The sequence below is a fragment of the Equus asinus genome, chromosome 3, assembly GCF_041296235.1.
Source record: "Equus asinus isolate D_3611 breed Donkey chromosome 3, EquAss-T2T_v2, whole genome shotgun sequence".
Lineage (NCBI taxonomy): Eukaryota > Metazoa > Chordata > Mammalia > Perissodactyla > Equidae > Equus > Equus asinus.
In genome coordinates, this window is record NC_091792.1 from 24,908,298 (window position 1) to 25,052,476 (window position 144,179).

Consider the following 144,179-nt stretch of genomic DNA (forward strand, 5'->3'; position numbering starts at 1 on the left):
ATGAGGAAGACTTTTCCTCTACCTAAATGTGGGTTCGTCTGGCCGGAGAACGAATTAAATTCACATGAGACAGAATAGCAAGAGAAAATTAAACAAAGCTTTATGAGGACCATGGCCCGGGGCCTTTCTTCTCGAAGGAAGAAAGGGCACCGAAGAAGTGGGGTGCACAGAGTTGTTATATACCCCTAAACAGGGTGTTTCACATATGATTGTAATCTCCCTCCCACAATACTCACAAGATTCCCCTGTCAGCACAGCGCTTGATGGACACAGCAGGAGGCAAGTCTATTGTCTTGAGCTGGGTGGTCACAGGTGAGCGCAGCAATCAGTTCCTAGCCTAAGGAAAGATGCTTAATCCTGAGGGAAATGCCAACATTGGGAGGGAGAGGGAAGTCAGTTACAGGAGGTTACCAGACAAGCATAATAAACAAATGCAGATTTAAGTCCTTGCCTTCCCCATTGATTAAGAGTTTCTAGAGATATCTTTACAGATGAAGAGTTCCTTTACAATGTAAATGTCTCCTAACAAAGGGCAAGCAAGTTCCAATCCTCAGAGCCTCCTTCGCTGTCCCACTTTATCAAAAGCAATCAGCCTCAAATAATCCTTATACCAAAGAGACATATCTTGGAGTGGTCAATTCCAGGTCCCCACATTATTTAAAGTCACTAATACTGGGCCTGTGGACTATCTCAGTTTATCCTCGCCTATCCTGACAGACACACCTGACAAACTCAATGTCTAATTAGATAACCCATTCAACATACTTGTCTTCATTCAGAAAACCATTCTCATTCTCTTAGACTGCTCCTTTTCATAGACCATATTTGTTTTACCTATGAAATATTAGACTCATCTTTTTTTTCCTGTTAAACACAACTTTACTTTAGGGTTACATTTCCAAACAGTTCTGTTCATTTTGTAGAATCATTCTTTTTATATTGTAGAATCCCACACTACCAGTAAATTTGTCCTTTGACTCTGCTGAGTCATTTAGTCTATTATTTCTCTGAAATTCACAGCCCTGGTATGTCACCTAAACATAGGAGTTTCCAATTTTGGCCCTTGTAAAAATCTGTTTTCATTGTTCACATTTTTCTGTCTCCTTCTGATGAGGATTTTTAGGCTGCTTAATTTTAAAATGGTTTATGATGAGGACTTTTAGGCTGGTTACTTTTAAAACTACAGATGAGAAGCAGGCTCCAAGGAGTGGAATTTGCTTGCTTGTCCCTTTGTTGGGAAAGATTTACATTTCTAAGGGAAACCTCTGTCTGTAAAGATGCCTCCCTCTCTGTGCCAGGAAGAAGGGGGATGGCCTTATCTCTGGAAACTCTTAATACCAGAGGCAAGAACTTAAGTTGGTTGCTGTCTGGCAGTCTCATGTAACTGATTTAGGATGGTGGCTTCTAACCTTTCTAACCTTTACTTAATCCGATTTGATTCTTGTCTAAAAGTCATGGGATCACCCAATGACCAGACCCCACCTGCACTGGTACCATTTTAACTTTTTTTTCATGTTCTTTCCTTTATCTTGTAAAGAAATGACTCACATACCCATGCCTTATAAAATTAGCCCTAACCCTCAACTCGGGGCAGCAGCAGGAGCTCTGACTGCCCGTGGGTCTTGTCCCCATGCACCAGCTCTGCCTGCCCATGGGTCCTGTCCCCATGCTATTCCACACTATTCTCTAAATAAAAGAGCACTCCTGCCAGATCTTGAGAGTCTAAGAAATCTTTCTTTCGACTCCTCGGCTCACCGACCCCGCATCACTTCTACCCACCTCCACCAACATGACAGTGACAGAGTTAAACTTTACTCAAGCTCTGTGATCCTGGAAAACATTACAGTTACAGAAATCTCCTCACCTTTGTTTTCCAGAAATAGATTACAGCAAAGGACAATTCTTCCCCATATGACTTAGATAAGACTCAAGAATACTTTCCTTGTTTAGCTATGAGAAGGCTAGACATAGAACCTCGAAATTACTAGTCTTTGCCTCATAAATGATTAGTTGAATTGTTTGGACCCACTGACCAATCTGGATAAAATACCTGTGGCTTGGACTTGACTAAACTTTGGTTAAGTTACTCTCCTTCCTCCAGGTTCCAGAACTTTGACCCTCTGCCTCCAACCCCGAGCTAGCATACAATCCTTCCTTAACAGTCCCTCCACAACATAAACTGACCTCAGGGCAAAACATCCCCCATCAACTGTCTGATCACATCACGCTTTCATCCCACTTCCCCACACCCATTCTTTCTAATCTTGTTCAATTCCTCCCTATTTAAAAAGGCCCTTTTTGCCTTAGCTTTGAGATGTTCTAAAATCTAATTCAATGCATTCTCCTTATTGCAATAGTCCCTCACCCTACCACCCCACCCTTGCAATAATCTCTTCAGATAAAGTCTTTCCTTGAGTACTTACTGATTTGTTTTTCATTTGACACCAAATAAAACTTTTGATAAACAAAATTATCACAGTCTTTGAATATAATCTTCCATATATCAAGGTAATTTAAACATTGTTATCAAAAATAAAATAAAGGAAATTATAATGAGACATTTCAATACTCAAATTTAGCATGCCACATCCCTACAGAGATTCTCTGATATTAGCCCTGCTCTGCTTGACAGCTGCAGTTTTTGATAGTGCCTTTTCCAATTCTATGATTCAGATTCATTGTCCTTATCCTCATTTGCACAGCCCTGTAATAACACTTGCCTGTGGAATTTTGTATGTACTATTGCCTCTGCTAGGAATGTTGCTCACACACTCTTAACCCATCTTTTTCCTTGTTAAACTAAACCCTCAGTTTGGAATTCACTTCCTCTGAGAAACTTTCCTCAAACCCCTAAATCTGTTTGTAGTCTCCTTTTATATCCTACTTCATTACCAAATGCTTCTATTATCATATACACTGCGTCATTACCAAGTGATTCTCCCATCAAGGCATCATAGTCTTGAATTGTAATTGTGTCTTTCTTGACAGGTGGAATGGTCATTTCTTTCAGGGGGAAAAGAAACCCTCACTAAAAGAGAATGCCGACAACAGTGCATTTTGCAAAGCCTGAATTATTCAATCTGGAGTGTCATGTAAGGAATACAGTAGAAAAGTCTGGAGTGGTTTGACATTACCAGTCTGGTCAACGCTTATGTGCCCCAATAATATACGCTCAAGATGAGCTCCATTTCCTTTGTATTTGCTCATGATCTCCTGGAGAGAGTACAATTGCTTCTAATAACAATTTACACAGGCAGTGAAGTACAAATCTATATCAAGGGGGAAAAGCTCCTAAAGGCAATCACATTTGAAAGATGTTACCTATTACCAGGCACACAATAAAAAAATCTTTTTATATTATTATGCAGAGCAGTTAGAACCCTATTCAACATTCCTGAATAGGATCTTGATTTTAACTTTGTACAGAGAAGACCCATTGAAATGTTTGATTCAAACAAAGGAGCACTTTACTCCAAAGGTGAATTCAGGCGAGACAGAGAAAGGTAAAGTGCTTTTTCACTAAGCTCATCTCTCTTTTTAAATGAATTTTTTCCTCAACCAAACTTCTGAATGTTGACAAACTTCAAATCTTGGTCCTAGGCCAAGGCCAGTTCTCTTCTATCTGCACTATTTCCTAATGTGAATCCCATTTGGGACCAGGTGTCTTAATAGATATCCAGACTCTTCTGCTCAAAAAAGTACCTGACATGTGCTCAAATCAAAATGGTGAATTCAGATCCCCAATTTCTTTCTCTCTCAGTCATTCACATAAAGATAAATATCTCTAATGGCCTTGTTGTACAGGTGAGAATCTTTGATCAGAAATAGATCCAAAACATTGGATCTGAGGCTTTTATTTTTGGGGGTTGGGCTTATTAGGAAATAGTATACAAAATTATGAATATAAACATTGGATATAAAAGATAGTATTTTTTTGCAATGAGAAAGTAATCACAACAAATTACAAATTTTAAAAAGTTGATAAATACCACAAACACGATCCAAAAATGGCAGCTGTCATCTGGGAAAGATGCATCAGATACAGATGTATTCAAGTATTTTTGGATGCACAAAACAGGGGATCCTGGACTCAGACATAAATATTTTTTATAGTTTTGAGAGGTTTAATATACCAAATGACAATAGCCAGGCTCTCTCTCTCTATATATATAAATATGTAAATAGAACTCTGACCCATAATCTGCAGTAACCAGCCCAGGAAGCCAACCTACTATCTACAGTAACCAGACCAGGAAGTCAAATTACTATCCCTGGGAAGGGGTCTAGGAAGCTAAACAATAACCCCTATATCATTTGGCCCCAAACAACTGGGTCCTGATTCCTGACTGACAGGTCCTCTAATTTTTGCCCCCTTTTTCAACAGAGGACCAACTGGAGAAAGCCAACTATGTACCCCTAATTAATCATGAAGGATACCCTGCTTCTGTTCAGCCTGCCTACAGTTTCTCCATGCCGATAGCCTACAGTCAGGGCATACCTGAAGTTGCCTCTTTTTCCCACTGTAAAGCTTTCCCACTCCCTGCCTGCCTTTGAGGGTCTGCCAAACTCAAGGGTGGTGGCTGACTCCCTTGCTATAGCAATCTCTGAATAAATAGCCCATGCTCCCTCTCATCTGAGTAGTCTTCATTTATTTCTACAGTACTGCTATCAGTTTGTTCCCTAAAAACACAGGAACAACAGGAATTCTAAAAAAGAAAAGAAAATCCAATTTCACATGATTCTAATTAAAAATATATATATATGTTAAATTTTAAATTCATTCATTACACTACCAAGTATATCCCTGACAGGTGAAACTTCAAATTTGGCTATTCATTTGTGAGGACTATATACATCTTCACATTTTTCTGATGATTGCAAGACTTTTCCACTGACTACCTTCTGACTCTATTCATCTCAAACATGTTTATTTTTGACAAGTTCGTACTTCTGTGCACCTCATGGCGCAATGCTGGGTGACTTGGCACAGTGGAGGGGGAGGGGATGGAACATCCCTAGAAGTCTTTTCTACATGGGGACTGCCAGTGATAAATACAAGTAGCATTAGGCTATATTCGAACTAAATGTACCTCCTATTCAATTTCCCCCAAGCTGGAACCCCTCACCAAAAAAAAGAAAAAAAAAAGGCCTATAGTCACTTCAACACCACCATGCATAAGAGGAAATCTCATAGAATAAAAAAAAGGAGAGTGGAAAGTGATGGTGTATTTAACCAATCATCGTTAGAATATCTTATGTTTTGTGAATGTTACCCAAACTTATAGACACATTGCTAGGGCTCCTCCCCAAACCTTGGAACACGCCCTTTCATAGAAAATACATCTCTGATGTGCCAGAGTCATCTTTAATTTTTGCCTTTCTTTCTTTTACTCCCATACAATCATTACAATCGTCAAGGCTTGTCTGTCAAAGAGGACACGCATATATCTAAAATGGAAAATCAGACCAGTGTAAAATGGGCAGAAAACTGGAGACATTCTTCTGGAAAGAGTAGATAGAGAAGACAAAACTTGAGGCAGTGAATTAGCCTAGAATTGGACTAGGAACTCAAAGTAAGGGATTTCTGCAGACGATTTTGCCCCAAGCTCTGAGGGTTTGTGTATTTACCTTATACGTTTAGATGTTAGGTTTCCTCTTGGTAGTGCTCTTCCTGCCTTTTAGCACCAAGTGTTCAATAAAGCCATAGTAACTATGTAACTTGTGCTTTGGAGAGTTGAGGAATGCATTTATGTTCTCCCTGGAGACAGGTTAGTGAAGGGCATTATCGTTTTTCTTGCCTGACTCCTGTGAAGCCAGCACACTGGGGCACTGTTACTACATCTCCAAGGGTAACCAGAACCAATGCAAGAGGTGAACTGTAGTGTTGAGGCAGAAAAGGACGGGGGATGCAGAGAAAAGAAACAGAAAAAGACAGGAGAGACACAACACAGGCAGGAGAGAATACAGCAAGAGAAGAGGTGGGAAAATCTCTTTCCTGATGTGATATTCTATGGAGTTTGCAGGGGAAACAAGAGATCAAGACCCAAGGGAACATGACAATTCATAAATATAGAATTAACTAAGTTTCTTATTGATAAAAGAAATCACAGTGCACTTATATAGGTAGCCCACTAGTGACCATAAGGTCATGATGGATTTTCACTACTTTTCATCTGGAATTAAAGCTACTGTTAAACTTTCAACAAACAGTCAGAATTTATTCAATTTGTATCAGTAGATGCATGAAGCTTACTTTGATATCCTGTTTTATATAATTCTTTTTCAGTACCTCCTATGGTTGCCCCTGACAGTGCATTTACCTGACAGTGCAACATTAGTCACATTCTTCAACATTCCTCAGTTAGGTTAGGTTAAGGTTAGTTTCCAACACATTGCTATATTCTACCACAAAGAACAGCAACGAACTTTGGGAACTTGTTAAAATTGCAACTTCAAAGGTCTCTTCTCAGACCTACTGTATCAGAATTCTGGGGGGTGGAGCCCAGCAATCAGGGATTTACCAAGGCTCCAGGCGGTTCTGTCACACTCTTAAGTTTGAGAATCTCTGGCCTAGCATAACCACTCAGCCAGAGGAATTCAACTACTACCTCTATTACTGTATCATTTCAACAAATGTCACACTGCAGCCAACATGATTTTTCCAACATGACTATCTAATCATATCATTAACCTGAGGGCTCCAAGCATATAGTATAATCTTCACACCAGGTTACACTCCATTGTCATTAATGCAATAATGCATGGAAACAGAAGGAAGTTTTTGAAATAAAGAGAAAAGTTATCCTTTTATTGAGTTGACTGAAAAAAATTACATTTTTTTAGGAACAAATTTTTAATCCAAATTTAATATTAGAATACAAATATGTTTTCATTATAACAATATGTGCATACTTTAAAATATTTTGAAACAAGAATATTCTACTCTTTGTTCTCAAATGGACTTAAATATCAAATTATATGCCTTATGAACCCAGGGCAAAACAAGACCAAGTTCAGGATATACCTAAGTGTATTGGGGAACCTCCAATTATGAAGCTGAGAACACACGGGGATATTTTATGTAAGAGCAAGGAAAGCCTCTTCTGAGAAGACTTATTTTTGTATATCTCACAAGAGTTAGTAGCCCCAATTTACACTTCCATTATCTATATGAAAGGTTTACTGTAATGTGGTTACAGAATAACAGTTCTTTCAGGTAAATTTCTTTTTGAAAAGTGAAGGCAAATTTTCTTTTGAAAAATAAACCTTAGTTTCAGTTCTCAAATAATTTATACAGATAAGCTATTGAGGAAAATGAATAGAAAACTATCCAACATATATTTTATTTCACTTTCAGAAGGAAAATGAGAGACAATGTGACAGTGACGATATGTAAAGCGGTATTGACTAAATATATCCCAAAACTTAAGAAAGGCACCAATCCACAAAATGAAGACTTTCAACAAAATTCCAAGCAGTATCAGGAAAAAGAAATCCAGGCTGAGACACAACATAGCGAAAGTGCAGATCACCAGAGAAAACAAAAACATCAAAGGAAACAGTCAATGAGAAATAGTCAGAAAAACTGAATTGCCTTTGAAGAATCAACAACCAGACCAAAAGCTATCTTGCTAACAGGAGTTAAAGCCAGAAGACAGTAGAGTGGTGTCATTAATGGGCTGAGAGATAAAGATGTTAACCTAGAAATCTATAGAAAGGAAAATGTGGTTTCAGAAAAAAAAAAAGTCTTTGCTATTGGCAGAATCTCACAAAAGGAACAAAATACTGGCTGAAAAGTCCAGGATGCAAAAAGAAATAAACACCTGTATTAATCTGTTCTGGCTGCTATAACAAACTACCATAGGTTGGGTGGCTTAAACAACAAACATTTATTTTTCATGGTTCTGGAGGCTAGAAAGCCCAGCTTCAAGGTACCAGCAGATTGACTATCTGGTGAGGGCCTGCCTCCTGGTTTATAGACATCTGTCTTCTCCCTGTGTCCTCACATGGTAAAAGGGACAAGAGAATTATTTGGGGTCTCTTTTATAAGGTCATTAATCCCACTCATGAGGGTTTCACACTTGTGACCTAATCACCTGGCAAAGGCCCTGCATCCTAATACCATCACAGTGGGGGTTAGGATTTCACCGTGAATTTTGGAGGGCACAAACATTCAGTCCATAACAGTTAGCCTCTCTACTTATAACTCAAGCAATGCACTAGGTCTTCTGGAAAAGCTCTGGCATCAGCCTCCTGCAAGGAATATGGTAGTTACCCTCCAAAGACCTTGAACTCCTCATCCTGAGACTAGTTCAACAGCTTAGACCCCCATTGCTTTCAGGTAATTTGACACCCAGGAATCTTGACACACTTTTATGCTCTGAGTCAACACCCTCACCAATACATGTCTCCTAACTTTGACTCCCAATGATCAAGTGCAGAATGCTGCTTCCTTTCCTTCAAGAAGGTACTTAGACTCTTTTGCATATCAGATCCTCTTCCTTTCTTATAATTTATTTTCTAATCAGTTAGTCATCTCCCAAAGGTCCTCCCTTCTAGTATCATCACATTGTAGTTTAGGATTTGAACATTTGAACATATGAATGGGGGTGGGGGTACACAAACCTTCAGTCTGCAACAAGACCAAAGAAAGTGACAAATATGTAGCTAAATCTCTCCAACACTTATTTCATAAAACAACAAAAAGATGTTTCACGGAGTGCAGTAAAAGAAGTGAGAATTTAAATATTTGAAAACAATAGCATATAATTTTTAAAAGATCTTAATTTGTGTTAAAATGCTCTGAGATCTTTATGTTCAAAGAGAACACATATATTAACCATAAATGAAAACATTAAGTATGCATGTTAAAATTTCCAGAACCGCAAGTTGATAAAGAAAGAAAAGAAACTTTAAAAAATTAATATAATGTAAAAGATAATAAGTGGGGCAAATAGGAAAGACAGAATAGCATTATATGTTTACATCCAAATTTATGTCACTATAATAAATGTATGTGGAAGGTTATAGCTCAAAAACAAAAATCTTCAATGGATAAAATCAAAACAAACAAAAATAGTTACAAACTATTAAGAAACACCTTTAAAACTAGAGGATACTGAAATTATGCAAGTAACATGATAGAAAAAAATTATATCAAGCAAATATCAACCCTGGAATGCTGAGACATTATCATGAGACAAAACAAACTTTAAGATAACATAATTACTATAAATATGGAGGATTATTACATAATAAAAAGATCATGTCAACACAAACATAAGATAATTCTAAACTTGTATGGACTAATAATATAGATTAAAATATATAAATCAAAAATTAACAGAAATTCAAGATTTAAACAAAGTCACAATTCTTAAAAAAAGACATACTCTTCAAGTTATGTTCAAGTAGATTTAAAAAAATCACTAAATATGAACAACTTTATGCCCACAAATTTAATAATCTGGATAAAATGTACCAATTCGTTGAAAAACACAATCTGGCAAAATTCACATGAGAAGAAATAAACAAACTGAATAGGCCTATATCTATTAAATAAATTGAATTAATAATTAATAACTTTCCAAAACAGAAAGTACCAGGCTCAGATGGGTTCACTAGTAAAATGTTCCAGACATTTAAGGAAGAAATTACACCAATTTGCTACAATCTCTTTCAAAAAATTAAAGCAGAGAGAATACTTCCTGACTCATTCTGTGAGGCCAGTATTCTCCTCATATCAAAAGCAGACAAAGACATTACAAGAAAACTACAGACCAATAGCTTTCATAAAGATAAATCCAAAAAACACTCAACAGAATATTAGCAAATCAAATCAACAATGTATAAAAAAAATTAGATACCAACAAAACAAAAAGAGAAGCTACAGACGAGGAGAAAATATTTGCAAAGACACATCTGATAAAGGACTGTTATCCAAAGTTTACAATGTACACTTAAAACTCAACAATAAGAAAACAAACAACCAGATAAAAAAATGGGCCAAAGATCATAACAGACACCTCACCAAAGAAGACGTACAGATGGCAGATAAACATATGAAAAGATGCTCCACATCATATCCCATTGGGAGGAAAGGCAAATGAAAATAGCAAATGAGATATCATTAAGCACCTATTAAATAACCAAACTCCAGAACACTGACAACACCAAATGCTCATGAGGATATGGAGCAACAAGAGCTTTCTCTCATTCGTGGCTGGTGGGAATGCAAAACGGTACATCCATGTTGGAAAACAGTTTAGTAGTTTCTTCCAAAAATAAGCATACTCTTACCATGTGATCCAGCAATGATTCTCCTTGGTATTTATCCAAAGGAGTTTAAAACTTATAGCCAGACAAACACCTGCACATGGATGTTTATAGCAGGATTATTCATAATTGCCAAAACCTGGAAGTAGCCAAGATGTCCTTCAGTATGTAAGTGGATAGATAAACTGTGGTGAGTCCATACAATAGAATACCATTCAGCACTAAAAAAAATGAGCTGTCAAGTCATGAAAAGACATTAGAGGAATCTTAAGTGCCTATTACTAAGTGAAAGAGGCCAATCTGAAAAGACTACATAACTGTATGATTCCAACAATACAACATTGGAAAATGGAAAATTATGGAGACAGTAAAAAGATCTATAGTTGCCAGGAGTTAGCAGGGAGAGAGGGATGAATAGAAAGAGTAAAGATTTTTAGGGCAGTGAAACTGCTCTGTATGATACTATAATGGTGGAAGCATGTCATTATAAATTTGTCTGAATACATAGACTGTGAAACACCAAGAGTGAACCCTAATTAAAACACGGACTCTGGGTGACAATGGTGTGTCAATGCAAGTTTAACAATAGGAACACTAGGAACAAATGCACCACTCTGGTGGGGGATGTTGATAATGAGGGAGACTATGCATATGTGGCAGTAGGAGGTACAAGGGTAATCTCTGTACATTCTGCTCAATTTTGCTGTCAACCTAAAATTCCACTAAGAAATGAAGTGTATTAAAAAAATCACTAAGGATATAAACAATCTGATTAACAAAAATAATAAGATAGGTCTCATGTAAAAGCATAAAATGCATAGTAAATAGCTTAAGAAGACACTTTTCATTTACAAAGAGATCATTTTAGAATAGTGACAACATACTGGATCATAAAACAAACTCAACAAATGTCAAAGGATTGACATCATAGAGATCTTATTCTCAACTATAAAGTGATTGAGCAAAATATCAGTTCCACTCACATCCCCATCCCCAACGAACACATGCTATGTTTGGAGATTAAGATCGATAGTTAAAGAATTCATCTAAACACACTCTTGTTTTTCTCATTTCAGTTGAAAATATATGCATAAATGGAACAGAAATACAAATACAGGATCTGTGTTACTTATAATTTCTATGATCTTTGTTCTTTTTTTCTTTGTTTTTACAATACCTTTTTTTAAGCTTGAATTACCTTGTTTACCCCAAGCATGGAATTTTTGCACATGCCTATTGTCTCATTTTGTCATTAACTTAATTCTTATTAATTAAAATATTGCTTTATTCTTTGATTTAAAAAATTAGACCTTTGAAAACTAAACATAAAATATATTTGAGAAAAACTTTTTATAAAAATAACTTCACCATATGCAAACGGCAATTTTTCTACTAGTTGAAAACAATCACAATCTGTTTATACTTTGTTTTTCTCCTTCTAAAAAAAGCCGCTAAGTTATTTTCTTTGTGCATTTTTTAAAAGTAACATTAGCCTCCTTTTTTGTCTTACGCTTCAGCCGTATGCCATTAATTCTCATTGAGGTTAGTTTTTAGCCAGGATCATATTAAAGTATTGATTTTAGATGTTATCTTATTATCTTGCCAGATGGCATGAGAGTGAACTCTCATCTTGGGATCTTAAGAGATGAAATAACCTATTTTCCAGAAATAGAAGGCTGCTGCATGAGGATGCTCTTTATAGATGTTTAAATTCTAATGATATAAAAACATGAAAAAGAAAATGCAGTTTAACTCTACTGAAAATAAAGTATTTTAAACATGTCCTTGTCAAAAGCCACACCATAAATTTGAAGTGACAAAGCTACTACTCATTATATCATCAAAAGCTTGAAAACATAAGTAATATTATTTTACCATAGAACAATAAAGCCAATTAGACTCCCAAGTGAAAATGGCATTTAGCTTGAAACCTCTTCTGTGACATATTTTTTAAAACTTTACCTCTGTACACAGAAATAAAGACACAGATAGGCCCAGATGAGGATTGATGATATGCCAGAGTTTACACAGAATTTTCATTTACTAGAAGGAAGAAGGAGTTGACCATCCGCATAAAACAGAAGCAAATTAAACCCTTGACAGAAGGGGGATTAAAAGAGCATTTCCCCTTTGTGGGTTTGCAATCTCAGATTAATGTACTGAGGGCAATAACTAACTAAAAATGAAGTTCTTCACTTAAAAGAGTGCTCGTTTACCTCTGCTGTTCCTGTACTTTAAGACTCTAAGTTAAGCGTAGGAAGAAGGGGTAGCCCATAATGGATTCTTGAGTTCTGGGAAAAATAGTATTCCAAAGCAAGGTGATAAGGGCCGTTAGCTGCATGTATAGGGTAATCATTTTTAATAGCTCAAATTACCATAAAATAAGAAAATCCACTTCTGTAAAGCAGAAACACTCTAATAACTAGCATTCACCAAGAAAGTGTTTAACAGGTACTGCACAATTCTTTGATTTAATGAACACATTTACTCCTCACAACAAATTTAGAAGTTAGATTCTATTACTGTCACTGGTTTACATAAGGGGGAGCCTAAGGAGAGGTTGTGTCATTTGCTCAAGGTCTCACAACTCATATGGATTCTTGCTGAATAACTGATAATTAAATGTCTGTGTGCAGATCAAACTGTTCTCCATGTTTGAAATATAGACAGCATCCAGGTGGAGAAAACAGAGAGCTATGAGAAACCAAATCGGCTGGACAATGACAAAAATGTGTCTGAACAGAAAATAAATACTTACAAAGTAAACGAGATTTTCATTCTGAATATTCCAAAGTAGAGAGTTCCTCTGGAAATGTATATAACAGAATAGCACTTAAAAAATTGGTGGCTTCCACTTGGAGGTGGAAGATAACATAGCCTCTTTGAAATAACACAAAGATCTTGACAAAGACTCAAAAGCTTTAATAAACATATTTGTAATTGTTTACTATAAAATGTCCTACTTGATAACAATATAAAATTTATTATTGTGTTTAACTATGAAATTTTAAATACTTTCCCAAATGCAACTGCAATAATAGCATATTCTTTATTTTCCTACAGCTTACAATCATTCATAACACTAATGTTTTGGGATGTTTTCTTTGAACTATAACATACTACACATTAATGTAAAAAAAAAAAGCAATTCTGGGTTAATTGTTTTTAGGTTGAGTATTCTGCTTTTGATAATTATTTCAGAACGTTATTATTGATTAATGTAAAAGAGATGTAAATCCTGAATAACCAATCCTTTAAAAGTATTAATAACTTTGAAGATAAAGTCCAAGGCAGTCATCTGTTAACAAAACTGTTCTAACATGGACAATATTTATATAAGCAAATAAACATTATCACTCTCTAATTTGTTCCCTTATCATATACTCATGGGCTTAGTAATCAGAGAGACTGACTCAGTCGCTTGTCTAACTTTCCATACATTTTTAAATCATTCTTAGCTTCAGCTTTCTCATCTCTAAAAAGATGTCTACGTTTTAAATCACTAGACTCTAATAACCACTAAGTGATTCACTAGGAGCTATTTGATCACAGCTCCAGAGACCCTCAACTTGCCTCTATCCAAGGAAAGCAATGGTGGATCCTTAGAGTGTTCTCTGTGAGAAGATTTTTGGATTTCGCCAGAGTGGAGCATCTATAAGGTAAACACTTGTTATCTCTGCAAAAAAATGCAAAAAATAAAAAAGCCTTTATTAGGCTTGAAGAAAAGCCCTCCTACCAGAGATAAGAATTGACAGGTGACAGAAAATCCTACCTTGTTACAATATATGAATATAAACTAAAGAATAAAATAGGCTTTAGAATTCATACATTTTAGAATCTGATATTTTATCTTATTTTTTTCTCTTTCCTTTTTTTTCTTTGCTTTTTCTCCCCAAATCCCCCCCAGTAGATAGTTGCATACTTTTAGTTGTGGCGTGTGGGATGCCACCTCAACATGGCCCAGTGAGGGGTGCCATGTCCGCACCCAGGATGCAAACCAGCAAAAGCCTGGGCCACCAAAGTGGAGTGCGTGAACTTAACCACTCGGCCACGGGGCTGGCCCTAGAATCTGATATTTTATATCAGAAGAAGAGAAGCTAACGAAAACAATAATATGTTATTAACTACTCATTATGATTATGTGCCAGCTAATATGTAATCTCATTTCACCCTCAAACAAATACAAAGCACAAAGAGATATGATTACTAGTCCATTTTTGCACATCATAAAATTGAGGCACAAAAAGTTTAAGAATTTGTCCATAAAAACACAACCAGTAAGTGGTGGAGTATGATTTGAACGCCCACTGCCATTATCCAGTCCACATTTTCCATAACCGACTGAAAAATCAACAGTGTGATATATAGAAAAAAAAAAAGCAGGAGAGAACAATATCCAGGAAGTTTTAGGACAGAATGCTATCAACAACTTAAGTGTGATATCAACTTATTCAAAAATGAGAGTATGATTCTCTCCATGATAGGAGGAAAAGACTATCCCAGAGATCTGAAGACGGAATTGAGGTAATTTAAGTTTTTTCTCCGTGATGATCAAGGAAAAAATAAAAGTCTTCTTGCTGAGAAAGCATAACGTCATAAAAGGAGATGAGGTCAAGGCTGGACTGAAAGGAAACATGAATACCATTGAGAATAATGGACTAGCTCATAAAAAATTGCTCAGGGGTTGAGAAATAAAGAACCTGTTTTTTTAAAAAAAACAAAAAGGACTAGGCAAATGCAGACAATTAGAGTTTGGGATCAGGATGGGAAATCTAAATATTTTACTCTCTTATAAATTCTCTGTGCTTTAATGCTCACTCCTCTGGCTAACTCTTGCTCACGCTTTAGATCTCAGGGTATGTTTCACTCCCTAGGTCAGGTTCCTTTGTAACAGATTTCATTGAATATTTTTCTTTAGTAAGCTTACTACAGCAGTCATTAAATAAGCCTTTGCATAATTAAGTAAACCTTTGTGTAATTATATATTTTTAAAAGTCATTTCTGTTCCAGTCTGGGCTGTATGTTCTTTGGGACAGAGCTGTTCACCTATTGTTATATCATGGTTTCTTAGCCCAGTGCACACCACATTGTAAATTTGAAAACATTATTTGCTGAAGAATAAAAAGATCACATAAGAAAGGTAAAAGATAAAAAATATTTCAGGAACTGATAGGTAATAGCATGTAATATTTATTGAGGGCTTTCAGTGAATCGGGCATCATAAGGTAGGTGCTATTGTTATGCTCATATTAGGCACATTGGGAAACAGGTGAAGTAGTCATTCATCGCGGGCAGTTTGTCCGCTGGGAACAGCCTCCGAACCACACTGTGCTGCACTGTTTCTGAGACACACAGCTCTAAACGAGACTTAAAGGAGAAGAATGGTCAGATCTTTTAGACTCTATATGTCAGGATCAAGAGCTAAATTTTATTGTATGTCCAGAGCCAGCCACTATATAGAGAGGAGTAGCATTATTCAACTTGCATATATGTAATATATTATTCTAGTTAAGATTTTGTGAAGAATATGTTGCAGGAATTAATTAAAAGTTTGCACTATGGGGACCAGCCTGGTGGTGTAGTGATTAAGTTCACGTGTTCTGCTTTGGCAACCCAGGGTTTGGCGTGGACTTAGCACCTCTTGTCAAGCCATGTTGTGACAGGCCTCTCACATATAAAGTGGAGGAAGATGGGCATGGATGTTGGCTCAGGGCCCATCTTCCTCAGCAAAAAGAGGAGGATTGGCAGCAGATGTTAGCTCAGGGCTAATCTTCTTCAAAATAAAAAGTGTGTACTATGTAGTGGTTGTAGCTATGATGAAAAGTGGTTGAATACAAAAATACTGATAGATAGATCAGGATTGGCAATTTCTTGTATTGAAGTGATAAGAGAGAGAAGGAGGAGTAAAAATGTCCGGTTCAGGCGATCAAGTACATCCTGGTGTCTTCCACTGTGATCGTGAAAAAGGCGGGTTTGGTTGTCTAAGGACATATGAGCTTAGGATTGTACATACTGAGTTCCTAGGGCTTGTGGAATATCTGAGTGTAGATGCTATGGCAGTTGGATATATGTCTGAAGCTATGCAGACATTTCTGGATTGGGAATGGCATTTAAGAGTTCTGAGAATATACATGGAAGTTGAGACTTGATGGGAAAGAAGGTTGTGGAAGGTTGGTCTGTGGAATTGTAAGGAAAAGGGAGCGTCCCATACAGAATACCAAAAATCAAATCAAAAGAAGTGAAATAAATCATATAATGTAAATGAAATAAAATAGAAGAGCAAAAGGAGTTTAGTCTGGACGAGAAAAGAGAATAGAGTTGTTCATGGAAAAACTGAACACATGTATGTGCAGGAACACTGTAATAAAAATAAAGTGAAAACATCCATCAATCAAGTCATAGGAAAATAAAATATTTAGAAGGTATTTAAACAGTTAAAGTCAAATTGTTGTAAAAATATGCAAAGAGAAGTGGATATGAATTGTTCACATTTTATTTTATTTCTTTATTGAAGACACTTTGGGAATGTATTTATCACTTTTTAAATGAAAAATAGAAAAGGTCAAAAAATGCACTCAAAAGATTAATTGGACTTGGAAGCAAGAGCAGGATTTCTGTGAACCATGGCAATGGCATTTTTAGTGCTTTAGTTGGGAGCAGAGGGCAGAATGCAGTGGGTGGAAGAGTGATAGGAAGATGAGGAATGAGACCTCACTAGTGGAGATAACTTTCAGGAAGTTAGATATGAAGTGGGGAAGAATGCAAGAAGCTGAATATAAATTCCCTAAAATTAGTGAAAGATTTGAGCTTCTGTTCATTCATGTAGACTACAAACATGAAGAAAAAAAAAATCATTCGTTTTGGAAACACAGTTTCCAAGGTTACATAAACTTTCTTTCTTTCTTCACTATTCTATTTACTTAATTGCCAGGGAGAACATTTTTCAGGAGGAAGAAACTTCCTTTTGCTCCTTCTACAAAATATACTATTCTGTGTAAAATGAGAATCAATGCATTTTACTCGGAAGAATGGCAAAAAAAAACTAATATTTATCCCTTAATTTCCATATAGCTGATGTTAGCGGGAGATAGAAACTTATCACTCTGCTAACTTAGGTTCTGTGATTGGGGCCCTGCGAATTAACTGTAAAAATTCAAAAGACATATTAACAGGATAAAACATGAAGTTTATTCACATCCATGTGAGCGCACAAAGTGCGGCTCCCTGGATAGCTAGAGTTAAGGGTTTACATATTATCTTGATAGCAAGGGAGTTAAGACTTCAAATAAAACCAGTTGGTGAGAAACTAGTGAGAAACAAGTAGGGGGAAACAATAGAAGGTATGGAAAGTTTTGTATGTGCAATTTCTCATCCGGGTGCCAGTGGTCTGTCTCCTTTCTGGCTGTAAACCTCCTACGGAAGGGATTTATGATGGCTGTATTTTGGGGAGGCTTTGTTTAAGTTAGCAAAAGATGTTTAGATAAGATCATTTCCTGTGGCTGCTGTTTGTTCACAGGTTTTCATCTTAAAACAATCTTCAAACCACATTGGTGGGTCCAAGTGGATCCCATCACTGAGATGCTTAATAGTTTTTATGTCTCAGTTTGTGCCTTTTTAATTTTCATTTTTCTTATGCAATATAATAAATACAGAGATTTAAGACAACTCAAAAACTATTCATTTCTTTGTAAAATTTTTCAAATTTTTAATGGCTTCTCATTTTACTTATGATTAACTTCATTCTCTTTTCTGTTCGCTTAAGCAGAACACAATTTGACTACAACCAACATTTAATGTTCTGGATTCTTACTTCTACCATTTTCAGACTGTATGTTCTAGTTACAAAAAGCAGTGAGTGCTAACATGGCCATCGTGTGTCAATCTGTAATTTTTAAATTATTCTTTGCGTCTGTATTAACCTTCCTCTCAAATCCTTCTCAAGGAACAGCTTTTATAAGACAACCTACAAAAAGAAAAATCTGCCACGTGTTCAATAGTTATTCCATTGAAACATTTTGACAGTTGTGCTTAACTTGAGGCTTTTCTTAGATTTGTATTCACGTTTGTATTTAAGAGACTAGGCTGTGGGATCATTATGTAAGAGTTCAAATCCCGATTCTAATTTAATAGTATAAATCTTGAGAAGTCAGTTAACACTGGTTCTTCAATGTCCTCATCTGTAAAATGATGACTATAATAGTACCTATCTCATAGCATTAATATGAGGATTAAGTGAGATGATTTACATAAACATTTAGGATAGTTCTTGGCAATGGTAGACATTGAATAGACATTAGACGTTGTTGCGATATCATGTAAATTATTAGCTCTTGAAGACTAAATACTTCATTTTCTTTTCTTTTTATTTATCCTCTAGGCAGTCATATAAAGCTATCAGAAATTATTAAAAGATTAATCATAATGTAATAAGGGATTTATGCACATAAGAAACTTGTCAGATTCTTAATTTTGAAGAAATATTGCAATTAGAAAAATTTTTAAAAATCATGAAAATATGTAAAATTATAAACTCAAATTTTTATACATTTAGAAATAATATATTCCAACTCTACAACATGTTTTTAAAAAGTGATCTCAAAGTAATTATGGAAATATATAAATTTCCAATACCTCAAAGTTTTGGAATAACAACATGCTAAAATTGAGGGCACTGAAAGATATTACAATGTAAATTACATTTACATTCTGCTAACTTACTTAACTCCATTATTCACAACACCACTGTAAATGTGGAATTATACTGATAGAGGAAAGATTTAAGGGTACAGTTTTCCTGATAGTTTTCAAAGCAAATTGATGCTTTAAAAATATACTCAAGGTGTTTTTCTAAAACAATTAGAAAATAAATATTTTTCAAACATCATCAATTAATTTTGAATTATATGCTTTATTCTAAAAGATTGATATGGTAATTACAAACTATTTCTATTTCTTTGTTTTTCCTAATGCTCTTTTATAGTTTTCACACATATTTTAAAATAATAAAATGATATTTTTATGATATGTGTAAGTCAGATGGTATTTTCCAAAACTGTTCAAGTATTTTACTATATTAAAATATGGATAAGGAGTTATTTAAAATAGAAACGCAATACATCTAAATAACATTTACTATTTATTCATCATTTTCTAGTAACGTAATATTGAATGAGTTTTAAGTTTACAATTTTAATCTTTTAATTTTGGTGATATCAATAGTATTAAAACATTTTAATATAGAAGCAAAATAGAAAAAATAAAAAAATTTTGGTAAATTATAGGTGAAAAAATCACCCATTAGATCATTAAGAATTAATAATTTGATATTAAAGTAAAATCTACAAATCCACCATGTTCTTCTGAGAGTTTGTTAATATATAGAAGAAGTTTTGATTATCAAAATGAGCAGAAGGATTGTGGAAAGTTTTGAAAAATATCTGAAGAATTTGTCTTTCATTCTTATTTTAAATTATATAAGATTAATAATAATAAAGATAATCTGTGAAACTTCTTATTAATATTTATATTCATGAATTGAGGCAATTTAGACATACTGCAAGTGTTTGGAAGTATATAATACTGTTAATAATTATTTATAAAATTCTTGAAAAAAACTTTATTAACTGGCGAACTAAGAAAAAACATGCTTTTTCAGTTGAGTAGGCTTATTTTCAAGGCTTTAAGTTATTGATGTTGTTGAAGAAGTTCAGAAAAGCATACTTCAAATTAATGAATAAAATAGGAAACAGTCAAGCCAAATAAATAGCAGGAGTCAGGTCTTCCATTCTGATGTAGGAAAAATAAAAAATTATGATTACGTTCCTGGATGCAAAAGGAACTACCAACATGAATTCTTGGAATTTCTGCAGGTAGAATATTTTTACATCACATATGGAAATATTTATTTATGCAGGATACTCTGGGGCCATTTTGGGAAAAAATCAAAATGAATACAATAAGTGGCCATAAGGAAAGTCCAACCATCTGCTAAGAATGGTCTTCACAGGGAGCGTTCCCTTTTCGGAATTTACCACAGACAAGAGCGTTGTCACAGCCTTGCATTTCTAAACCTGATTTTCCAGCCTGCAGAGAGGTTTTCTGTTAGCAGGAAACTCGTGTTTACTGTTTAAATGTTTTTCTACTACATTGATTAGAAAATGAAATGTAACAGCTGAGGGGAAAGTCACTCAGACCCTCTGATTCTTTACTTTTTCCTTTCACAGAATGTGAGATATATTGAAAATTACTTTTAATTAGAGTGCTGGTTTTTAATCTAAATAGAGAAGAATAGTTGCCAAGATGATTAAACATCCACATTACCTTATTCTATCCTATTAGTTATCTTCTTAGAAAGAACACTAGGTATACCATCAGAGTTTCTCTCTGATCTAGGCAAAAAATTATCACGTAAATTACAGTTATATTAAAAAACATATGTTGCCTGTTTGATTTAAGAAATAACACAGTATTTGAGTTAACAACCTAGTTTCAAGTCCTGCTTGCATTTTTTATTAGCTCTTCTAATTTGGCAGTTCTTTTAAATTGTCAGAGTGGTGATTTCATCATGTGTGGAATAAGGAGAAGAATACTCAATCTGAAGATCTCAAAAGATCATTCTGAGGATCAGGTGTAACAACGTATGGGAAACACTATAAACCTAGAAAAGGATAAGCAAATATGACATTATATTTTTTCCCCCAAAAGAGAAAGCAATTACTACTTTTACTAGTTATCCAGCACGGCTGTAACAAAGTATCACAAACTGGGTGGCTTTAACAACAGAAATTTATTGTCTCACAGTCCCAGAGGCTCAAAGTCCGAGACCAAAGTGTTGGCAGGGTTGGTTCCTTCTGTAGCTGTGAGGGAGAATCTGTTCCATGCCTCTCTCCTAGTTTCTGGTGGTTTGTTGGCAATCTTTGACATTCTTTGGCTTATTAGGCATATCATATAACATTCTTCCTGTATGCATGTCTGTGTCCAAATTTCCCCTTTTCAGAAGGACATCAGTCAGATTGGATTAGCTACTCATCCTACTCCGGTATGACTTCATCTTAACTTAAATAATTATATCTGTAACAACCCTATTTCCAGATAAGCTCTCATTCTAAGGTACTGAAGTTTAGGACTTCAACATATGAATTGTGAAAGGACACACTTCAGCTCAGAATATTATATCAAAAATGGACTGAGAGTTCAGTCTTAATCCTTTAGTCAGTAACACACTTGACTCTCATCACCTGAGCATCACACAGAGATTATCCATCCTCTAGAAAACATTAATACTAAGAGAAAAAGGATGAAAGAGCTCCGCTAACTTCTTAATTTGCTAAACTTTCTGCTTATTTAGGCCATTAGACATCTTCAACTATTTCCATTAAAAAACACTTTTACTTAAAAGGTTATTCTCTTTAAATCTATTTCTGCAACAAATTTGAGAGCGACATCATCTATGAAAGATGTTTATCATGCCTTGCAAAATGAAATTAAAGAAAAAATATATTGTAAGGAAATGAGGAAAAATTAAAGTTTTCAACATTTTATAAAACTTCAGAGAGAATCAAGAAGCATTTTTTTAATTGGAGGTATTTACAGCTATATCATCAATATGTCCATTCAATAAAACAATTCCTATGGCTCTATTTCTATTTAATGTTACAAAAAGCCAAAAATAAATATTTGGAAAATGTTGCTTTAAACTAAACTTCAGCCAAGATGTTGTGGAATAAACTGGGTTTTTTTCCCTTTAAGACATACGTTAATTCATAGGAGATCCTAACATCAAATGGATAATTCTTTTGAGATTCATTAAACTCTCCCTATATATCTATCAAGTTCTATTTAGATTAGGGAGCAGGACTTGTCTTCTACTTGTTTCCTTTACAGTCTTTGTTATACAACACGTGTTCTTGTACAATTGAGCACATTCTGATATAAAGGCAGTAATGGAGCAAGTGGGTATTATGTAGCACAACTCCTCAAGGTAAACAGGGGTGGGTAATTTAATTTCCAAGGTGACAAATTATCTTATCATGAGTGAGCAGGCAATTTCTTCCTGAAATAAACTAAGTAGCCCAGGACAGCTTTAACTAGATGAAATCATTATCTTTTTAAAGACAGAAGTGTTGAATAAAGTTAATTTTCTCTGCTTTATTGTCTTGGTAGAAAATGGCATAAGAAAATAGTGCTGCCTTAAGGTAACTTTCAGCTGTTTAAACTCTTCAGTAAGAGAATAAAATAGTGTTAGTTTAGAAAAAAACACATATGCACACACATATTTCTAATGAATTAGACTGCAATAATAGACTATTAAAAAGACAAACGCCTTTACTCCCTTACCTTTCTAAAGGACAAGCACACAAAAAATATTTATTTATACCTCAGATTTTTATAACAACTTAAAAAAATTATTTAACAAACTGTAGCTTTAATCATCGTCTGACCATGGCCTACAGCATTATGTGTTACAATGTACTAGGCATTTTGAAAACATTTATTTTCATTGAATTCACAATGTTACTAACAAAGCTCTTCCTGGTAATGACCTCTCAGAACGTCCTTAGCATTTTTCTCTTCTAACTTAGGCTAAAAATTATGCTCAATTCTTAGTACCTCAATAACGGTGAATCATCTCTAGAATAGTTTGAGTGCTATGTTCCTTAGAGTTTCTTAACTTCTTTCATGCAAGTTGAAAGACCCAAATTTGTCTCAAGTTTCATGATTATGAAGTATAAGAATTTGTAGATTCTAAGTTTTATTAAAATCTAATACAAATTGGTAAGGAAGGATTCGGAGAGGCAACTGCCATGGGCTGAGTACCTCTTCATGTTTTTTGCTGACATAGCAAGACTACTTTTACCCAGAACATTTCTCATGGTTGTGTTTACAGTGAATAACACATCTTGAGAGATGAGCACCTCTCAACTCCAACCCAGAAAAAGAGGAGGTTTGCTTCCACTTATATAAAACCAGCTCAGGCTTCTCATTTAACACTGGCTATTGCATCTGCAAGCGTCTTTAAAGGGCCCTTTGCATCACTTCTGTGGAACTTGCGGGACAGGTGGAAGTGGTACAAACCACTATGAAGCTCCAGCTACTGCTCTTGCTGTGACTTATAAAGTCTTTTGTCTCTAACCCACAAGTATCATGCCCTTGCCTCCCAATGTCCATGAGCAGGAACAAACTAGCTTATTCCCTCTCGGGATAGAATCTCAGACCTTGCACAGTTCTTGTCAGGTGGATATCAGGATATCTTCTTTCTCTGTTTCTGCAGTTGAGTTGGTAGATAGATAAATAATTTATGTCTTTGTAATTCTTCAGCAATATTGTTTTCTCACTATTGCCCAAATTATTTTGAAGAGGTGTAGAGATATGAAACAATACTAGCCTCTTACAATTCTACATAATAAGCCTTTAGTGTTCCTAGTACTAAAACTATATTTACCACTTACAACTGAAGACAAATAGCTTTATGTGTCCTTAGAGGGGGAGGGAGAGAGAAGAAAGAGACAGAGAGAGAGGTAGATAGACAGACAGATAGGCACAGATAGAGAGAGGCAGAGATGGGGCAGAGAAAGAGAAGAGAGAGATTAATTTTAAATCCTCAGTCAAAGGAATTTGGAATGTTTAGAATGGTCATCATAATGGAAAATATTGAATTTAATAAACAGTTTGGACAAGTTACAAGTATGGAAATAAGTAAATGGAACACAATAAAACTAGGTATGATGGCTTAAAAATTCAAAAAACAAAATGACATTTTATTCATTTATAAATTAATGTAAACATCTTCACAATTTGTAGCCATTGCACATTAGAACTGCAATATTAAATTTAAAAACCTGGCACAAATCTGAAAACTACTATAAATATGCTTTGTATTCAGACACTATGGCCTCTTCATTAAAATGAATCATTCCTTTCAAATCTTGGCCTTTACTCAACTTCACAGAGATTCCTCCAGGTGTGAGTTCAATTCTCCTGGGATGTTTTTACTTTCAGCACTCATTTCACCCAAACCTACTACATATTGTATATGCAGAAAAGGCATATGTATGAAATATATTTGTCTAAGAATCTGTTGAGCTGAAATTTCTCAGGGAGAAAAAACAAACATCTAATGGCACTTCTCAGCATTTGATGTTTACGTATGAGCAGATTGTATGTATGCACAGCTGTGCATAGCTACACACAATTTTGTTGTACATCACAGCAGATAGTTGGTTACATTTTAAATGGATTTGATATGTAAACACTGAGACTGCTGAACAGATAGGAATTTACCTCATAAATACTATAATTACTCTTTTTAATCACCATATGATATTACCTAACATCATTAGCAAACTTCATATCTACTAGTGTCTAACTTTTCATTCTAACTATCCAAATGTCATTTGAAGATTAATGACTATAATATGGAAGAAAAAAATTGTATTGGAGTTATACCATAAGAAACTTTTTTTCCAACAGTGAGTCAAATGCCATTTTAACATGGAACATCCCTTCAGAACAATTTTGAATAAGCAATTGAAAATAATTATTGACAGGGGGTCCGCCCCATGGCTGAGTGATTAAGTTCATGCACTCCACTTTGGTGGCCCAGGGTTTTGCCGATTCAGATCCTGGGCACGGACCTAGCACAGCCCATCAAGCCATGCTGAGGTGGCACCCCACATAGCAGAACTAGAGGGACCTATAACTAGAATATACAACTATGTACTGGGGGGCTTTGGGAAGAAGAAAAGAAAAAAATATTGGAAGCAGATGTTAACTCAGGGCCAAAAAGAAAAAGAAATAGCTTTAAAAAAAAAAGAAAAAGAAAATAATTATAGAAAAAATGATGAAATAGCTCCACTGATCACACTACTTTACATTTTTTGAGGTATTTAACACTCTTATTTATGCTTGAAATTTAGAGATATTTTGATGATAGCAAAGAAGAAAGGATTGAGCATCTGTAAAGTGAATATGGGATAATTTCTAAAACTATTGCCAACTCCAATGCTTGTTGATCTATGTAGTAGACATTGTAAGTATATTTGAGATATTAGCAATATAAAAATGAGCTAGACATGCATTTGTAGAGTGCTATGATTAGTCTGAACTTCCTTTATGAAAGAGCATATGACCAAATAAGAGAGATTGTATTTCGAATGAGCCTTGAAGAATGGCAGGATGGAAGGCATTCCAGGTAGATGAAAATAAAGAGCTGGCTTCTAGAGTACTGCCTTTAGATGACAAGGTAGAATGGAGGTGCAGGTTTGTTATTCTTGAGGGCAGTGGTGGTGGTGATAATAATAATTGATGCTTCGTTTTAAATTATAGGAGGTTTGAAGTTTGCATAGGCCAATGGAGCAGATGGAAAAGGAACGTGGGTAAAAACACAAGCTAGAAAAGTTAGCCTTGGAAAGACTCTTTAGTTGAGCAAGAAAGGAAATCTATAACCATCAAGGAAAAGTAAGGTATTTAAACTAGGAATGTTTGCATGGAAGAAAGTTGAAGGAATTTAGATGTTTAGCACCATAAATTGCATGCATTCCCATATGCCTTTCTATGATGAGTAGGAATTATTGTCTTTTTTGAGATTATTCTGTTAACTCTAAAATGAAATGTTTCTTGAATTCTTAATAATTTTTATGCCTACCATAATGAAACGTATACATAGTTTATGAGAGAAGAAACTTATTACAAATAATTCATAAAGACTTAAAAGTATTTTTAGTATTGATATGGCTTTGTTTATTAAAGTGATTTTTGAATTTTTTTCATGATTGAATACATAATATGATGTAAAAATCAAAACTAAGAACTTTCAAAGTGTTATTTAATAAGATGATTGGGTTACTGCAACAGATATTTCATTAGTGTTACTGATAAGATTAAGGTTTAATTGTTGAACACTTATATCCTTCTCTTTTTCATAGTGCTGTATATTTCTTTATTGTTGTTATTATGCTGGATTTTCAGTTTATTTTTTCCTCTATTTGGGAAAGTAAACAATTTTGTATGAAGCAATTTCTTCCATAGGGTTTCAACACAAGACTCTTTAATCTACAATTTTCTGCATTAGGTTCAGGTTTTAGTGTTGATAGAGGAGAAAAAACTGTTACCAAGGGATCATGAGAAGATATGGAACACCGCAAAATTACATTTCTACCTACTATTTTGGGCCAAATCAAGTTCAACAATATTCTAGCTTAGGGCTGTATTAGTTTTTCCATTCAGAACTCTATTACTTGCCTCGAAGAGTATTGACTTTGAAGGGCAGAGAGCTGCATAAAGAGTTCTTTCTTTTAGCATTTTGCTTATTTCTCAACCTTATGTACATTTGTGATAGCGATATATATATATGCATAAGACAAATTGTTTTTTGATAATGTTTTGCATAAAAATGCACAGTAAGTGTTTTACAAAGAAAATACTAGACTACGCTTTCTCTTTTTTGAGTTGCTAAGCAGGAATCTATGGCATTGATTGATGCATCATTTTGAAATCTGCAATGGTTTTTATGGTTTTAGTTATGAATATGTATGAAAAATCGGTTTTAGTAACTGTGCTATTAGAGATGGTCTAGGACTATAATTCAATGGCAATTTCCTTAAAAGACAAAGGAACTTGAATTACAATAGAATAAGTGTTGATAGCTGAATGTCTTGTTGAAAAATAGCTTCTTGTATTCAGGCACATTTTCAGATGGTGACAAGAGGTAATGACTAAAGGTGAGCATACTTAGAGATATGTCAACTCCTAGTTGAATTACTGAAGAAGAAATACTTAAATATTCTGTCCACCTTATGTCACATTATTTATAGAAATTTTAAAAATCATCAACACAACACTATTATATTTTTGCTACAGAAACATAGAGTTATATTTCTCATATATATATATATATATATATATATATATATATACGTACATATGCATCCTGATTGGACAACAAAATATGTATTTTTATTTTCAAAAGTTAGCCTTAAAATTTGATGTTCCTTGAATTCTTAATCCTTTCTTTTTCCTGATCAACATAACAACAACAATTATGTATAATCGGTTGTCAAATCAAGCTTTTCTTAACACTTACATGCCTTGTTTTCAGGATTAATTAGGGGAAATAAAGTTCAAGTAGCGAATACACATGTAGACATCCTTAGCTCAGCTTTCCAAATGTGGTTATTTTCGTGGTTAAAATGAAAACAGAACAAAATCACTTTTGTTTTTTTTTCTTTCATGATATATTTTCTATTCTGTAGTTGTTTGGTTAATTTTATTTTTCCTTTGGACTAATTAAAAGTTATTTGACACGGACACAAACAGATAAATACACAAGCTTCCAGATCCAAATTTCTGATATAATGTTTAGTCAAAACCCCTGTCATGTCCTATAACCATTTCTTAACTAATACACTATAGGAAAAAAGAATATCAGTTATGTTCATAGAATAATTGCTCTTTTCATAGTTTTCTGTTTTATACACAATAATCTTATATACTGGATTTGATTTATATAAATTGCCATATATGATAACATATCAAAGTAGAATACCTTCCTGCTCACATGCTCAAATCCTGACAGAATGGGGAAGAAAAGGGGGCCTCTTTACAATTGTGGAAGTTTCAGCCTTCTACTAAGGCATAAGTTAAACAAAAAATCAGGAAATAAAGAAAAAATATATTCATATATCTGGGTGGTTATGGTGAAGAACATTGTTACACAGCCACTGAGGAGACTAGCTGCATTTTTACCATGGCTAGGCCAGCTATACAGCATCTATTATTTAGGAAACAACATAAAATGTTAGAGCTACATAATGGAAAACTGTAAATGAGTCAACCTTCTTGACACTCAGACTCTCAGGCACCAGGTTAATGTCACAGAGGCAAACTGGTCAGCATCCAGGGCAAGGAGCCAGCTGTACTATCTGCACTACACTCTGAAAGAATGTAGCTCAGACAGAAAATGGAGCAGTTTCAGGAGGCTGTGAGAATGTAATTTATGGTAGAATTACAGTGTGGCAGTTGGGGCCGATTCTGACTAACCAAGTCTATGAGTCTTCACTTCACCACCCACAGCAACTGACAGCAACTAAAATTACGGACTGTCTCATTTTCAATTTCGCTGTAAAAGCAATTGTAATTAGTTACTCAATATTGTTCTTATGTTTCTTATGTACATATATAACTTAGATCCTATTCTTGCCTCCTATCCCCATGTAATGTTTCTTTTATTTAAGTGTAATATTAATAGATGTTCTCATTTACTTACATCTGAAAAAAGTTTAAATGGTTAATTTATGATCACATTTGCCATCAATTCAATAAAAATTATAATTGTATTTTTAATATCTATTACTAAGTACTTAATTTAAATAAAGTTATTGTTTATTTCTTCTTCATAATTAGATATCTAGCCTTATTATGAAGATAGACACTATGCTTTAACTTTTGTTTAATAATGTTAGGTATAAAAATGGCATCTTTCTACCATAAAATTTATTTGTTTTTTCCTCCCCAAAGACCAAGTACATGGTTGTAAATCCTAGTTGTGAGCCATTCTAGTTCTTCTATGTGAGCTGCCACCACAACATGACAACTGACAGATGGATGGTATGGTTCCATGACTGGGAAATGAACCCGGGCAGCCGAAGCAGTGAAAGTGCCGAACTTTAACCACTACGCCATCAGGGTAGCTCATAAAAATTTAATTTAAAAATGTAAAACTAAAAAGAATTTTTTTACAAATTCAAGAGTAAACAAAATAATCCAGATTATATGATGACTCTCTAGAGATTGTATGCTGACTTTTCATTAAGTAGTTGAATAAAATTTAACTTGTGTAGATCAGAAAAAAGCCTGTAAATATGTGTAGATATGTATTCTCTCTTTGTGTGTTTTTTTCTTTCAAATTCTATTTTCACATTACTGTATAGAGGTGAGATACCCAATAGGGTAGTCACTAGTCACATGTGACGGTTGAGTACTTGAAATGTGGCTGGGGGACTGAGGGAATGAATTTTTTATTTTAATTAATTAAATTTAGATTTAAAAGCTAAAGTGTTGTATAATTCTTTTTCTATTAAACAACTTTATTGTTTGGTGGGATTAAATTTCCTCTGAACTGTTGAAAATTTCACATTTTATTTGAGATGTATTGTAGGTATAAAATACATACCTGATTTTGAAGATTTATAAAAAAAAGAATAATATATCTTATTAACAATTTGTTTTATAGATTATAAGTAGAATTAAAAACACTTTGGATATTTTCAGGTAAATAAAATATATTATTAATATTGATGTAACCTGTTCTTTCTGCTGTTTTTAATATGACTACCAGAAAATTTTAAATTACATATGTGGCTCATATTATATTTCCACTGGGAAATGCTAGTAGAAAAGATGTTTATTATAAAAATGAATATTGAAATTGACCATATTAAGGAACAGCTTTATTCAAAGATTCTGGGAACAAGAAATTCCAGTCTAGGGGCTGGCCCCGTGGCCGAGTGGTTAAGTTCGCGCGCTCCGCTGCAGGCGTCCCAGTGTTTCATTGGTTCGAATCCTGGGTGCGGACATGGCACTGCTCGTCAGACCACGCTGAGGCAGCGTCCCACATACCACAACTAGAAGAACCCACAACGAGAAATATACAACATGTACTGGGGGGCTTTGGGGAGAAAAAGGAAAAAATAAAATCTTTAAAAAAAAAAAAAAAAAAAAAGAAATTCCAGTCTAATAAAGGGAAAGTAACAATCATTGGCTGGCCAGTCACAATCATGTTGACTAGAAAGGACCTTGGCTACATTAAAAACGACAAAAAAAATAAGAATGCTGTCACTGAATATATTCTGTAAGTAGTTATAAAATGATTTAAAGAAAAATTACTGAACAACTCTTAGAAAATTTTAGTTTTTCTTCAATTAGGAGCGTTAGAAGTCTGTGGCTCTTCAATTATTTGATTGATCTCAATAGGCAGTATTACCTTCAGTTATTGACATTCAGTTACATCCATCGCTGGCACAAATTAGACTTAGGCTTCTTCAGGCTAGATTTATGTTCAAAGCTTGGCCAGGATCAAGTGTGCTGCCCTTGTTATGCCCTTCATTTTTGCTACTTCTATATCTACCCTAAAGATTCCTTAATTAAAGAGGAGAATTTATACGTATTAATACTAATCTTCCTGCTGTACCATTGCTCCTACAAATGTATTCAAAATTAATTGGAACTTAATTTCTGAGTATTGATATAATTGTGCTTGTTTTTTTATTTCTGGTGATTTCTGTGATTAATACAGATGGTTAAAAATGTATTTCAAAGTAATAATATCATGCATTTGAATACGTTATATTTATGGAAATTATCTTGAAGACAATTTGTTCTTAACACAGAATAATCTGTACTTGCTTCCTTCTAATATATAGATTTTCTTATATGTGTATATGAGTAGATTACAATAATTTTATTGATGTTACTCAAATCACCAGTATTTGCATAAAAATTATTATGATATCAAATTACATGATGTCATCATAGCAGGTAGGAACCTTTTGAGTTCTTGATATTTTTCACTTTAAATAGATTGAAGTCAGGAAATGCTGCACTCTTTTATCTTTTTCTTAATATCACTGCACAGAACAAACAGAGAAAACTACTGCAATTTTTTTTTGCCCTCTAAAGTATTCAAGTTACAATTTTAATGAAGAAAAATCCTTTTTAAAATTCTTCTTAATATAATTTTCTTATTGGCATACTATTGCTTTAATAAAACAGACGTAAGTGACACATTTGGTGGCCTACAAATCCCACATATATTTTTGAAGCAAAAAGAAAAACATTGTTCTTTTTCATTCTTAAATGAGTTACAGTTTAACAAATACTTGTTTTAAAAGGCACCAGTTGCTTTCCTGATGAAAGTCAAGTTGCTAACAGAGTTCCAATCAGAAAAACCTGCTTGAAAGCAGAATCCATGAAACCAGCTCACCCTATTGTATATGATTCAATACACATTTTATTTTATTTTGCACATTAACTTTTAAATATTGTTCTCAATCAACTCGCTTCTTTACCTAACTCTTGGCCATCTGTTTTCTTTTATTCTCTGAGCATTTCTCACAAAACAGCCTCTTCATGCAGTCTCTACTTTCATGTGTAGAGGATTTGCTGTTTACCCTTCTACACAAAGGGTGGGGAGAATTGAATCTTTATTAAATAACTTTATGGAGAATATTACTCCTTGGATAAAGGCTCAATAAAGGAGAAAAAAACCTTAATTTCTGGAGTACTGTTACTAAAACATAAAAGTTACTTAAAACCAACTTCTATACTGACCAATAAAAATATCAAATGAGATAAATTCTAGCATAATTAGAATGCTTTTCAAAGGAACGATTAAGATTCTTTTAAAGATATTTTATATCACAGATACAGTCACATGTCATTTAATGACAGGGATTTGATCTAAGAAATGTGCGTTAGGTGATTTTGACTTTGTGCAAACATCATAGAGTGTACTTACATGAACTTAGACGATATAGCCTACTACACACTGAGGCTATATGGTACTAATTTTATGAGACCACTGTCATATATGAGGTCATCCTTGACCAAAATGTTGTTATGTGGCACATGACTGTACATACAGATATCTATATCTCTTTATATATAACACTTTCATGTTGTGAAATTATTATTATAGAACAATAGGTTGTTTCTAATGTAATATGAGACAGTTGATTTTTGAATATAGTAGCATGTCCGTATAAAAAGAATGGATCCTGGATTATCTTTCCTCTTTTAAAAAAGTTTGATTTTTAATATATACTGTAAATTTTATATCTCATATGATTTTCCAACTCTAACAATGCTCTAATCTGTACGGTTATCTCCTTAATAAAAATATTTTGGACTCTATTCCCCCATGTTCTTAATTTCCTTTCAGTAAGTGAAGTATCCAGACAATCATTAAACTTTTGTATGTAAATGAATTTTCAGAGCATGTAGTTCAAAATTCTCAGTCAAGTACATAAAAAAAATGTATTAAGAATACCTAGTTATACAATTTTAGGTGACTTGGACCAAGTTTAACCATCAGGTATTCACAGAGTAAAACTAGAATTTAAATTAAGTCTCTTAACTACTGGTTTTTTCCATTCCATGATGTTCTATCCAATTTCAGGAAACAAAGGACAATATAGAATTTACTTATTTAATCATCATTTGGTTAAAACTAATAGAACTCATCCTCCCTGTTGCCATGACACTTTTGAAATGTCAATCTTGTAAAAGATTCATGATCTTTGGGTAGCAAAATCTTACAATTATTTCACATGTGACCATCTTTCTAGACAGGTAAGGGTAAATCCCTAGTAAAACATGATTCTTTTTGTTTTTCATAAATTTTTAACAAAATTTTATAGGCTTAATTTCCTCTGACCCTGTTAGTCAAACATAATCAGTTGTTCCTGAGCCATCTCCTAATGACTCAGGAAAACTGGCAAGTCTTCAGGAATTTTGTGAACCAATAGTTTGAAATCAACTATGGTGGTGGTATTTTCACCACAAAAATTGGTAAGTGATACAAATGATGGCTCTTTCTTTTTTCCATAGTGTGTTTGCTGTTAAAAATTTGATAGCATGTTGCTACTAAATATCCCTTCCACCGAGCATACGTGAAGGAAGTGTGAGTAGATGAAGTGTTATCAGAAGAGGCTGTATAAATTAGCATATTGCTACAACCTTTATATTTTATCCTTCAAGGTCTCCAATCTTCTCACTGCCGGTGCCTAATTCTTCAACATTTTAAATAATTCATATTTAGAATCACTGGGGTGCCATGAAAAACACCCACCATTTAAAATTTTCTACATGTTAACATGCCATTTATAAGAACAAAATGCATGTTTAACTTTTCATTCAGCAGAGTTCTAGGAAGGCTATAAATAGCCCATGCTTTTAAAAGAGGTTTCAACCTCAGTTTTCTAGAAAGAATAAGAAAATGTGTACTGGCTATTTAAAGCTTACCCTGTCTTAACAGACAGAAGAAAAAGCTTGCTGAATCCTTAAAAATCTTCATAATTAATATCAGACCTCTCTATGATTATCAATATCATGTATCAACTCAAATTCTTCTTAAGGCATGATAAAATAACTGGAAAAATAACACCAATATTTAATTGGTGTCTTTTAAGTGACAGGCACACTTCCAGGCATGGAGGATATATCAGTGACCCAGACAGATCTTTGCTCTCCTGAAGTGTTCATTCTTGTGGTAGAAGAGAAACAATAAACATGAAAAAAGACTAACTAATAGGATACTTTCAGATAGTGATAAATTATGTAAAGAAAACAAGACTGAGAACAGAGAATGAGCACACTGAGCACAGTTTGTCTTCCACAGAAATCTCATTTATTCTTATGATTTAACCCACAGATTCATCATGACTTCTCTATTATTGCCATGTTGATATTTTACACAAAACTCAGCAAAACAAAAACAAAACTCACTTCAGGTAGACCGTAAGTATAAATATGTTTGATGTTAAAATTAATTGTAATTTTGTACTTAATACTTTACACCAGTAAATTTGACTTTGTTTGTATTCAGTTACTGTTATGAGCTGGGTACTGGTATGAGAATCACAGCTGCATTTAAAAACACATACACACATAAAATGTTGTTCTTGCTCTTCAAGGGTCTTCTGCTCTAGCACTCTTGTGTGAAAGAATAAGAGAGAATTCCAGCTTAAATTAATTATTTCTATGGAAGATTTAAGCATCTGGCTGTTGATGATATTGAGTAACATAAATATTTCTGGATAAGTGAAGGAGATGTTCAGCACAGCTTTCCAAAGGAGAATGCATTCATGTTAAGTTTTAAAGAATCAATAGTAGACAGCAAACTCAAGAGGGTGAAGAGGAGAGAACTACCAGGTTAAGGAAAACCACAAGGAGATTTGAATGACCAATACGTTTGAATAAACATGTTAAATTTGTTGGTGAATGCAAAGCATAGACAGAAAACAGTGGTTAAATATGAGACTGGAGATTAGCTGTGGGTTAAATCATGAAGTGCTGTTAAGGTCATAATAATTCTGTGCCAGATTCATGGAGAGAAATGTCAAAGATTGGTATTGAGAATTGTGTTTAAGGTCAAGGCTTTTTATCATAGCAGTCAATTAGGAGAGTATTTCGCTGCTTGAGATGGAAAATAAGGATTTGTAGTAAATCTTAGGGGGTAGGGTATAATTCTTGAGATATTTATGTGGTGGAATTGATAGGATCTGTGGATTTTTTGTACCAAAGTGAGGTGGAAGGGTAACAGATTATTCTAGGTCATTCTAGATTATTCTAGCTTATCTAGAATGATAAAACTATGACTGGTAGTTCCATTCTCAAAAAATGGTGAATTCAGGATGAGGAATCTGCAGTTCTCTGTCTGGTTTTCAAAGACATTTATAATTTGGCATGTATCAATCTTGCACATTTTATCTCCCATTGCCTCCAAACATATTCATTTCCCTGTTCTCCTCAGCAACTTTAACAGCCCTTGCTGGGCTATCTTATTAATCACTCAAAGCATGTTATTGGGCTCCTTCTATGTTTCAGGCACAGTTCTAGATACTGGCAATTTAGCAAAGAAGAAAACAGACAAATTCTTTCAAAGAGCATACATTCTCTTTGGGTGAGAGACAATAAACTATATGAATAAGTAAAATACAGTATGATTGCTAGATACAAGTGCTGAGAAAAGAAAATCAGGGAAGGGGCTTGGAAACTGTTGGTGTATGGGGGAGTAATTTTAGATAAGTTGGCTATAGATTCAGTGAAAGGATAATATTAAAAAAAAAAAAACAGAAGAGAAAGACAAAGAGGTGATGTTGAAAGCCATGATATGCACAGGGAAGAACCAAGACACAAAATGTGAAATATATGACAATTTACCCTCCTTAAATCTAACACATCAGCCTGCCATAGTTTCGAGGATTCCAGTAGAAGACACAAGAATCTCGGGTCAGAGACAAAGGACAGTTTATTACTCACAGCAATTGCAGTCATCACAGGTTCAACATATTTATGCACCAGTTCTTAGTGGACTGATTCCCACTAAAAGAGAAAAAGTCCAGGTGGCACCTGCACATGCAGAAGGACACATTATAAATAAGGAACTCTGAGCTTAGGAAATTCAAATCTTTTATGATTGGCTTCAAGCAAAGCTATCCTTTTTCCCAGAGGTAAACGTTATTTTTATTATAATGGACAGTAAAGCAAATTTGCCCTTTGCTGTGAAGGGAGACACTATCTCTATCTTCCAAGGTTAATTGTCATACAAAAAATCTTGGAAAAGATAATTTGGAACAAAAGTATAGTTAGCACCTTGCTCATGAAATGTGTAGAAATATGAGAGACACATGGAGTATTGTTTCTCAACTACAACCACCCCTTGTTTATACCTCATCTTGGTGTCTCACATTTTTGATGAGCACATTATTCTGTCTGCCACTCTGTGAAGGAAGCTGAGATGAAATCCATCCAATTTGTCTCATTTAATTGAGGCTACTATGAACAGGACTTCAAGCAGCAAGATGTGACCAACCTGCAGTATTATCTTCAGTCATGCCCCAAAATGACCTGACCCAATCAGTTCTAAAAATCCCACAAATCATCAGAGTTGATCTTAGAAAGCCAGGTAATTTTCTCCTTAATTTCTGTATTAACCTTTTTACTTGGCCTGAGGCATTAACCCAGGTACAGGAGGATGTATTAGCAAGTACACAGACTCTACCTTGGTTCTGCCAGGAGTGAGCAGAAGCAAACTCTGTACTATTTGACCTCCCTCACCGTGAGCAACTAGATCAACTTGGTAAGCATCACAAATCTACCATGCAGTCATAGCCCGTCTTCCAGGAACACAGAATTCTTTCCTTTTGTGCACACTTTATGATAATGAATGCATTGCCATGAAGATCCAAAAGACAAGGGTGGCAATCTGGGCAGCACAATGTTGGTTATCAGCTTGATTCCAGTCCATCTCCTCAGAGAATGGGTCTCTAACACAGACACTACATGAGTTACTCCGATGGTTTGGTGTCTGATCTGGTTCCACAGATTGTGGCCCCCAAAAATGAATGCATTTAATCTGCCATTCTGTCGTATTCCAATTGGCATACCAAACAGTCAGGCTATAGGCAATAGCTTGTGTCAGTAGAAATGTAGCAAGTTTTAGCAAAGAAAGAATCTATCACAGCTATCAGAATTGCCTTGACTTCTGCTCACTGAGCAGAGTGACTATATGCCTTGTCAGTTCTGCACAGCTGGTGCTGAGGTTGAACATCAGCAGGAATACAGTGGACACATCCGATTTCAGCCTAACTCACCTATCAGTGAACCATGTCCCAGACATTTAAGAGAACTCTGTGAATCAAGGTTCCTGTGGAGATAGGAGATTTGTTTTAGGTGGTGGACTAGGGAATAAAGCTCCTCTTAATAGCATAGCTTCTACTTTTTATGTAATGTCAAGATGCTGATAGATACTGAGTTCTTGGAATATATCACTAAGTCAGAGTGGGAGAAAAATGTCTTCAAGGTTCTTACTCCCTCCTCACTCCAAAGAGGCCTCCATAGATGTGCCTGAAGAAGACCTCTGCCCAAGGCCTCAGAAAAGCTGATCTTGGAATGTAGGTGCCAAGGCTAGGAATGTAAATATGCAAAGAGTATGACAAGCCAGCAGGGCCTGAGTCCTTGATGCAACTCTCTTCAGAGCCATAATACCTTTGCTATGGACAAAGTCTGGTATGGGGAAGGTAGCTTTTCCCCATGAGGCTTGTCTTAGCAATTGCCTAGGGTCACATCTGAAAAAATCACACAAAGATTTTTTAACTAGGAACCGAACTCCTCAAGAGTTCCAAAGCTTTCTTGATTTAAAAGGTTAGGTTTAACAAAAGCATATTAACATGCTAATAGTTGCTTTGTAAAATGGAGTGGAGCTGGTAACCATAGAGAAGCCACAAGCTGAAAACCTTAAAGGGTACCGTTGGAGAATGGCTGCTTCCTTTTAACAGAGGCTCCAATCAGCAAAATCATTAGTCATAGAGACTTGTCACTCAAAAGCGTTTTAGGGTTGTGAGGTCCCAAAGGTATCAGCACTTTTTTATATGTGGCTCTTTCTCAATGGGCTGATGCATATGATGCTTATGAACATTCATAAAGCAGTGATGTAAAATATGAACACAAACATATTTTCGGCTGTGGAAGTCTCAACAATAGTATAGTGAATAAACCCAAGAGCTACACACACAAGGCTGATACCAAACTCCTTAATCCAAAGTTCCTGTGCCCAATGCACAGTACACTAACCACTGAGACACTGGTGCTTGGAGTTGGAGAAAGGTTTGTTCAAGTTGACCAAAATGAGAAGGCAGGATCAGAGACTCTCTCAAATCTGCCTTAACAAGAGAAGAAAGCAAGGAGTTTTATACAACTGAGGGGCTTGGCAGGAGGTGATTCAGAAAAACAAAGGAGTGATCTATGTTTCTTTCAGTCCAGATAAGCCCTGGGCAATCTGACTTCTGGGAATCAATGGCAGCTGAGGGCCACTTGTCTGGTGATCATAAATTCCTTGAAGGCATTCTTTTTCTTCTGTAAAATAAGCTCTTAAATCTTTGTAAGCCTTGAATTACCCCTCAGGTTTAACTAGAAAACAGTAAATTGACAAGATTAACTTCTTTTCTTCTATGTCTGTGTTGAGAGCAAGGTTGAAAGGTTATGTTCTTATTGAATATTTACAGTAACCTTCAGGTAACTGGCTTCAATTACCACTGTCCTTTTTCTCTTCCTCATTCTTGTAGGAAGCAAGGCATTGATCATTCTGGCTATTTCCTGCTGAAAGGGAATGAAGATGGGGAAACTGAGGAATGAGATTTTTCAACTTGAGATTGAAAATATTCTCAGGTACTGGGTTATATTTTGCACTTTGAATTATGCATTGTTAGAATTTTAATTTTTGTACCTCATTCAACAGTTTTAGTAAAACATCTAAAAGCACATTTTATCATCAAATATCCAATGAAAAGGATAAGAAGTGTAGACAACCCAAATTTTAATAGTCACTGAAAAATAGATCTAATCCATTGGAGAATCCAAAACGGCCCTGAAAACCAGTCTAGACATTATAAACTGGAATTATCAAGGGGTCTTCATGGTCATGCACTGAATACAATTTGGGATGACATGTCCAACCTCTAAAAAGATTACTTGCTCTTGCCCAAATCTGAGAAATGCTAATAATCCAATTGTCTTTCCCGACTTGGGGGTCAAAGTCAACAAGGAAACATTATAGCCAGTTTACAAATAGAAAACAATAGCCTCAAAGAGAATTTACAGAAGTAGAATCTAATACCCACAAGTGTGTATTATAATTTCTGCTGAAACACAATTTTTCTCTCTAAAATCACCAATCACCAAAATCATTTTTACCAAACATAGCCAAATTAAGACTAACTGGCTGGCTTTGTCCAATTATTTATGTGAGTACAGCAAGAATAGCAGTTGATCACATAGGCTTTTTAAAAATCTGCTTTGCTGGAACTTTTTATAAGGAATCACAGATTGAACTTTAAAGGCCTCTTGAGGCAAGGCCAAACCAAGGACTTGTCATCAGATTCCACCTACAATACCTAAAGATTTAAGTGAATTCTTCTCTTCTCTTAAGGTTCCATAAAGTATCCTGAAGTTCTTTGCACCTGCCAGGGAAGTGACCTTCTTTACTCACCTGGTAAGTCTTCTGGGAACTCAGCAAACAAGGTACCAGGCCACTATTTCCAAGTGGCTTTATTTCATAAAGTCAGTCTGTGTTCCTTGCCAACTGGTCATATCTGAGTCTGCATATTTCTCTCAAATATCACATTCAAGTCAAAGCTTTGGTAGTATAACCAGTGTTTCAAATTGTGTCCCGTTATAAGGAGAAGAAATTCTTATCAAACTTATGCAAATAACTATATTGCCATGAAAATAAGAATATTCAATCACTAAGAGTTTCTAAATTCTGGAGGGATCAGGTATGGAGAAAAAGATAAACGTTTTAATTCTGCTTACAAAAGTATAATTTATCAAACTGCTATAAGCCATAGTTAGCTTAAGAGAAAAGCAAAAAAGGTTTTCTTAAATCTGAAAAAACAAAACAATAAAAAATCAGCAATATTTCAAACAAAAAGTTCATAAAAGTTATAATCATCCTCATCAGTTCATTTAGTCCCAAGTAATAAACTCTTGATCTTTTGTCAGCAATTTCATGAAGCCATCAGTTTATCTGTAAGAGTTCTGTAATTTCTTTCCCAGTTCAGTTGTATGATCTGAAAGCTTTATCAGAAATCTGTATTCTAGAGTAAGTGTCAGAGTCCTCTCCATGAATATGACTGAAGATGAAATATATTTGCATAAGCAGTGTTAGAATTACAACTAACAATCAGGACAGATCAGAATTTTAGGAATGTTATTTAATTTTTAAAACACATATCAGTAACATTTACCCACACAATTGCATAGATCCCTATGAAACCATGCTTAGTTATCCATTTAACCATGGTGGCAATGAATGATTTTCAGGAAAATGCAGAAAATTAAAGCAGTAAGAAAAAACTTAGCACCTGTGATTAAAGGCCTGATAAAATTTATTTTGATAAAACATAAAATCCATACTCTTCTGGTAAGAAAATCCAAATTCTAATTTTGCACCAACTTACTTTTGATATTAAAATTCATTCATTTAACTGAATTCATTTTAGTCTTAGCCAATGTGACCATGTACAAAATTCTTTTCTCAGAGTTTTTCTTCCATAAACCTTCTATGACCTTTTTTAACAAACAAAATTACCTTTATTTCTTATACCTTTTTACTGAAAATATACATCTTAATTTCCTAGAATACAGAGATAATTCCCCTACTAATTTTAGTAGCTATAATCACATATGGTAATTTGAATTTTTAATCCATAGAAAACTTAATTTATGGTGAAAACTATGAAGTAAGCAATTATAAACTGTATTTTATATTATCATTCAGTGACTTGGCAAAATTATAGATATTTCTTATAATTTCTAGAAACATCTTATTTCATAGTACAATCTTTTAGTAAAACAAAAGACATGTTTACTAATAGAACCAAATATCTTTTGGCTTCTTTGTAATAAGAAGCCAAAAGTAGACAAACCCATATTTAATTTATATAAGCACTTAGGTTAAACCAATTAAATAGAGCTCTTAATTTTAGCCATACCATCTGGAGGTAGAAAAAAATCTCATGTTGTATGGTTCAGGAAACCCTATTGGTTTCCTTTAGTATGCTTAATTAACATTGTCTGAAGGGCAGATTTTCGTACTGTTTTACAATATAAATACTGGGGTAATGTTTCCCCCAGTGAGACACAATGTCTATCCCCACCATACGATTTCGAAGTCAATCATGCAAAAGAGATATAATCATTGAATTCCATCAACTCTTATACTTCTTATCATAGCTTTGATTAGGAGTTTATCAACAAGTCTTGGTCTTATAATATTGGGAAGGGGAAACATTTCTAGCCAGACATAACATCCATTTTCAAAACACACTCAGGCAAAGTTGACACAACCTCTTCATATAAAATTAGCTCAAACATTCCAACCATTATAATCTTAACATTTATACTTTTACAATTATTTTTTCAATTTAATTGTAACCTGAGTCAGGGTCTTGAGGCTAGTCATCATTTTTAGCATTTCATTTTTAATTTGGTCTTTTCATAGGTACCAATAAAACAATTATGATGAGAGCTCTTTATAAGTTTTCCCAATTTAGAAGTTTTTCCAATTTAAGGATCCATTTCCTGGCCATTGGCAACTAAGTTCTTAATAGTGTCTCAAAGCAATGAGCCTTTTATGGCTTAACCATATATAAAAGAGGAGTCCCCAAAAGAAAACGCAAAAGAAGCATCCCTCACAAGATCCAGAAATTTCACTTTCAAAAATAGTCCAGGGGCCAGCTCTGTGGCCCAGTGGTTAAGTTCACGTGCTCTGCTGTGGCGGCCCAGGGTTCGGATCCTGGGCATGGACATGGCACCACTTGTCAGGCCACGTTGAGGCGGCATCCCACATCTCACAACTAGAAGGACCTGCAACTAAGATATACAACTGTGTACAGGGGGGGTTTGGGGAGATAAAGCAGACAAAAAAACAAAAAAAGATTGGCAACAGTTGTTAGCCCAGGTGCCAATCTTTAAAAAGAAAAAAAAAAAATAGTCCAAGAAAGCTAAGGGCTGTGTTGCACAGGTGGTAGTGCTCTAACAAGCAATGAAGATTGAGATGACAAAGGCCTCTGGCAGACTGGGACCCCTCATGAAAACTCCCCTGAGAGCTTATAAAGCCAGAGAAAGAGAGTAAATCTCAGAACGCCAGTCTAATCAACTGGCTACCAAAATACACACCAGTGTGTGCATCCTCCAGATGGCAGAAACCAAAGAGGTCATAAAGCCAAGCTCTCAAGACATAGAGCAAGACAAAAAAAAAATGCCGCTTATCTCACATGTACGTTAAAAGCTTTAGCTAAGCCTTGGATCTCTCAGAGCAAAACTACTACCTAGGAAGGAGGCACTGTGAGGTTGGGGATTATGTGTGTTTTATAGAGTACCTCATTGCATGGATATTTTCTTGACATTAGCAGGTGACCTGTGCCATTTTACCCTATTCCATGACCAACTTATTCTATCATGGCAGTCTTCTTGAGGTGACTAGAGGCCTAATGGCTCTTAACTGATTGACCTGTGCCCATAATTATTGTAGCCTTTTTGACTTCCAAGATGCCTCTTAGAAACGGCTTTCACCTTATGTGCATATTAACCCACAGCAAAGTTTGCCGCGGGACCATCCCAGGAAACAGGCTTGTAGAAATGTCTGCATCTTGCCCTATAGTTTCTCCTTTTTATGACAAGTGACAGAAAAGATAGAGGCAAGGAAAAATAGTGACCATCTCTCAGAGGATAAGGATCAATAAACCAAGAATACTCAAGCCAAATTTCCCAGAGTTGCTGAATGATCCCTCATCTGGCCATTTTCTCCAGAGTCTAAGAATATTATGGCCATGTGATGTTATAAAAGAATATCACCTTTTTCCTTTTTCATGGGCTCTTAGCTAAAAGTCACCCAATTTTGGAGAATGTAGTCCAGGGGGCTACAGGTGGAGATCAAGCTAATATTCCCCATAGCTGATTCACACATAAGACAAGAGCACCTACACAAAGAAAATCACAGAAAAAATCTGACTCCTGCAGGACAAAAACAGAAGATGAAGTCCAATCATCCCTAGATCTCTCCCAAATGAGGGTCCCTCCTTTCAATCACACAAAATGCAAATCCAGAGACAGGGAATTCATGACCAAGAGTGTTGTGGGACTCATCCAGCAAAAGAAAAACTGAAAATATTCACATACAACACAAAGGCATCCACTCAAGGACAAAATTCAACTCCTGGCAAATGCAAAACTGAAAGTAGACCGAGGTACAATGTGTTTCTCCACTCCAAACAAGTGTTACACCAAGGGCAGCTGATATCGGCAGGAAGTGGAGAGTGGCAGGGGATATCCCTCAGGTAAAGACACCGAGGAACTGCTGGGGACCACCAACCATTCAAACTCTCCTTGGGGCCATTCAGTCACCAACACAAGACTACAAGCTGACTCGCAAGAATTGATACAGGACCTGTTAATCTTAAGTTCATGTGCCTGATGCACAATAAGGTAGTCACTGAGGCATCGGTACTTGGAGATGGAGAAAGGTTTATCCAGACTGACCAAAATGAGAAGCCAAGAGGATAGGTTCTCTCAAATCTGCCTTAAGAGTAGAAGAAAGCAGGGATTTTATAGAACTAAAGGGCTTTGCAGGAGGCGTTTTGGAGAAACAAAAGGCTGATCCATTTTTTTTTCACTCCAGATGAGCCCCTGAGCAATCTGACATCTGGGTATCAATGGCAGCTGAGGACCAGTTATCTGGTGATCATAAATTCCTTGAAGGCATTCTTTTTCTTCTGTAAAACAAATTCATAAATTCTTGTGACTCTTGAGCCAACTCTCAGGTTAAAGAAGAAAATAGCAAATTGACAAGATTAACTTCTTTTCATCTATGTCTATGGTGAGAACAAAGTCAAAAGATAATTATGTTCTTATTGAACATTTATAGTAACCCTCAGGTACCCAGCTTCAAGGTCACATTATTTTCCCTTCTCTGCTTTGAATCTTGCAGAAATCCCATTTATTGAATTCAGGCACTCTTTCACTTGTGGTACAGGTAGGATGGTGACTTGGATACCTGTATCCAGCAGGCCCCCAAATTTAGATTCCCTCCCTCCCCAATTCTCCCCAAAGTACTCATATGGGTGTTTATGGACTTTGGTTCCCTTTGGGGACAGGAATACCCCAGTGCCATGCTCAATGTTTTTATTCTTAAAATAGCTGAGGGTCAGAGAGAGGAAATGGAGTGATAAGATGACAGAGACACTAGTTTCAGGCCAATAAATAAGGGTTTGCATCTACTTTTGGTTTTGAGTGGCCATCTGCATGGCTCAACCAAACATACTTCCATTTTTAGTCCCTTCCAAGATTGTCTCTTTATTGCCAAACCTTTTTTTTTTTTTCCATATCTGGAGAATTCTTTACTCAGCAGCTACAGCCATATTGCCTTTTTTGCTGAGACCACACAGGCTTGTTGTCCCAGTGTCACAATGACATCCCTTCCTCCCACCTAGAGGAGAATAAGCATCACCAAAATGTCATTTAGACAGATTTTTAAAATTTTACCTCTTGTCACTCAGTTTATAAACATTCATTTACAGGTGGCATATTTAGCTCACCTAACCCCCTACCATTTAAGCGATGGAATTCACTACCAGATCCTGGAGAGCCCTCTCATATTCTCTAACACGGCTCATGTGGACCCTCATCTTTTCTCTTCCATTAAGCAATATCTCTGCCAGCATTGCACCCTCACTGGCAAAACCGTGAAAAACCATGAAGGGTTTGAGATGTTGCCTTACTTGCAAGCTAATAAGTTAGCCTTCTACTGTTTTGTAGATGCCGGTCAATGATAAAAACAATCATAGGCAAGAACATATCACACAGAGGAAACAGAAAATGCAAAGGCCCAGAGGAAGGAGCTTATCAGGTATTTTCCGTGAATTATGAAAAGTGTTGCTGTGATAGCACAAGCAAGGGGAAAGTAACAGCATATGAACCTGAAGTTGTTCAGTTTGGAGATATAATGTGGATGCCATTGGCATACAAGTGGTATTTAAAGACTTTAGAGTAGATGATGTCAAGGATGTGTGATCCCTATGTCTTAATTGCTGGAGCACTCTGACATTTACAGGTTGGAGACATGGATTATGATGTAAAATCCAGCCTATAGAGTAGTATGGCACACATGCAGCACACCACTCTCTGATGGCCTTAGGAATAACTAGGAAGTAGACTGAAAAAGGAGTCACAGAAGTACAAAGAATATCAGAGAGGGATATGCTGTATCATCAAGATTCAAACATGAAAAAGAACATTTAGGACAGAGTAATTTAACATAGTAAGTGGCTATGCAGGTGATAAAATTTGTCAAGTAGCTACCTAGGAACTGAGATTAGAATCAAGAAGCTGCTACCAGCCCTATGCTGAATGAGAAAGGGAGAGGGCAGTGTCACAGGTGGTCAGGACCCAGGTTCACTTGGTGGAACTTGGAACCATGGAGATCTTACCCACTGGGAGGACCACTGGGTTGTTAATGTTTATATTTATTCATTGCAACCTATGTGCACACATGCAATGTTCTGAATCAGAGAAAGATTGTCATTATTCACATAAAAAGCAAATAATAACCAAATATTTCCCCACACCCAAAGTCTTACCCCTGGAATAGTATGATGAAACCCATTCAAATGTTGTATGCATATAACATCTGTATCATAAGTGAGGAACACAAAGTAATGTTTTTTCTCCATTTATAGACAAGAGATAGCTGTCATCCTTCCCTTCTGAAAATAAAAGGGGAAAATCCCCACTTTTGTTCCTTTGAGAATATGAAAAGTATCCTGAGTTTTTACTTTAACTTTTTGGAATGTAAATACATCTTTCCAAGAGATAGGTGAAGGGTATGGGGAAATACAGAAATGTGCTTCTTTTTATAGTTATATTGGAATTAAATTGTATATACATCATGTGGGAAGTTCTCAGTTTTGTTGACCAGAAGAGAGGACTCTTAAATTAGTTAAGGAAAATGTGTTAGATTTTGTAATGTGTCCAAAAGATACTTGGTAAGAGGTTTGTAAAATTATGATTATGTAGTTATGTATATTTAGACATGTTCTTCATAGAAGAAGTAGAAAGAAAATTTATGAAAGTACTGTGGAATCCATATCATCAGATATGTGAGTGAAGCCAAGAACCATTCAAGCAGAAGAATCATTAAAACACAAGATGAGAAACCATCAACAAAATGAAAAGGCAACCTACTGAATGTGAGAAAGTACTTGCAAATTATATATCTGATAAGGGATCAATATCCAAAATGTATAAAGAGCTCATACAACTCAACAGCAATAAAACAATCCAATTACAAAATGGCCAGAAGATCTGAATAGATATTTTGAAAAGAAGACATACAGATGGCCAGCAGGTACATGAAAATGTACTCAACTTCTCTAATCATCAGTGAAATGCAAATCGAAACCACGATGAGATATCACCTCACACCTGTTAGAGTGGTTGGTCTCAAAAAGACAACAAATAACAAGTGTTGGCAAGGATGTGGAGAAAAGAGAACTCTTGTGCACTGTTGGTGGGAATGTACATTGGTGCAACCACTATGGAAAACAGTATGGTGATTCCTCAAAAAATTAAAAATATCTATATATATGTCTATCTATATATAACTCTCATATATATATATATATATATATATATATATGTACACCAAGTCTTCTTTATACATATATATATATGTGTGTGTATATATATATGAGGGAATATTGTTCAGCCTTAAAAGAGAATAAAATCTTGCCGTTTGCAACAACATGAATGCATGAATGGACCTTAAGGACATTATTCTAAGTGAAATAAGTCAGACAGAGTAAAACAAATACTGTATGACCTCACCTATATATGGAATCTAAAAAATAAAAACCAAGCTCATAGATACAGAGAACAGATTTGTGGTTGCCAGGGGTGGGGATGGGGGTGGGCAAAATGCATGAAAGAAGTCAAAGGGTGCCAACTTCCATTATAAAATAAATGTCACGGAGATGTAATGTACAGCATGGTGACTATAGTTAATAGTACTGTGTTGCATATTTGAAAGTTGCTAGGAGAGTAAATCTTAAAAGTTCTCATCATGGAGCCAGCCCAGTGGTGTGGTGGTTAAGTTCATGAGCTCTGCTTCGGTGACCTGAGGTTCATGGGTTTGGATCCCAGGCGTGGACATAGCACCACTCATCAAGCCATGTTGTGGTGGCATGCCACATAAAATAGAGGAAGACTGGCATGGAAGTTAGCTCAGCGACAATCTTCCTCAAGTCAAAAGAGAAAGATTGGGAACAGATCAGGGCCAATCTTCCTCATACACAAAAATGTTCTCATCACAAGAAAAAAAATTTTGTAACTATGTATAGTGACAGATGTTAACTAGATTTATTGTGATGATCATTTCACAATATATATAAATATCAACTTATGTACCTCTGAAACTAACATAATGTTATATGTCAATTATACCTCAATAAAAAAATTAAAAAGTAAAAATAAAACAATTGAGCTGGAGGCAGCCAATGCATGGAAAACAAACAAACAAAAAAAAGGAAGACTAGGTTTAAATTTAATTGAATAGCACTGGTTCAAGTTGTCCTGGATGAGAGTTCTTCATGGCAAAGATCCTGTGAAGTCAAAGAAAACTATACTTAGGAATTTAGCACATGGAATACGTATTTCGGCCTTAGAGAAAGTTCTGAGGAGGAGTTTGGTAGAGAGTCTTGCATGAAGCAAATCAGAATCATGGGGAGATGAACTTAGGATGAAAATGAAAGGGATTGCATAGTCTGTCAGTTGTTCATTTCTTTGATGTTAAAGATATACTTCCTCTACTCCTTGACCATAAAGAAATTGAGTGTTAAGGATTCCCCATTGCCCATATACCACCACCACCACCATGTTTAGACAACATAGCTTCTGGAAGGAACTCAGGACTTGGAATATCAAAACCTCTTCCCCTAGGATATTGTTTGCAATTGTGAAAACTATGCCTTTACTGCTGTGTGCTAAGGAAAAGCAAGGAGTTTGAGCTCTGAAGGAGTAGAAAAAGCATCAACTGTTGTTTTTTGTGCTGATGATTGTTTTTCCAAGCTGTTTCAGGTATACTGCTTTCTCAACCAGGTGATAAGCTTCTCCAGTGAGTGTGCCATCTTCCTTTATGTTTCTCCATGTCTGGAGTCTGAATAGTTTCTCATATTAACTGCATTTGGCCGTAGCAAATATAAATCTACAATATAACAATGAAAAAAACCAAAATGAGAAAAAATAATTTGAATAATTTTATTTAATTCAGTGAAACCATGCTTACAAGATTTGAACCTCTGGTTTCTTGTGTCAGCTTCATTTCCTAGACCTCTCAGAGCAGGAACATCTAAATGGGATGAGGGAGATTTCAGTGTTTAAATGAGTGATATTTTTCTTTTTTCTTTTTTACAAGTTTCTTAAGCCTGATAGGAAAAAAAGTCAAAAAAAAAAAAAGAAAAAAGAGCCATCTGTTCTAGTACTGGGAAAATATAATGTCGCACTGGGCTTATGAAGACGAAATATGCTTGTTTCTAATGTATTGCTCTTAAAGAACTAATTTGTCAGGAGTCAGTGTGAACAATGTATTAGGTTTACTTATTGACTTTAAAGCCAAACTTTCCATAAGCTGGGACATCAGTGTAATATATTGGTAGTAGGATGTTTAGAAATCTTCATCCATAAATAGCATAACTCTAATCTTTCTTTAGGAGTCTCTGATATGATTACTCCCATTTTGCACTATGCCACTTTTGAAGTGAAAATTTCGTATTTCATTGATTTTAAATGTCATCAACTCTAAGTAAAACACACCATTAATTTAATAACACTTTTGGAGGAAAAAGAGGAATACTATGTTAAACATTAAGATATACCTTTTTTTATTAACCCACCACACATCACTAATTTGAAAATTAATTTTAAGCACAGAAATATAATTTGTCATACATGAATTCAATGGCTTTAACAAATTTAGATCATATACCAAATTTGGACCAGCTTCTGCTATTGTTGTCTCCACAGATAATTATTATAAATTTAATTACTAAACTGCCAAGTTAAAAAGAATCTATAATGTTACCTTCATATAAAATAAAGACTTTTGATTTGCATGACAATTGAAATAATACATACATAACTCATAAGCATATCACGTATAGATGCATTTACATCTGCTTATAATTGAATGTATTTCTATTTCCAAGTTGATGCATATAGATCTAGTTTACTCTGTTTAAATGCTATTTACTTATACTACATTTTCTTTACCTATTTCCTGAGTGATAACTATTTATGTGGTTTCCTGACTTTTGCTATTACAAACAGGATTTCCATGGTTGTGTCTCCTTATGTATGAATATGGGTACCTCTGTGGACAGAGTGAATGGCATCCACACTTTCGCTTTTAAGAGAGGCGGTCAAATTGCCCACTGAGGTGGATGCTCCAATTTACACATCCACCTGCTATAAAAAGAACTTCCCACAAAGTCTTGCCAACACTTGATATTACTAAGTTTTTCCTTCTTGCTAATATGACATCTTCCTCTGTACAAGTAAAGTTGATCAAAGTGTCACATTTATTTACACATTAATTGAGCATTTGGATTTGGATTTTCTATTCTGTGAACTACTCTATACCCTTGACTATTTTTCTATTGTCTTAGTTGGCTTGGCTCCTATAACAAACTACTACAAACTGGGTGGTTTGTCAACAAGAGAAATTTATTTCTCACAGTTTTGGAGGCTGGAAGTCTGGGATCAAGGTCATAGCCTAGTTGCGTTCTGGTGAGAGCTCTCTTCAGAGTTACGAACAACTGACTTCTTCTATCCTCACACTTGGAAAAGGAGCAAGCTAGCTCTCTGTCTCATCTTATAAAGGGGCACTAATCCCATTCAGAGGGCTGGGCCCTCATGACCTAATTTTCTCCCAAAGGCCCCACCTCCAAATATCATCTCTTTGGGGATTGGATTTCAATACATGAATTTGGAGGGTGGGGCACAGACATTCAGTCCATAACATCCATTAAGTATAAAGATTGTTGTTATACTTTGTTTATGTTGATACTTGTAGCTAAATATACCTGTGGTTTTTATATAGGAAAACTTAGTCTATTATAAATGCTGCAAATATTTGCTTTCAGACTGTCATTTGCCTTTTCACTTTTTTTGCATTGCATTTTGACATAAAGAATATTTGAAAAGTTTAATTTTGATACAGTGAAATTCATGACTCTCCTTGTGTTATTTTTCTTTCCTCACGCAGATTTTTCCCACTAGAGGTTTTTTTTTAAGTACTCTTTAATATTTTCTGTAATAATTTTAAAGCTTGCTTTTAACTATGTGTTTTTGAACCATCTGGAATTTTTTTGCATACATGTTTTGAGATTGGAATTCTATTTTCACAGTGCTCTTTATGGACAAGTCTATCCTTTGTGTGTCTCTTTTTAAATTGCCACACCTGCAAAAAGCCAAATACACACATGCCCGTGAACCTCTTTCAAGATTTTGATCTATATGTCTTTTTCTCTGCCAAATCACACTGTTTAAATTGCTAGATATTTTAATATGTCTTGATATTTGGTATGATAATTTCCTACCCTTTTTTCTTTCTAGAATTGTACATTAAACTTTTATATGAATTTTACAATCAGTATGTCGTTTCCATGAATAATCTCTGAAATTTTGATTGGACTTGCACTGAATTTATACATTAATTTGGAGAGACTTGAAGTATTTACAGTATAATAAATATGATATGCCTCTCCAAACTTGCAGCTCTTTTAAAAATCTTAATAAAGTTATAGTTTTATTTATAACAATCTTATATATTTTTGTTTTGTTCTATTGCTAGACTTTTTATATTTTCACGTATATTTACATATTCACATATATTTGCACATTTCACATATATTCACGTATATAAATATATATATTTCACATATATTCATTCCTTAACTTATTAAACAAATATTTACTGAGCACCTGACGCATATCAGGCACTCTTTTAGGTACTGGAGATATAAGTGTGGGAAACAAAACAAGATGAAAAGAAAAACAAACAAACAAAAAAGTCCCTCAATTCACAAGGCTCATTCAAATGGGGAAGACACAATAGAGAAAACACGGTACACGGTTTTAACTACTATGGAGAAAAATACAGCTGGGTGTGGTAAATAGAGAAGGTGAAGGTGGGGATTTGGGGCTGCAGATTAATATAGGGTGGTGAGGGAAATCTTTAATGATATTTGAGCAAGGACCTGAGGTGAGAAAGCAAACTATGCAAGTATCAGGGACAATATTTCTTGAAAGAAAGAGCAGAAAATGTAAAACATCTGAAGCCGAAAAATGCTTGGCTTTCTGGAAGAATAGCAAGGTTCTAGTGAGCCTGCAGTGGCTTACAGGAAAGGGAGAGACATAGGAGATGAGGTCAGAGAGAAACTGTCATCCAGATTATATAGGAGATTGCCAGAAATTTTAAGGATTTGGGATTTGCTCTGAAAATAGGGGTACATATGCCACTTTGGATTGTTGATTTCAAGTTTTTTGGGTAGATATCCAGTAGTGGGATAGCTGGGTCATGTGGTATTTCTATTTTTAGTTTCTTGAGGAATCTCCATACTGTTTTCCATAGTAGCTGCACTAGTTTGCATTCCCAGCAGTGGTTACCTCTTCTCCACACCCTCTCCAACATTTGTAAGTTTTAGTCTTAGTGATTATAGCCATTTTAACAGGTGTAAGATGGTATCTTAGCGTAGTTTTACTTTGCATTTGCCTGATAGTTAGTGATGTTGAACATCTTTTCATGTGCTTATTAGCCATCTGCATATCTTCTTTGGAAAAATGTCTTTTCATATGCTCTGCCTATTTTTTGATTGGGCTGTTTGGTTTTTTGTTGTTCAGTTGTATGTGTTCCTTATATATTATGGAGATTAACCCCTTGTTGGATATATGATTTGCAAATATTTTTTCCCAATTGGTGTGCTGTCTTTTTGTTTTGATCCTAATTTCATTTTGTTTGCAGAAGCTCTTTAGTCTGATCAAGTCCCACTTGTTTATTTTTTCTTTTGTTTCCCTTGTCTGAGAAGACATGGTATTCGAAAAGATCCTTTTAAGTTAGATGTCAAAGAGTGTACTAACTATATTATCTTCCAAGAGTTTTATGGTGTCAGGACTTACCTTCAAGTCTTTGATCCATTTTGAGTTTATTTTTGTGTATGGTGTGAGATAATGGTCTACTTTCATTCTTTGGCAGGTAGTTGTCCAGATTTCCCAACACCATTTATTGAAGAGACGATCTTTTCTCCATTGTATATTCTTGGCACCTTTGTCGAAGATGAGCTGTCCGTAAATGTGTGGTTTTATTTCTGGGACTTCAGTTCTGTTCCACTGACTTGTGTGCCTGTTTTTGTATTAGTACCATGTGTTTTGATTACTATGGTTTTGTAGTACATTTTGAAGTCAGGATTGTGACGCCTTCTGCTTTGTTCCTCTTTTCTCTGGATTGCTTTACCAATTCAGAGTCTTTGGTTGCCCCATATAAATTTTAAGAGTCTTTGTTCTATTTCCATGTGTTTGGGATTCTGATTGGGATTGCACTGACTCTGTAGATTGCTTTGTGCAGTATGGACATTTTGACTATTTTTATTCTTCCAATCCATATGCATGCAATCTCTCTCCATTTCTTTACATCATCATCTATTTCTTTCAATAATGTCTTATAGTTTTCATTGTATAAGTTCTTCACCTCCTTGGTTAAATTTATTCCTAGATATTTTATTCTGTTTGTTCCATTGTAAATGGAATTATATTCTTGAGTTCTCTTTCTGTAAGTTCATTGTTAAGAGTATAGAAATGCAATTGATTTTTGTAAGTTGATTTTGTACCCTGAAAATTTACTGTAGTTTTTAATTATTTCTAATAGTTTTCTGATGGGTTCTTTTGGGTTTTATGTATATAAGATCATGTCATCTGCAAACAACGATTGTTTCACTTCTCCACTCCCTATTTGGAGTCCTTTTATTCCTTTCTCTTGCCTAATTGCTCTGGCCAGCACCTCCAGTACTATGTTGAATAAAAGTGGTGATAGTGAGCATCCTTGTCTTGCTCCTGTTCTCAGAAGGATGGTGTTCAGTTTTTCCCCACTGAGTGTCATATTGGTTGTGGGCTTGTCATATATGGGCTTTATTACATTGAGGTAATTTCCTTCTATTCCCATTTTGTTAAGAGTTTTTTTTATCATAAATGGCTGTTGGATCTTGTCAAATGCTTACTGTGCATCTATTGAGATGGTCGTGTGGTTTTCATTCCTCATTTTCTTAATGTGGTGTATCACGGTGATTGGTTTGCAGATGTTGAGCCATCCCTGTGTCCCTGGTATGAATCCCACTTGATCATGATGTATGATCTTTTTGATGTATTGCTGTCTTCCAGTTTCAAATATTTTGGTGAAGATTTTTCCATCTATGTTCATCACCGATATTGGCCTGCAGTTCTCCTTTTTTGTGCTGTCCTTGTCAGGCTTTGGGATCAGAGTGATGCTGGCCTGATAGAATGTGTTAGGAAGTGTTCCATTTTTCATAATTTTTTGGAAAAGCTTGAGAAGGATAGATCTTAAACCCTGTCTGAAAGTGTGGTAGAATTCTCCAAGGAAGCCATCTGGTCCTGGGCTTTTATTTTTTGGGATGCTTTTGTTTACTGTTCCAATCTCTTTACTTGTGATTAGTCTATTCAGATTCTCTATTTTTTCTTGATTCAGCTTTGGGAGGTTGTAAGAGGCTAAGAATTTATCCATTTCTTCTAGGTTGTCCATTTTGTTGGCATTTGGCTTTTTGCAATATTATCTTATAATTCTTTGTATTTCTGTGGTATCCATTGTTATTTCTCCTCGTTCATTTCTAATTTTATTTATCTGAGCTTTCTCTCTTTTTTTCTTTGTAAGTCTGGCTGGGGGTTTGTCTATTTTGTTTATCTTCTCAAAGAACCAGCTTTTTGTTTCATTGATCCTTTCTGCTGCCTTTTTTGTTTCAATTTCATTTATTTCTGCTCTGATTTTTATTATTTCTCTCCTTCTGCTAACTTTGGACTTTGTTTGCTCTTCTTCTAATTCAGTTAGGTGTAGTTTGAGATTACTTATTTGGGATTTTTCTTGTTTGTTAGGCAATGAATTTCCCTCTTAGTGCTGCTTTTGCTGCATCCCATATGAGTTGGTATGGTAGGTTTTAATTTTCATTTGTCTCCAAATATTTTTTGATTTCTCCTTTAATTTCTTCAGTGATCTATTGGTTGTTCAATAGCATGTTGTTTAGTCTCCACATCTTTGTCCCTTTCTTGTTTTTTTTCTTGTAATTAATTTCTAGCTTCATAGCATTGTGATTGGAAAAGATGCTCATTATTATTTCAATCTTCTTAAATTTATTGAGGCTTGCATTGTTTCCCAACATATGGTCTATCTTTCAGAATGTTCTGTGCACATTTGAAAAGAATGTGCATTCTGCTGTTTTTGGATGGAGTGTTCTATATACGACTATTAAGTCCGACTGGTCTAGCTTTTCATTTAATTCCACTCTTTCCTTGTTGATTTTCTGTCTGGATGATCTATCCATTGATGTGAGTGGAGTATTGAGGTCCCCTAATATTATTTTATTATTATTAATATCTCCTTTTAGATTTGTTAATAGTTTCTTTATGAACTTTGGTGCTCCTGTGTTGGGTGCATAGATATTTATAACTGTTATGTGTTCTTGGTGGAGTGTCCCAGTGAGCATTATATATGCCCTTCTTTGTCTCTCTTTACCTGTCTTATCTTGAAGTCTACTTTTTCTGATATAAGTATTGTGACACCTGCTTTCTTTTGTTTGTCATTAGCTTGGAGTATCATCTTCCATCCCTTCACTCTGAGCCTGTGTTTGTCATTGGAGCTGAGATGTGTTTCCTGGAGGCAGCATATCATTGGATCTTATTCTTTAATCCGTCTTGTCACTCTATGTCTTTTTATGGGAGAATTCAATCCATTTACATTTAGGGTGATTATTAATATATGAGGGCTCAATGCTGCCATTTTATCACTCTTTTTCTGCTTCTCCTGCGTGTCCTTTGTTTCTAGTCCCATGTGTTTTGATCTACCAATTGAGTTATGTAGGTTTTTATGTTGCATTTCTTTGTTTTCTCCCTATTTATTATTTGTGTCTCTATTCTGTTTTTTTGTTTATTGGTTTCCATGAGGTTTGTATGCAAAATCTCATAGACAAAATAGTCCATTTTCTAATGGCCTCTTATTTCCTTACATTAAACCAATTCAGTCCCCATCCTCTTCCCCTTCTATGTTTTTTTCACATCTTATTCTGTCTTGTGTTGTGAATTTGTGATTAAAATGACAAGATTATCTTTGTTTTTGGTGTTTTCCTTACCTTTATCTTTAATGTTATAATTGAGTAGTTGCTAACCTGTTCTGATGGATAGCTACAATTTTCTGACTTTGTCTCCCTGCTTAACTCCTTACTTTGGGCTTTGTAACCCCTTTCTCCCTGTTTTTTTTTTTCACGTACCAGGGCCTTCTTGAGGATTTCTTGTAGGGGGAATCTTGTGGCTACGAATTCCCTTAGCTTTTGTTTACTTGGGGAAGTTTTTATTTCTCCATCATATCTGAAGGATATTTTCACTGGATAAGACTATTCTTGGATGAAAGCTTTTGTCCTTTGAAGATTTGAATATATCTCTCTGTTCTCTCCTAGCCTGTAATATTTCTGCTGAGAAATCCACTCAAAGCTTGCTAGGGGTTCCTTTGTAGGTTATTTTCTTCTGCCTTGCTGCTCTTAGTATTTTTTCTTTGTCATCGACTTTTGCCAGTTTCACCACTACATACATTGCTGTAAATCTTTTTACAATGATATGTTTAGGAGATCTGATAGTCCTGTTCACATGGATTTCCGTGCCCTTCCCTAGGTTTGGGAAGTTCTCTGCTATTATTTCTTTGAACTAGATTTTTACTCCATTCTCCTTTTCTTCTCCCTCTTGAATACCTATAATTCCTATATTGCCTTTCCTAATTGAGTCAGATATTTCTCCGAGATTTTCTTCATTTCTTTTTAGTCTTAGTTCTCTCTCCTCCTCTATCTGGAGTATTTCAATATGTTTCTCCTCGATTGTGCTGATTCACTCCTCTATGATGTCTGCTTGAACATTCAGGGAATCCATATTTTGTTTTCTCTCATCCGTTGTGTCTTTCTTTTCCAATATTTCTGATTGACTCTTCTTTATGGTTTCAATCTCTTTTGTGAAGTAGCTCCTGAACTCATTGAATTGTTTCTCTACATTCTCTTTTAACTTGTTGAGTTTTTTCCTGATAGTTATTTTGAAATGTGTCATTTCGATTACATATTTCTGTGTCTTCAGGACTGATTTCTGGGTACTCATCATTTTTTCTCTGGTCTGGAGATTTAACATAATTTTTGATACTGCTGGAGGACATAGCTCTGTTCTTCTGCATCCTGGTTTTATTGATCACTATTACTACCTCTCACCACTGGGTGGGGGTCAAGAGCTGCATAGTCTGAGGCCTCTTCATTCCACCAGGATCCCAGGTGCTGGAGGGGTATGGGGAAGGGGTACTTTCTTCTGCATGCTCTTTTGGGCTTACTTGCTCTGCTCTCACTACACTACCTGCTCTCCTGGGGTGTTGGTTTGATGAAGCCACTTCCACAATAGCTCTCACTTCAGTAGGGGAATTTCCCCTAGTCTGTGAGGGATCTTGGGAATCTTTGATGTTCCCAAAAAGGGGCACCCCTTCACCCCTTCCTTCTCTCTTGGAGGCCACATGAGGTCCCAGATTGGGGAGGGAGCAAAGTTTTCTCTTACCCTCTTACACCTCCTCTGAGGGGGGCTCCAACCTGTCCACCCTCTGACATATGGCTGTGTGGGTCTCTCAAACATCTTTTGTGTTGTGTGGATGTCCTCTGTTGGAGTATGAATATCATTTTCGTGTATCTTGGAGGAGAGAAATCACTGGGAGAGCACACTCCACCATGATGCTGACATCACTCCAAGGCCCACTTTTATTTTTTTATTTTATTGATTTTCATTTTTTAAATTTTATGCAATGTTTAAAAAAGTGATGATTGCATCTCCTTTCTGGCCCAGTTCAAGATCGTTATTAAATTGTATATGTAGAGCATCTATGGCAGTATCAGTTCTCACCTTAAGTTAGTGTGGCTTCTGCTTCACCTTCCAGGAACAGAACTCCCTATCCGGTCTCATAGGAGCAGGGTGAGAGACCAAACGACTTTTGTGTTTTTCTGACTGTATGTTCTTTTTATACATGAATCTAAATTTCTGCTTCTTGCAAAATGTATCTTCTCAATTTTTTTTAGCAAAGCTTTATATTCATAAATTTTTTTTTATAGTCTGTTCATCATTTCTGGAGTTAGGTTTCATTATGTCCTCTCTATGCCATCTTGTTCTGGAAGTCAATAAATAGCATTCATTAATTCATAAAGTTACATGCTATTTTTTTCTTAGTGCCTCAATACAACTTTGTGTCTAATTCTTATCATATTCAGAATATGAATTTTCTAAATCTTTTTAAACTCTCTCAGCTTACTCAGGTTATTCCAGTAACATGTTGCTTTCTGTAACCCATAGTAATAATCACAATAATCATAAGATTTTGTCATGATTAGTATTTTTGGTTGACAGTATGATTTTGAGGCATATGGTAAATACAGGATACATTAAAACTTATGGGACTGGCTATCTGTTCATTCTAGCTCTTGTTATGATTGTCCCTTCCAACAAAAAGCTTAACCTGAGAATGGTCATGTTTACAATGTCAATTGACTGCTACCAGAGTTGATTAGTCTTAGGATGGTACCTGATTTCAGTCAGGCTAATCACAGCCCTCTTACCTTTGTCACGGTTGATTGATCTAGAGTTGGATACTTGCCTTAAGATAGACCAAAGAGATCCCTAAGGATTTTAAGTTTCAAATTGAGTTTTGGAACTTTCTCTTTCTCCTGGTAAAAAAGATATTCGTACTTATATTTTTTAAATGTAGATTGAGGAGTAAAGGAAATCAGCATGAAAAGAGAGAACAGAATTAACCAATTGCACAGAAAAGCAGAAAGGATACAAGCAAATGGATGTTCTCAAATGTTCAAATAACTGATTGAGCCATGTCTCTGAGTTTTCCAAGCTTCTTTGCAAGATATCTAGTGATTGGTTTAATGATGATTCCTATCATTTGTAAACCAAACAAATCTAAATAATTCCATAATATTTTGTCTGTCTGTTCTAGTTATTTTAAATTAGAGTTTATCTAAAACTGCCTTTATTCATATTGTCTAGCATGTGTCAAAAAAAATTGTGTCCAATATTGAATTTCACTAAATACATTTTAAGACAATTCAAGTTAAACAAGGATCCTGGCTTAAATCAAACTGCTTGTGATGCTTCCAATAAAAATAATTCAAGTTGATAATTAGGTGAGTTGGATCATTTAATAACTGCTAAGTTTGCTCATCTACACATAATGACAGTGATCTGAAATCACAATGTCCTCTTTTCCCTAGTAGCTACAGTTTCTTTGGACATTTATTGCAAGTTGCATTATAATTTCAGAAACTTCAAATGTGATTCTTACTTAACAAAATATCATTCTTTAACATTCTACTGGGTATGCTATATTGTTTAGGATGCTGCCTCATTTTGCAATCATATGATTGTCTTTTAGTTTCATTGTTGTTTATCCCTTCTTAAAATACCTGTTCCTTGAAGTTTTGCCACAGTTCATCTCCAAAATTGCCATAATTCATTCCAGAAAACAACTGTATTTGTGAAAACGTGTTAGTCTATGACAGTGACCAGGAAATATGCATTTACTTACAATCAATTAATGGATTTAGGCTAATTGTGATAAGATTAATTTGAGAAATCAGTAAATACCATAGCTTCAAAGCACTAATGACAATAAAATACTATGTTTAATATGAAAACAAAAAAGAAACATATATATTTTAATAGTTTTACCACTATTAAAATTTGGTTATACTTCAAATTGTTCAAAATTAAAATCATCAGTCTCTTTTTAGTTGTCAGTTCTTTTTCCTCTGAGGAATTCAGCTAGTTAAGCACATCAAGCCAGTAGTCTTTGTTCTTCAATCAGAATTAATCATTACTCATGCTGCAGAGGTGGGTAAGTGGCCAATTGTAAAGCTATATATAGCCCTCACTTTCTTTTCTCTGCTTCGTTTTGTTCTCCTACAACTTTTAATTAGTTCCTTTAGTTTTAGAGTTGCTCCGTTTTTCTTCCACTTTTTCCTGTTACATTACTTGATCCTCCTTTACGTTTTTTCTGCACGTTTAGGAGTACACTTTTATGAAGCTAGCATTATGTACAGGTAATCAGAGAGACGGATACTGCCATAATTGGTTTTAAAACACTTTGGGGGGTTAGTAGACTCAATTTTATCTAGTTAATAGAAGAAACCATTTTATATATCATAATTTACATGGTATTTATTATATAAGGCTCATATGTGTGATTGTTTTCTAAAAAAATACTTAAATTTAAATAGCAGTCTTTAAAATGGAAACTGAATTTTTTGGGATTTCTGTAGAAATATTATATTAATAACCAGAGGTCAACTGAATTCTTAATAAATATATCATGAAAATCACAATATTTAATCAAAGCTTTATGTAATTATAATAAATAAAATTTATAATAATCTAACAGTAGAGACATTTTGTAACTTATCTAAGCTATATTACAATAGTCAAAAGGTTTGTGTGAAAACTGAAATTAAATTTTTGATATTAGTTGGTCTTTGTTTAGGAATTAATATAGAATTATCTGTTATATGAACAGTTTGCACAGAGAATCTTTAAATAAAATAAGGTTTTTGCCTGAAATTTTAAGAAATGTTAGCAAATTTTAATAAACTTTTAATGTATTTTAGTTTTTACTAAATATATAATTTCTATTTTTCCAGATAACTTTTGTTTTTTTATGATTTTAAAAGATCCATGTGCTATAAATAAATCAATAGGACATATTTTTAATATATATAATTTTTAATATATAAATATGCAATTTTTAATTTTTATATAATTTATAATTATTTAAATTATGTAAAAAATTTAAATTATATCAAAAATTTACAATTTTTGTAAATTTTTAATAGAGATGTAGGTTTTGGGTGCTTGACAGGTCCTTCATTATCTAAAATACAGCTAACACAAGGCTGAAGGTAGGATAGAATTTTGGGTAATATAATGGTATTACTACATAGAATATAAATTAGAACCCTCATTCTTCCAATCGGTTATCTCTTATTATGGGAACTTTCTTATGGGACATCCCTCCTTAAATTTTGGCTTTCTTCCAAACGAGATATTCTTAGAGTCCATTCTGACCTCTCCCTGTGGGCCAGCCTCTAGCCCCCCATTTCGTTATCACTCTGTGCAGGGCAGATTAGCACTTCTGCCTTTTGTTCTTTCCAAACTAGACCTCAGGTCTATCTTTCAATATCAAAATGCTATTTAAAGTTCTTTACCAAACTAAAGACCATCTAAAGCAGATCTCCACCCTCAGTAGGAAATTTCTATGCCATTTGCAGACATTAGCAATAGTAACTTTTTAACATGATGAATTTTTTAGATGGGGTTCCTAAATCTATCACCCAGATTAACCATAGGGGTTTGGGTTGGGGATGGAGATTATTTCCTGCTCTTCAGTAATGTTTAATTAGCTTGATAATTCTTTCCAGAAAGGTTTTTGTCCCACAATATGCCAGGCATTGTGTGTGATGCTAGAAATTCATTAGCAAACAAAGACGATATGGCTCCTGCCCAAATAGAGCTTGCAACTAAGTATTAAAGAAAACGACATGGTAATTTTTAATGAGAAAGAGTCATTCCCCCTGGGTCCCCTTGCCAGTAACTTTAAAAAGCACTTTTTGAAATCAGAGAATATGCTGTATTTCTTGGTCCAATATATAATTTAGACATAAGAGCAGGAAAATGAAGAAATAATAAATAAATAAATCTTGGCTTTCTTGCAAAGATGACTAAGGAGTTATATTTGAGTTGAGAGAAAAGAAAGGGAGAATGTGAGGGTTCATGGAGAGAAGAACAGATTTAATTTTTAGATGACAGTGTTTATTCTATATAGAAATATCCAGCTAGAAGTTAGAAATCTAAATTTTCACATAAGGGTAAATTTTAGTGTTAAAGAATGGTTAAAAAGGTAACTACCCAAACACAGTCTCTGTTCACGGATTTTGGCTCAAAACACGGAGGCCCCTTCACTGGCAATCAGGTTGGTTTAAACTTCCATTCCTTGAGCCTGCACCCATAGGCAATGATTTTCCATGTCTCTTGCACACATCCGTTTTCAGCCAGAGGTCCTTGGTACTACCTTTAAAGATGCGGTTCAACCCAAATGTTACAGACATTCTCCTCCCATTTCACTTCCCCAACCCATCACAAGGGAAGTATTAAAAAAAGTATTAGAAGAAGTTTCATATTCCACCTCACCCCCAATTTTTCTTCTACCCCGATGTATACCAAGGACTTAGAATATAGCAGATTTTAGAATATTTTAGGCAAGAAAAGAATAAAGCCAGAAGGAACTATGACTCTGACGTTAATATAGAAAGAGAGAATAACAGCAGAGCACGGTCCAAGGGAGGTAACGATAGATGGAAAAAATTGCGCAGAGTGAGGCGTTATCAGTGGGAGGGAATAAGGACACTTCAGAGAAGAAATTTTACTTTTGCATGCCATATTCTAAAATTTGTAAATGCCTAATATTTTTAAAATTAATCAAATGTTCTTCCCTGAGGATTCCCTTGGATTAAGAACAAGGTATTACATCCAACATTTTAATTTTCATTTTACCTGTATGTTTTTACCTCCAACTCTCATCCTATAGGTATTTCATTTTGGAGCTGAATCTCTTCTTGTTTTACCTTCCTTAAGTATGCTTCTATCTGTTTTTTAAAAACCTCAGAAATGGCTATTCCTCTGCTTAATAGTGTCTTTTATTAGTATTGTGGGAAAGGAAAAAATAATTGAAGACAGCGGTATTTTAGTCATTATGTCAGTGAGAAGTAAAGGTCATTAAGTTTTCCAAGTAGAGTGAAACAGAAAATATTAACTTTTCCTTATCATTATTTTAAAGATACATATAAATACCAAAATTATCAAATACATGAAGGAATCAATTAAAAATATTTTAAACATTTTAGTATTTTACAAATCAGGTACTTTATTTTTCAGAATATTTTTAGTTTTACAGAAAAATTGCACAAAAAGTAGTGATTCCCAGATACCCCTTCTATCCTCAACCACACAAAGTTCTCCATATTATTAACATCTTGCATTAGTGTGGAACATGTGTTACAAATGATAAACCAATATTGATACATCATTATTAGCTAAAGTACGCAGTTTACATTAGTGTTTACTCTTTGGGTTTTACAAGTGCATCATCACGTTCCCACCATTAAGATGTCAGAAAGAATATTTTCACCAGCCTGAGATCTCCTGTGTGCCACCTATTCATCCATCTTCCCCTCTCCCTGAACCCCTGGCTACCACAGATCTTTTTACTATCTCGACATTTTCACCCTCTCAGAATGTCATATTGTTGGAATCATAGAATATGTTACATTTCAGACTGGCTTCTGTCACTCAGAAATATGCATTTAAGGGATGTCTTTTCATAGTTTGTTAGCTTATTTTTTATATTGCTGAATAATATTCCATTGAATGGATCTACCACAGTTTGTTTATTCATTCACCCATTGAAGAACATCTTGGTTGCTTCCAAATTTTGGTAAATATGAATAAAGATGCTATAAACATTTGTGTCTCAAGGTTTTTGTGTGGAGATAATTTGTGAACTTAATTGAATAAATATTTAGTATCTCCGTTGCTGAATCATACGGTAAGAAATAGCTTTGTAAGAAACTATTAAACTGTCTTCCAAAGTGGCTGTTCCATTTTGTGTTACCACCAGAGATGAATGCAAGTTACTCTTGCCCTACGTTCTTGCCAGCAATTGATATTTTCAGTCTTTTGAATTTTAGCGATTTTAATAGATGTGTAATGAAATCCCGCTGTTTTAATTCAAAATGACTTCATGATGACGTATTTTGAACACTTTTTCATATGCATACTTGCCTTCTGTCTGTCTTCTATGGTAAAGTGTTCAGATTTTTTGCCCATTTTTTAATTGGGTTGTTTATTTCCTTATTGCCGAGCTTTTAGAGTTCTTTGTATATTTCGGATCCAAGTCTTTTGCCAGATATGTGTTTTGCAAAAATTTTCATCAATTTGTCACTTGTCTTTTCATTCTCTTAATAGTGTCTTCACTGAATAAAAGTTTTTAATTTTACTGAAATTCAACATTTCAATTTTTTCTTCTATGGATTGTGATTTTGTTGTTTTATCTAGAGTCATTATGGAATCCAAAGTCACCTACATAGGCTCCTAAGTTATATTCTAGAAGTTTTATAGCTTTGTATTTTACATTCAGGTCTATGATCCGCTTGGAGTTTTTTTTGTGTGTTAAATGTGTAAGGTCTGTTTAGACTCATTTTTTTGGATGAACTAAATTACCATTTGTTGAAAAGCTATCTTTTATTCATTAAGTTGCTTTTGCTCCCTTGTCAAAGATTAGTTGAATATGTATGTGTGGCTCTATTTCTAACCTCTCTATTCTGTTCCATTCATCTGTTTGTCTATTCTTTCACTAATACCACACATTTTTGATGTTATAGTTTTATAGTAAGTCTTGAAGTTGAGTAGTCAGTCACTGACTTTTTCTTCTTCAGTATTGTGATAGCAATTCTTTTTTCTTTTCAATATAAACGTTATAATAAGTTGGTTGATATCCACTGGGATTTTCATTGGGATCCCATTAAATCTACAGATTAGTTAGGGAAAAACTGATGCATAACACTATTGATTCTTTCTATCCATTAACATTGGACATCTCTTCATTTATTTAGATCTTCTTTGATTACTTTCACTGGAGTTACGTAGTTTTCCTTGTACATATTTTGTTAGATTTAAACTTAAGTATTTCCTTTAGTTTGGTACTAATGTAAACAATACTTGATTTTAATTTCAATATATAGTGACTTGCATTTCACAACCTTGTTATAGTCTCTTATTAGCCCTAGGAGCTCTATTTTGCTGATTCTTTGAGATTTTCTAGTTAGACAATCTGTCTTCAGTGAACAATGGATGTTTTATTTCTTCTTTCCCAATCTGCATTCCTTTTATTTTGTTTTCTTGTCTTCTTGCATTAGCTGGGATTTGCGGTATGATTTTAGACAGAAGAGTGAGAAAGACATCTTTGCCTTGTTCCCAATCTTACAGGAAGGGAGCCTAGTTTCTCACCATTAAGTACGATTTTAGTTGTAGGTTTCTGCTTTCCTCTTTCTCTGTCTTCTTTTGCTTTAATTGAGCTTTTTTTTTAAGATTGGCACCTGAGCTAACAACTGTTGCTAATCTTCTTTTTTTATTTTTTTCTGCTTTTTCTCCCAAAATACCCCCAGTATGCAGTTGTATATATTTTTTTTAGTTGTGGGTCCTTCTAGTTATGGCATGTGGGATGGCACCTCAACATGGTCTGACAAGTGGTGCCTTGTCTGCGCCCAGGATCTGAGGTGGCGAAACCCCAGGCCGGCAAAGTGGAGCATGCAAACTTAACCACTCAGCCATGTGGCCGGACCTATTAATTGAGCATTTTTTATGATTTTACTTTATTGACTTATTATTTATGCCTCTTTTTTAATAGAAATAGTTTTTAGGTATTAGAAATATTGTACAATTATAATAGAAAAATTTTTAAATTGTTGGAAAAAGAATTAAAATTGTGCAAAAGTTATCTGAAAACTCACATTCTTTACTTATACTGGCTCGTCACTTTGAAAAAGATCTAAATAAAACTAAATAAAAGCAATATGATACATATATGAGTCTCAGACGTCTTTCTCAGATATGTAAAGGTTCTTAGACAATCTCTAAGACACTAAAGTCGTAAAACTATCATCACAAAACACTCTGCATGATCCCTCTATTCATATTTCCTAGAGAACTTTGCAAATTATCTGAGGTAATATATTATTCCCATATTTCTCTTGAAACCAAATGTATTATTTAGAGTACAGTTTAAGTTGCCTTAATAAAGAATCTAAAGTATAGATTTTTAAATAGGACAGAAATTTATCTTTATTCTCACTTAGTTCAGAAAAGGTGAAGCTGTAGCTTCATCAGCTCATTAAGGGCCTCAGTCTTTCAATCTTATTGCACCATCTTCCTTAATTGTGCTGCCCTACACAGTCAAGCCTTTTGACACCACCATGAACATATTCCAGACCCCAGGAAAGAAGAAAGAAGAGGAGGCCCAGAGCAAATAATCTGAGAGTTAATTACTTCTACCCACATTTCATTAGCAATAACTCAGTCACATGGCCATACGTAGTTCCAAGGGAGGCTGAGAAATCTGGTATTTAGCTAGGAAGTCAGTTATGACATTCTATTTTATAGAAATCATATATATCATATTTATACCACGTATATATCAATCATATGTATGATTTCTAGTATATTACTTCTATTATATTATTTTATATTATATATATAAGCTTTATAGCCAGGTATTCCAAAGTGATAGTAGAAATATTAGTATTACTGATACTACAAAAATATGAAGAACATTTATAATGCCGGCAGGTAGTATTCAGCAGGGTTGCTAAGACATCATTTATTTATTACTGCAGAGTAGCTAAGGACTTCTGGCAAACTGGAAATTGAATATCAAATCTCTAAAATGAACCAAATTATACAGAATCATTCTACTATTTATTTCTTGCTGTAAAATTATCTTGGTTTATTTAAGCTTATAACTTTACCAAAGATTAAAGAGGAAAATGCTTGAAGGAATGTATATACATAAATAACATATACACACGTATAAAATTCTATATACATCCACTCACATGCAGACCAAATATCTGAACTAGTTTATTCTAACATAGGCAAACGTGGAAAGGAGCACTTAGAAGACTTAATAAGGCTAAATCAAATTAATTATAATTGTATCTGTGGCATCAAATTTCCCCAAAATACCTCCTGGCATTATAGAGACCTTGGCATACACGAGCTTAGGTCACACTCTCAAAATCAAGGAGCTGATAGACCAGATTTTCTTCCTGAGATTTTGCTCATTAGCCAAATCGGAATACTCAGTACATCAGGTCCCTCTGCTTGAATTCCCAAACAACACATGACTGTAGGATATGATCCCATGACAACTCATTGAAAGTGTCTAAATACATGTACCTTGTCTAACGGGGCACAGAAGACAATTTAGGCAGGAGGATATATCTTTTTTCTGTCACATATTTTTGACAGTTTTACAAACTGCTCTAACAGCAGCCTTCAGAATTCATCTTAAGTTATTGTTTATTGCACTACAATAAACTGAGTTCCTCTGACTTTTTAAATATCTTTACAGCCATTATTATAACAATCTTTTGATAGGTTTGAAATTGAATGAAAATATTCAATTAACTTGGGGTAGTGAAAAATGTATTTGCATTACCTGGAAGACAAAGCAGCATTTTCCTTTGTTTTTGGTGGGGAAGATTGGCCCTGAGATAAGATCTGTTGCCAATCTTTCTCTTTCTGTTTGAGAAACACTGTTGCTGAGCTATCATCTGTGGCAATCTTCCTTTATTTTGTATGTGGGATGCTACCACAGCATGGTTTATAAGTGGTGAATAGGTCTGTGCTTGGGATCTGAACCTGAGAACCCTGGGCCACCAAGGGGAGGGTGCGAACTCAACCACTACACCACCAGGCTGGCACCATAAAGCAATATTTTTTTAAGTGACTGATATTTGTTACACATATTCAATTATTTGAAATATTTATTTATGATTTATGTCTCCCTATTATTGTAAGATTTTAAATTAACGTACTATTTTTCAGAATGTGTCTAATGCCCCTTACCATCTAGGAAAAGACGGGGTATTCAAGGGTATACATTTTTTCTAAATTGTGTCTATTACAAAGAGATGTAAATAAAAATGATTCTGCACTCTCTTGAAGACATACATGGCAATATATGACTTAAGTCAAAAATGTATAGGACATTATAAAGATCATATGTGAGTCTTCTAAACTGTTTAAAATCAGCAGAAAATTCCCTACCCCCTCTCCCTTACTGTCTAACAATATGTCTCCCCCCACTACGTCAGGCAATCACAAGAGACCTAATTCAATTTCCTGTTACTGTAGCAGTGAAATACATGTGTGTCAATCTGCCCCTTCCGTTCTTTCTCCAATTATAGAAGAAGTATTACCTCCCTTGTCAGAAGTAATTTCTCTATTTGTGTTTTGCGACACTTTTTATTTCCTTCTTTGGCACACCATGGACAAAACTTTCTCATATACAGTCAATTCTTTCTCTTTAGGGATTCCTTCTCTTTAACAATTAAAGAGATATAGATTAATCCATTAAACAAACAAAAAACAGCAACAAAACAAATTCATCCTATGTTCTTTCCAACTAAATATCTCTCCACATTCACAATCATAACTATTGAGAGAGTTGTTTACGCTCCTTGTCTCCTTGACTTACAACAAAATTCAGTGTACTCTGAGATCTGTGCCACCAATTTAACTATTTTTGCAAGAATCAAAAATGACCTGAATATTGGGGCTGGTGCAGTGGCATAGTGGTTAAGTTCACATGCTCTGCTTCTGCAGCCCAGGGTTTGCAAGTTCAGATCCCGGGCGCAGATCTACATACCGCTTGTCAAGCCACGCTGTGGCCACGGCCCATATACAACATAGAGGAAGATTGGCATGGATGTTAGCTCAGCGACAATCTTCATCAAGCAAAAAGACAGAGGTTGGCAACAGATGTTAGCTCAGGGCCAGTCTTCCTCTAAAAAAAGAAAAAAGAAGATCTCAATATTACTAGTTAGGTATGAAGTTTTCAGTCATTTTCTCAATTTTCCTGGTAGCAGCATTTGAGATATTCTTGACTAGCACTTCATGCTCTGATACCCTGTCTCCTGTCACAGCACTCTTTCCTGGTTTATAGTCATATATTAATCACATATTGGAAATTTCCATTTGGACGGTTCCCAAGGAACTTTAAAAAAGATATCGCCCTGAGTTTTTCCACTCCCAACAAGTCAGTTCCCTTCCGTGTGATTTTAATTTACTGTCCACTCAATTGCCCATGAAATCTGTCTCATTGTTCACTCCATCTTTTACTTCTCCAGCTCATGTAAATAATCCATCACAGTTTTTCTATTGTATTTTCCTAAACATGGTTCAAATCTCTCCACTTATATCCATCAACTCAGTGGCCATCTTGACTCAAATCGCTTATTTTATGACTGACCTAGTTCTATATTATTTCTCTTATAGGACTTCCTACTATACAGATTCTCAAAATTAATCTATTTTTCTCACCACGTACCTAATAATCTTTTTAGTGTTCAAGTGAAATCAGTGCTTCCCATTTTCTTTAGTTACACCTCTAACTTTGAAACCTTTCATTGAATTTCCCAACTTCCAAGACCCAGTTGATGTCTACAGCTTTTCTAATGTTCTACCCTACATTTTAAATGCATCAATAACTCTCCTTCAAATAACCCTTCTTCCTCCAGTTCACAATTGCTCATAAGCACAACTTAAAAATTGCAATCTTTCCAACTTCCACTCCACAGCAAACTTCAGTTCTTTTTCAGGATTAAGTGCTACATTTATTGCAGTCCTTCAATCATTTAACAGGTGTGAAATTGTGCTACCATTTTTACCACCTTCTTGCATTTTTATTTTTTATGTATCACTGAAAAGATTTTTGAATGTTGTGTCCTAACCTCACTTATTCCAAAAACTCTATGGTTTTTACTGTGTGATTTTGCATACTGTTATGATTTTTTTTTTTTTATTTTGGCACCTGAGCTAACATCTGTTGCCAATCTTCTTCTTCTTTTTTTTTTCTTCTTCTCCCCAAAGCCCCCACAGTATATAGTTGAATATTCTTCTTGTGAGTGCCTCTGGTTGTGCGACGTGGGACGCTGCCTCAGCATGACCTGATGAGCTGTGCCATATCCTCACCCAGGAGCCCAACTGGCTTAATCCTGGGATCCCAAAACGGAGCGCAATTTTAACCACTCGGCATGGGGCCACCCTGGCCCCCATACTGTCCTGATTTTTAGGAGGCATAGGTTGCATCATGAGGAGAACTGACTACGCTATTATTTTTGTTGCTTAACATATGGGAAATAAGATGGCTAGCAAAGTTCAATAATCTTTTCAACACGAGATAGCATTGTAGAACTGGGGTATGAATATAGGGAGACAAGCTCAAAGTATGTTCCTCTAAGTCATCGTGAAATCTATACATTTTCACCATTTTGTCCTCGGTATCTAGCAAGGAAGAAGATTTTTTAAATTGAATTAATGGATAAATGAACATAAGAGGCTAAATATAAAGTAAGAATAGAAGCATAATCTGGGAATCTTTAAACGTATCTCTCAAGTTAATTTTCCTACTATGAGTTGTTTGGTAACATATTCAGATATTATGAATTAAGAATTTGAGCCATTATGTATCATTAAGTGAGAAAGAAATTCATTGAGTAATGTATATAATGTGATACTACTGGTGATTTTATGTAACATACACATATATATATAAAAGATATACAACTTCCACTAATATTTTTATTTTCTACAACCATGTGTTCCTTACATATGAAACACTGTAAAGAAACACAATATTAATTCTTATTTTTTCAATTTTAAACTACTTCATTTAGCCACCAAAGATACTAAACACGTTTTAGTCTGAGGCATTTTGAGTTATTTAAGTATTTCACTTGTTAAAAGATATTTTTACCTCAAATGGAACGAATATCATGTTCAAGGCAATGAGTTTCTCATAAGTGAATTCTAAAAGAGTTATATTTTCCATGGTGATGACATTCATACTGCAGTACACTCTAAATGTCAGATATTTTTCATGATTATTTAATCCTAGAATAAATATTTTGAATTTTCAAAAGAAAATATTAAATTCTCTATTTGAGCTTTTAAAAAAGAATGTAACTGAATATTTTAGATTTAAATATAAAGACTAAATGCATTTTAAAATAATTTTTCTGTAGCACAATCTTAAAAAATATAATTGGTTATTTGCTTATCAAGAAATTTTCATATCTAAATTTTGTTGGGGAATTACTAATATATGCTTGTCAGGACTTTTAATTAATTTTTGATAAAATCACTACATAGTTTATACTTTAAAGTACACTAATATAGAAGAATGATGCAAACAAGACAGAGAACAATTTTGTTACTTATTAGGGGAAAATATTCTGCATAGTCCCTGGCTGGTAGGTAGCTAACGTGAATTTCTAGTTCCTTCGATTGGCCCTATTGTAGCACTGAAATGATTTGCCTAATACGTTTTTTTCCCCCTCATATCTGAGTGAAATGTTATAGCAGGATATTGCAGAAATCCAGAGGGTAAGTGGAAACAGATTTAATGAAGCAATATTAATTATATCATCTTAAGTAAAGACCATTTAATTTGAAAATTTGTAAATTTTGAAATTTTTCCAAAACTCATAGCTCAAATACTGAACAATCCAATTTAAAATCAGATACTTAACTGATTGGTTTAGTTCTAGCACACTCACAGACATATAAAGGACACAGAAAGAGGCAAGAGAGTAAGGGCTGGACACGGAAGGAGTCAAGAAAGTAAGGGCTGGCCTGGTGGTGTAGTGGTTAAGTTCATGAACTCTGCTTCAAGAGTCTGGGGTTTGCCAGTTCGGATCCCAGGTGTGGACATAGGCACTGCTTGTCAAGCTGTGCTGTGGCTGGCGTCCCACATACAAAGTAGAGGAAGATGGGCATGGATGTTAGCTCAGGGCCAATCTTCCTCAGCAAAAAGAGGAGGATTGGCGGCTGATGTTAGCTCAGGGCTAATTCCTCCCCCCCAGCAAAAAAAGAGGCCAGAGAGTAGATTATTTAATTATTCCTAATTTTGTTTGTGTGTTTTCTAAAGGCTTTTACAGCCATTGGAGTTATTGAGTCTTTTTAACAGTACTTTCAGTAATCCTTAAAATGGGTAAATATTAATACTATACTTTAATATGTGAGAATATATGTATACATATACATTGTATATATATATGTGTGTATATATATAAACATTTTTAGATTTAATATTAGTAAAGATTTTTAAACATAGATGTATATTTAATATACATTTCACACATTTGATTACATTTAATGTCAATCTCTCTCCCAAAAATCCTCTTTGAAAGAGGGAGGAGTGTTTATGAATTCCCATTTTCCTAGTGAACAATTTGGAGATTAGAGAAATAATTTAGTTCAGATCATATTTTAGTTAGTATTGAGTCTGTATACAAAGCTGGTCTCCTATTCATCGTTTTTTTTTGTTTTTTTTTTGAGGAACGTTAGCTCTGAGCTAACATCTGCTGCCAATCCTCCTCCTTTTTTGCTGAGGAAGACTGGCCCTGAGCTAACGTCTGTGCCCATATGTGGGACACTTTTACATGTGGGACACCTACCACAGCATTGCTTGCCGTGTCAGCACCTGAGATCCGAACCAGCAAACCCTGGGCTGCCGTAGCAGAACATGCGAACTTAACCTCTGTGCCACTGGGCTGGCCCCATATTCATCTTATTTTTTTCTCATAAAATTATGCTATTATGAAAAAAATCATAGCATATGAAATCTGTAGATATAGTGTCAAATATCAAGGAAACTGCTGACTGTGTGACTTTGAACAGATAACAATTTCCTTCAGGCTTATATCCTCGCTTGTAAAATGTATACGGCAACAGGTGATATGTATAATGATCACTGAATGGTTCATATTAGGTCCTCGTTAATGTTGAGTCTCTTCTTTCTTGACATTTCTCTTAGCTCTATGAAGTAAAACTATACTTATAAATAAAACTTATATTTATATGTATATATATATGTTCATGTGTGTCTGTGCATATATTTGTGAATGTATGTATGTGCATTTTTCTCTAGTAATCTTACATGTTCTTACAAAAACTTGAAATATCCTTTTTCTAAATGCTTCAAAGATGTTTGAAAGAGTAGTGTGATGAGCTACATTAGAAAAATTTCATGTAAAACCGGACAAAAATTTGAGAGATCCTTAAATTCTGTGTGCTTTAAAAGTCTGTAAGAGTTAAGATTCGACTTAATAGGAAGGCTATAAATGTAATTCAAGATAGTCACCTGGTAAATAGGCTAACTGAATCAGTTGAAGTGGTAAATCAATCTGTGTGGAAGGTGCAGATAATGCAAAACTCGATCCCAGGGTATGAATGCTGAGAGACCTTCCCATTTGGAAGGAATAGATTAGTAGTCTCTATCAGCATGTTACTTAAAGAGAAAGAAGAGCAGTTATGCTGGATATATGTATTTCTGGATCTACCTTCTTGACTAAGTCTGGTTAATAAACAACTTCAGCCCACAGAGAAATTAGCCCACAAAATTTTGGAATAGTGACTTCCATTTCTTTAGTGGACATCATTAAATTTGGGTTCTTAGAATTAATGATGAATTTGAATGAAGTGACTCAAACACAAAACATCAGTAGTTTTGTGCTGAGTGTTAGGAATAATTTACATTAGTATTTAAAGTGTTTTTAATGCTTCCATGATGTACTCATATTAGCTGCCAAGACTAGCAAAAACCAGGCATTGAAACATTTAAGAGAAACTAGATTATCCATATTTGTATGATAATTGACTATATAAACTGCATGTATCTAAATAATTGGGGTATTTTTCTAGGTTGGAACATTTGAAGAAGAAAATTGAATATATTACATATTAATCAAGTTCGAATTTCTTAAGAAAACTAATTTAGTTCAGTGCAAACCCATCAGTGGTTTCAAAGATTTATGCGTTTTATGTAGCATAATAAAGTTATGCAATTTTTAATTTAAAAGTAAAAATCTAGTTTTTAAATTTATTTAATTAAATTGAATACTGGTTTCTAAAACAGAAGAAGGTGGAAAGATTTTTTGCCCCAAAAGCTATCTTCAAATACACCAAAACATGTGTTGACAGATGGGTGCAAAGTACGGAATCTGAATTGATATGATAATTTCTCACACACTTAATTATATTCTTTTGATTTTTTTAAGTTCCTTTTAGAAAAACAATAAAAGTTATGATTAACTTTTTTAATATTTCATATATATTAGCAAAATTTAAATTTGTTTTCATCTCCTAGCAAATCTGATAACAAAGTGAACGTCATTTTTTCCCATTATGTCATTATTATGTATAGTCTGTTTCTGGGTGAAGTTTTCCAGCCCTGAATCATCCACTATCACACGTGGTTAGACCATGAGGAATTTCCTTGTAGTCTTTGTCAGGTTTTGTTATCAGAGTAACGCTAGTCGTTGAGATGATTTTTTAACATTTTGTCAGCGGAAAATCAAATGCCTGTAAATCTATTTTGCAAAGTGAATCAAGTTCTGGATGAATATACTCTGGCACTGAATAAAGTTTAGTATTTGTCATAGGATCACAAGCTGTGTTTACTATGGACTTAGCTCTGTACTACAAATTTAACTTTTATCATTATAGTCAATCTTAATAACATTCCTTTGGAGTAGGTAAGACTATTATTTTTGCTTCAGTTTAGTTTTGTTGCATTATAAACCCCTTCAAAATTTAGTGACCTGTAAAATAGTCATTAATAATTCCCATGAAGCCTCAGTTTGAATAAGGATAGGAAGGGAAGGCCCATCTCTGTTCCACACAGCATCTGGGGCAGCTTGACTGGGTACTGACTAACTCATGCACGTGGCTGTCAAATTGCTGAGGGCTGTTGGCTGAGCACTCAGCCAGGGCTGAGAGCAGAGGCCCCCTTTCCACTATATGTGGACTCTCTATGTGGATTTCTTGCAAGGGCTGGTGTTGGCTTCTTCACAGGGTGGGATATGGTTCCAAAAGCAAGAGCCCCAGAAGAACCAGTGGAAGATTTTATGATCTAATCTAGAAGTTACACACTGTTGTGTCCACCATTCTATATATTTGTGGCAATCACAAAGATCCAATCAGGTTCAAGGGGAGAGGTCATTGAACTCACCTTCCATGAGGGGAAGACCAAGTCATCCTGTAAGAAGAGCATGTAGGAAGAGAGAGAATGTTGTAATCGTATGTAGAAGATAAAATCCTCATTAATTGAGGGAACAGAGACTCAGCGACTTAAAGCAACCTGCCCAAGATCACAAAGTATAGCAAGTGGTAGACCTAAATATGGTTTTTACTAGATACAGATGACTTCCTTAAAAATTTTATTATGTTTCCTGTATTAACATTGAGAGTAATAATAACACCGTTTTCATGGATCCTTGTGTAAATGATTCTCATAGAGTGAAGTATGAGACACGATATTTAGTTATAAAACAACTCTCCTTTACAGCCTTGTATTTCATCCATCAGCTTCATGTATGTTTACAATAATACAATTTTACTGTATGGTTGCAGTATTAGGTATTACTGTGGTAAACAAACTGAGGAACAAACACAACTAAAATTGGTAAGCATAGAATGAATTGATAGGAGCAGAAATGTGTTGATTTATTTGAGAAAAGGTGAACCACGGGCATCAGTCAGCTGTTCTGAGTGAACGAAGCATCGGTTCATCAGGTGAGACAGTTCGATGAAAGTCAGTTAGCTTTTATTGCATCTGAAAACTTAAGAAGTCACATCATTCATTCAAATATTTAGAAACGTTGCTTAAACCACATATACAATACATTATGTTGTGTATGTAGAATTATTGCATTAATTATATATATGTATATATATATTTTGAATTCTGAAGAAATAGTCCATGATTACTATTTCAAGACTTTTTCTTTAGTAAATAGTCAATTTTTCCCTTGATAGATAGATGGTGTCTAGATCTTCTATGGTTGACTGAAAAATGGTGTCATTCTTATCTGTGCATAAAACAGAGATTATGACCCAACTGTCATGGAACAGGAGGGATCATCTGTCTTTCCTTTTCTGAGTCAAGGGATTTTGGCAGGAACATAATATTTCCTTCAAAATCAGTTTGTTCCCTTGACTTTTTTTATAGACTCCATTTATCTGATTCTGCCTCTTCCACAGTCTTTTGGCCTCCAGACTGATTAGATCCTAATTCTTTTGGCATACTGTCAACATGTCCCACTCAGAATAACTATTAAGCCTTTGCTTTTGCTACTCCTCTGCAATTTTGTTTCCCTTTCTGTGCTTCAGGTCTCTGCTTTGTGATTTTCACCTATTTTGCCTCAAGCTATCTCGTGACAACGTGTTACCAAGCTATCTCCTGACAAGTGTTACCACCTTTCTCTGTGAATTTGTTTCTTCTCTGCCCAAGTAATTTATTTATGTTGCCTTCCTTATTCTCTGCCCCACCTCAACTCATGATCAAAACTATTAACTTTTTATATAAACACTTTTATTTTGTTTCCATTCATTATGAATATTCAAAAAGATTAGACATTTTAGTATGTCTTAATTACGCAAACAGTATATTTTTCAAGACTAAAATTCTTCACATACAAATACTTACATTGCAACTACAGTAATAAGCCAATCTCCAATGAAGGGGGATATCTCCTTTTCTACTTAGCAGAAATATCAAACACTTGGGATTGTTGCTAAGGTAAGCTAAATCATTCATTCAGATTTGGGTTTTTTTTTTAATTCCAATATTTTTATGCACTGATAAAAATTAAAATTATAATTTAAACAGATTTTCAATATCATATATTAGCTAGAGTAGAAATTTTATTCAATGATTTGTGAGTTTTCTCAGGAAATAAATTTAGGACTACAATCAACTAACGGATTCTCTGGTATTTTGCATTTAAAAAAAAATTCTTTCAGATGGAAATTATGATGAAGTCATAAATGCAATTGAGGATGAATTGATTAAATCTTTTTCCTTTTATCCAATAACTGAACTAAGCATTTGAGAACTAAGAGGAATTTTGAGAACTGAACTAAGCTGATGGTTTTGCATAATTGTTTTTTATTTACAGAAAATGATAGTAGTTTATAATTTTCAGATGTTCTTAATGTTCTTCTTTCCACTGTTTTTGGAGGAGCTCTATAGTTTTAACTATTCAATTCACTATAAAGGTAGTAATTTTCTTTTTCCTAACTTAGGGAGAGGAACTGTCATAGACTGGATTACCAAAGTACAATCTGAGATGGATATTAGATCAGTGTGTACAAAGTTTATTAGGAATGCTCTTGTATTCACCAGCTGTAGAAAAGGACAAAAGCAGAAGTGGACAGAGAGGAAAGAAACAGATTATGCTGTAGTCTCAATGAAGATCTCAGCTGGTCCGTTGGAAATGAGGATGAGCATTCAGAATGATCTCAAACTGGGATGAGGAGACTAGATTTTTATACTATGTTGAGCAGTCATTGAATGAACTAGTCCTGGTAAGAAGAAGTGACCTTGGGAGAGGGGATCCTTGTCAGCAATAGCAATTCCGGAGGGCTTAATGGAGAAGCTGGGTGGCAAATCCCACGATGAACTAAACAAATAATTCCCCAAATGAAGTAAAAATAGACAGAAATATTTTAGGAAAAATAAGCACCATTTTGCAGCTACAGCATCAATCAATTATTTAATGTTCTGTAGATCTTATAGTTTTTTCTTAATAGCTTAAAGGGGAAATTTCTATTTATTTATTTATTGAAGTATAGTTGAGACATAATATCCTATTAATTTTAGGTATACATTATAGTGATTCAATATTATATATATTACAAAATGATTACCATGATAAATCTAGTTACCATCTGTCACCATACAAAGTTATTACAGTATTATTGACTATGTTCCCTATGCTGTCCATTACATGCCTGTGACTTATTTATTTTATAACTAGAAGTTTGTACCTCTTAATCCCCTTCACCTATTTTGCCAGGCACCCCGTCTGCTCCCCCATCTCACAACCACCAGTTTGTTTCCTGTATCTATGAGTCTGTTTTTGTTCTGTTTTTTAAATATTTTGTTTTATTTTTTAGATTCCACATATAAATATTTGTCTTTCTCTCTGACTTATTTCACTTATCATAACATCCCCTAGCTCTATCCATATTGCCACAAATGGAAAGATTTCATTCTTTTTTATGGCTGAGTAATATTACATTGTGTGTGTGTGTGTGTGTGTGTGTGTGTGTGTGTGTGTGTGTGTATGAAATATATCACATCTTCTTTATCCCTTCGTCTGTCTATGGACACAAGTTACTTCTATATCTTGGCTATTACAATGTTTCAGTGAACATAGGATGCATATATCTCTTGGATATATAACCCTTGGAATAATATCTTTGACACCCTTGGAATAATATTCTAAATGTTTTCTCTATTCTCTTCTCCTCCCTCCTTCCCTCTGCCTCCTTTCTCTTTCTATCTCTTTCTCATTTGTTCTCTCCATGTTTGTTCAAATTTCCTTGAGAATGTTTTATGATACACATTTTAAAACATATACCAGATTAAACAGACTTTTATAGTAAACAACTATATACTGGCCACCTGGATTTTTACCATTAATTTTTATTTACCCTTTACATCCAGTAAAATTTACTATTTTTTGTTGCCTAATATTGTAATTTGACAAATTCGTAGAGTAGTGTGTATTCATCTGTTTGGGCCGCTACACAGAATACCATAAACCAGCTGGTTTATAAAGAACAGAAATTTATTTCTCACAGTTCTGGAGGATGGGGAGCCCAAAATCAAGGCATTTGCTTTTGGAGTCCATTATCTTAGTGTGTGGTGACAGGCTCACTTCCTTATTGATGGCCTTCTTCTCACTGCAACCTCACATAGTGAAAGGGGCTAGGAACTTTTGGGACTTTTTTTATAAAAGCACTAATTTCATCCATGAGGTCTCTATCCTCATAATCTAATCACCTCTCAAAAGCTCCCATGTTCTAATACTATCACCTTGGAGGTTAAGATTTCAACATGGGAATTTGGGGGGACACATCCAGCATCTGTCCTTGGTCATCCAAAATCCATGTCTTTCTCTAATGCAAAATACATTAATTCCATCCTAAAAACCCCAAAGTCTTAACTCATTCCTGCATCATCTCAAAAATCTAAACTATTTATGTGGTTCCAAAATATGATGGTGTGACAGGCAAAGGAGAGGCATGCCCACACCAAAAGACAGAAATAAGAAAGAAGAAAGGCATGAGGAGTTCAAAGCGGCTGGGTGGCAGTCTTAACTTCCAGTACAATGGAATCATCTTTGTGTCTCCTGGTGGAAGAATTCTTCCTTCTGAAACTAAGAACTCTGCACCAGTAGAACATAGAGTCATGGGAAAAGGAAGCAAACATTTTGCTGGTGGGTCACTAGAGGTAATAGTGAGTGGTATCACTCCCATTTCCACCCCTTAATTCCTGGACCTGTGAATCCTGACTATGATGGAAACACTATACATTGGACGTTGATTCAGAGCATATACAGTTTTCTGGAGAAACTTGTCCCAGCCCTGCAAGGTATTGCCACCTATCTGATGTTGTAACTGAGTCTTCAAAAGGCCATTCCACTGTTCTATCAAGCCAGCTGCTTTAGGATGGTAGGCACGTGGTAAGAACAGTGAATTCCATGAATGTGGGCCCTTTGCCACATTTCTTTTGCTGTGAAGTGAGTTTCTTGATCAGAAGCAATGGTGTGTGGAATACCATGATGATGGATAGGTATTCTGTAAGCCCAAGGCTGATAGTTTGGGCAGGAGCACTGCATGAGATAAGACAAATCCATATCTAGTGTGTCTATTCCATTAAGGGCAAAATGCTGCTGCTCCCATGATGGAAACATTCCAAGGTAATCAATCTGTCACCACGTAGCTGGGTGATCACCCCAGGAAACTGTGCCATTTTGGGGACTCTGTTGGTCTCTGCTACTGGTGGATTGAGCACTTGGTGATGGCTACAGATAGGTCAGCCATGATAAGTAGAAGTCCATGTTGCTGAGCCCATGCATAACATTCATTTTTATGACCATGGGCACTTTGTTCAGGAGCCCATTAGGCAATGACAGGAGTGGCTAGGGAAAGAGGCTGACTGGTTTCCATAGAACAGATCATGATTAAAGTATTTCTCTGTTGAGTTTATGCTTTCATGTGCATTCACAAGGGGCACAAATATCTTCACATTTTTTGTCCATTCAGAAAGGTCCATCCACATACCTCTTCCCCAAATTTCTTTGTCATCAATTTTCCAAGAATGTTCTTTCCAAGTCCCTGACCATCCAGTGAAATCATTGGCCACAGCCCATTAATAAATATAATTGTGTGTCTTGCCATTTCTTCTTCCAAGCAAGAGTGCATAACCAGGTTCACTGCCTGAAGTTCTGCCCACTGGGAGAATTTCCCCACACCATTGTCCTTCAGGGATGTCGCACAGAGGGGCTATAGTGCTGCAACTGTCCACATTTGGGTGGTACTCTCATATCATGCAGAGCCATCTGTATACCAGACCCGAGTCTTCTATTCCTCTGTCAACTGATTATAGATAGATCCCTATCTGCCATTGACACTTAAAGCACCATTGGATCTGCTGGGTCATGTGGCCAAAGTAACAGAGCAGCTTGCACAGCAGCCTGGGCCTGTTGCAAAACCTTGTCTTATTTTAGGCCCCACTCAAAACTAGCAATTTTGGGTCACTTAGTAAATGGCCCTGAGAAACACACCTAAATGAGGAATATGTTGCCTAGAAAATCCCAATAAGCCCACGAGGTATGCCCCTCTTTCTTGCTTATAGGAGGGACCAGATGCAACAAATTTTGCTTAAAAGGGATATCTAGACATATTCCATACCACTGGACCTCTAGGCATTTCACTGAGGTAGAAGGTCCCTGAATTTTAGTCAGCTTTATTGCCAACCCTCTAGCACACAAACGTCTTGCCAAAAAGTCAAGAATAGTTGCTAATTTTTACTCACGTGGTCCAATCAGAACAATATCATCGAAGTAACAGACTAGTGTGATATCTTTTGGAAGGGAAAGGCAATCAAGATCCCTGAAAACTAAATTATGACATAGGGCTGGAGAGTTGATACACCCCTGAGGTAGGATAGTGAAGGTGAATTGCTGGCCTTGCCAGATGAAAACAAACTGCTTTTGGTGGGTCTTACAGACAGGGATGGAGAAAAAGGCATCTGCCAGATCAACAGCTGCACACCAAGTACTAGGGGATATGTTAATTTGCTCAAGCAATGAAACCACCTCTGGTACATCAGCTGCAATTGGAGTCACAACCTGGTTAAGCTTATGATAATCTATTGTCATTCTCCACGATCCATCTGTCTTCTGCACGGGCCAAATAGGAGTTAAATGGGGACATGGTGGGAATCACCACCTCTGCATCTTTCAAGTCCTTGATGGCATCACTAATCTTTGTAGTTCCTCTGGGGATGTGGTATTGCTCTTGGTTTATTATTTTTCTAGGTAGAGGTAGTTCTAATGGCTTCTGTTTTGCCTTTCCCACCACTCTATAGGCCTGAGAAGCAATGTAGGGATTCTTCCAGCTGCTAAGTATTTCTGTTTCAATTATGCATTCTGGGACTGGGCACATAACCACAGGATGAGTTTGGGGACTCACTGGACACACTGTGAGATAAACCTGAGTGAAAGTTCCATCACCTGACCTCCATAAGTCTCTTCTCTTCCTGGAGGGCCACAGTGACATTTTGGGTCTCCTGGCATCAGTGTTGGTTCAGAGCCAGTGTTTGTAATCCCTGAAAGTTCCTATTATTTCCTTTTCTTCAATGCACAGTTACCCTGGTAAAAGGCCATAGGTCCTTTTGGAGAAGGCTGGGAGAAAGATTAGCAGTATAAATTTTTGCTAGTGTAGTGGTTTCTGTCCTCCATGGGACCCAGCCTTTCCCTTCACTCAAGGAGTACTGGGTCTGTAAACTGACTCAAGTCTGGTGATTGATTGAGAGGCAGTCACTCTCTGGTTTTATAATTTGAGTTAGACTTTCATTTACCTGACCTAGAACTTTTCTGCTTATACAGATCAAGTAAGAACTTAGGCTTTCTATCTCTTTCGTTCTAGGAACACCGTGATTAACTCACCCAGGCCACAGGTCTGCACAAGTCAGACTATTCTGACTGCTGCTCTGACTCTGCTGTCTGTTACAGGATCTGTGTCCACCTTGCCACTCAACCTTCACTTGGCCCCTGCCATCCTAGAATCCAATTACTCCCATAGCATTCAGGTTTTCAGTTAAGTGACTGCAGTTTCCACTGTAACATTGGGCCTATAGAGAAGAGCAATCAAGGAGCTCTTCAACGATTCTGGAGCTCTCCTCACAAAATTATTTCTCAAATAGTTGGCGAAAGCTATGTCTTCTGGACTATCCCAATGTGAATGTGTAGGTCTCAAAAGACTAATCCACTCTAACATTCCTGTCTCCCTAAGCATTTGAATCTCTTCCTCTATAATAACCCAAGGAAAGTCCAGCATTTCTAGTTTGCATAAGGTGGAGCATCTTTTGATCCATGTTTCAACCAAACAAACAAACTCTAAGAGCTCTTTCTAGATCCCTGAGTTGCAACATTAAATGCAAAAACTCTGCTTAGTGAGCCCATATCAATAAATTCGGCCTGAACCAGCTTTATGTTCGTTCCACCATCAACCCATACCCTTAATGTTCATTCCCACACATGTTCCCTGGATTTCTGCTTGTATAAACTAGAAAACTCAAGGAGTTCTTTTGGAGTGTAGCATACCTCCCCTTCATGGGTCACCCTTTATACCTTTCCTTTAGGGGCCTGCTAGAACTTGAGTCTAGTTACAGGTCTAGAATCAAAGGAGGGTGGTGGGGGTGGGTCCTGAGAAGATCTGGCATTGTCCTACATGGTGACTGCCTCAGGGAAAGCCACTATCTCAGTTTCCTCAATCAATGCAGGGTTAATTCCCATGAGATGGAGGTGGATAAGCCTATACCACTGTGAGTGGAAAGGCTGATGCCCCTGTGTTTGGGGAGTACTGCTGGGAGCTGGAAGGCCTTTTCTCTTGGCAAATAAGACTCATCAGATCTTAGGGGCTCCATGTCCCCAGCTGTGTCAGAGTCTTTCAACATATCCTGATCACAACTTTAAGATCCTATTCCTTTCCAGTCAATGCTCTTACTTTAACAGTTGATACCCACTGAGGCTGAGAATTCAACTTGCGTTATAATTCAGCCAATCACAGGATGGGGTTCTGCATTTGATTTTTAGTAATTTCATCTCTGTGACTGTAGGAGTTAAGACTCTCCTGAAGGGCACACCTAAAAGCTCTTAAATCATGTATTTAAGTGCTTGAGGTGGGAATTCAAATTCCTGAGCTCATCCTTTTCTTTCACCCCTTTGTCCAGTGACGTTAGAAGCAACCAATCAAAGTCGTTATATTCTTAATTTCCTAAAAATGTTCTTAAGTATCGTATACAAAGTTGCCCAGCTTCTTGCTTCTTATAAGTGGTAGGTTAGGAGTATCTAATGCAGATGTTTTGCGTATCTCTATGGCTATATATAAATAGTTCACCCCATGGATTATCAGTGCTCTTTTTCCTACTGGAAATAGATTCATTAGCATCTTTAAATCTAATCAGATTAGAACACCAATTCCAGAAACTCCAGAACCAATTCAGAAAACTCTTCCTTAAAATTCTGTTCCTCTAGGGGCTGGCCTGGTGGCACAGCAGTTAAGTTCGAACATTCTTGCTTTGACGGCCTGGGGTTCACAGGTTTGAATTCTAGGTGCGGATCTAATATCACTTTTGCAAGCCATGCTGTGACAGGCGTCCCACGTATAAAGTAGAGGAAGACGGGGGAGGATGTTAGCTCAGGGCCAATCTTCCTCAGCAAAAAGAGGAGGATTAGCAGCACATGTTAGCTCAGGGCTAATCTTCCTCCAAAAAAAAATTATTCCTTAGGAACGACTCTCATTTGTCTTAGAAGATAGTTCCTTTGTCTCTTAAATCCCCTTGTGCTATTCCTTTAAATTCAACTCTACTCCTGCCCCAAGATCCTAGCAATCACTAATCTGTTCTCCATTTCCGTTGTTTTGCCTTTTCGAGAACTTCATAAATGGAATCTTGCTGTATGTAACCTTTGAATCTGCTGTCTTTCGTTTAGCATAATGCTTTGAGATTATCCATCTTTTTTGCTTCTATAAATAGTTTGTTCCTTTTCAACAGTGTATTTCTTTCAAATAAAGCCATTTGCAAAGAAGCCTCAGAAATGCAATTTGCAGCCTCCTAGCTCTGCCTAGTGTTAATGATCAGCACACAGAACCAACAGCAAGTAGCTGAGAGACAATAGATATGTAAATCGTTCAATAGAAATTAAATAATTTAACTAGACGAGTATAAGATGGTGTTGCAAATATAGCCCATTTTTGTACTTGTGGACAAATGATATATAATCTAATTGCTAAGGTACATTAGAGGTCATATAATTCAGTAGTTTTTTTCAGCAGCAAAAAAAAGCTAATAGCTTTTATTTTTTTAATAAAAACAAATAATTATAATATAATAATAAATAAAATAATGAATAAATAAATAAAATAATACTATTTAATAATAAATAGTAGTATTTCTAACAAGGTGGCTGATAGAACTTCTCTTTATTTCTTTTTGCCACAATTTAAGAAGAATATTTAGAGGAAATGACCCAGAATTGTAAAGGGATCCAAAACATGTTAAATAAAATAAAACTATACTAAAAATCTCCAACCCAACAATAAAAGCTGGAGATCCTGAGAATAAGTATTACACATTTACAGGATAACTTGGACCTCTTTATGCTCTGTGAGACTATGGTTCTAAATTGAGTTTTACAGTCAAATTATTCTGAACATGGAATGTTTCTTAAATACCATTTACTCAGTTCGCATTCTGTATGAGCCCACCGAAGCACAAATTATGATGAACCTGCTCAACAATAGTAAAAAAGAAGCACATTGCTCTTCAAGGAAAATTTACTTTCAAGTCGGACACGACTGGAGTAATATTCTGACTCTGTGGGATCCTAGACAACTTCTGTAAACTCATGCATAAAGCAGAAATATGGCAAAATCTTTCCCAAATACAAAAAATGGAGATGAAAATTTCTCATACAATATGTAAGAATACTATTGTGAGGTTAATGAAATGACAAGGATGATCTTGCAAAGCTGATTGGTTTGTTTCCAGGGGTCCTGCCACTCAATTCAAATCCATCTAGTCTTGTCTGGTGTTGGGCGTCTCCTGGTTAGATTGCCTTCGTTTTTGGTTTAATATATATAGGTACAATACTGTGATCTGCTTTAACTGGACTTCCGTGACAGTGGCAGTAATTCCAGTAATCTCTCAGCTGATTTGTGACTATTTGTTGGGCACTCTAGGGGTGAGTTAAGCTGAGAGAGATGAACAAGGAGACCACCTACTGACTCCCTGATCCCCATAAGGATGTTGCTATAGTTTCTCTTCTGAACCTTGCCTTTCTCTCTACAGAAAATAAGAATTTTATTCTATCCTCATTATTAAAGGGGGATGGAGTGTTGTACAGAGTAGAGCTACTAGCCAGTTAAACTCTATTGGAATTTCCCTAGGTTTTATGGTAATAATGTTACTGGACACAAACAGAAGTTCTTTACCTGCCACAGAAGAGGGGCCAAATAAAAATGGGAATGCCAGGCTTATGGCAAGGAAAGGGTTTTTATTTTGGGCAATGTCAGCTGGGAGTCTACAGTGAGCCCTCAAATTTGTTTTACCTCATCTCATCTTGTCTCATCTTTCCAAAAGATGAGAGGCCAGGAGTTTTAGAGGTTGCAAGGAATGTGCCTGCTTGTAGGGTGGGAGCGAGTTGCGGGGCGGGGTGGGGGGGGGTACTCTGTGGCCTTGCTGGTTAGATCTTTCCCACCAGCCTGCATTGGGCCTTGGGAAGCTGCTTACAGGGATGAGGATGATAAGGAAATTTGCAGGTAGGTGTCCTTGGCAGTTTGTCTCCAGGGAAGATAGTGGATTCTAGAGCCAGGAAGCCAGGGAGTAAGCAAGGAATGAGTGCTTTGGTTTTAACCCCATATATGCTGGGTTTAACGTAGGGGAACTGATACCAGGGCCGATATCAATAATATTAATGAAGTATAAATAGGTGCACAATATTTTTCAGTTTTTGAGGAGTTACTAAAATAAAGCCCATTAACTCATACAGCAATGACCATAAAATAGTACATAATGAAGAGATTTCAGTCTCTTAATATAATAGCAAACACTTACTGAATGTATACTAGAAGCCAGATATTTTCCTAAGTACTCTTACATTTTAGTTCATTCAATCATCATAAAAATTCTGTAATGTACATGTTACTATCCCCATTTGACAAGTAAGGAGGAGGAAGAGAGAGAATGAATAACTTGTCTAAGAACATCTAGGCAAATGGATTTGATATCAGGTATTTCAATATAGGACTTCACTCTTATTCACTGAGTGTGAAGACTCAAGGAGAGCACGGGAATATATTCAGAGGGCTTCCATGTAGAAGAGGAATTAGGTTACTTCTGTATATTCAACGTGGAGCTGGAGTTAATTGTCATGGTGGTGAAGAGTAGGCATAATTATGAATGATAAGTGGAATTTACAGGAAGACAGTTTGACTTAGAATTTTTTTATTTTTTTAACATTTCTAACAAGGTTTTTGTCAAGCAGAGTATCATGCACCAGTTATCAATCCCCAGGGAGTAGAACATCATGCACCAGTTACCAATCCCAGGGGAGGACTCTAAACACTCTGTTCACTGTGTCTTATTATTAGAGTCACCAAGGAAAACACCTACAGCCAAGCACTGAATGGAAAAATGCTTTACTTACATAAAGAAGAGACAGCAAGATCAGCTTCAATGGTGAGTGTCATTCCTCCATGGCCAGCAGGTCTCTTGCGGCAGCCATTGCAGGACAATTCACACCACTCATGCTACAATGGAACGAGCCCTGTCACCACCCTGCTGAGGAGAGATTCGGCAGTGGGGTTGGCCAGGTGCCACCTGATGCACAGAGCTTTACGAAGAGACAGGGGGGCAATCATTTAGCCTAAAACGGGGAAAGATGTTGCCATACAAGGTGATAAGCCCAGCACAGGCTGTGTGGGTTCTTTAGCTCTTGGTAAGGAAGCGTCCTAGGACCAAGGCCCATTCTTATGCAGCTGAGTGGGGGTAAGCTTGCTCACACATGAGACTGTCTTTCCAAACAGGTTTTGTTTTTGGTTTTGTTTTTAGTAATAGAGTTACTAAAAACATCTCAGAAGGTAATGTGTTATTGGAGTTTTTAGAGCCTGTGCCAACTGGCTAAATATGAGGCAGAGACGTTTCATGAGAGATTCCAGAATTAGATGATTTCCATTAATAGTTGGTAAAATCCATTCAAATTCTGATACCCGAAAACTTGTATGAAGAGATTGAGAATTATATAATTTTCATTTTGAAAGTAGCTGAGACTCAGAAATAAGTGATTTTTCCATGACTGTAAAGTAAGTTATGGCATGCATATATGCCCAAATGATGGGATAGCATACGTGTGTGTGTGTGTGTGTGTGCATGCACACGTGTGTATTTTTTTAACAAAAAGAGAAACTTGTTCTCAATATGGGAATCTTAATTATAACATATACTTCGATTCTACATAATAAACTATTAGCACTTATCCCACATTCAAACCTTGTGATCACTTTGAGAATTTGTATTTTTTTTGTCTGAAATGTCCTTCTCCCTTTGTCTATTTAACAAGCTCATACTCATCATTCAAGAGTCAGGTAAAGAGTTCTTCCTGGTGGTGCAGTGATTAAGGTCACATGCTCGACTTCAGCAGACCAGGATTCACTGGTTCAGATCCCCACCACTGACACATGTACTGCTTATCAATTGCCATGCTGTGGCAGTGTCCCTCATATAAAAAAGGTAGAGCAAGATGGGCACAGATGTTAGCTCAGGGCCAATCTTCTTCAGTAAAAAGAGGAGGATTGGTGGCAGATGCTAGCTCAGGGCTAATCTTCCTAAAAAATAGATAAATAAATAAATAATTAAAAAAGTCAAGTAAAATGTGTCATATTTCTTGAAGGCTTCCACTGACTCTCTCTTCCTAATCTCTGGGCAAACATATTCAATATTTTTATTTTGCCCCCAAATTTGTTATATTCCTTTTATTAAATTGATATTTTGTATATTTTACATTAAAGTATGAGACTCAAAGAGGCAGATACACCTCTCTTTTGATTTGTTACACAGGTACCTAGCAAGGTACCCAGAATTTAAAAATTTGCAAAAGTTTGTGGAGTGAATGACCTAATGACACAATGAATAAAGTGATATTCCAATACATATTACTTATCCTGCATAATTTATTTCATATTTTGTGCTTAAAATGTATACTTTGAATTATGATATTTTTATTTTATATTTCCTTCTAACATCTAAATTAGTTTAGTCTCACCTTCTGAGATACAAGTTCTCTAGATTTTGTTCCTATTCTCTCTTCCTGTGGCATTTACACTACATTGCCAGCTATCACATTTCTGACCCAAGTCCTGGGACTGTGCAATGTATAGATTTCCATCTAAAATGAGGAATGCCTGTTGTTTCTCTATTTGTGCCATTTTCCTGTAATGGGATTATTATTTATCATAATGATTATTTTGAACGTAAATCGAGATTATATTGTTGAACGTATTTTAGAATATTTTTCTCTGTGGATTTCTGAGGGTGAGCAGCTGGTGCATTGTTCTTTGGCTCTAGCTATCATGTTATTTGAAGGACTCAGTAGCATAAGGGTGGGAGGGCGAGATGGAATTTCTTTCAGTGCATTTCCCACAAATATCATCACCATATGCAGACTGTGTATTAGATAAGGCAAGCTGATCATGTGGTGAATTATAATGAGCAAGTTGACAGACATCCTGATACCCAGAGAAAGTAGAGAACAAACTAGTAACCTGAAAAAAAGCTAACTGATATTTTGCCCCTATTTTCAAAACAAGTAAGAAAAATTTCACCAAATATACTGTAAATTATATTACTTAAAACAAGTATAGTAATTTACATAGTAAAGTATTAGATTTTATATATTTAAACCTTTTGTAGCACTTCATATATTTTATTGCATTGTACACTCAAAATTAGCAATCTTTTATCTTGAGACACTTAGTTTTAGCCTGCAAGCAACCTACATTCCAAAAATGGCCATAAAAAAAGATGAATTTTTAATACGTAGTCTAATAAAACACATTTTTATGGCTGGACATGCACAGAGTTAATTCATTGTTATAATAAAATAAATTTTCATATTTAATTAAACAAACATTAGTTAAGCAAATAGGTTCAAGGCATCATGTTAGACATTGAAGATCCAAAGGTGAATGTGCAAGATGTTTGCTTTCAAAATACCAAAATAAACAAAAATGAATTTAATGTAACAAATTCAGATTTGTTCTAAGAAAGGTAGATATAAGTACTATGGGAAAATTGAAAAGAGCGAGATTGCTTCAGGATGGAGAAATGAAGTTACAGTTTAAAGAACAGGGCACATTTGATCTTGAGCAGTCGAAGAACAGAAAACATAAATTAAAAAAAGGCTTCCTATCCGTGTCTTGAAACTGTGTGGAGTGTACAGGGAGTAACAAATTTCCCAGTGTGACTGGAGCATTTAATAAAGCGAGTGGTGAAGACAATGCTTGAGAGAGCGTGAACACATTAAGAACAGTTATCGTCATAATGAGGAATCCAAACTTTTGTAAGTGTCTGGGGCTATTCTGAACAGGGCAATAAGATCTGAGTCTGCCTTAGAAGAACCATTTTGGGGACCAGGTGCAGGATGGCTTTGGTTAGGAGAAGGAAGGAATGGAGATGTTGAGGGCAAGAACACACTTTAAGAACACATTGCAGCAGACCAGAACTGAGAGAATAAGAGTTTAAAGAGCACAGTGGAGGTGGAAAGGAAAAGAAGTCACAGATTCCAATAGTCCTTTTAGTCCTTAGGATGGATGATGACATTAATCAATTCTTCACATAACAGTTGGAGTTTTTCGTTGTTGCTTTGTTTCTTTTCAGCTTTAGTAGTATCATAATAATGCCCAGATTGAAATCATATGGTCCTTTCCCTTTGCACTTAGAATAAAACCCTGCATTTTATGGCCTTTGCTTCTCCAACCTCATGTCATGTACACAAGGTCCAGGGATATTAGCTTGGACTTGATTGGACCATATCTTTCCCTCTTCAGGACTTCTGACATGCTGGCCTCTCTGTCCGGAGAGCTTGGAATCCTTCCTTCTCTCCTCAGAGTCCTTTTGTCATCCTTCACATATTAGCTTAGATGTTGCTTTTTCAGAGATAGCTTTCCTGCTCACCCAGTGTAAATTTCTCATATCCAGATATCTCATTTTGTTTCTTCTCAATATTTACCCTAATTTGTAACCATTTGTTTATATTTATGCTTACTTTAACAATATCTATCTTCCTTACTTGCCTGTAACTCACTTTAAAGTAGTCTATATCCACTTTGTGTATCCAGAACCTAGCCCCACAGTTAATAAATATTAAATGAACATTAAATGAATGTTATAGGAATATTAAATAAATAAATGAATGAAATACTGAAGTTAGAATGAAGAATGAGCTTTGGGGAAAAGATCATGAGTTTGGTTCTGATATTTGAATTATGAGATGCTTACATCCTCAGTATCCTCAGTGTCATCTTAATCAGCACCACCATGATTTGAGCATTTCATGTGGGTAAAACAGGAACTCTACAGATGAGATTTTATTTCATCCTCACAGCAACTCTATTAAGGAAATGAGATTTAGAGGTTAAGTAACAATTCTAAGATTAAAAAACTAGAAAGTGAAATATTCTAATTTAAATTCAGATTTTTCTCCATCAAAAATCCACTGTCCTTACTGCTATGATTTATTGCTAGAGTTTCAAGATAATCTAAACTTAAAAAATATATTAATCCTTGAAATTATACAAACTGTAGAAGAGATATAAAAATTATTAGCAATGCAGAGCAAAAAGTTTAATTTATAGATAACATTTATACCTATTAGATATTAATTTTTGTTATAAAAGTAATACGTGAATTAATGCCAATGAGTACAAACAAAACTTACACAGTTGGATGTATGTATGAAGAAAAGAGAGCCCTACTTTACCCCCAACCCACACAAATCTCACATTTCTCTTTCTTGCATAAGTAGATTTGATTAAAAGTCAGTGTATACAGTTCTGGATATGTGTGGATGGGAGTTAGATAGATAGATAGATAGATAGATAGATAGATAGATAGATAGATAGACAGGTATAAAATTCCTACTCACCACTGGTTTTGAACTTTGAATTGTGTTTTCCCTTTATTGAATTTTAAGCTTCCCAGTTCCTTGAGATTTTTATTATCTTTTCTTTATGTGTGTATGAGATACTGAAGAGAGAAGAATAGAGTTCACACATATATTGCATGTTTTCTCAAATTTTTGTTTAATTAAACCTTTCCTATCTTAACTATAGTACAGATTTTTATATATGCATGTATAAATTTGTGTGAAACACATATATATTTCTTTTAATAACTATTGTGTAGCAAGATATGCATCACGTTTCTTTAGTGATTTCCTTTAAAGCTAAGTGCCTATCTCCTATTTTTACTCAAAATGCAATTTACTTTCCATATTTTCTCTTCAAACCTCTCAAAATTAGCTCCTATATTTTGCTGCAACCATCTAAAATTATAATTCCAGTTTAAAAATATTAAATTTACAAGATTTTTCAGAATTAACTTAGCTATAAATTTTGTATGTTTCTGTATGCAACAGTATTTCTTGTGTATCTTCCTGTCTTTGGAATTATTTTTCATTTTGCTTAAGAACATTTATGTATAATTCTATCAGGGTTTCTTAATGGTAAACTTTTATGTCTGAAAATGCCATATTTTATTCCTCTAACTTAAATCATACAACTGAATAAGAATTTCAAATGAAAAAAATTTCTTCAGAAATGAAGACATTATTCCATTTCTTTGAATATGCAGATTCATAGAACATCAACATTCCATTATTCAGTTAATTGGCTGGTTGGTCTCCCATGGCTGATTTTGTACCATTCACCACTAGTTTTGATCCTTGAGTTCTTTCTCTTCTTCTCTATTAAATTTTGTGTTCCTCATTTTGCATGGGCTTTCTCTTCATTCTCTCTGCTTCATAACTTTCAGAAAGTTATCATTCTGATCTGCTGGTTTCATCTCTCTTGCTTTCAATGGCTACTTTGAATTTATTTTTTTTCCTCTAGGTTATCTACAACTTCCATTAGATGTTGGAATGGATGAGATCTTATTTATTCACTTAGATATCTTGGATTTAAATGCTAAATTATGATTTAAATTATGCAGATTCCATTATTTGCTTCAAATACATTGGGGTAAATACACTAACTAGTCAATAGAGTTCCATAGAATACACGTGACTCTGTCTCATTAATTCACCTAATACACTATCTGTGATCTCTTTAATGATGATATGTTCCTAGAACTCTATGACTCACTGCACTATTTTTCCAAATTGAAGACTTCAGTTGTGCTCCACAATTAACAATAAAAAGGATGTGGTAGAATTTATACCATCAGGAAAAGATGGCATCACTCAATTATTGTCCAACCATGCCACTTATGTCACACTAAAAATAAGAGTAATACACTCCTTTTCCATAACTCAAATTTTTAACACTGGTGATTTTCCATCCACAGTATGGGTTGTCTACTGTTGGTTGCCACTGACGTCTACCTTACTCTAATACTCTCCAAAGTCTCAATTAAGTTACTTAAATATGACCTAACTAACTGGATAGCACAATATTAAAAATATGAAAGAAAGAATAAAACACTTTTTTTCCCCTCACACTCAAATGACAGGCTTACACAGAGGTTCAGGCCATATTTTGTGTTGATGTGACTTTATACTTTGGGGAATAGCAATGGCAGTAGCAAAGATATGCAAATGTACTGCAAAGAGTTCATGAATTTTTCACACAGCAGATATGAAATTGTTGAATGACAGCCATGGGCTGCTACAGCCAGCAGCGATGTTTGATAATGTGTGATGTGACATATGAAGTAACACAAAATCAATGACTTCATGTGGGTAGGAGTTTTTTCATGCTATACTCAGCCTCAATTTATTCTTTTCCTGCCAAAAGGTGAAGTTGACTATGAACTCGTTAAACAGTGCCACTTACACAGAGAAGGGGACCAGTATAAAGGATTTAGTACACAGATTGAGAATGTTGAGGCAAAAACCAATTGCAGTGGGCACGTTTTGGAGTATACCTGAAGGAGAGCTGACTGCTTTATGTCCTAGGATTGATTGCCCAGATTTACTTATTGCCTGTTAAAAACAGCAGTAGCTAGAGCCAGAGAAATGCAGAGAGACAAAAATATCTCTGCAAATGCAATAAATGCAATTTGGGAATTAATGAGGGTTATGGAAAAGACTCACAAAGAGAGTTTTTAAAAATCTATAAGATAGGGCTGGCCTGGTGGCGCAGCAGTTAGGTGTGCACGTTTCGCTTTGGTGGCCCACGGTTCGCTGATTCAAATCCTGGCTGCAGACATGGCACCATAAGCCATGCTGTGGCAGGTGTCCCATATATAAAGTAGAGGAAGATGGGCATGGATGTTAGCTCAGGGCCAGTCTTCCTCAGCAAAAAAGGAGGATTGGTGGCAGATGTTAGCTCAGGGCTAATCTTCCTCAAAAAAAAAAAAAAGTATAAGATATTCAACAACTGTTGATAATGCTTATCTCCTTGTAGTGGGATATATTAATGTATCACTTGTTTTTTTCTTTTCTTTTTGATTTCATGAACTTTCAAAAAATAAATATGAATTATTTTGCAAAAAAATAATTTTTTTTATTTAGTAGATTTTTTGGGTTTTTCGTTTCTTTCCAATTTTTTGTTTTTAAAGGAAAAGCAGAAGATAATTGAAGATTGAGGGAATGAAGAAAGGGAGACATTCTAAAGGACCAGAAAAGAAGCAGTTCATGAAGTTATACTTGACAAAGTTTTGTCCAGGTTTTTGGAGATGAAAATTGTGGGATTAAAATCAGAATTACAACTAACATCATTGTTAGTTTTCTGGGTGCAATATTTGCAAAGTTGGCTAGTTTGCATATAATGTATTTTTCATTCTGAATTAATTTAACTTCAAATAAAATATTCTGTAGGTTAAAAAAAATAATAACAAGTATTCAAGTCAAAGTGTATTGTTATACCCAGATATCTAAACAAGAATACTTCCACATGACAATTACAGATTGGGATATGGTCTCCCTAGAGGTGAGTTTGCTTCATTCATTCACCCTTTTTTCTGCTCAAGTTTGTTGCTTCGTGTTATGGTTACAAGCATAGTGGCGAATGCATTAGCATTGTCAAGAATCCACTTACTTAATTCTAAATGCAAATGCTACCTAATGAAAAGATTTTTCTCCCTTAGAACTCTCCCGAACATTCTGTGAATGGGTGTTATTGGGCAGCATATATTCTCTGTGCCAGGACCCGAGCGTTCCTGAATGATTTAGTATCTTTCATAAAGGGCTTCAGTATCAGTGGGAAATGACAATGAGCAGAATCAACTGAATAAGTACCAAAATGTTCTCTATTACGGCATGCTAATAATAATTATGTGGTCTATAAAATTGATTTAATTTCCACAACATTCTGTGCATCCTATGCAAATTCTTTGGATAGTACTAAAAGTAGAATAAATCATTAGCTACCTAAAGCACTCTTTGCATTTTACCTATTTCTATTTTTTATGAGGAAGTCCTAGTTCTTTAAATCTTTCAAAATTTTGATAGGATATTTATACATTTTTGTATTCAAACTTTCTACACAATATCTAGATTTGAAAAATAATGTATCTACAGGCAGTCTTGACCAACTCAATCACAAGGAAGAAAGATTTGCAGCAAAGAGCCAATATGGGCTATTTTATAGCATATCATCTGGATGCCCGAACTATAGAAAACCCTAGGGAATAATTAAATTTCCATACCTTATGTGGAGTGACCATTAAAGAAGATAGCGCTATTTGTGGACCAGTTAGAAAGACTTGGACCCAAGGCTCTTTCCTTTATAATTCTGTGGGTTTGCAATGAGTCGTAATTTGAAATTCATGAATATAAAGTTTCTTCTTACATCAAATGCATGTAGTGGATGTTATACACAATATTAATAACTCTAGAAAGAATGGAGTTTACTGGTAAATCAAACTAAGCATACATTCTGGAACTCATATTATTAGACTTTGTAGTTTCCTATTTCATTTTTAGCTGTTTATACTGAAAGTTTGAGGCTAAATTATGTTAATTCTCAGAGGATATAAATGCACTAAGAAAGCCTTCAGAATGCTTTCTAAACAACATTCACTCTTTCAAGCTATTTAGTCAGTTTTTATTGCAGTACCTGTTAAAAGAAAATCTGTAGCTTGAAAAAAACATAAAATCTCTAACAACTTAAAAGAAACTTAGAATGTTGAAAAGGTGGCTGAAGACAAGGTGGGAAATGGCTAGATAAATGAAACTAGGCAACTCAACTGGAAACTAGAAACTTAAACGCAATGCTTTATGTTGACCATAGCTTTATAGAGTTCCTTCTTCTAGAAGGGTCTTAACTGAGGTGTATATATTGAGCACCTGGTAGCAGTGCTTCTGGGTTCCCTAAGCTACGTTCTTTTCTCTGTAGTTTTCCCTATGCAATCTCTCTACATGTTTAAACCCAAGTGTCTTCTAAGGTCCTGTTTCCACAAAAAATTTCTTATTCCCCCCATCAAAGATGTGGTGTACCTGATCGTATTGCCATGCAACACATTATACACTAGTTTGGCATTTATTACAGACCATTTTATATAAACAGAAGCTTCAAATATAATCAAGAAACAAAATGTATAATAAAGAGAATAGGTCTTATGTGCTCCTAGGAGAGATCAGTGCTGACTGAAATAATCTGTGAAGGCCCTAGGAAGGAAATATTTGGAACAGGCCTGAAGAAAATGCTGAGGAGCAAGTTCTTAACAGAAAAGTCACTCGAACCTGCCTATAACCCTATTGAGAATTAGCTCGGGTGGCGATAAGGAGATAGTCTTTCATAAACTTACAATATATGAGGGTGTGTCGGAAAAACTTCAGTTTTCTACCTCCTGTGCAGGCAAAAGCCCAGTTCTTCCCTACTATGTCATTCTTTCTTGTGCGTCTCCTTTACTATGCACACAGAGCACTTCACTTTTTACACTGCTGGTCACCAAATGTGTGGAGGTTTTTCCCTACACCAAGCAATTCTCTGACACCAGATGGATGTCCTACAACTCAACTCAATTCTGACACCATCTATGTGGAGATAACGTCATATCCCACAGGTTAAGGACTCGGTCCACAGGACTGCTCCCCACTTCAGATGCCAATCACAAGTAGTAGGTCCCCAGGTTACCCACAACTTTTGTCCAACTTGGCCACAAATCAGAAGTTCTCATGACCTCCTGCCCCTTGGATTCCATTACTTGCTAGAGCAGTTCACAGAACTCAGAGAAGCACTTACTTACATTTACCAGTTTATTAAAGGATATGATAAAGGATACAGATGAACAGCCAGATGAAGAAATACATAGGGTGAGGTCTGGGAAATTCCCGAGCACAGGAGCTTCTGTCCTTCTGGAGTTGGGTTGGGGTGCATCTCTCTCCTGGTGTGAATGTGTTCACCAACTTGGAAGCTCTCTGAAACCCCTACTACTGGGATTTTATGCAGGCTTCATCATGTAAGCATGATCAATTACTAACTCCATTTCCAGCGCCTCTCCTGTCTCTGGAGGATGGGGGATGGGGCTGAAAATTCCAGGCTTGTAATCATGGCTTGGTCTTTCTGGTGACCAGACCCCATCCAGAAATCACCACTAAGTCCACCTAGGGTCACTTCATTAGAGTAAAAGATGCTCCTAGTACTTTTACCACTTAGGAATTTACAGGAGTTTTAGGAGCCCTGTGACAGGAACTGGGGGCAGGGACTAACATACATATATATTTTCTATTATCTCACAGTGGGGCTAGTGGAAAATGACATTGAAGAAGTTTGATCAACCAGTCTCACAAGAGTGAGGAAGATTTTTAAGATGAAAGAAATAATGTAGATGGGATGACTTGTCTTTGCATTCAACAAAATTAGAGGCATTTTTTAAAAAGTCTCTTGTTAAAACAGTGACCCTGGAAATGGAAAACAATAAATACATTGGCACCTTGTTAAAGAGAGGAAAAATCTGAGGATGAGCCCCAGGTATTAATATCTGGTGGTGAAAGTACAGTTGTTTCAAAAGAGCTGTCTCAAAAATGAATGTGAGTTCAGAGAGCTTTGAAGCTCCCAAAATAAGCAAATGAGAGAGACAACTTTGAAGTCCAAAATCTGTGTTGTTTAGCACCAGACTGCACTACCTCAAATTTGCTCTGGTTAAGTGGATAAAAAGAGAGGAAAAGTGTGCATAGCAGGCCATGTTGGCTGTCTTGTGATCTCTGTTCCCATCTTTCTGTTCCTTCCTAGTGAGATCCTGATTGCGCCGGTATCCACATTCCTTAGCATTCTTGGCTATGAGTTTTAAAGAAGACTGGACACAAATCCAGCCATTGAGGTCCATTCCCCTCAGTAATAAATACAGACAAAGGTATATAGAACATTCTAGCTACTGAGGTAAAGAAAAATTCTTTTGGGACATTTCTGGCAGTGTTCCTTTGGTTTGAGAGAGAGGCACACGTAAGAAGTTTTTCTCTTTTTCTGGTAGCTGTTATGTCTGGATGGGATAAGCAAAATCCTTAGGAGGTATTTTGTGAGTGTGAAGGAGCATGAGGTACTTTGTGATGGGTTGAATTGTGTTCTCCAAAAAGATATGTTGAAGGCCTAACCTCCCAGTGCCTGTGAATGTGATCTTATTTGGATACAAGGTCTTTGCGGATACAATCAAGTTCAGATGAGACTATACTGAATTGGGTGGGGCCCTAATCCAATATGACTAGTGTCCTTAGAAGAAGAGGAGAAGAGACAGTGACACACAGGGAGAATGCCATGTGATGACAGAGGCAGAGATTGGAGTGATGTAGCCACAAGCCAAGGAATACCGGGGTCTGACAGCTACCCCTAGAAACTACGAAGAGACAAGGAAGGTTTCTACCCAGTCTCAGAGGGAGAATGGCCCTGATGACACCCTGATTTTGGACTTCCAGCGTCTAGAACTGTGAGAGAATAACTTGCTGCTGTTCCGAGCCACTCAGTTTGTGATAATTTGTTACAGCAGCCCTAAAACACTGATACAAAGGGTACTAACCTAAGGACAAAGCTGGCAGGTAAAATAGGAGAGTGGAAAAAATGGAAATAACTTAGGTTCATTTATAATGACATCAATCTGTTCGACTAATCAACCCTAGAACCACGCCAACTTCTTATTATGTAGGATAATAGAGCTTTTATTATTTATTTTATTTGGTTTTGTATAATCTATAGCAAATGCATTCTTCCACACACAATACACAACAAGATATTAAACTTTTAAATTAACTTTCTTCTCATCTTGATAACATAACCATAGTAGTTATGATAATACACAAAATCACCAAGCATAGATGACATTTTGTAAATAATTGAAAATGCACCAAATGCTAGATTTTTAGAAATATCTAAACACAGATAGTCTTCATTTCACATGATTCTGCTGTGCACACATTTCAGGCTGGTTTAGTTAAAGAAAACCAACCCCCAACTACATGGTTCAAATTTTAGTTAACCTATGTTAAGTAAGAGTAATTGCATATAGTACAACTTTGCTACAAGTACTTCAGTCCATAAGTCACTATGTAACTAACGTATGTTCATCATCGTCAGAGACCCATCACACCACTTCTTTCAAAGTCTGTTGGTGATTGGTCACTACACAGCTCTTAGTTCACACACAGATAGTCAAGTGCATAGTTATGTTGCCTTTTTGTCTCCCAGTGACTAACCCACATGTCAGTTTACAGATATGGAAAATAAAAAGAAGAATTTGGTCATTAGAGATAAAAATGCAGCAAAGAAACAAAACTGGGAACACTGGAATGAAATTTGAATTGAATGGAAGTGGAGTTACAGAAGAAATTTCGAACTGTGAGAATGTGATCCTGCTGCAGGTGGGGAGACTCTCGGTAAGCAGCCTCAGGATCTTGGTGAAAGCGACCTTAGCTATGTAAATGAGGAATGTGGTTGTGATGAAAAGAATGAATATATCACAGAGGAAATGACACCGGCAAAAAAACTCTTGGAGATATTTCACAACATTGAAAGCACAAAGGATAAAATGTTAGAGACTGATACAATCTTAGAGAGAAGTATGGCAACTCACCAAGGCCATAGAAAAGATTCCCACTCTAAGTTATACAAGGAGAAGAAAAGACATAAGCACTGTTCAAACTACACTTGACAAGTTTTTACAAAGAAATGAAACACTTTAATTTTCAATGTTTCTCATGTTTTAAATTACAGTGTATTAAATATTAATTTCATTATTTTTAATTTCATTATAAATTTATAATCAACAGTAAGAGTTTTTTAATATTTTGATGAATTTTTTTAAAGATCACAGAACCATTTTAATTTCCTCATTTATTATTAAGATCACTTTGTACAGTTTCAGCTTGTATGGATATTTTTACAGACTTGTATTACCATGCCAAGAGAGGACTGTTTGTACTTTCATAAACCAAAAAATTTCATTAGTTTCACAATTTTATATTACTGTTTAGAATAATTTAGAACATGTCTGTAACAAGAAATCTCAGAGAAGACTTGGAATATTTTTCTCGTACTCAGTAATTCTACCCTAAGAATGTGAAGAAATGGCCTTAGCTGCTGACAACTTAGGCCTTGATATTCCAAACTAAACATAAACAGTCTTCAGAGAATATAAAAAATGCTCAGGCGGGCACTCTCTGATTGTGGTGAAACAACACAGACAGGGACACTCTTCAACCACAACAGTAATTATCTTTCCCTTCCAACATGACATCACTTCTTCAGCAATGGCAAGCCTGTCCCCAGCTTTGATCCTCCCCCATTCAAAAATACCACGATTCTCAATTGACAAGTTGTTCCTGTTTTCTGGCAGCATCCAGGCCTGAAATGGATCCTACTTCCTTAAATCCTCCTTAAATTGCCCATGACAAGCTCAAATTCTATCATAATGGCCTCTGAACTCTTTCTTACCAAGATGCTCTATTCTTCCTCTGACTACAGCACATTCAATGAACCTGACCTTGCTTTGACCATAGGTGTGTTTCTGGTGGCCTTTGGCAGGTAGGCATCAACAGCACCAAATTACATTGACTAAAAATTAAAAAACCCTTATAAATATAAAAACTGCCATAAAATTACTTGGCTCACTTTAGCACAATTGTGGTACACTATAGTGACAGATGCTAAACATTATCATTTTATTTACTTATTTATTTATTTGGTAAGGAAGATTGGCCCTGAGCTAGCATCTGTTGCCAATCTTCCTCTATTTGCTTGAGGAAGATAGTCCTTGAGCTAACATCCATGCCAAGCCCCTTCCATTTTTTTTATATGTGGGACACTGCCACAGCATGGCTTGATGAGCAGTGTGTAGGTCCACGCCTGGAATTCAAACCCACGAACCCTGGGCAGTGAGCGAACTTAACCAAATTTACCATGGAGCCAGCCCCACATTTTATTTTTATAGTGGATTTTTCCCTATCTGTGTGAGGAATGAGCTGAAATAGGAGTTCGTGATATATGTAACAAGGCAAATGGAGTACACTGTAAAAAATTGTCTTCTTTTGTAAATGGAAGTAGTACTGAGATATTTAATATTTAAATCAAATGATTATATTTTCAGGCCTTTTAAAATTTGACCCTAGAAAAACAGAGAATGGAAATATTACATATGATATTTATTCATACACATGGGTAAATATATTTATCATAAAGCGTAAAATGATAGTAGTGGGTTACTTCTTATTTCATTTTGTATTTAATGTGGTATATTCCTAAATATTCTATTGAATTTCTCATCTATGTCATTTTAGTCTAAGCCTTATTACTTATATTGATGAAACAAGAATATGTTTTCAATTAATGCTCTCTGCTTTAAAAGTTTAATTCTAAAAGTTACATTTTGCCATGGATACATATAATTGGTTCCAGTGGCCTGCACTTGAATGTGGTACCTTTTCATTTCCTGAAAACAAATGTAAAAAATACTAGGTAGTATGTGTATCTTATAATGAATTTAACAATAATTAAGTATTCCCTAGGCAGAAAGAATACTGTCTCAGGAGGAAGGCAATGTTATCATAGAGCAGACAATATTTAATAAATGAGAGGAAAAGTTCATAAATATCAAGTAAGGAAAATTCTAAAACAATCAAACTTTAAGATCAAGAATATATACATTTCTAATATCTAAAACAAGGAAAGTCCTCCCAAACATGACTTTTGTACAAAGTTGAAAGCAAAAAATCAAAGCATAATCTTACTTTCCCAAATGTGTTTCTCTTATTAAGCGCAGAAAAGGGATTGTATGTTGACTATTTACTAACATATTCAGGCAAAAGCGTTGCACAGCCTTGATCATTTCTTGTATTATTTACCCATGATTATTCTTTAATATATGACTTCCTCTAGTGCCATTTACACTTTCTTTATCTGTTTGCTCATTTATACTGTTTTGCATTTATTCAGGAAATGCAAGTGGCTGCTGAAACCATGAAACATTTTTCACTCATTGTAACTAATGAATAAGAGTTCATTGCAAATGTGAACAGGGTTATTGTTTTCTACAAGATTTGTAAATGTAAATACTTGAAAAGGAAATTGAAAATGTAGCTGCTAAGTGAAGCATGTTTGTGATGGTTTTCTCTGTAATGCCGTTCCAAAGTATCTCTGTATCAATCAAGATACAGCCCCGTTGAAATCCATTAGATATCACACTTCACGCTAAACGTTATTATTGTTCTTGGCAAAGATAATAATCTTTGTTCTTTAAAGAGAATTTTGAAATGGATTTTTATGATAAAATCATTGGCCTACTTGAGAACACTACTGGATTCAAAGTATTTCTGAAAGTATTTCTAACAATTCTGAAATTTATAGGAAAGCAAGTGAGATGCTAGTGGAGTCAGAAGGTGAGGAAGCCAGTAAGAGAACATGGGAGCATTAATGATGATGCTTCCAGAATTCAGCTCATCAACAAACAAGAACAACTGCTGACCCTTTGAAACTGCCTTATCTTGAACAAATATCCTTCCTTATAACAGGAAATATAATACATACTCTATATGGATGATTAGATAATTAAATAAGATAATGTATGTAAAACAGTTTTTGAGTAGTATTTTACTCTCTAATATTTTGATATATTTGTATAGGACATCTGAAGATTTTGACCTAATCAATATGATGAGAGTAAAATTGGTTCCAGTGTTTTCAACGGCAAATTTAACTAATTGCCTGATAATTAGACAGATAAAAAGTATGAGAATCTAATTCAATAATGAAGCTAGTCAAATGGATTGATAGTGAAGAGATATCTTTTTGCTACTCACAGCCTATGAAAGTTTATGTAAAAATGTAGCAGGAAAGATCACTACAGGGCACTCATCTAGGGCTAGGGGTTCTGGTTCTGCCTCATTCTGTCCCTAATCTGTACAAGGTGGTGCTCACTTTCAATATGCATCCAGAAGGTCATAAGCCCACTGTATGAACGCAAAGGATGTTTCACATTGGAACCCTCCTCTCCCTCTTGTAGAGAAATGGTAGATTCAAAGCTATTGCTCTAGCTTCTTTCTCTCAGCTCCGAATTCCGTTCACTTCAAAGAGGTAAATTTTTCATCAAAACTCCTTAGTGTATCTGGATTTCTATTTTAGATTCATCTGTGGATTTTTGCTCAAACTGTGCAACAATAAATGCTAGTCTGTCCCATATGAGAGGCAGAATTGAAAAGCATCTTACAGTCTCTGATGATTAAATTAAGGCCTTTGATTAGGAACAAATGTGCTAGTTGGTTTAAAAGCCCCAGTAAAATTGAGTTTATACATTTGAAATTAACATTTGTCTCTAATCCTGTTGATCTTCCGACCTTGTTTGTGCTAAATATAGGTCTATCTTCAAGTTAATGCATAATTTTATACTCTGTGGACTTAAATTAAATGCCAAATAACTTCAAAAGCTAAAACTAATTGCAAAAATGAAAAGAAGACACACATCAAAGATTCATTTTTAAAGTTGATATCTACATAGCATTTTATATCCATTTAAAACTGTTAGCTTATCCCTTATTTAGTCTCCCTTAACAATTAAAAGTTTCATATACTGCAAGAGTGCACTTGTGAGAGAAAGTGTATGCACTATTAAATCTTCCAAACCCTGAATACTTTAAAATAAAAATGTATTATGAAATTTATTATATATAATTTTGACTCCTAAAGTTTACAGACAATTTATTTTTAGGAATAACAAAATAAATATCTAAACATGTTTCGCTGCGGCCCTGTTTAATGTTAAGAAAAAGAAAAAATATTAACTAAACCAAAGATATGTAATGTTGTGTTGGCTGTTACATATGGAATTTTATGATTTAAATATTCTTAGATATTTAGATATTTATTTTCATGATTGCATTATAAGATATTTTCAAGCAGAATTACCTGTTTTCTTTAACTCTTAGGGACAATAATAATCTGTATTTATAGAGGAAGACTATATTCCCCTTACTCACCTTCAGCACAAGGTATAGATTTTCTTTCCTTTTAAATAATAAATTATATCTTGATAAAAATATCCAGGAAGTTTAGTAAAGGATCTAAATTTTTTGCCTAATTTACATGGTAGGAAAATACAGTCATACATTTCAATTTTCATACAGATGTTGAGTATAGTGAAGAAGCAATTTTAGGTTCATATTATTTATAGGAGTGTTTACTCTTTCTTTGTAATTAGTGACCCAATATTATAAAAATTTCTGGCAAAAAATCCAAAGGAAACTTCGATCTATCTAATTATTTCATTTCAAAACATCTATTGTTTTATAGAAGAGAAGAAATAAAAAATCCAGTTCGGCACTGTAACTTTATTGGGGCATTTTGGAGCAGGTAGAATTGGTCAGGTCAGATGCCACAGTCACCTAATAACACCAATAATGCGTTATTAACATGTATTTATTCTTTTTTGGTAGATGTTTTATTTTTTAATTTAATTTAATTTTTTTTGTGAGGAAGATTGTCACTGAGCTAACATCTGTTGCCAATTTTCCTGTTTTTGCTTGAGGAAGATTTTTGCTGAGCTAATACCTATGCCAATCTTCTTCTATTTTATGTGGGATGCTGCCACATCATGGCTTGATGAGCAGTGCTAGATCTGTGCCTGGGATCCAAACCTGTGAAGCCCAGGCCACCAAAGTGGAGCACACCAACTTAAGCACTATGCCACCGGGCTGGCCCCACGTGTATTTATTCTTAATAGCTGTAATGATAAGAATTTTCTTTTTTTAAACTTTTTTGTTTGTAAAGCCCTTTCATACATACTATCTAATTTGGTTCTTTGTAGCCTAATGAGGTAAGTAGGGCTGGTACCAAAAACTAACATGTATTCATTAAATATCAATTTTTGTAGCTGCTAAAAAAAATGCTGAAGTCCTAATCCCCACTACCTTGCAATGTGACCTTATTTGAAAATAGGGACATTGCAGGTTTCATTAGTAATATGAGCTAATACTGGAATAGGATGGGATCCTAATTCAATATGACTGTTGTCCTTATAAGAAGACAGCCATATGAAGACACAGACACACAGGGAGGATGCCATGTGAAGATGGAGAATTGGAGTGATGCATCTACAAGCCAAGGAATGCCAAAGATTGTTGACAATCCGCCAGAAGCTAGGAAAAGGCAAGGAAGGATTCCCCTACAGCCCTTGAGGCAGCATAGTACTGGCAAGACGCTGATTTTAGACTTCCAGCCTCTAGAACTGTGAGACAAAAATTTCTGTTGTTTTAACCCACCCAGATTGTGGTACTTCATTACCTATGAACTATAATGACTATAACATAAATTAAGTGACCTTTCTATTTGACACTCTGTATTCCCATTTCATAGCTCTTATCACAATTTCTTTTAATACTTCTTTTTCTCTTCTCAAAAGAGTCTAACCTTCATCAGAGTAGAACTGCCTCTATTACTCATAATTTGTAAAGAGAGGATCTAAAATATTCAGCGAATATTTGACTAGTTGCATAATATCTCAAGTATTGTCACTGGAGAGTACATGGGATATCATCTCTCAAAACTACTAAATAATAATTTCTTTCTGAGCAGTAGTTCAGAAAGAAAAAGAAGAGGCAATGAGAATGTATCTTTCACATAAAAGAAGCTGAAGCCTCAACAATAGATAACTATCAGCAATCACTTAACTGTATCAACATTCCTACCTATTGGTGACCAAAGCAAGAGGGCTAAGTTGCAAAAGGTCAATTTGCATAGATTGATTACCTCAATCATGGATATTTCATAATCTATAGGAGAATATTATGAAGAATGGATTTTTAAAATGTATGCTCATGGTGTGCATGTAAATAAAGCTATAGAAAAAACTCACAGAGATTCTAATATTTATTATAACATAATCTAGTAGTTTACATGTTTTGCTTTCTAACTCATGTAAGTAGTGGAAAAAAAAGGAAATCATTCAAATTAGAAAAATTAGAATTTTAGGCCAAATTCTAAATAATATATAATGACTAAACCAAGCTTTCTTAGCACAAAAGCATTGCTAAAAAGAGTACACCTAGGGTTTGTTTGTATCATTGTTTTTTAATCTGTTAATTTTTGTGTCATTTGCATTTGCTTGCATGCTAAGGTAGGTGGTTGATCACAACTTATTTAATAAGGAAAATCAGCTAATAGGACATAAAATAATCACAAAAAAGAATGAAACATCAAAAAAAGCCAGGAAAGTGGTATTAACGAAAAATAAAACTGAGTTCCCCTTTGGGTTAGAATGTAGAGGGTAATGAAAGATTGTTGCTCCCACTAAAACAATAGATAATTACAAGATAAGCAACCAAAAAAATAGATTTCTTTAAAGCTGTTGAGAAGTGTTTGACACAATGATATCTAAAGGAACTAAATTTTAGAGTCACGTAAGCACTTTTTAGTGACAAAGGACATTTTCATCCCTAGGGCTCATGGCAGAGGTTGCGCACACACTAAAGCATAGGAGGAATCCTGCCAGAGAAGGACCGTCTTTGCTCAGGTGAGAAAAATCCATCCAAACATTTGACAAACCTATGAGCTGGTGTATCAGATTTAAATTTGGAAGAAGCTCAAATGCAAAAATAACCTCTTTGTGAAGTAATTCTCTTCAGAGAGATTTGTTCAGGAACCAGAGTGCGCGGGTCAAACTGGAAAGTGAACACAACACAAAATGATCTCACTCACCTTCTGTTTCTGCTCCATCATGTCAAGAGCCTGGAAAGTTATCACTCCTGTCCTTACCACAAGAAAGAAGGCAGAAAAACTAAATATCAATGACTTTTCTTAGATTCTTCAAAGAACTGAGGTCACAGGCAAACTGTTAAATGGCAATCTAGAGGATCACAGTCAGGATCAGTTTACTTGAAGCAGAAGCTACTGGAGCCAAAAGCTAATCGGAACACTTATGTATTCCTACTGGGTAAATTGCTGGAGGCTGTGTGGACTGACTTGAGAGTGGAAAAACTCCTATTAGCCTAGGCTTATGAAGAACTCCATACTTTTGTGGGTTTTAGCTCCAGGTACCCCATCAGGTGGTACTCAGTGGAAAAATCAGAGAAAAATCTCTCAAGTTTCTGGTTGTGGGGGGTGGGTGGTGGTAACGTTTTTACATACACCTGGATCGTCAGATTATTCTCCATGACAAAGGCCTACTTTCCCAGGAAAACTACAGCTCAGAGCCTTATCTATCTGGTGGGAAGGTCATTTGCAGACTCCATCTGCCTCTTGCCTTCTTGTCTTACCTGAAATTAGAGATAATAATGCTAAGAATCATCTCATAATATTGTAGCTCAAGGTCTCAGACCCACTGAAAGATGGATTTTTAATCATGAGTTTGTAGAATGTTTACCCTCCACCACATCTTACCACCACAGCTATTAAAGAAGGTGCTTTTAGAGTAACCCAAAGACAATAGGAGAAAGGAAAAAAGCAAACAAGTACAGAAAGAAGCTTAAGCCTCTGGCAGCTGTGGCCACAGCAAACATTAAACATAGCCCAGCCCCCAGCCAGATTGTCATGTTAAGAAAACCTCACCCTAACGGCCTATTTTTCTCATTCCTCTACCCAATTCTCTTGTCTATTTTTTTTCCTCCTCTTACTTTCTCTGACACACAGCTGTAGTTAATTGTATTTGCAATGTGGAATATATGAAAAAAATAGAATTTCGACTGTAATTTCAGTTAACCCAAAAGAAGGGAGTAAAGAAAGAGCAGAAAAGCACAACTACCTGGAAAAAACAAAACAAATAGCAATATGCTAGAAACAAATCCAATTGCTTCAATAATGATGTTAAATAAAGAGACTACGCACATCAATTAAAAGGCAGAAGTGGTCAGACTGGATGCAAATGAAACATCTAACTATATGCTGTGTACAAGATTCACATTTGAAAGTAAAATAAAAATTTATTCTGGGACTAGTAAGTGCAAGAAAGCTGGGTAGGCTAAATTAACATCAAAAAAAAAAAAAAAAAAAACCCAAAAAGACCTCAGTGCAAAGAGCATCACAGAGACATAGACATATTTAGAATAAAACAAAACTGTAAAACCTAGGAGACTGAATATCAATAAGCTCAAATAAAATAAAATAGCCAAAATAAAAAGAGATTAAAATGTTGAAAGTCTAGAGAATATAAAATAAAAATTTAATGTTTTCATTGTCTAACATAAAATTCTTTTTATTTAAAACTTTATTAAAATGTCCTGTAGTTTTGTTTTGGTTTTTGTTTTTTTTTTTAATGCCAAGCTTCTTCTTACAGTGTATCCTTTAATCAGAACACTTCCTTTACATTGTAGTTTTTCTCTCTGCCATTTCCATGTTGTATACATCTTTATAAAACAAAAGGTATCTCCAGAGGCTTTGTAACCCAGTGCTGTGCTTTCAAGCAGGGATACAAACTGAGCCACTAAAACAGATGGTTATCTTGCTTATTCTTACTGATGTTGAAAGACATTATATAAATTCCCTTGGCAGTGCGTTTTTGTGTTTAAACAACCCTTAATGTCAATAAGTTGTTTCTTACATCTAACCTGAATCTTCCTTTCTCAAACATCAGTTTCACATGCTTTTGTTTTATTCTCAGAGGAGCAAGAGAACAGATGGTCAGTAAATTCCTTTGAAAAACTATTCTTACACTTGAAGACAGTTTCTAAAAAGACCCCTTAATTGATCTTAAATTTAATCATTCCAATTCACATAATGGAAAAGATGGATGTTATCTAGAGTTCATGTGGTCACATACCTAACAGCTTATGGCATGGAAGTTTATTCTGTAAACTGTTCAATTAACATAAATTTTTATGTCAGCAAATATGTTAATAATAAGTGATAACTTAGGCTTTTCTTGGAGACTTATAATACTCGTTCCCATGTTGATGTCTCAGAGAAACTCAGTGATAAAAGTCTATTTAAATTTGCTTATCCAAATATTTTCAAATGTTCTCTTCTACCACCCTCTGTTTTACTTCAGCTCACTAATTATTCCTCACTAATACTCACAGAACACTATACATACCATGACATTCTGATTTTTTTATCATTACCCTTCTTTAAAGATTAAGAAAGCTAAAGTATCTCAAAGCAGTGACAATTTCATTGTTATTTAAATATAAAATTTGTGTATATCTAAACGATGCCCTGCTTACAGATACTGCTACAGAATAACCATTTTAAGAATAATCAGAAACACTCAACAAATATGTAAAAATAATATGTTTCAAATCTTCAATAAACTACTGTAGCACAGAAAACAAAATATATGGAACACCATCAAATCTATCAAGGCATAACGGAAGACAATACCTCTCCAAAATCAATAGACAAAATAGACTATACAAAGATACAGGAGATAAAGATAATGGAATTATCAGATTATGACTTCTAAATAAATATAATTAAATATTTCAATAATTAAGTGAGAAGATGGAAATTTTGATAAATAATTGGAAACTGTTAAAACAGATCCAATATAAATTACAAAATTGAAAAGAAAATCCAGTATTAATAACTTAATTGATGGATTTAGTAGCAGATTAGGCACAACTAGTGAGAGAGAATTAGTAAACTGTGTTAAAGAATACATTTACATTGGAGTTTGGAAAGACAAAATGATGGGAAATGCAGAAGATGAAATAAGAAATACAAAATATTTTAAAAGTCTAATATTTATGCAATTAGATTCCCCAAAGAACAGGAGCCGGGGAATGTAGGCAGATGCAAAACTGAAGAGATAAGTAAGAGATTGTCAAAAATGATGAAAGGCGTTAGGTCATTATTTCAAGAACCACTATAAAATTTAGCAGCATTAAATCACGCACACCCACACACGTGTGAACACACACACATATAATGACACCAGGTCATATCATCGGAACCTTTAAAACCCAAGAAGAGATAAGAGGTCTTGAAATCAGCTAGAGGAGAAAAAGACGCTTGATATTTAAAGGAATAAAAATAAGAATAGTAGCAAATTTATCAACGGAAAGATGGAGGCCAGCATAAAATGGGAGATTATACTGAAAGTGCTGTAAGGAAATAACTGCTAGTCTAGAATCAACATCCAGTCAAAATGTATTTCAAAAATGAAGACATGTCCAGACAAGGTAAAACAGTGAGAATTTATTCAACAGTAGTTAAAAGCTCTTCTTCAGGGAAAAGTTTTTCCATTTAGAAGGTTTCAATGCCAGAAGAAATTATGAGAAAAGTTAAAATGAGCACAATGGTAAATATGGTGCATATCTAATTGATTATTGACTGTATTCAAAGATGATATATTGGGAGGCTAAATTATGTGTGAAATGAATACATAAAACAGCAACACATTTTGGGAAGGGATAAAAAAATTTTGTCTTCTAATTAACCCAAGCATTGCCTAGGAAGTGGAGAATTAGCATTTTATATAATATTTTAATAAATCAGAAAAGCCTGTTGAAATTTCTGGGATAAACACTTATATAATAGTGAAATAATGAAAAATTAAAAAGTTAATTGTAAGGAATATAAAATAGTTTATAAAAATAATGAAACCAAAGGAAAGATGGAAAAAAGAGAAAAAAGAAAATCTATCTATTTTCTTATGCATTAAATATATGATGTTTACACATCCACAAAATGTACCATATGTACGTAGTTATAGGTATAGATATAGCTATGCAGACTAGACACTCCAATTGAAAGATAGCAATAAAAGAGTGGGTAAAAACATCTATATATTTACTTCAAGGAACAACTTAAGTAAGTGGATACAGACATTTTAAAATGAAAAAATTGGAATAAGCACACTAATAAAAGGAAAACTTGCATTCTATGTTGTTAATATATTAATTAAGCTCTAATGATAAAAAAATGCTTTGGAAAAAGAGGGACAGGCTACAATAATAAAAAGGATCAATGAAACAAATGATAATTCCAAATTCGTATGCATTTGATAATATAGCTTCAAACTATGAAAAGTAAAATCCGGTGAACTTAAGGAGAAATAGACAAAGCCAAAAATATTGTAAAATGCTAACCTATTTCAGTAAATGATAAAAAAGCATGCAATACAATTCAGTAATTATATGGAATTTATGACAAACATAAGTAAAAAATGAACTGAATTTTTTGCTGTTTATTTTCAAAGGCACAGAGAACATTTTCCATAATCATTCAATTGTTGGGCCATAAAGCAAGTCTTACAAATCAATTTCAAATAAGTTCAATCATTTATTATATATTTTAGGGGTTAGAATTCAAAAACAAAGTTAGAAAAATTCATCTATATTTTGAAATTATGTAATGCATTTCTTGATAACCTATGAATCAAAAGAGAAAAAACAAATTCAATAAGAGAATATTTTCAACTGAGTAATAATAAAAATGCCACAAAATAAAAATTTAAAATTGGCCAACACTCTATTTAGACAGAATTTACAATCTTAATCATACATATTAGAGAAAAGCTGAGAATCGATCTAAGCAAAAAGTTAGAAAAAGAAACATATAAAAAGCCCAAAGAAAATAAAAGGAAAAAATAATTGAGATAAAAACTAATAATAATGATACATAAATAAAAAAATAGCAAGCAATATTTAAAATCAATATGACTAACAAATGAAAAAAATCATATGATTCTCTCAATTGACACAGAAAAATAATGTAGTAAAATTCAATATGTATTCATAAGTTAAAAAAAAATTGCAAGAATAGAAGGCAGCCTCTTTAATCTAATGAAGAGTATCTCCAAATGAGCTCAGCCAACATCACTGTAAAGAGGTAAACCTTGAAAGCCTACTATTCCACTTCTCCTTAATATTATTCTGGAGGTCATAGGCAATGAAATAAGGCAAGAAAACACATTTGTGTATATTGCAAAGGATGAAAAAACTCATTATTTATAAATGAGTTGGTTATGTATATAGAATATTTTAAAAGTACAGATCAAATGCTAGAATATTAGAAGGTTATTAAATGCAGGGTCCATATATAAAGTGAAGTGCATTTTCATATGTAAGTAGCAAAATTAGAAAGTGTGTTTTTCAAATGATGCAACATAAAGAACATCAGAAACATTAAGCACATATGACTACATTTAACAAAAGATGTATCAAGAATTCATTACAGAAAAATAAGAAACTATTTTAAGAGAAATTATAGAAAATCTAAATAAAAGGTAGCTAGACCAAGTTATGACATTAGAAGACTCACTGCTGTGAAGATGTCAGTTCCTCCAATATTACAGATGTATAAATCTAGTGCAATCCTATTGGACGTTCTCACAGGGATTTTTCTGGAGATGAGCAAATTAATTCCCTATTTGCAAGGGAATTGAGGAGCCAATGCTAGCTGAGGCTAGCCAAGAAGATACTGAAGGAATAGAACAAATAGCAGATGTTTAATGTATAAAATTTTCCAAGCAAGCCAACAACTGGTTACAAAAACTTTTAAGTTGTTTTTATTAAAATATTTTAGTTTTAAAATTTTAGTTAATTCTTTTTATAAATAAATATGAATAACGTTATTTTTGTTTATTTTTATTTATTTCATTACTATAAATATTGGATTATTTTCATTTGTGTGTTGGAATATTTATAAATGAAAACCTCAAATATTTTTAAATGAAATTGATATAAGCAATGAATAGACTGCTTTGGCTCATAGAACTCTTAAGTCCACAGGTACAATAGGCTCCAGACTTGGCTAACTCATAGCTGAACTAAGTCATCAAAGACACAGTTCTTTCCATCTCTGTGTTCTGCCATCAGTGGTGCTGCTTTTGGTACACCTACCAATAATGATATTGTAAACTTTAAAAATTACGCTATTGTCTTTTTTAATGGAGTGTTTATTTCTTTTTTTGTTTTGAGGAAGATTAGCCCTGAGCTAACATATGCTGCCAATCCTCCTCTTTTTTGCTGAGGAAGACTGACCCTCAGCTAACATCTGTGCCCATCTTCCTCCACTTTATATGTGGGACGCCTGCCACAGCATCGCGTGCCAAGCGGTGCCATGTCCACACCCGGGATCTGAACTGGCAAACCCCGGGCTGGTGAAGTGAAACGTGTGAACTTAATCACTGCACCACTGGGCCGGCCCCTATTTCTTTTTCTTAGAAACCTGAAATATTTGAACTGCTTAAGGTATTCCATTTCATAAATATAAAATTTACATTCCAGTTTCCCAACAGATGAATAAGTATTTTTTAAATGTAGTTTTCTGTAACAAAATTGAAATAAATGTTCCGTACATAAGCAATAATTTTTCTAGGAAATACATCTGATTGTATACACACATATTTATACATGTAAATTGTATATATATACACAAAGTCTACATATTTACATATATATAGTATGCATGTATATATATATATAAAACTTGGCTGTGTATGTTCAAACTGCTCTCTGAAAGTGATTATATGTTTTATACCCTTGCCAGCAAGCATTCCCATACCTTTGTCAGCACTTGATATTATCAGACTTTTTAAATTTTTGCCTTTGCTGTGGGTGGGAAATGTCAAATATTGGTTGCTTTGTGTTATACTTCTCTGATTCCTTCTGAGTTTAATTTGATTTTGTAGAAGTATATTGACAATTCAGATTTACTCTTCTGTGAATTTCCTGTTCATTTTTATTGTCAATTACATCAGTCAGAGTTCTAACAGAAAACAGATGCTGTAATCAAATAAGGTAACTGAAGAATTTAAGGGAGGGCAACTTTACAAAAATCTGGGCAATGTTAAGTCAAATTGTCAAGAAGTTTTGAAGCATTGTGGGGCTAACAACATCAGGGAGCTATTAATACTTGCAGATCTGATAGAGAAAGTGATTTCTAGAACATGGAAAGAGGAGTTGTAGGAGATCTTCCTTACAGACAATATGCTTTTTGTAGAGGGATGCAGTTAACAAAAGTTATTCTAGCAGGCAGGTAGACAGGAAAATAGATACCTTGCCCTCCTCTTATAACTTCCAATCTCCTACTGAGGATCCTATTGGGAACATTCAAATATGAAGCTAGAGAGCAGGGGAGTGCCTGATGCAATCTACAAATCTTCAGTATCCCAGGATACGAAAATGGTAGAGAAAGATGGAAAATGGATGGAAAGAACCTAATGGTGAATATCCTGCCATCCCCTGTATTTGGTTTTTTGGCTTGTATTTCTTATTTTTAAAAATTAAACTGAATATAGCCATTCTTTGTATGATACATTTCAAATGTCTTCTCTCACTCTGCATTCATATGTCCTTTTATATGCAGTTAAAATTATTAACCACAAAAATTTAATATTTATGGATGCAGGAAATTTTGCATTAACTGCTGCATTCTTAGCATCTGGAAGAATTTCTGGAACATGACAGTTGCTTAACATTTGTTCAATGAATGAACAAACAAATATTTTTCTTTAAATTTTCTGCTATTTATGTATTACTTCCTAAATCTTTTCTTAGGGTGAGATCACTGAATTATTCTTCTATATTTTTATCTAATAATTTAAAATTTTAGGGGCCAGACCCATGGCCGAGTGGTTGGGTTCGAGTGCTCTGCTTCGGAGGGCCAAGGGTTTCACCGGTTCAGGTCCTGGGAGAGGACATGGCACTGCTCATCGGGCCATGCTGGGGCGGCATCCTACATGCCACAACCAGAAGGACCCACAACTAAAAATACACACTATGTATGGGGGGGCTTTGGGAGAAAAAGGAAAAATAAAATCTTTATAAAATTTTATTTTTCTTATTTATATGCTCATCCACCTAGAATTTTTTTACTGTGTGATGTGAGGTAGGGATCCAATTGTGTATATATGTATATGTGATATATTTGTGTGTGTTTATATGTATGTATCTATGTATTTATATGCGACAGATAGATATTCACTGTCCACACACAAATTTACTAATGTGTAATGTGTCTTACATCCCATGTATCGTATGTGACGTAAGGCAAAATAACTATAGGTAGTTTTGTGTCTATATTTGACCTATTCTCTGTCTCACTGACTTATAGTTTATCTTTGTCAAAATTATATTCTTAATTCTATAATAATTTTCTCTCTTTGATTAGATATGTTTTATTCCGTTCTTAAAATTGTCTTGGTCTTCCATGTGAATTTTGGAATCATTTTTTCAAGTTCTGTAAAAATATCTCATTGATGTGTTGATGAGATTGGCACTGGATTTATAGATTAACTACAGGAAAAAGGACATCTTTACATTTTTTAATCTCCCTTGACATGCTTTTTGTTCTTTAACAATACTCTGCAATTTTCTACATTAAGGTCTGGCACAATTTAGGTTACATTTATGCCTTCGTAGCTACAAAATCTTTTAGCTGACATCATACTTAATATTGAAATTCACAAGCATCCCACCTAACATCAGGAACAATACAAGTATGAGCACTGTTATTCCTACTATTCAATATTGTCCTGTATGTCCTCGTCACTGAAATAAGGCATGAACCAGAGATTAAGTTCTATATGAATTTGAAAGGACATTTAAAATTTGTGGTGGCTTCTAATTAATGTATTTATTTATATAGAAACTTCAACATAATCTATGAACTTCCAGAAATAATAAAACAATTTAATAAGATTACTGAATAAAAATGTACAGACAATATTAATAGTGTCCTTATACAACAGTGATAAGCTAGAATAAAATGGAATAGGGTACAGGAAATCATTCATAATAGTCATTTATTTTTTTTCTCTTTTAAAAGATGAGATAATGTGTTTAAGGGTGTGTACAATTTTATTAATTTTCTCCTGGGCTAAGGATTTTTGTTATGCTTGTTCAGGTATTTCTTAAGCTTTGGAAATATTTGACACATTTCTATTTCAATATTTTATGTTTTTCTTTAGAATTCCTTTGATTTTCATGTTACCAACTTCTATTTTTATGCCTATTATCCTTTCTCTTATTATTTTATATTGTTGTTGTTTCCACCTAGACTCCTGCAGATAGTTTTCAGTTTTCTACGATTATATTAACTCTACTTTCTACTGTTAAACTTCTGATCTTGTTACCTCCAATTTAGCTTTTAATTCTGGTACTACTTTTTTGGCGGGGGGAAGCATCTTTTCAACCATTTTCATCCCACTCCTTGTTCCATTATTTGGGAAAATAATCCATTACTATTTGGTCACTTCAAATGTGTCAAGTAGCATAGTAAACCTATTTCTTTTAAATATCATTCTCTTGTTGGTTTTTGATTTGTGCTTTTAATCTCGATTTTCCTATTTATATCTTCTCTTATTCCTTTTTTTCACAGAATAATGCCGCACAATTATAAAACATACTCAATTTTCTGTGGTTCATAAACGTCTCTCATAGACCTATTTTTCTTCAAACTCTTCAGGGCAATCTCTACATTCTCTTATTTTTTTGCTTTCCCAATACTATTTGTGTGGGGGTGGTTTATTTTCTCCTTTGCTTATCACAGAACAAGGAGCCTTCAGCCTTGAGAGGCTGCGTATCAACATATAGGATTTCTATGTTGCCATGGACTCCTTTATTATCCACATTTGTGCTGGTAGAATAACCTTTTCAGATGTTCACATAAAAGCAGGCCAACACATACAGCTTTTCTCTCCCAACATCTGGCAAATATCTAGTTTATGTAGATTTGCCAATGTGCGGCAAAATTTAATCCTAGCTCCGCCGCCTGTCTCATTAAAAAGCACATCATATATAAAACAAAGAAAGCCTGTCTGCTTTAAATCATCCTGTCTTGCTTAAACACTTTTAATTTTTGACAATCACAATATATGCCACTTTGGAATGTAACCTTTGATGTCTCCCTATTGGATCAAGTTGGTTTGCCCCAGGAATTTAATTATTATACCTTAGAAGTCCTGTGGACAAATTGTTTTCAGAGTGTATAGTTAAGAGTTCATAGTCTTTTCAATTAAAGCGGTGGATGCAATTCAAGGCTGGGATTAGAGGTAATAAACGAAAAGGAATGAACATTTCATCTAATTCCTGTTGGGTAACTATTTTAGTTTTCTTCGGCAAAGCATAGAAGTTTTCGATTACTTATTTTTCAATGCAATTATTTTCAACATTATAGTTAGTGAAGATATCTTCCAGATACTGGGAGTGGATTGTTTACTGGTTTTTTCAAAGATATCATATGGAAATTTTATATATCTTTTGAATTATATTTTCCTTTTTGAGAAGGTGAGAAAGGTTGTATCAGGACTGCCAGTTACGTGACATGCTAAATGTACAATCCTGCAGATTGATTTTATATTGAAATGTTAACACCACTTAGAGTAAAATCTGAAGCATAGGAAAGATTCTCTGAATAGATATTTAGAATCTCTCTCCGCTTGAATTCTCTCTTCTGTATTTGATTTTCAGATCAGGCACTGGTAATCAACAGTTGTAGTGAATACCCAATCTGAGACTCACATTGCATAGAGAGTGATAGAAATAGATAAAGACTGACAGAAAGAAAAGGAGAGAGTGACAAAGATGAATACTAAGGATAATTTACTTGGATATATAAACTATTCATTCTAAAATAATAAGAGTTGATAGAGGGAATGAAGCTATCTTGCTCACCTGGATCCATCACTTAATCATTCTGAGCATATTCTAGGGTAAGACTCTAACAATAGGCAGCTGGTAAAGTAGTTAAAAGTTATACTCAAAAACAAAAGCAAAAAACCTTCTAATTGGTATATTTTTCCCTTTGAAGTGTGGATGAATAGTTTTTTTGCTTAAGAAAGCCTTAGGAGCATATATCATATATGATTTTAAAATGGATCTAAGTGATATTCCAGCCAACAATAAAGTAGGTTTTGTTTTCTGTGTGCTAGCTATAGAGAAAAATTGCTTATTACAGGAGGAAAAAATGTGATATTTTATATTCTTACTATTAGAAAAAAACCCCACAGGAATTGAACTACATGAATTTTTCAAATATGAGATATATGTAATTGAAAAAAATATGCACTGAACTTTATTTCAATAATAAATTGGGATTGGCTGGGTGGTGCAGTGGTTAAATTCACATGTTCTGCAGCCCAGGGTTTGCTGGTTCAGATCCCAGGTGTGGACCTACACACTGTTTGTCAAGCCACGCTGTGGCAGGCATCCCACTTATAAAGTAGAGGAAGATGGGCACAGATGTTAGCTCAGGGCCAGTCTTCCTCAGCAAAAAGAGGATTGGCAGCAGATGTTAGCCCAGGGATAATCTTCAAAAAAAAAAAAAGAAGAAAAGAAAAATAATTAAAGTTATTGATGTAATTATCAATGTTATATTACTGAAAGAATATGAATTTATATAAACATCACTAGATCCTATCAGAAGGACGGAAAAGAGATCACTTAATGTTGGCATCATATGGATAAAAAGCATTATATTTCATGTTTGGACTTTCAAAATTTGCGTTTAGGAATGGATATGATCTTAGTTTTTGTTTCTTTTTTTAATAAACTAACTTTTCAAAACACAGTTCTTCATTATGACCATGCTTAATGGAAGGCATCTAATAATTTCATGACTATTGTTTTGCCTATGAAATTACATGTACCTTTAAGCGGTCAATAGCACTCTTGGCTCAACCCAGGTTTGTGCCTCTGTGAGTCGTATAAATTTATAACCACGCAATAATTTTGTATTCATATTTGAATGCTTTTAAAATGAATATTTTAAAATATTACCTGGTATATATGTGTATCTGAATACACGGATGCAGTGCAATCTCAGGGAGAGAGACAGAGAGAGAGATGGAGGGAGGGAGGAGGGGACGGTGGAGGAGCAGCAGAAGGTGCAGGAGGAGGGGCGTGGGAGAGAGAGTTGTTCGAAGTATACAAAATCAGTAGAGGTTGAATTGATCCTGAACATCTTGAATTGTGAAAAACAATGTTGGTATAACATAAAGCAATCTATATTATTGTCAACATAACTACATTGTAGAGATAAATATATTCAATGACTTTCTGCCTAGCCTTGAGGAAAAAACATAATCATTTTATATTTTTCCATGAACCTGTAATATTTTTGCATTTTGCAACCGTTAGTGTCTGAGTTCAACAGAGAATTTAGATAGCAGGAACTAACTTTATTTTTGGAAGTTGAAACTAGAATACTTTTCTTTTAAAAGAAGTGGTTTGATCATTTCTTAATATTTTCTTAATAATTATTTTATTTTTCTCAGGTGACTGTATGACTATAGAAATATTTCACTATCGTATATTTTATTAACTTAACCTGATCAAACAACACAATTCAAATATTTATATTAATATAATATATTTCATTCATAATATCTGAAAATGTAATTAAGTAAACAGGACCAAAAAAATAATGTTTCAGTTTTTGAAAACGTCTAACTTTTCTTCTTAATAGTAAGAATAAGGAAATCATGAGTTCTCAATGAAATTTCATCTAGAAAAATATTGTTTATTCTTTAAGTATAGCCAGCAGAAAGTATTTATCAAAATGTATTATTCTGGGTCCAAAATTTAAAGTGGAATGTATGTTATTATTAAAAAAAAATAAATCAAACAATTTATGTTTCTCTAAAATTTTATTTGGGGAGGTTGTATTTTATAATTCTAGTTTTTATTTTTATTTTTTTTAAGGAAGATTAGCCCTGACTTAACATTGGCTGCCAATCCTCCTCTTTTTGCTGAGGAAGGCTGGCCCTGAGCTAATATCCTTGCCTATCTTCCTCCATTTTATATGTGGGACGTCTACCACAACATGGCTTGCCAAGTGGTGCCACGTCTGCATCCGGGATCTGAACCGGTGAACCCTGGGCCACCAAAGTGGAACGTGCACACTTAGCTCCTGAGCCACCAGGCCGGTCTTATGATTCTAATTTTTAAAGTGTAACATAATATATAGTATCTTATATGTTTGATAGACTTTATAGGAAAAGTAATAAAATAATGAAAATGATTATAAAAATTATAGAAATAGTAATAACAATAATGATGATGATGACAATAAAGTATTTGGCCAGTTAGTAATAGGTAACACATTCCGAAATAAGCACCCATTTTTACCTCCATATAAATCAAGGCTGTTTGATCTTATAAGCCTTTCTGTGTAGGGACAACTAAAGATGACCTTCATGCTTCTTAGAACTGTAGTTTCAGGGAAATCTGAAATTCAAATTATTAGTAGGACAGTGAGTGGAACTTAGGAGAATATAACATTCTCAAGACAACAGTAATATCTGAACCAAGTATAAGTTAAATAGGTTTAGCTATTTGACTTAAGCTTAAATCAACAACATCTTTCAAATTGTAAGTCCATTCTGTTTCAAAACTAAGCTAGGACAATTCCCTACCAGTTATTGTTTTATTTTTGGTTAAAATTAATTTTTAGTGTATGCTGTGAAAGCATAAAGACTAGAAAGTGCTGCTGAGATTAAAAGAACAATTATCCAAAACAGCATGGTTCGAATATTATTCAGTGCTAAAGAGAAATGAGCTATCAAGCCATGAAAAGACATGGAGGAAAGTTAAATACATATGACTAAGTGAAAGAAGTCAATCTGAAAAAGCTGCATATTGTAAGATTACAACTACACAACATTCTGGAAAAGGCTGTAAAAAGATCGCCAGTTGCTGGGGGTTGGGAGGGGAGGGATGAATTAGGGGGGCACAGAGGATTTTTAGGGCGTTGAAATGACTCTGTGTGATGCTATAATGGTAGATGCATGTCGTTACACATTTGTCTAACTCCGTAGAATGTACAACACTGAGTGAACCCTAATGTAAACTGTGGACTTTGAGTAATAATGATGTGTTCATTGATTGCAGCAAGTGTACCACTCTGGGGCAGAATGTTGATAGTGAGAGAGGCTATGTAACTATCGGATCAAGTGTATGTGAGAAATCTCTATACTTCCTGCTTAATTTTGCTGTGAACCTAAAACTGCTCTAAATAATAAAGTCAATTAAAAAAAAGAGCATGGCAGTGCCAGGAAGAGGTGTAAGACACCATGGACTGCAACCCTGAAGGAAATTGATAATGCTGAAAACTAATCTACAAAGCAATAACCTAGTAGGAGAAAGGGAAAAACATTATGGTTGATTTTTCCCTTTTCCATCTTACACGTTACGTATGAAATTAGTGTTTTAAAAGTACTAGATGAAAAACATTTAGAAATATATATATGCAAAATCAGTTTTCTCTCTGCTTTAATTATTTGTGCCATTGTAATAATTTCCCATGTTATTTATATGTATGATTATAAATTTGGAGTTTTCTAGAGTCTAATTAGAAAGAGAAGATTTCTAATACTGGGGAAAAAGACTAACAGGCTAAGAGTCAGAGGACAGAATTATACTTCCAGCTCCATTATTTACTTATTTTTTCTAGCCTTGACTATATCACTCAATGTTTTCTAGTAAGCTTTTTTCATTTTTTTATAATATTTGCATAATCAACCCTATACTATGAATTTTATCATGTTATTATGAAGATCACAAATAAGTACTAAATTGATGTGTATGTATATAAATGCATAACTAGATAAATGATGCAAAATTTTCCTACTATAAGAAGGTTTTGAAAGTAGCTTTACTGCTGTGGTGGCTTAATTATGTTACTTCTTGGGTGTTTGCTACAATCTGCTGCCTCCGTATAGGGCTGGGCTGGACATACATTCAGCAATATGTTCAGAGTGAGCTCTTCAAATTTCATGAAAAGGTCAATCCTACATTCCATTCAATTAATGATCAAAGCTTATGAATTTTTTTAATCAGAAAGAAAAATGTATCCATTCCAGATTTATACTCTAAAATCCAGTCATTCATTAATGAATATTCAGAGATTGTCAACTATATGCAAGCTAACATGTTGATCCTCCAAGATTCACCAGAAGACAGTGTAAACATGGTCCTTGATCTCACCCTGAAGCCAGGTACCTGAGGGTTACTGTAGATGTGAAACCAATTTGCTGTTTTCCTGTTTAACCTGAGGGGTGACTCAGGGGTCTCTAGGATTTGTGAACTCCTTTTACAGGAGAAAGAAAATGCCTCAGGGAGGTTGCAATCACCAGATGGCAGGCCCTCAGCAGCCTTTGAAGCACCCAGAAGTCAGATTCCCCAGGGGCCTCTCATGGGGAATGACCCCTTTGTTTCCTGGAAGCTCCTCCTGCCTAGCCCCTTAGCTCCATAACACCCCCTGCTTTCTGTTCTTGGGGAGGTGGATTTGAGTGAATCCAGGCTCCCAGCTACTCATTTTGACCAACTGGAATAAATCTTTCTCCATCTCCAAGCCCCAGCGTTTCAGTGTTTAGCTTGCTCTGCATCTGGCACACGAACTTGAGATTAGGAGTTTCGGTATCAGCTCCAATAACTGTATTCAAGAATGTGTGTTCCTGGAAATCCATTTTGCAAAAAATATAAATTATTTTCTTGGTGTAATTTATATTTGTGTACTTATTAGTGAAGCTGAGACTCTTTTGTATTTTATCATTTCTGTATGTCTTCTTGTGTAAATTTCATAATAATAATCTTTTCCATATTATGTAGGATCATTTGTCTCTTCCTTGTTTTTTAGGAGTTCTCTGTTGTTTGAAATGATATACCTTTATTTTATATATTCAAATTTGTTTGCTATTCATTTATTGATTGTGAGTTTTCTGTGGAAGATGGGCATCTACAAGGTTCATTCACCAGTTGATTGATTCTAGCTAAAATAAAACGGGAGATAGAAAAAGAGTTGGGGAAGCAAGTTTGCTGTGTCCTCTGCTCTCTCCTGTGCCTTCCCTATGGACAAAACAGCTAGAAAAGTATCCTCAGAAAGGGAGATTTAAGGGATGCTCCCAGGAAGATTTCCGTGTAATTTAGGGACTGATTCTGGAAACAGTATGAAAAACACTTTCTGTTCTGGATTTTTAAATGTTACACACTTAAAAACTGAGCTGAAATGCAAAACTAAGATCGTCTAAATCCACAGTGAAAGGTCTCAATGATACTCAAGGCAGTTTCCCTGAATTATATCAGAGTTCTACTCTAATATTGAGTTAAGCCACAGAAACTGTTAGAAATACCAAAGTGGGAGAAATGGTAATGAAATCTATTCTATCACACTGTTGGTGAATTAAATGTGTCTTTCAGGTCTAGTTATCTTATTTATTATAGTGAAGAATTAACCTTACCCAAAGATAGATCTGGCCGTGTGGCCCTCCACTGCAGGGAGGTAATCCCTGGGGCATTAGAATATCCTTCCAGATAAGAGTGCCTTTGTTTGCCTGGGGCTTTGGCTGACAGAAGGTCTAACAATGTGTTTCAATAATAGGGGCTTTGAGACACATAGTATCAGTTCTGCCTCCAGAAGAGACTGGAGAATAAAAGTGGCTGGAGACTAAAGGTCAGCCACAAGGGTAGTCTGTGATCAAGTCATGATAAAAACTCTGGACACCAAAGACTCTCGTTGAGGATAACAGAAGCTCCATGTTTGGCACCTTTCCTAAGCTCTGCCCTACGTGCTTCCGTTGGCTGATTTTAATCTGTATCTTTTCCTTGTAATAAACTGTAACTATGAGTATAACAGCTTTAAGTGAGTTCTGTGGGTCCTTCTGGAGCTTTATCAAACTCAAAGGTAGCTTTGCAGACCCCACCGCCTGAACTTAAAATGGGTGTCAGAAATGAGGGCAGTTTTGTGTGGACTGTTTAAACTTTGCAGTTACCCTAAAACTTTGCAGTTGGCCATTAAATCTCACAGATGTTTATCTAAGTCTCTTTAATATTTTATATTGTCAATAAAAAAAGATGTTTGGAAGTTAAACACAACAGCAAATAAACAAACAAAAAACCAATATTTGAAAGTGCCCTCTAAACAGTTCTATTCAAAAATTTTATCAAAAGTGCATCCCATCTCCAACTATGTAGCCAGGGCATAGGAGAGCAAAAGTGGAATTGTGAAAAAAATAGCAACTGTATTTTCTGAATTGTACCTGGCAAGAAAACTGAGAAATTCACATCTGTTCCTGGGAATTAATATTCCCTCATCACAGAAGAGAATCACCTTAGGTTATTTGTTATAGCTACCATAAAATGAAATACCAAAGTGAAACAGAAATTTAATGTTATATTTTGAACCCTCTGAGAATAACACTCCAAGTGGCAATAGGCTTCCCAAACTGAATATTGTATTCGCTTAAAATCAGTGAAAAATAAAGATAGACACTTTTGATCAAAAGTTAAGTGGCATTATTATTGTCAGGGCTGGGGATAAAATAAATTCTTATAAATCAAAATGTATTGCAATGGTACTTGTTAAATTTATCAATTTTTCATAGTGTAATGTACCCAGAATAAATTTTTATATTATTTTACACTATATTATATTAAATATCATATATTTAGGTTTCATTGTGCAGGAAAAAAGATGCACATACTTCACCAATTTTAGGCACTACTGAGATTATGGTGGACTTAAACTCACAAAAGAGCTTTTTATCTCAAACAATGATATTCTACATTGAAATGAAAACAACATTTTCTTTTATCCTAGAAAAGATGAACTAAGAGAATGCTGAATAAAAACAATGCCAAGTTATTGTATATTCAGATAAAATATACAAGATGTGAATTCCGTAAGCATTCTTTCTACAACTAGGAGATGATCATGTTATTAACGTACACATCATATGACTATTTAATATGATCAAAGAATTACTAACATTTCTCCAGATATCTCACCAGGACATTCTCTAAACAGCTTAGTTTAAAATAAATGAAATAACAGCAAGCATCTACAGTCACTGTAATAAAAACCAATACTCTATTTCAAATACATTTCAGAATGGTATTTTGGTTTGTTATGCTAATGGCGTTTTCACATGGGATCATGACTGAGAAAGAGAAACTCATTAGATGTGATCTGAACAGTCAGGAAAGTTCAATTGCTAATTTTGTATATGTATATGTTTCCTTTCCTTTAAAAAGAAATACTCATTTTTGAAAATTATAGTAGTAGAATATAATGGCAATATTCAAACATTGCGTTAAAATAATTTTCATGAACTTTAATTAGTTGCAGTGTAATATTAGGTCACTTTGAGAAGATATGTAAAAAGGAAACATCTAATAATTGATAATCACAATTTCAGGGGGATTATTTAAAATATTTAATTGATATTAATAATGGATTTCTTTCCACATAGTGATGGCTACTCTTTGTTATCATTAAATATAAGCATTTTAACATTGTAAAAATATGAAATACTAAAAATATAATTAAATAATAGAGGTTAGAACGTTAAATCTAAAATTTGCAAGGAAGTAGTTTTCTTTAGTTTAAAAATAGTTAAGGTATTAGTATTTTTTCTTTTGTACCCTATTTATTTATTTTAATCTCTTTACATGTAGTGTTTGATTGTATAAAATTTAGAATAGAGAAGAACAAGTAACAGGAAAAGTAAAATTCACCCAAAACACACTGAGTAAAAATAACCATTGTCTAAAATTTAGAGTATAATTTAAAAATTTTTTTCCCAACTATCTTGTAATTAAGTGTTATTCTCTCTATTTCTACCTCTCTCTGTCTCTGTTCTGGATTTAAGGCAGCACTTAAAAGTTTAATATTATTTTAAAAATTATAATATAGATTATACATGTTAAAACACATTATTAAAGTGCTTTATGTTGTTTTTGAAGTATATTTCATATCATACTTCTATAAAGAAGCTATTCCCCTTGCCTAACATCCCTCAATGTGATCAAATATAGTTCAATGCAGTTTGTACAAGTCTCTGTTGCGTGTCATTTCTGTTGGATTTTTAAAAAAGTTCACTGATCTATGCAAGAAGAGTTTTAATAGAAAGACAGGAGGAAGATTGCAGAGAATCAAAAAGCTCAGAGTCAATGAATGTCCCTGATTGTGTGATTGCTTGGCAAGTTTGAGAAAATGTAATATTTTACTTGAATCTTATTTAAAAGTATTATTATCCTCTTTTCCTTACAACTGGCCTTAAAATTTACCCTCAAAAATGTAACTGGGTTTAGCTATATTCTGTGAGATCCAACTTTTGAAATATTTTTCAGATATGTTAGAAGATTTTAAAGTTTTACATTATTTGTAAGTCTTCAATACATTGAATAAGGTAGAATATTTAAAAAAGCATCAATTTATTTGTCAAAGTCTTATAGTCACAGTTACAGATCACATGTGTATATTAACATTTATGTATCAGTATATTCAAATTTCCTAATTCCTTTAATTTTAAAACTATGTAATTGAATTTAGCTCATAGAACATATTTATTGTCACTACCGCTTGGGCCAAGGGTGTTGTCAATAGACTAAACAGTTCCTAGGAAATCAACAAATATGTCATCATCATCATTTATGTGTCATTTTCAACTTTCTAAGTGATTACATTAAAAATAAAAGATATAAAAAATAATAATGTAGGCATTGTCATAATAAGAGTACATTGCTGGATTTCAGAAGAGTCCTAGATTATATTTGTATTTTTGCCATGATTAAACTGGCACTTTGCAGAACATAATGTAAATACATATATTTGTGGGAGTTTTTACTTTTAATTGCACAAAAAGTTTAAAGTTAAGTATAGCTTTAAAAAATTTCCAAAAAAGGAATTGTACTTTTAAACTTGGATCTCATTTGTTAGAAGCTATATTCTAGAATTATCTTATAAAACAACTCAAATCAGAGAAGAGTTAGCATTGCCCATAGGAATGGAAATCAACTAGGAAAGTTGACTCACTAATTATTTAGCAGACTTGAATGAATCAGTATCCAAAAGATTACTGCCCAAAAGCCTGCCCTGGGGGTGAAACAGGTGTTGTTTCATCAGAATTCAGTATCGCTGCTATTTCAAGGAGGAATTCAAAAAGACAACCTTGGGAAAGAAAATCTCATCTATGTGACATGAAAAGCATGACTCCTAAACTAGATTGTATGCTTTCTCCCTCTCAGACATTTCCTAGACTTCTTTCTTTCTCCGATAGATCCCTTACCAATTCCAAAGCAGCTGGCATAATTCTTCTCCGGAAAATGGCAATGGCACCCTCGCAGCAGATCTTGGGCGCGCAGGTGTTTGAGGGGATCCGAGATATAGCTAGACAGAAGCCAAATTTCAGGTAGAATCACCCATAAAGGTTATAACTATGAGACCAAAAATTGCCTACTAATCTTTCTTCCAAAGGTTTATTGCTCAAGGCTACACTTAAGAACCTTCCTCCTTAAAGTGAGTCGCCATTAAGCTCCTCTGCAACTGTTTGGGAGATTGTTTTGGTTGGAATTAGACTGGTATAATAACTGCATTGCTCATTGCCTCTGTGTGTAACACCTGCAAGTTCTTTAGTCCTTATTATCTCTCAAACAGTTTCAATGACTTTGAATACTCTGCTTAGTGAGTAGGAGTAAGGAAGGCAGTCTATTGTTCATGATGTTAATTATTACAAATTGTCAATCAATCTTGACAGCAGACTTTTTTTCACGCTATTTTCTGTGGGCAAGAGGCTTCAGAAAACTTGCTTTGAAACACAAGAAGAAAAAAGAAACTTGTAGTCTTGAGGACCAATTCTTACAGATGTAACGTGTCAAGGAGAGCTAGTTTTGTTGTCATTTTTGTTTTTGTTTAAATAATCACACTCTTGCAAACTAGCCCATAGTCACTTCCTTAAATGTCCACTTGAATATAGGTTCTTGGCCTCCTAGCACATGAATTAGGACACACATGCATTGCACTTCAGAGAAACTGATACTGGCTCAACACAAGATTGGCATAAGGGAAGCCATATCGTAGAAAAGAAACTATGCTGTAACTTTAAATGACCTCTGACTAACTAGCCCAGACATGCTCTGTAGATTTTGTTGCCCCTCCGAACTGCTTTAAGATGATAACTGTTGTTCTTTTGAGTTCTCTAGGAATGTGATGACCCCCAGGCAGAGAGCCCATGCTGACAGTCATAATCAATGACAACTGAAAGATCAGGATATAGGGCAGCTGCTCTATTCTCTGATGCATATCCAGTGAAACCAAGGACTATCAGGAACTGGGACCAGATGTCTGCCCCACCCAGAGACCAGTCACCTCCCCAACCTGGAGGCCTGCCCCATATATAACTGGCCTGTAGTCTTTGTTCTGTGAGACTGTTCTTTTGGACATGAGTCAGCCATCTTCCCTCTTGCTAGCAAGCTGTAATAAAGTCCTTTCTCTCCTATCACCTTGCCTCCTGACTACTGGCATGTCTTGTGGCAAGCAGACGAGCCCACTTAGGCAGTAACGAAACCAGTTTACATGAAGGTTCACATCCAATTAAATCAAGGCAGGGTTTATTGTTCAGAGTGCAGAATAACTAACCTGAGAACTCTCCTGGGCACAACTTTGCTCCTCCTGGAATCCCAATTTTCCATGATGCCTGTAAATAATTCTGACCAAAAGGAAGGTGAGCCCACTTTTTTCTTGCTTTTTCTGTCCAATTCTACCATCTCCAGTCATTGTGTTTTTAGGTATTTAACCATAGAGCTGATCCTATCCACAACAAAGTCCCTGCTTCTGAACAGTTCAAGAATTTTGCCTAATCTCAGACAGGCAAAATGACACTGAACTTTGGCAGCGGACATTCTGTATCACAGATGAGAATTTGATACAATTAGTTTTAGATGCACCCTAATTTGTAGAAGTAACTGGCCTAAGCATCAGCTTGTGAACTAAAATCTTGAAGTACTTCTTGTAGAAAACAGTCCATTTAGGGTCAGATTCAAGTATGTGATAAAGCAGAGCCCATGGAAGATCTTAGCTCTTAGATTGTCCACTGCAGGTGTTGTGGAACCAAGTTCGTGTTTGGCTGTCCCCTAGAAAGCCAGACACCCAGACAGCCAGATGGCAGCAGAGAGAGGGTTTAATCACAACACATTAAAGTGAGGAAGCAAGAGAGAATGAGTCTCAAATCCACTTCCCAGAAAATAGGGACTCAGGGATATTTATTGAGTAGGGGGGGCAACGTGGTCTGAAATGTGGACATAGGTGATTGGAGGTGAGAAGAGGTGAGGTAATTGATGATCTGCACAAGTGTAGTCAGACTTCATGCTTCTTCAAAGGACCTGTGTTCACAAAATGGCCGCGTTAGCATGATCTGAGGGTGGAGTTTTTAGCCTTTTGACATCAAAGGATCGTTTATCAGACAGCTGCACGGGCCCAGTCAGTGGGTTGGTGGTCTCAACTGGCCTGAAGTGAACAAGGGATTCTAATTCTGAAAAACAGCTCACACACCCATTACCATGGTGACCCAGGCTCCAGGGAGATGTTATCTATAGGAACCTAGTGGGAGTCAGATAGCACATTGCCTAAACAGCACAGTTAACAATGTGTGAGGGAACAACTAAAAGCTAAAATCAGTAATTGCAAAAAGGAAAAGAACTTTAGTTACCAGCTACTGAATCATCAATGGCTAACTGGTTGCCTGTGTCACAGGGATGCCTGTGGAGAACATAGATATTAGCCAAGAATGGCAGGCAGCAACAGCAGAATTTGAGAAGGTAGGCACATCCGACCTTTATCCTCATCATGCCCAGGTATCAAATTGATCTTATATTTTCCACTTAATTTATAAAATCTGTTTTCTTTCAGTAAAGAAGATCATATTGTTCCCCTCATATAGCAGAAATAATGCAGGGCTAAAAGTCCTAAATCAATTCATCCAATAAAAAGATGAGAGCTGATCTCATTCCAAAGTACACAAGAATAGTCTAATACACTAAAACTCTAACAGCCCATTTTAAAACAAAAAGAAGTTACAGGCAAATCTTAACTAATTTATTACAGTAGTTTACGGTAGTTAAGTGCTTCCACAGAGTCTTCACATAATTTTAGCTAGTCTTCATCTGACCTTTAGAATAGCTGAGTTAGGTTTAGCATTAAACCAATTAATCTCAGAGCTCCTGTCACCGTGTAGTTGGCATAAGCAATTGGGGAATGCTTAGCATGCGTGCTAGGTAGATCTCCAGCCCAACGGGAAGCATGTGTTGATATATAAATTAAAGACTTTTATGACTCCTAAACTATGTCGTGACTTTTTAGTGAAACTCTGGATGGAAAATTATAAGGCAAATTTTGGTCTCGTATTTATAACTTTCATAAAATATTCTACTGTAATTAGATTTCTGGGCTAACTATAGCTGAAAATTTTCCTTAAACACTTGTGTGCAAGTCATGTCTTCATATGTACTACTGCTACTTTTCAAATAAAACTACCTTCAGTTACTTTGGAATCGGGGGCCATTTTATGAGCGATTGAAAGAAAAAAAACAAAGAGCAACAATTTAAGCCCTGACAAACAGTTTAGAAAACTGACGGAGAAAACAATGAACAAGCTATCATCTTAGATGTGGTGTGAAATATTATACTACCTAATGCAATGGTATATATTAAAATCTGGGTTCTAAAGGGGAATGAGTCCATGTTAGCTATAGTGCCCACCTTCTCCCTTTCTATTGCTCTTCCACGAATATTTACCGCATCCACTCTTACAAGTAGGCGGAACTGTAAAACATACACCATATGAACTTTAAATATAAATTAACTTAATTCCTTTTAATGAAATTTAAGAGGAAAATTTCCATAAACGTGGCCTTCGAGTTAGTCTTAAAGGCTTTGAAAAACTTCTTAGGCAGATACTGCTACATGGATACGTGTATTTTAGGAGAACTCTCTAAGCACATTTATTTTTAATTGAAAGCACATAATATTTTCATTAAGCTCACACAGCAAATAATTCCTCGTGTTTTGGGAAAGGCTACATACAGTTTTTTCTACATGTTTTCCTCAGTAGAAAGGAGTTGAAATGCACCTTGGCCTGAAATTGCCTTCATAATGACAATATAAATAATGTGTTCTGAATCATAATCAAGTACAGTCAGGCTTTATTCAATAACCCAAACAACTAATTATATGCCATGCTAGAGAAATCAGTGTACATATAACAGAAGCTAGAAACAGCTGGTTGGATGTTTGGGGATTTTGAGCATTTCTGTTTTTGTGGACAGCCAGCATCCCACGGGCACTTTGACTTCTTTCAAAGGATTGGAGAATCTCGGACAAGTCTCTTTATGGGATACCTTAAATACAATAGATTCCTTTACTTTTTAGAAATAATATGCTCGATGATTATACACCAATATGAAGTCATCATATAGAAATTAAGAAAACAAAGAAAAATCTTAAACATTAATAAAATCATCAGCATCCAAAGAAAGATAGCTACCGTAAGCATTATATAAGTGTCTCACTCTGGGTTATTTCCGTTCCATGGTATAAAACTTTATTATTTTATTTATCACCAGTTATATAAATGTTTCCTTTCTCGGCTTTCTCTCTTATTTACCTGACCATTGTCTCTAGCAGAAATCTGGTTCACAGTTTATTAACTCTGTACTGAAGAGTCTTTAAAGTTTCATTTGGCACATTCTATGTTTTGAATTAATAAACATTTAAGTGGACATTTTGTTATTTGCAAGAAGAGTAAAATTACTCCCCATTCCTGAAACATTCTTGTTCCTTGGATTAAATTCCATCCTTTAAGTTTCAGATTTTCAATTCCTGATTCTATTCTATAGGCCCAGAATGGAAAAGTCAAATGACTATAGGTTCCGTGAGTTAATGAGTAAAGTGGGCGTGGGCATAGCAAATGCAAGTTTAGGATTAAAGTGAGGACTCAACAAGCAAGGCAGAAATTGTGCCAAAGCTCAAGTATGTGCTTCACCCAGAGGGTCAGGGAGCGCCTTCCATTTTCCCCTGCATGGGAATGCAGCCCCAGTGTTGCCTGATTTTTTTTTTTTTTTTTAAGCTGAACAGAATAGTAAATTTTAAAGAGAATTCACTCAAAAAATTCTCTCAAAAATTAACTTCAAAAATACATTTTGTGGGAAAACACTTCTCAATTTACAAATAAAACAATAAGAAGAGCAAATATAATCCATAGACCAAGAATTTCAAATTTCTGATGCATGCCATGTCATCTTCATCTATGTTCTTAACGAGGAATCATTTTGCATCATTTACAAATTTATATTTTCAATCAATAATTTAAAGCTCGGGACCAATTTCTCACCCAGTTGAAGTCCTCCTTGTTGGTTACAGTGGCGCCATCACCTCCATGGCCAAGATTACTGAAGCTGTTTTGTTGTTGTTAGAGGTATGGGGTCTACTTACTACCTTGTCTGAAATACGGGCAAATTATCTACTAGCTGTGTGTCTTTCCACAAATTTTGCAACCTGTCTAATTCAATTTTCACATGTGTGAATGGAAATCATAATTGTACCCACATCCTGAGTTGTTAAAATAAAATGAAAAACATATAGGTAGCACAGTGCCTGTCACAGAGTCCGAGAAATTTAACTCGAGTTCGCTTCCTCCTGCTTCTCCTCCTTGTTCCCCTCCTCTGCCTCCTTTTTTCTTTTCCCTTTTCAGGAAAACAAATCTCAATCCAGTTATTTGAAGCAGAAATATGAATCGAGAGTGTCATCCTTTTTATTCACTTTCTTCATATCTAAAACATCTCCAAATTTGTTTGTCTACCTCCTAAATATAGTCTATTTGTCAATCACAATTACTCTTGCATGATAATTCTCAGTGCTGCTGTTATACTGAACTTTTAAAATACTAATAAAATCAAGTCATTCTTTAGTTTAAAAGCTTCAATTGCATCCCACTTCTTCGTAAAATAAAGTCCAAAATCCTTGCTTGCTTTTAATGACCACATCAGAAAATAAAAGTAGTATGCAGCCACTTAATCAGAAAAATGGATCTTTGTTGTTTTAATGGATTTTCAACAGTTGTCCTGATGGGATGACTATGTTCTAGTCATTCCAGTCTTGGAGTCAGGCACATGAATGAGGACGCCCCAGGAGATGCCATGTGGAGAAGAATTGAGGGATAAATGTTTGCAAACGTTAAAAGGAGCAATACTGCTCACATACAAAGGCCTCCTACAACCTGGCAAGAAAAAAAGAAACAATCCTAAAGTAAAATGACAAAGGGCATGAACAATTAAATCTTATTAGAGAAAGTCTGAATGGCTAATAATCATATGCAATTTTGCTCAGCTTTCCCAGTTGTGTGAAAATTTAAATTTAAACCCAAATTATGTAATCTACTTTTTTTTCTTATTAAACTGTCAAATGAATACTCACATTCTGAAATGCTGGTGTGTGTGTGTGGATATGGTGCATTTTGGTACTCTGGGCAATACCTATTCTGGAAAATATCCTAAATACAAAACAGGACAAAACACAATTGCCATACTTAATGAAATATTTTCTGTAGTGGAAAAAAACCTAGAAACAATATTTCATCAATAGTATAAATCTGGCACATTTATATCCTGGAATATTACTGACATTTACAATTAGTAAAATCTATATTTACTTAGGTGACTATCAAGATGCTAAGTAAATAATATAAATTAAACTCAGCTACATGTGTTAGTATGTTCTCATTTTTTTTCTGTGAAAGACAAACAAGAAAACTCCCTATGCAGTAAGTGTATATATGTTGTATAGGAATCTCCAAGCACAGAGAAAGTAGTAGAAGCATATATGTCAGGCTATTATCAATGGCTTTCGTAAAAGGGGAGAAGGGAGATTATTAACTCTCTCTTTGTACATGTTGGACAGGTTCACACGATATCTTATAGTTAGAATTTCCTTGAAAGCATAGCCAGAGAAAAAGACTTGGAGGCAGATAGTTTATTTGGGAGGTATCACCAGGAAGAAAAGTTAAGTGAGTGGAGAAAGTGATATCAGAAGGGAAAAAATTGTCATAAAAGATGCATTAGTGACTTCCTTCCTATAGGCAACAAGGTTTGACTTCTCTGGGGTGTCTGAGAAGCGTGAAGACCATTTCCCAGAATTGACCAGCTGAAGACAGGCAACTGGGGTAGCCATCCACTGGCTCACTCCCCACTGCTGGGGCTGAGTGAGCTTCCTTATCTTCTGACTTCTGAGAATGATCAGAGGTAGAAAAATGAGAATTATGAGAAATACTTTTGTCAGGGTGCATGTAGTCATAGATGGGAAAACAACAGTGACGCTGGACTCAAAACCATCTGCTACACATTACCATGAGCACAGAGAGCTTTAACAATTTTAAATCATCTTAGTTGGAAATGAATTGAAAGTTATAAGAAAGCTGTAAAAATTAAAAAATCACAAAGAACACCCATATACCCTTTTCCCAGATTTACTAATAGTTAACATTTTACCTCATTTGTTTCCTATCTCTTTCTCTTGACAGAGAGAAAGAAAGGAAGGGAGAGTTTTTTTTTAGTGAACCATTTATATATCATGTCTTTTACTTCAAAAAACTTCAGTACCTTTTTCATAAGAATATGGATACTTTATTATATAACTTTTTTATAGTTGTCGACTTCTGTAAATTTAAAACAGATGCAACACTTTAATCCACCATCTATGTTACTCTTTTGTCAATTAATCTAACAATGTTCTCTACAGAATTTTTCTTCCTTCATTTCTGTTAACTAGTGCTTTGCTTATCTTATTAATTATTCTCAAAGTAGCAGGACTTTGATTCATTAATTTGATCTGTTATACTGTTCTCTGCCTTATTTGATTTTGCTTTTATCTTTATTTCTTTCATTGCATTTCTTTCAGATTATTTTGTTGTTTCTTTGTCAAATTTTGAAGATGGGAATTAAATTGATTTAAATTATTTGTCTTACATTTTTACTAATATAAGTCTTTTGGGCTATGGAATTCCTTTTGCTCACTGTTTTAAATATATGCCATAGATTTTGATAGGTGGTGTTTTCATTATCAAAATTTTTCTGAAATTATGAAGTTTCTGTATATTTCCCCTGTTACTCAAAAGTAATTTAATAGAAAGTATTTTAATTTCCATGTGGAGGAATCTTTTGATTTAAATTTAATTTTATTTTCCAGATTGAGTTTTATCCTATTTCTACATTCTGAAACCTATTGATGTTTTCTTTGTGTACTAGTACTTAACATTTTTTTTTTAACTTTCCATCTATATATATTCTTCTACTGGGGTATATTGTTCGATAAATATTCAAAAGATTAACCTTATTGATTATTCCGTTTCTGTCTTTTATAGTCTTATTTAATTTAATGTAAATTTTGTCTCCTTCACTAGTCTTGTACTTGAGAATGGTATGTTAATAGCACCTTCTATAGTTTTTGTTTTATATAAGTGTTTTCTGTGTTATTTGGCTCACAAATATCCAGAATGGCTATATTTCATTGTGAGACGTGGCTTTTAACATTAACTTCTTATTGCAGTTAAATCTTTGTGGCTCAAATTCTATTTTGCTGTCAAGACCGCAAGTCCTGTTGTCTTACTGCTTTCTACTGCCTGGTAAATACTTGCCTATTCTTTTATTTTTAGCCTTTTTCAATGACTATTTTAAGTAGGTCTCTTGATTAGAGCATGAAGTTGAGTTTGCTTTATGAGTAAATTTGAGAATCTGTTTGGTTTTATAGGGGAGTTAAGGCCATTCACATTTATTGACCTCAGTATTTTGTTTAGTCTCAAGTTTATCATACTATTTTATGTTGTAATTACTGTGTTATATTTACTATGTTTCTTTTACCACTTGGTGTAGCTTTGAATTTCTTAAAAAATTTCTTTTTGAAACAGGCATGTTTGTAGTTTTATTTTAGTGGTTACCTTTGTGTTCCCAGTTTTTAAAGTATTTTCTTACTTAACATTCCACTACTATTTACGTTAGTTTTATATTTATCTTTTGACTAGCACCTATTACGTATCAATCAATAATCTTGGTCTACTTTCTCCTCTTCTACCTGTTCTTTCTCAATTTTTCAGTTATATTCTTTCTACTTTGTCAGAGTACATAATGTTTACACATAATTGTTCAACCCATGATCCCATCCTTGTGGTAGGCTTAACTTCATAATTAAATACATAAAATGATCGATGTCAATCTTTTTTTTGGTGGGGGGGGGAGATTAGCCTTGAGCTAACATCTGCTGCCAATCCTCCTCTTTTAGCTGAGGAAGACTGGCCCTGAGCTAACATCCATGCCCATCTTCCTCTATTTTATACGTGGGATGCCTACCATAGCATGGCTTGTCAAGCAGTGCCATGTCCACACCCAGGATCCAAATCGGTGAACCCCAGGCTGCCAAAGTGGAACATGCACACTTAAATCCTGCTCCACCAGACCAGTCCCCAATGTCGATCTTTTTGCCAAAGTTTTCACAGTCAGGCTTTGGTTGGATAAGTTCACCCTCCATTGGATTCCTCAGAAAGAAAACATCAGTGTTCTTCAACATTCTTCAACATTCCATATTGTTTTTATATGGCTTTGAGACTCTTCTGAAGGAAAATTTAGTTGGATATAATGTCCTTGCTTCATACATACTTTCCTAAATTTCTTGAAAATGCTGCTCCTCTGTTTCCTTGCTTTGTCTGTCTTTCCTGAAAGTGGACAAAGAGGTAGAAATCTTCACTACTGTGTCTCTGGAGGAAAAGTTTTGGTATTATTGGTTTTCTCTCTCTGTCCGTCTCTCTCTCAAATTCTGCACTTCTACCTGTCAGTTTCTTCCTTCTACTTACTTAATCTCTCTGTGCCTTACTTGTCTCATCTGTAAAATGGGAACAATAATTGTATCTACTTCATTGGGTCAGAGTAATTATAAATGAAATTATGCATGTAAACTGAACTGCAAAATGTCTGGTATGTGTTAATAACAATATATGTTTGCTATTAATGATAATATAATTACATATATGTTTAAATTATTAACAGTAATTTATTAGAAATAATAACCTATAGCCAGAAGTGTATACTTGAGGATTTTTACTTGGTTCCTCTTAGGTTTAAAAAACATAGTCTTTTCAAATTAGGAAAATCCAGGTAAGAAGAAATTCCATATTTTATTTTTAAAAACTCACTTTGTGGTCTAACATAAAGATATGCCATATGGTGTTTATGGGTATAGATTTTATTTTATGGTATATTAATTGTCATGGTAATATAACAAATAAGTCTAAGATTGCAAATATGATTCTGACTACAAAACAGCTATATCTACTGTCACTTACTAGGTCACAAATTTAAACACCTTAGTCATTTCAGTGGTGACACAAGACAAAAAATAAAATAGTTTTTTTACTCTGAAATCCATCTATATATATCTTTAAATAAACTTCTATTTTATATCCTGTGAATGAATGCATTTTCATTATTCTCAAAGTATTATGAACAAGGAGCATATATTTATGAACAAATATTTATATAAGAATTTAATAAAATAATTTTAGATGTATTACTTTAATTTAAATCAGTTGAAAACTATTATATAGGCAATATTCATAGCACTGCTTACTCATTGCTTTCCTCAGTTGTAGCATTTACCTACATAAATTGTTTCAGTTAATTATTTATAAAATATAAGATCAAAATAAAATAAAATAAAGAGTGTTTATTGTGTGTCTACTATGTGTTTAGGCTTGTACTTTGTTCTTGAAGAATTTGCAGTCAACTTTGTGGCAAGACATATATATGTGGAGATAGCTTATTTCATAAGCTATATGATGTAGGTTAGAAAATGAAGCAAGAGTAAATGTACACAAAAACTCATTTTTCTGTCTTGTAGTGAGGTAATAATGAAATAAACACAGTTCTCTGACTGCTTGAGCAACTAGAGATTTTTGTAATTATGGCACTTCATTAGATATGAAACAAATATAAAAACAAGATGGTGGATATTGAAATCAATAAGGATTTCTTACCTTCAAAAATTATGTACTTGCGTTTAATTTCTAAGTCTAGAAATTAGGTAAAGCTGCTGATTTCACCTTCATATTTCAAATCTAGAGAAACTTTATTCAAAGAACGTTGGAAACTGGCTAACTCTCTTGAACATCTGTGATTGGCAGATTTAGAAAATAGACCTTGGGCGGGCCCCATGGCACAGCGGTTAAGTTCGCACGTTCTGCTTCTCGGCAGCCCGCGGCTTGCTGGTTCGGATCCTGGATGCGGACATGGCACCACTTGGCAAAAGCCATGCTGTGGTAGGCATCCTACGTATAAAGCAGAGGAAGATGGACATCGATGTTAGCTCAGGGCCAGTTTTCCTCAGCAGAAAGAGGAGGATTGGCAGTAGTTAGCTTAGGACTCCTCTGCCTCAAAAAAAAAAAAAAAAAAAGATATTCTTTGAATAGTAAATTTTAATGTATTAAAAAGGAAATAATGCAAATGGATCTAATTCAGTTTAGATAGCTAAACAGCTGCTTTTGTTTGATGGAACAAAAGGTATAAAAGGTACTTATTTTAAGCTCATGCTAATTTGATTGACTTATTACATTATTTCTTCCTTCTACTTTTAACTCTTGCTTATCTACTCTCTTTATGGTTCAAGACATTTTATATAATAACATTCATTCATACTTCCATTTAAGTGGCAAATTGTCATGCATTACTCATTGACAATCCAGTAGCCCTTGAAATAGACACTGAGTCTTTCAAGTAGTATTTTATAGATCAGTTTGGTTATTATAGGGGCCAGTGTTGCTGGTAGTCAGTTCTTTGCTTTTTAAAATTTATTTTATTTTGTTTTTTCCTTCACATAAAAATGTTAAATTTTATTTGTGTAAGAATGAAAATGAAAACATCATATTTAATTGAAATGTCAATGATAAAGGTATATCAACATTTCTTTCCTTTCTAACTAGATACACTGTATTTAGTACAAACTCTGAAAAAAAATTCCAAGTCAGGTGCAGCCTTGAGGGCATGAATATAGCTCGTGACTACTGTTCTGAATGCACAATTCTATGGGGGCAGTTCAGTTCTTTTCTGCCTAGGATCAACATGAAAGAGCAGAGAGAGATCCACTCATTGATGGGGGAGCCAGCTGCTGACAGACATGGAATCTTAAAACAGCTTATTGAAGCAACTGACCCTCTCTTTCCCTGTAACTTCTTCAAACTCTCCATTCTCTTCAAACCTCCCCCACTGCTAACTTTCTATCTCCCTACTGCCTATGACTTGCTGTCTAGCACAATGGGAAAATAAATGCCACCAAAATGTGTTTTCTTTGCTTTTTTGGTCACTCTGATTGGGAAACACTGAGAAACATGTTTTCTGTGGGTTGAAGTTTATATTTCTGATAATTAGGAAATTCACTAATACAAGGTTCCAGAGTTTTTTCTTTTTCCTTAGAAAATCACTAGGTAGTGATAATATAGACCTTTTCTTTTGCCCATTTGCACAAACTTGCTTATGCCAACACACACGTGCACAGACACACTCACACTCACATTCACTCCCATTTATTAAATAAATGTAAAGTCTCCTGGGCCAGTTGCAGGCTCACACTCCCCTTTGGACTAGTTTTCATAACCTTGTAGCCCACAATACTCAATGTGTACAATTAATCATACAATAGTCATATTCTTCTCCATAGATGCTCTTATGGGTTGATTGTTAAGAAAACAATCTCATTTACAATTGCATCAAAAAGAATAAAATACTCAAAAATAAATTTTACCAAGGAGATAAAAGACCTGGATACTGAAAACTATGAGACATTAAGGGAAGAAATTGAAGAAGACACAAATAAATGGAAAAATATACATTGCTCATGGATTGGAAGAATTAATATTGTTAACATGTCCATACTGTCCAAAGCAATCTACAGATTCAATGGCATCAAAATTCCAATGGCATTTTTCACAGAAATAGAGCAAAAAATTTTAAAACTTGTGAGGAACCACAAAAGATCCCTAATAGCCAAAGCAATCTTGAGAAAGAAGGGTGAAGCTGGAGGCATCATATTCCCTGACTTCAAACTTTATTACAAAGCTATAGTAATTAAAACAGTATGGTACTGGCATAAAAACAGACACACACAGAAATGCAACAGAATAGAGACCCCAGAAATAAACCCACACATATGTGATCAATTAATTTATGACAAAAGAGTGAAGAACATACGATGGGGAAAAGATAGTCTCTTCAATCAATGATGTTGGGAAGATTGGACAGCCGCATGCAAAAGACTGAAACAAGACCACTATCTTATACCATACAGAAAAATTATCCCCAAATGGATTAAACACTTGAATGAAACCATAAAACTGCTAGAAGAAAACATAGACGATAAGCTCCCTAACATAGGTTTTGGTGATGAGTTTTTGAATCTTACACCAGAAGTAAAAACAACAAAAGCAGAAATAAACAAGTGGGACTACATCAAACGGAAAAGCTTCTCCACGGCAAATGAAACCATCAACAAAATAAAAGGCAACCTATGGGATGGGAGAAAATATTTGCAAATCATATATCAGCTAAGGGGTTAATATCCTAAATATATCAAGAACTCACACAACTCAATAGCAAAAAATCAAACAATCCAATTAAAAAATGAGCAGAAGATCTGAATAGACATTTTTCCAAAGAAGACATACAGATGGCCAGAAGGTACATAAAAAGATGTTCAACACCATTAATCATCAGGGAAATGCAAATCAAAACCATAATGAGATATCACCTCAAACCTGTTAGAATGGCTATTATCAAAAAGACAAGAAATAATAAGTGTTGGCAAGGATGTGGAGAAATGGGAATCCTGGTGTGCTGTTGGTAGGAATGTCAATTGGGGCAGTCACTATGGAAAACAGTATGGAAGTTCCTTAAAGAATTAAAAATAGAACTACCATATGATCCAGCAATTCCACTTCTGGGTATTTGTCCAAAGAAAACAAAAACACTAACTTGAAAAGATATCTGCACCCCCATGTTCATTGCACCATTATTTACAATAGCCAAGATATGGAAACAACCTAAGATTCCAACAAGATGAATGGAGAAAGTAACCATGATATATATGTATATGTGTACCTCCAGGGCATTATGCTAAGTGAAATAAGACAGGAAAAGATAAGTGCCATGTGATCTCTTGTATATAAAATCTAAAGAAAACCAACAAGCTCATAGATACAGAGAAGAGATTGGTGACTGCCAGAGGCAGGAGGTTGGCGGGTGGCAGAAATGGGTGAAGGTGGTCAAAAGGTGAAAAAATAATAATAATTAAACCAAAACAAAGAAGCTAGACTTTTAGTTTTACTAGACTATTCAATTTCTTTTTAAAAAATTTATTGAATTTTTTTTTTTTACGTTTTAACCCCCTTCACCCATTTTTGTCACTAAGACTAACTTGAAAATATATGTGCACCCCCAAGTTCATTATAGCATTATTTACAATAGCCAAGATATGGAAACAACCTAAATGGTTATCGATAGAGAATGGATAAAGAAGATGTGCTATATATACACAATGGAATATTATTCAGCCATGAAAAAGAATGAAATCTCACCATTTGCAGCAACATGAATAGACCTCAAGGGCATTATTCTAAGGTTGTCTAATTGATCTTCTAAAAATTCAGTTCATATTAAGTTATGTTCCTTATTAAAGTCTTTTGGTAAATGCTCACTGTCTTAAAGTTAGAATTCAGAAACCATGGTTTTGAAATGAACCCTTCCACCCACCTCTCCATCATCATCTCTTATAACTTTCCCCTTATTTCTCTACTTTGGTGATTCTGGTCTCCCTTCAGTCCCACCAATGTGTTAAAATCTTCCTCAAGCATGTTTAAACATTTTTCCTGGCATGTTATCAAATAAGGGACATTTTCTCAAAAAGCTTAAGACAGTGGCAGTGCTTATTGAACACTTGTCTACTTCTCTGTACCATAAATTCCACAAGACCATGTCTGCTTCACTATTCACTTTACCTGCATCATCTAGAAAAGTTGGACATGAGGCCAATACTCAATATGTTAATTAAATTTACTATTTAATTAAATGACTGGACCAATGAATTTGGACTAAGACTCCCAGGAATTTGGTCCCTAAACCTGAAGAGTAAGGACAATAAACTTGTTGCAGTGTCTGCCATTCTTTTAAAGAAATTACCTGTTACTAGGCACCTGCTCCTACTTGTGCCTGCTGTCGTCATACTCCTTACTACTCATTTTTCAGTTCCTTCCAAATAGTGACAGTGCTTTGGTTTAGCTTACTATTAGCTGTTTTCAAGCTACTTAGAAAGCAATAGTGAGGAGCTCAAGCTTTGGCATCAAAACGTATGAGTCCAAACACGGGCTCTGGCATTTACTGTTTGAGTTATGTTGGGAAAGGTAGCTACCGTGGCACTAGGATAATAGTATCACTTTCCTCATAAATGCAGGGACCTTTCTTTTGGTTTTCTTTGCACAGTCCCTGTTTTCCCTGTCATCCTGGCATGCCATTCAACATAGTATTAACCCAGAATTTCTCAATTTTCATGAAATGTGTTTTTGTCAATAGTGGCATAAAATAGCCAACATAGATATGGTAAAGCTCACCTCTAGTTTTCACTATAGTCTTGTCTAGTAGTATGAAGAAGCATGTGCATATGCATATGATTTTATGTTAACTGGTATTTATATCTGGAGAAAGTGTAGTGATAAACCATCTCCAATTCTCTCCAGATGCAGAGAACTAACACCGGTCTTTTGAGAACAGTGGGCTGAGCGTTTACCCAAAACCTTGTGTTTATAGAGGAACCTCTGGAAGCTCAGCCCCTCCTATCTTGAGTGACGGTGGGAGAAATACTCTATGCTGCTGCCCCTTGGAGTCTCAGCCAGTCGTAGTATATATCTTGCTGCCAAGCCTCATAGTTGACCTCAAACCACAAGGTCAGAGGGAAATGCGAGGAATTATAGATGAAAAGCTTATGAAATACGAACATAATATAGAGGCTAAGCAGTCTGCCATCAACAGAGGGAGTAGCCTGAACACTTACAGTGTTTGGTCAGTAAATATTGGATGATGTAAATCTACTGCTATTTATTCATTTTACTATTTGTTAAGTGATATGTTTTTATTGTTCACTAAATCCTTTCAGAAGCAATGAGCTCTAAAGACAAATAAAAAAGGAAATTTATGCTTAGTAACAATAGGTTATTGAGCTTTTCTTCTTAAGGAGGTCTCTGATGAATGTATAATTTCCACAAAATGTTTGCAGACATTTGCCATCTCTTGTGGGAGCTGTAGAGATATCACTGACCACATCAGTGATATTGCGAAGAAATAAATCTGCCAAAGAAGCAGTTGTCTTTTTAAGAAGACTGTGCTAAAAAGGATGATAAAACACTCAGAAGCTGGATGTGCATTTACACTTCACTCTGTGAAGTATAACTTGACATTTAAATTAAAAATGCTGTTCTTCAAAATTAATTTTACTTATTTTAATTCTGAGTTTTCTTGTGCAGGTAAGTAAAGGTAAGAGGTAGCTTTAATGTATTGGCTTTTCTAGCAGGAGAAAAATTTTGTAAACAGTTAAATGATGCCAGTTTTATATCAGTGCCATCAGATCTTTCAAACACAGAATATGTTCATTTGAATCATCACTTGATATTTCATTCAGATACAGATTCAAAGTTGTAATAAAGAGTCTGACTCCCTTTTTGATGTCTCATCACTGATAGCTTTCGAGTTCCACCCCTCACACTTCCTCTCTTGTTCCACATTTGGGCAAAGAGATGAAAAAAGCCCAATCACTGGCTCGTTTGGCACTAGCAGGAAGTTCAAACCATGTGCAATGCATGTGTCTGTCAGTGCTCTGTCACACACCTTATTTTACCCCAGCCCCACTTCCTAACCACAGTAAACATCAGAGCCACTCCACCCCTCCCTTTGCTCTAGCCATTTTGGCACCTGTTCAGGAGCCTGAACTACTCTCTCCACAAATTCTCATGTGTGCAATAAACGACCATACCCTGTTGGATGTGTGTTTTGCTGTCACTCTCTTCACCGGAACCAAATAGAATTGTTTTGGTAAAACAAATATTTCTGCAAAACTAGAAACCTATGAAGAGTGTATTAGTCAGGGTTCTCCAGAGAAAGGGAACCAATAGGAGATATATAGACATACACACATAAGGAGGCTTATTATAAGGAACTGGCTCCTACAGCTATGGAGACTGGCTAGCGCAAATCTGCAGTGTGAGCTACAGCCCGGAGACCTAGAAGAGCCCCGGGTGCAGTGCCGTCTGAAGGCGGTCTGCTGGACAATTCCCTCCCGGGGGGCTTTTTGTTCCATTCAGGACTTCAGATGAGGCCCACTCATGCTATTGAGGGCAATCTATTTCACCCAAAGTTCACCTGTTTAAATGTTGCTCTCATTCAAAAGCGTTCTCCAAATTCACACATAAAATTAACCATCAGAGAGTAGAAATATAATTGGCATTGTTGTTAGTGCATATATTATTTGCAATTGTTGCCCCCAAAAGCTGTGATAGTCTACTAATTGGCATATAGATATATAAATTTTGTGTATATATATAATATGTGTATATTATAATTATAGTAACTGAATGACAAAATTTGTGAAACCGTTGTATTGAAAACCCATGCTTCAACCTAGAGTACAAGACTTCTCTCTATTTCTGATAATCAATATAATTTTAGAAATATTTGAGTCTTTAAAGGATTTCTTGTACATCATGCTGTGTGTCTCAAAATAATATCAATATTTTTAAAAAATGACTGTATTAAATTTTTTTGCATTTATTCAAAAAACTAGAAATCTTTAGTTGGTATTTTATAAATAGAATGGCAATAAAAAAACTTTTGAAGATTTTAGTAAACATCAAGTTTTTAAAGGAGAGCTTGCAAAAGAAAGACCTCTTCCATGATCCCACAAGCTGAACGTAGCATTCATCGCTCTCGTCCGTGACATCCTCCATGCTTGCTCTATACCACACTCCAGGAACTGAAAAATTAAATGGTGAATACTCAAACACTGTGCAAACACTTAATTTTGAAATTATGTAATCATAATTTGAGATATCAAATTGTGAGAAGAATATTCAAATGGAATTTCTATTTTTAACTGGATGGATATATTCTATGTTGAAAGGGACCAAATTACAAAGGCAAAAATCCAGCAGCACAAAAACTTGCTCAACCATTCATGAGTTTTGTCTTGCAAAATATCTGCGTAAATTAGTTACTTAGAGTGGTGATAGTAAACGAATACCTGTGAAAATATTTTACAGATAAATCAATTGAAGTGTCAATAATGTCACATTAAATGACCATAAAAAGCCACATTGATGAAGATTAAAAATAATAATGTGCTACTGAAAATATTTTTTCTGAGAAATAACAATACATGAACAATAGGGAAATATATAGCTGGCCCTTTACTTTCTAAACTCTAGATTATTAATATATGTTTTAAAATTATATAATTTTTGAAAAACACATATATGACCAGCAAACAGATTTTACTAGATAGATGGACCTATAGAATATTTCTAATTAAACCTATTTTCAAAAATAAATTCCTTTATAAGAAAAACAGATGTCATATATGTTTCCATCTTTGCCTTGTCGACTCTCACTCATCATTGGAGCCTCACTTCAAAGAGCCGATCGATGTCCTGTAGGATCTCTTCCATGATCCCATAAACTGGACAAGCCATCTCCAGGTCCATTCTCGTGCTCTTTGCCACACTGCAGAGAAATCATCACTCTACTGTTTCTCACTTCACTATATTGGAAAATATTCAAAATCAAACACCCAAATTCGTAACACTTTGTCACAAAGTAGGCATTCAATATGTGCTTTTTGAATTGGACTGA